This window comes from Ischnura elegans, chromosome 2 (assembly GCF_921293095.1).
Source record: "Ischnura elegans chromosome 2, ioIscEleg1.1, whole genome shotgun sequence".
Lineage (NCBI taxonomy): Eukaryota > Metazoa > Arthropoda > Insecta > Odonata > Coenagrionidae > Ischnura > Ischnura elegans.
This window is the reverse complement of record NC_060247.1, coordinates 261,454-405,632: the sequence shown is the minus strand read 5'-3', so window position 1 is coordinate 405,632 and position 144,179 is coordinate 261,454. Positions and strand designations below refer to the sequence as shown.

At 39.8% G+C, this 144,179-nt stretch overlaps 3 long non-coding RNA genes across 4 annotated transcripts; 2 read left to right on the top strand and 1 right to left on the bottom strand.

Annotated features, from left to right (window-relative positions):
* Window positions 1-53,135: 53,135 nt before the first annotated feature.
* On the top strand, window positions 53,136-108,867 carry LOC124153313. The gene is made up of 5 exons (XR_006863614.1): window positions 53,136-54,190; window positions 59,309-59,346; window positions 74,867-74,961; window positions 108,205-108,286; window positions 108,580-108,867. It is a non-coding gene; the product is annotated as an uncharacterized LOC124153313 (long non-coding RNA).
* Window positions 108,868-111,164: 2,297 nt separating this feature from the next.
* On the top strand, window positions 111,165-138,208 carry LOC124173988. The gene is made up of 3 exons (XR_006868816.1): window positions 111,165-111,229; window positions 111,647-111,832; window positions 137,967-138,208. It is a non-coding gene; the product is annotated as an uncharacterized LOC124173988 (long non-coding RNA).
* On the bottom strand, window positions 121,408-122,860 carry LOC124173987. 2 transcript variants are annotated; one of them, XR_006868815.1, is made up of 5 exons: window positions 122,511-122,860; window positions 122,235-122,434; window positions 121,932-122,135; window positions 121,645-121,823; window positions 121,408-121,556 (listed from the first exon to the last, which is right to left on the bottom strand). It is a non-coding gene; the product is annotated as an uncharacterized LOC124173987 (long non-coding RNA). The 2 variants fall into 2 exon arrangements; XR_006868814.1 differs by having other exon boundaries at window positions 122,235-122,860.
* Window positions 138,209-144,179: the final 5,971 nt, after the last annotated feature.

Sequence of the window (144,179 nt, the reverse complement as noted above, 5' to 3'; positions counted from 1 at the left end):
ATTTACCTTATGCACAACTATTTGACAGCTTCAACGCTAGCTCACGGCAGAAAAATTCTATTTTTCCCTTGATATTTCCTGAGCAGAATGCCCCTGTAGAGTTTGCTTCCCGCATCACATTTGCCTATTTTAATTGTTATCGCCCTTCTAAACAATATTGTGGCCTATATAATCCTAAATAAGTTCAATTGTATTTTTACAATACACAATTTGTAAAAAATTTCGTCAATTTACCAATTCTTTAGACTCTAGCGACTTTTGGCCAGCTTTTTTCGATTCTAGCCCACTGTGCGCCGTGACGTTTACTCCGTTTTATTCCCTCCTCGAAATCTTTCCTCTTTTGTTCCATTAACCATCAGAATTCCTCACTCGGATTTCCTTTTCGATTGTGTTTCTTTGCTGCATCACTCCTCTTTTTACGTATAAATGTGCTCCTCTTCCCCTCCATCGTCCAACCCTTTTCCCTCGAATCAAAACCTCCCCCCTCCCCCAACAACCCTCGTCGCAGCCCTCCCTTCCTTCTCTAACCGAGCTTTAACCGTCCGTGCAGACGTTTCCTCGGAGATATTGGCTCCCTCTAATTCCCTTCTACCTCTTTACTCTCTCCTCCCCTCCCGCCCATCCACGCACGCTCACTTTCCTTCTCGACTCGGGAGGGAAGGACACCCGTATCCCGTCTCCGCCCTGCGTTTCATAGTCATCCTCCTTCATTCATCTCGTACACATTCTCGGTTAAAAAAATTAAGCAAACGAAAATTATGGATTAAACTATTTAAGTTTTCTTTAAAGTCGTACTTCAAACAAGAAAATAAGGGAAGGCACACCACCTATTTTTAGAGATTGTAAAACCATGCTCATAAAATACAAGCAGCTGAATTTAGAGAAGTGAATAAAAACAAATGAAACCATTCAGGTGGGTGTTACACCACCCTTTAAACTATCATTTTTAAAGCGTTCAATGAACTATTTCTGATGTAGAATTGGAATTCTGCCGATCCATGCTCTCATACCAGATTTTGCGGAGCAGGCGGAAATGATATGGCACTGTTTTTGTTATATTAGTGATTTGCTGCTATGGTTGTGCTTTTATTTTTTCTAATCCATTGGAAAAAACATAATCGACGTGCATACGCAGGTGATTGAAATGGAAAACCGCTGTGCTTTTTAAATCTGCACATCTTATTTTTTTACAATGACCGATATTAACACACTCAATGCGGATGCCTTGAATTCAAGGCATCCCGCGCTAGCCTAGGACGCGGATGCCTTGAATACAAGGCATCGGTCCCATTAGGTTTCTCGGCCCGCCATCTGCCTCCGCGTCTTCTACTAGACCCTGCAATTGTGCCCAGCGTCTCAATGTGTTTTCTCCTGTGACTGGATACAAGACGTTTGCTTGCAGCAGATTTTTTGGTTTATTTTTATAATAATATAATTATTATAATTTTATAATAATATTTAATATTTTATTTATTAATAGTGCAAATTTTAATAATTTTGAACTATGTATGATTGTATACGATTAAGGAAGACATAATATCTGATATTATTGCGAAATATTTTTTCCGCGTGGCGGTGCGTTACGATAAATTTTCTCAGCATTGAGTGTGTTAATGCATCTCTTAAGTTATTTTCTCGGAAAAATGTTCATTTTAACATATGCGTTCGACTTGAAAGCTGCCACGTTAGCTCTCTTTCAGCTGGTCTTTCCCCCACCCCGTCCATGTCTAACATGCCACTCGAATGTGTCGTCCTCTTCCATTGTGACCGCCCCAGAATCCCGAGTGATATGAGTGTGGCCTCTCAAGCCGTATTCCACTGACCAACGCTAAGGTTTGTGTGCGAGCTTGGTGGTTTGAGGGGGCGAAGGGGCGTGGGAAGGACGAGGCCTCTAGTCTCATGGGAAGGGTGAGTCGTCCAACAATTAAATATTTATCTTCCATCCCCTTCTTGCTCCTACCCGGCCTCACCTCCTCCAGTGAGCCACCGAGGAAAGCCAGTCTGGCTTACTGTTTTCCTCTTCCTATTTCTTCGCTCTCTGGTTCACCTTAGTCTCTTTCACCTTCCACACGTTCATTCCCTTCACAACCTTGAAAAAACGGTATCGTTTGCTCCACCTGGAGTCACATATTAATGTTTTAGGACCGTTGCTTATAATTACAAGTACAATTTACCCAGCAGCAAGTTAAATTTACGTGTGATGCGACTCTTCATCCTTTATTGATCACCACCAACATACAATTTCCCTCGTTTTATTTCTTTCTCCATTCCGGTATGCCTTGCTCTCTCCCACCCTATCCCTGCTTGGTTAGTCCTCTCCCCGTTGGCACGCTTTTTTTAAGATTAATTGCAGAATTATTCTTTGAACACGACACCCCCTTTCCTCCCGATGGAGCGACGGCAATGCGGTCCGCCGTCCACCACCACATCGTCGTCATCATCATCATCGTCGTGGGGGCACTTGCATATATCCGCACTTCGGGTGCCAATGAGGGAATAATATCGTGGCGGAAGTTTTTTCGCGGCGGGAAGCAAGTCGGTGTGAAATAACCAGAGACATTCCGCTGGCCGCGGCGCCTCCGGCTGGAAGGCGTCGGCGGCACCGAGACTCCTTCGGGGACAGGAAGTAGTAGGTGTTGAAGGAGGAGGAGGAAAAAACGAAGGGGAAATGGCCAATTTTCTTTTCTCTCCCCTTCTCGGTCATTTCCACGCGGGAATGGACTCTCTCGACCATCCTAACCTCAGTCACACTGTGGGAGCAGTAGAACCGACATTCTCTGGGGTAATCTTAAGCATCTGAAAGGATTAAGTGGCCGTATATATGCTCAGACGATTGTCTTATAGCGACATTAGCTAACTTTCGGAAAGATTTTCCAGGAAAAAGGACCAAATTAAAGTAAGTAAGGGGAAAAAGTGAAGTTATATCGGAACACGAACGCACTCGGTCGGTGCTCAGCAAAATGGAGCGTGAATTGTTTCTTCCTACACTCATGGAACAGAGCAAGTTGAAAATAGTCACTCCAAATAGATTGATTAGAACAGAAGAATGATTCATATGAGAGATAAATGAAAATGTTAGCTGGATTCTGAAACTATTTATCTTCTGAGAGAAACACGACTTGCATACCTAATAAAACGGATCCCACTTTTTCCGGGCATGGAGGAGAAGAAAATGACATTTTTGCAAAATCCACCTCGAATGCGCTAACTTTAGAATCAAGATTGTACCGTACACCAGTTTCACAATTACTTCAATAAAACAGGTAATTCATGTAATTTAAAGTAACGAGAGCACTTGTCTATTTAAACACTTCTTTAATACTACCGACCCAGGTTTGGGTACATGATGTCATTTTTCCCTTGAGAGTGGTTCAAGTCCGGAAATAGACAAGTGCTTTCACTGCGTTAAACATCATAGATTGGCACATAATTATTCCGGAAACTCTAGCTTTAATCCAAGTCATTCATAAAAAAAATGTCCACCAGATTTCTCACCCATACTAGTCAGAACATCTCGATCGCGTTTTCCGCAGCAAAAACTGCAATGACGATTCCCAGCCAGGCACGCATCGGCCGCCGCCTTCACCTGCGCAACCGCAATGCCGATAACTTTCACCCCACCCCTCAGTGGGCGGAATACCCAATCTAGGCGGAAAAAAATATTTTTTTCTAAATTTGGACAAAATATGAACTATCTTCATGTTTTTGTTAATTTTTTAGTGAAAATTATTAGCCAATAATATTTTCATATATAAATTCGCTTTAAACTCAATTTTAGCCATTCAATACCATTTAACGGTATTTAGGGACTAGACCTAAACTAGCGGTTTGACAATGGCAACCTTGCATGCACATCCGATAATGGTATTTCCTTTTACTTGCCCAGGAATTTTGATCGTCTCCAAATATATATTCCAAATCGTAGAAAATAATGGCACTTTTGTTTGCGGGGGGAGGCAGTTTATGGCAGTAAATGCTACAGCCTACGTGCGGCTAACAAAGAAACTTACCGTGATCACCCGCCTCCACAAATTCGATTCCGCCCAAATTTTGTTGATTTTGACTGAGGCAGGAGTAAAATATAGAAAAGAGATGTAAATGCTTTTATTGCATACGATCAGGTATTCAAAGCATTCCCCAAAGAAAAAACAAAAACAAATATGAGCAGAGCAAGGCTAAAAAAATTCACTCAGTATAAGCGAAGAAGAGCAAAATAATAGTTTTTAACAAGTGGTAAAGGTGGCTAAAAGTTTAATTTATATTAATATATATTATAGTATTCTACCGATTAAGGTAGGTTTCCATGGAGTATTCGAGAAGCGATCTGGGAGCCTCCCTTTCCTTCCAGCACTGCCTTCTTTAATTCACTGTAAGGCCTACTCTCTTTCAATCTATCTAAAAAACCTATTCTTTTCCTTCCCCTCCCTCGTTTACCTAACATTCTACCCTCCAACACCATTTTCAGCATCCCCTCACCACTAAGCACTAACTCCATCCATACCTTCTGTCTCCTGCGTATCTCATCTAAAAGCTGCCTCTCCTCGCCAACCATATCCAGCACTTCGTCGTTCCTTTTCCTCTCCGTCCATTTCACCCTCTCCATTCTTCTCCATACCCACATCTCGAATGCCTCCAATCTTCTCTCGTCTTCTTTCCTCAGTGTCCACGTTTCCGCACCGTAGAGAGCTACACTCCAAATCAAACTCTTCACCAGCCTTTTCTTTAAACTCTTACACAACGATCCTCTCAGAAGCTCCTTCCTGTTCATGAACGCCTCCTTCGCTAATGCTATTCTCTTCCTGATGTCCTTACTACTGTATCCGTTTTCCTCTAACGTACTGCCTAAATAGTTGAATTGCTCAACCTGCTCAAGTTTTTCACCACCCACCTTTATCTTGAGTCTCACATTCCTCGCTCGTGATGCTTTACAGAACCGCATAACCTTAGTTTTCTTGTGATTAAACCTCATCCCATACTCCTCGCAACGTTTGTATAACGCATCCACTAGAGCCTGAAGCCCCCTCGCTGACTGGCTGATCAACGCTTGGTCATCCGCGAATCTCACTGATTTGAAAATCATTCCTCCCACTTTTATCCCAGCTTCTAACTCATCCCACGCTTCCCTTACCATCTCTTCAGCGTACACGTTAAAGAGCAGCGGCGATAGAGGACAGCCTTGCCTCACACCTCGGCCAATGCTTGCCCACCCGGATTCTCCGTCCGCTATCCTCACTTGCGCAGTAGGGCGGATCGCAAAAATCGATTTTTTTGAAATCCATCTGGCCCAATGAAAAAAGTTGTGGGACCGATCAAAAATAAGGCCTGAAAAATTTTAGACCTGTACATGAACCCCTGACCCTCGCTCAAATGCAATTTAGGGGGGGAAGGTCAAAATTCGAAAAATATAATATTTTATGGTCATTCCCTAAAGATTTTACCGAGTTACTGCTCTTGTAGGGCAAAATTTCGTGCATTTTGACGTATCTGCTACCGTTTAGCCACAAAATGCCTAATTTGAGTCCGCGTCCGCGAAGAAAATATTCCAACGCCCACGCAGCGTCGCGGATACCAGAGCCGCAGGCCGATCCCTTCCCCTCCACGCTCGCTTCTCCCCCTCCCACGCCTCTAATACAGCAAAATTCATCCCGCGCATGCTGCTAGGAGGTCTTTTATCTTTGATAATATAAATAAGAAGATGGTAGAAGGTAAAAAACGATGCGTAGTGAGACGACTTGTCCCTTATTTGGCGCCTCGTCGGCGTTAAACAAATCGATGTTACCAACTTTTAGAGAAGTGATGAAATATTTTTAGATCTGCGCACGCAGGAAAGGAGACTACGATCTATGAAGACGCCTCTCGAGTGGCTATGAAGGTTTGGGAACTTAGGTTATGCACTTCTATTCCGTTATTGTGCGACAGCTGTGACTAAATGGATGAATAAGGTTGAAGGCCGCCGGCGTACCCTCCGAACGCCCCAGATGCACCAAAATTCACACCAAGTGCGTCTTTCTTCGTTAGTCTGTTAAACTGTTCATTCCGTCATACAGGTAATATTAATATACGAGTCAAAATTTTGCTATGCATGTAATTTTCTCTGCGGCAGAATGATAATATTCACAATAATGTTATCATATTATTTGTCACTGTCTGACGTTTCGATTTCACTGCTATCATCAACCTCACTTTCTCCTGGTATGAACTCACATGGCTCTTGTAATAATTACAAAACTTCAACAGAAATACCATTACTTTTCTTTGTACTTTGTTGACGTTTGGATGAAATCAGAGGATCTGAAGAAATTAGCAACCTAATGAAGACATCCTCAATATTTGCGGAAAGAAAAATCTTCCAAGAATGCCCACTCCTAATTTTTAAAAATCCTTGTCTCTTGGCTCCTGTGCCTCTTCTGACAACTGTCCAATAGGAAGAATGGCTGATTCTATTATGGAAGCATCATGTATTACTTTTACTGGCCGGCAGAATTTAGTGGACGACGGTTGTGGATTTTTCCACAGTATCGTTTAATTCCTCCCTAGTCCCTGCATTTCGTATAATTCTAGAGGTACGATAGAGATGGCAAACACAGATGAATCATTCTGAACATCCTCATAACTTTGATAGCGCTGTTTATATACGCTTTGACCACTGCTACCATCACACCCCCATTTCAATATTAAATGCAGTTCTCTCTCAATAGTGCACTTCATGAGAACATTCTTTTGCTCTATTGCAATGCGTTCGATTGTGTGGTCCAAAAGAGCTTGTAATTTTATTTCTGCACACCTTTCTGTTACTTTTAAAGTTACCTTAGGAGGATAGCACTGCAATTGACAATTTTAACACATCATAAGACGGGTAAATGTTGCTTAATCTGTCCTTTGCTCCTGTCCTGATTCTCGTGTACTGCGCCTTTGTCAATCCAGTGTCAATCAGAAGCGCTAGTGCCTCCTCCCTAGGTATTGTGGGTTATGGGGGCGATTTGTAGGCTTTCTTTATTGTATTAGCCCTACTTAGTATTTTGGGTAACTTCTCTCACCATAGCTGCAGCGTCTCGGTTCCCAGAAGAATGGAGAGTATACTGGGCCGCGAACACGATTTCATCCTCTGCGTGCAACTTAATCAACGGCTGCACTCTAGTCCGTTTCGCTCTATTCGTGCAGTGTTCGAACACTTTTCTGGGTCTTCCCTTGGAGGTTGATGACTCAGCTTCGGCACTAAAGTTAATTCTGAGACGTTTTTCGGTCACTTATTTGGGCAGGAGCAATGGGTTTTGAAGCCACGTGTTATGTTTTGTAAGAAAATATTCATATTTTCTTCCACTTTTTTTTAAACGCCTGGCGTAATTATTTAAAAAATTCCTAATATCTACACTTATACACTGTCACTCAACTCAAATTTCTTCATTAAATAATCTGGTAATGAATCTTATGTCTCGATGTTGTCGTGAAGTAGGCTACATAGCTCTCCGTGCGTCACGACAGCGCTCTCCATGTCGCCTGAAAAAAACCCAAAACTATATTTTCGTACTTTTCCGCACCAAATCCCTTTATGGCCTCATTTTTAAATACATTCACTTGACATTTTTACTTTAATGAGCTTGACATCACTAGAACATTTTTTATAAATCAAACCAAACATTTGGTATCACAAAAAATCAAGTATTTTTGCAATGTTTATTTAAAAAAAAGTGAAAAATTTGAAATGATAAATGTAACACTATATATCATGAAAAACGGTAAAATATACCATAAAAAATGATAATCCAAATTCTATATAAATGCCTTGTGCACTGGTCACCTTACGGCAAGCTCTTCACTTCACTGTCAAAACACATCTGAGCCTGGTCGGAAATACGTCTCCGTAGAAAGTGTGCCTCTAAATGGCCATAGCGGCGCTATGTGCCGAGGGTTGTGACCTTAGTGGTGAAAAAGGGTGCTCCAACTATCCCAGGATAAGGCTAACGGCAAAAATTGTCCCAACTGTAAAGTCGGTTTTTGGACTTTTTTCCGCCTAGATCCTGGATTCCGCCCACTGTGTGCACCCCTTGGACCTTTCACCCCAACCCCTCTCATCGTCTCCTTAAACAGGAGAACGTGATGTCGAGGCCATCGCGCTCCGTTCGCCGCGTTACACTATTTCCTTTCCTCTCTCCCCCACAAAATCTCCCGACGACCCCTCGGGCTCAGCCCACCAATGAAATCACGCCCGATTCTGCGAGGAGGGAAGATGATGGCGACGGCAGATATATTATGCGGGGAAGGGCGAGGGGGATGGGCTGAGGTGTGTGGCTTGCCGGGGGGGGGGGGGTAGTGCGCGCCTTGTTCGGGAGGACCTTCGGTTGGACGACATAGCAGCGAAGAGGTTAATTTCATCGAAAAAATAATGATAAAAATAGCGGACTGGGACAAACATTAAACTAAGAAAACATTGGCTTGAATTAGTGAAGAAATTTTGCTACTTTAATGGCCGATGAACCAGCGACGGAGGAAACAAGAAAGAAATAGTGTGTACAATAAAACAGGCAAACGGGCAATCAAACTATACTTAAATAGATACTAGCAATGTCTCATGATTATGGTATTTATAGTCACTAGGTTTAAAAATGCGGCTACTCACTCTTCGCACGGTGGGGCTGCGGGAGAGAGCTGGGAGGATGCTACAGGTGTTCCCCTGGATGGAGGAAATGGAGGTTTTCTTTTTAGGGGAAAGGGTAGTTGAGGCTAGACATAACGATGGAAGAACTGAATTTCACATATTTTTACGGGGGGTATGTTTGCCCCTTTTCGTTTTTCCGCAGTCAGCTGTTTTCTTGTCCTGCCTTGCGAAAAGACCATGCATTATCGCTTGAGATATCGCAATTAAATAACATATTATATTTATTATTAGTAACGGATAGAATAGACTCTTACTTCCTAATGCTCTGAAAATTCCCATTACTTTACAAATAATGATATCGGATGTAAAAACTACCTCCCGTATTTGTGCCTTCAGTGTAATGTAATTATTATATTTATCAGGAATTTAAAGAATTTCAAAAAACCTTCAGCCAATCGGACGACGCTTGAATCTTATTGTCTTGCTCGCTAAGCGGTCGATTCGGTTCTGTGTGAAATTGGGACTTTCATTGAGTAACACGCCTTGAAAATGGAAGACAAATCGTCTTCCGAAACGTCTGTCTATTTGAGACTCGAATCACTTATGGCGGCGCTCGTGTAATTTTCCAATTTGGCCGACGCGTCACAGTGGGGCCAAATGCTTAAAAGTTGGTCATAATTATTAAATATCATGTAATTTGCTTGAAATTTGGAATATAACAGTTTTCGAGGTCGCTAATTCCGAATAAGATATTGAAATATAAAGAAAATTTATATTTTGCCAAAATATTGGAATTTTTGCTAAAATAAGACAGTAATTGTTCAATATGTCCAGTAAAAAGGGGGAATATTTTTTATTATATTATATTACGAATATGAAACTGATTTTGAAAATTATATGAAATACATTTCAAAGCTTAAAGGCAACCGATAAATAATTTTACGAATTATTTTAAATGAATATCATTTTATGGCTATTTTTAATTTTCAAACATTCTAAACGAATTAATTTCGGATACTGTTACATGTATCTTATTGTTTGTACACTTTATAAGCATGTATGCATACTTATGGCTTAAAAATACATCCTGGAACATAATAAGGTAGCAAAGAAATTATAAAACATTATTATATAACAGTCAGTCTGCGTAGAATATGAATAGGCCCGCGACCACTCACTTAAAAAAATGCAAACACTAAATATAATCCGTCTCTAATTCGTCCCATGAATAATTATATAAGCCCAAAACTGCATTATTGAATAAACCCACTTATTATTTTAAATATTAAATGAAAACTAATAACTTAAATGTCTTTTTAAGAATATATAACAAGTTAACAAACACATTTACATCACACATTATTATATAGTAGGTTTTCTACGTTGAATATGAAAAGAGCTGCGCACACAGGCTTATAAACGTAAACACAAATTTCAATCAGACTTCGTTCTATCCAAAGAATTGTCTACCGATTCCGATGAAGATCCTGATTCTATCGGGTAGGATTCATACAAAATATTCATGGCTCCGGAACATAAAACTGTCGATGACTTGGACCGCATCACAATCTGACTTACAATAATCGAGTCGGAATGTAACATCAATCTCACGACCAAGTCCACTACATTTTTTTCCTCGAGCTCTTTCGGGTAAAATCTTCCCTGAATTTCCTCAACAATTTGTTGTACGCTTCCTGCGCTTCCTCTGACATTTTTCCGATTGGTAACAATAAATTTTGAATGACATTCCTTTCGTGCAACAGTATTTAGGGTAAACATTGTTGGCATGCAAAACCAGTGATATAATTCAACAATAGCCGTGCTGTTTAGATAGAATACACTTCGCAGATATCTATATTACATAATAATTTATTCTATAGCCAGAATACAGCTTGTTAAACAGTATTAAATGTCTGGATAAGCTCCAAATTGAGGCTTGGTATATTGGCGGAAATTTTAGAGTTCTCGAGTTTTTTCTCGTCGTTATTAATACCATACACCTGCTTTGGCCGGTTAAAACTAAGCTCCTGTTTAAGTCCTTCTCCTTCTTCGGCTCCTCCACCCATTTTTTGGCGTTTGTATTGCAGATCTGCCAGGTTTTAACTTACATTCTGAAAGCCACTTGCAAGCAGCAATCGAAATTACGAATCCATGCATGCAACGTGGTACAACTACATTAGGCATATCATTCTTTACTGGACGAGATATTATAGCATTAACTTTGTACATACTTTGTCTTGAGTCTTTGTTGCGGCAATTTATTGCAAAAGAACTGATTTTGTTACGCCGATTATAAATTAAGTGCTCCCTCTTGCATGCAACGTGTCAACGAGCTGCGCGCTTCGGCGTCCATACGGTTGGAGGTTACTTACGTATTTCTTCATTAATTCACGAAGGGGCGGGTTGGGGCGGTTAATTTTTTTTGTTTTGATAGCCGAGAGTTGTGGCTACAATAATATAACTATATAAGAGCACTACAGAGCACTGCTATATAACTTAATGATGTTCGTATTTTTATTTTTGAATAAAATTTGTGCAATTTATTGGTTAATATTTATGTTAATCATCATCATCACTGGTCAACAATCCTAGGATTGGTTTGACGCAGCTCTCCACTCAGTTCTCCTATCAGCTAATCTTTTCACTCCTCCGTATTTCTTCTCTTTCACATCTCTCTTTACTTGTTCCATATATTTTGTTCGAGGTCTTCCTTTTCCATTCTTGCCTTCCACCTGTCCTTCGACGATTGTCTTCATCAGGCCATCATGTCTCAAGATGTGGCCTATAAGGTTGTTCCGTCATCTTATTAAGGTTTTCATGAGGCTTCTCTTCTCTCCTACTCTTCTTAGGACTTCCTCGTTACTAACTCGGTCGATCCATTTGATTTTCATCATTCTTCTGTAGCACCACATTTCAAAGGCCTCTATCCTTGCTTTCTCCGCTGCGGTCATTGTCCATGCCTCACTTCCGTATAGGAGCATACTCCAGCTGTAGGTTCTTATAAATTGTTTCTTTACATCCATATATAAGTTTCCCGCTGTAAGCAGGTCTCTCTTTTGGTGGAATGCTTTCTTCGCTTGGGCTATTCTGCTGACTATTTCTTTCTTACTTCTACCGTCACTAGTAATCTTGCTTCCCAAATAACAGAATTAATCCACCTCTATCAGTTTTTGCCTCCCTATTTTAATGTTAGTCTTGACTTCTTCTCTTCTGCTGCATGCTAAGATCTTGGTTTTCTTCTTGCTTATTTTCAGTTGATATCTACCCATTACCCTACCCATATTAACCAGAATATTTTTCAAATCCGTCTCTGTTTCTGCTATAACGGCTATGTCATCGGCAAATCTTAGCATGCTTATTTTTTCTCCATGGATATTCACTCCCAATGCCTTTTCTTTGATTCCATTAATGGCTTTTTCAATGTAAATATTGAAAATTACGTGTGACAATATACAGCCTTGTCGCACTCCTTTCTTAATTCTTGCTTCTTCACAGCTAGGCCCTGATTTTATCACGGCTACTTGGTTTTTGTATAAACTGTGGATGATTCTTCTGTCATTATAAAGAACCCCAATTTCCTTTAGGATTCCAAGCATTGTGCTCCAATCCACGTTATCAAATGCTTTCTCTAAGTCCACAAACGCAACGAATGTTGGCTTGTTCTTTTCCATTCTCTTTTCTATGAGCAGTCTTAGGGCCAATATTGCTTCCCTTGTGCCTTTGTTTTTCCTGAATCCAAATTGGTCCTCATCCAAGTACTCTTCCGCTTTTCGTTCTATTCTTCTATAGATGATCCTTGTCAGTATCTTTGATGCATGTGTAGTAAGGCTTATGGTCCTAAAATCTTCGCACTTCTCCGCTCGTTTCTTCTTAGGAATAGGGATTATAATGTTCCTCTCAAAATCCTTAGGTATCTCACCTGTCGTATACATTTCACTAATGATTTTGTATAGCTGGCTCAACGTCTTCTCTCCTGAATTTTTGATTATTTCTGCAGGAATGTCATCAATGCCAGACGCTATATTTATCCTGAGGTCTCTTACAGCCGCATCAAATTCCCATCTTAAAATTGGGGCTCCCATGTCATCGGCATCCACTTCCCTCTCGTTTTCGATAGCATTCGTTATGAGGCGACTTCCTTTGTACAAATCTTCCAGATATTCCTTCCATCTCTTCCCTTTTTCTTCGTTTTCATCAATAGTTCTCCGTTTTTATCCATAAGGGTATTACATCTTACGCCCCTTTCCTTAAAGTGGTTCCTCACTATCCTATTGGCGGCCTTTACTTTTCTATGCTTAAGATTGTTTTGCACGTCTTCGCAAATGCTTTTCATCCACGTTTCTCTAGCCTTCCGCGCTTTACGACATATTTCGTTCCTTATCCTCTTGTAACGATTCTGTCCTTCCTCTGTTTTCGCAGCCTTGTATTTTCTTCTTTCTTCAGTGAGATCTAATACTTCCTGCGTGATACATGGTTTTTTCATAACGACTCTTCTTTTACCAAGAACTTCCTCAGCTGCCGCCTGCAGACCACTTCTAATGGTTTTCCAACTCTCTTCCATTGGTTTGTTTGTCGGATCCTCCCCTATTTATTTTCTACGGCCTATTTAAAAGTCAGTTGATGCTGAACCTCTCTCAATTTTTCAACCTGCCATATGTTTTTCACGGCTTTCTTCAACTTTTTAAATTTAAGGTTGCATTTCATCATAACTAGGTTATGGTCACTATCGATATCTGCCCTGGATAGCTTTTGCAGTCCTTCACCTGGTTCCTGAATCTTTGTTTCACTAGAATGTAGTCAATTTGGAATCCTCTACGGTCTCCTGGCATCTTCCAGGTGTATCTTCTTCGCAGGGGATTTTTGAATAAAGTGTTGGCAAACACTAGGCTGTGCTCCGTGCAGAATTCAAGTAGCCTTTCTCCTCTTTCATTTCGGTTACCCAACCCATATTTCCCAGTTATTATTCCGTCTTGACCTTCGCCGATGACAGCGTTCCAGTCACCTAAAATAATAAGATTGTCTTCCCCTCTTATCTGCTTGATAACTTCCGCTAATGTTAATGTTATGTTAATTTATGTTAATAATAATTTTAATATTGTTTCAATGTTATGGTAAACCAACATTTTTTATCTTTGCACATTGCTGCGTTGATTCTATTTTTTAAATTTAGCCAATTGGGTAGCTGAGAAGGAGTCTAGAAGATGAGGGTATTTCGAAGCGAGAGGGAGGCGATGTATCCCAGCATCGCACATGTCACTTTGAAAGTGATTTTTACGAAGAGGTGCGCACTTATCTGCTTCATGAACTTATTTCTCAGCAGCTCAAATAAGTGTCTTCCCAACCATGTATAAAGAAATCATAACCCCAAACTTTTATTTTTCTAATTATGGCCACCTTTTATGGATTTGGCCCCACTGTGCGACGTATCGAGTATATTGTTGTGACAATAACATTTTTCTAATAAGATGAATTGCGGATCAACTGCAAAAAAATGAAGTAGAAAATGTCTAGGAAGATTTTTATAGGTCGCAAAAAGAATTTGATACCTAGGAACAACGAAAAATAGTAATACCGATTCAGGAAGTTTTAAATCCTTAAGTTAAGTGCTGGTTTGGCTCGAACCCTGGCTTTTCAAAACGAAAATGCGATGCGGTACTACTAGGCCCAATCGGCCTTAAAACAATGGGTGAAAATTTAAATTAAATTTAATGTGACCGTATTTTTAAAATTTTAAATGCTTTTTTCTCTCAGACCCCGTCGTATAGTAACAAAACCGTTCAGCAGTATCTTTACCTACGTGTCTACTTTCAAACAAAATAGGTTGCTTCTCTGTTCTAGACATCAGTTGGGCAAAGTCTCCTTGTCTGCGGCGTAACTAGGAATAGACTTTGGCGGGACTTTAGAGGTGGGGGGAAGAGGGGGATGAGTGGAGGCTACCCCCTCAGGAGTCTCAGGAAAATTTGTGAAAAATAACATGCCTGAAAATACAATTTACATCATTTCGGGACTTAAAATTTAAATTTTAGCAGATGCTGTTATTATATACTAAATCGGACAAGATTTTTAAATCATTTTTTGATTTCTCTGTGGCTTTGGGGGGGGGGGGGAATACGTCCCCTCATCCCCCCCATAGTAATGCTACTGATTAGACGTTTACTATGCGTAGGTAAAAAAAAACTCTTTCACCTCTTGAAGCATATATTTTTCCTAAAGTAACATTTTTCCTAGCCTGCTCTATTTTGCTCCATGCCTTAGTCTTTAGATTAGACCTGAGTCTTATTGTGGTCGACATCCTGCCGAACTTTCAAACATTAGTTCCTCATTACTTACTCTGTCAATACATTTTATCTTCATCATTGTTCGGTGGCACACATTTCGAATTCTTCCACTCTTGACTTCTCTGTGCTGCTGTCGACGTCCAAGCTTCGCTTCCATAGAGAAACATATTTCATGTGAATCATCTGATGAATTTTTTTCTCTCCCCTTAGGAGACTTTGGAAGATTGTTCAATTCAAATGCTCTGAGTATATAGCTGATGGGTTAAGTTTCAGAGCCAACGACAGTGGTGTACAAAAGTGAATTTAAAAAATATTCTGAGTCATGTCTTTAATATTAAATTCTAATGAAGCTTTCCGAGGACAGTTTTTGTGTGCAATGTTAATCGTTAAAGTCCTTGAGTTTTGGTCATTACGGAATAAAGCAATAGGATAGTTTCCTTAATCAAATAAAACGGAAGGCATTGATTGAGATTCGTTACCTACCATTAGTGTATTCATATTATACAAACTATTTTGTTTTAGAAATCCCAGTTTAGAGAAATTGTAATTGTCAATTTTATCCTTATTAGAAAATGGCTAGCTATTATTAATTTTTTTATTAGCTTTATTATTTAATATCATGAATATTAATTACTTTTCTATGTATGCCATTTACCGTGATATATTAATTACAATATTTGGAATTGTTGTAGTTAACCAACAGATATTTTTGTAAAAATTCGTTTAGTGAATCTTCAACGGTCTTGACCCTGGTTAACTATAAAATATTGTCCTCGACAAACAAAAATAGAGCGAGATTCAGCTGGTAAGTGCAATGCTATTGAATTATAACGTTGATTAATTAAAAGTATGTTGTACACTTTTAAATACAAGTGAGAGCTCAACGTGTATATTAATATTGAAGGTGAGTGCGTTGGAAATATGTATGCGATTAGACACCTAAGATTACAGTGAGTAATTGGGATAAAAACTTGTAAATGAGAGGAATTTGGCGTTATTATGCATTTGCTTATGCCAGATTTGGTTATGCCTTTGCTTTGATGGACCCATTTTCATGATAATACAAGTATTTGAATTGAAGTAGTCAGTTTCGTCATATCGTTTATCGCAGAATTGGCCGGATAATTAGTTACAGGCAATGAAAATGGTAATGTAAACAGTCCTCATGAGTGTGGTAAAATGTTTTGAAAATTATTATCAACCGCAAGCGATGTCCTAAGATTACTTAATTATTGGAAGACTGTAGATAAGAAAGGATAATTTTACGGGATAAGAGCTGGTAACAGGGTGCTAAGAAGACGGAAAATAAGGTGAACAAAACCCCTCAAAATAGATAAAAATAAGAATCTATTTACAACGGACTGCCTATCATTACGTTGCAACCCTGACTTCAATGTTCACAATTTGTATCCTGGCATTAATATTTAAGAGTTATGGTACTGACGAAATGCACCTCAACATTTGTCGCTAACGTATATAAGTACACCTAACTTTTTAGAATAGAAGTAACATTAAGTTCATATTTTTATTGAATAAATTCAAATCTTCTTCATTTTGTAGTAGTTTCAATTTAAGAGTTACCTTGGGAATTTTTAAATTATGTACAAAGTCAAGTGAAGGAGTTTCTACCTCATAATTTTGGATCTTCTTAAAAATCAATCACGCTATAATATTATATAGGTAGCAAATTTGCAGCATCTAAAGTCATCAGCACACCTAAAAATATCACTTTCTTACTACCGTTCCTAAGAAAAAGGAAGCACAGCCTGAATGGGTGGCAATCGATATGAACTGAGCTATAGTGATGACTGTTATACTTTTATCCTGAAGTACCTCACAATCAAGAAGGTTAAGAGACCCAAGCAGAGATAATTGTTAAGGGAAATTTCTACCTAGTGAAAGAAATTATATGTCTTATGCAAGTAACAGAAAAATGCATGAAAAAATAATGGATGAAACATGACCCATTCGTAATATTTCTTTTCTCATTTTAGTCCATTCTGATGAGGTTGGTGGCAACTACAGGGTATCCCTTCTACGAGGGATCCCATGATTAATTTTAAGGTGGAAAACCGTAGTTTGACCACCAACAAAAGCAATGGTAGTGTATCAATTGGTAATTTACCAATGCATTAGGTAACCTGTTAATAATCGCTTGTCTAATAGTTCTGGACTTGTTTAATATGCCTCTTCCAAGAATTAGGGACTCTGCAAGAGCTGGAATCTCCATAATAATCAGCCTCGTCTGGGAAGGGAAAACCAGCCCCTACACACATATTATGAAGTACAACACAAGAATTAACTATCAATCCTGATTTTATTGGTGTACACTCCAGCACTCAATGCCTCAGCAATTATATGAACCTAGAGTTAAGAACCCCCATGCACCTCTCAATAGACTTCATAATTTGCTTATGGGCTTCAGTTTAATAAGTTTCAGGGGTACCTACTTGGCCTGCCACATAGTATTCCAGTCTGGGGCCAGTGGTGGTGTGGGTTACCTAAGCCACCTATCATTCATTACACTGTTTTTAATATATTCGGTGCTCAAGGATACAGATATGATATAAAATTATTCTTTCTTTTCGATGCAAGGAGTTTACTTTTAAAAAATCAAGGTCATTACTTCCAATATATTATTAATATCATATAATGTATGCTAAATTATGTACCAGATGATTATTTTTCTAAATTTATACCAAACAACGAACACTGATATCCACTCTCCCAAGTACATTTCATTTCCCAATGCATGGCTGATTGATTCCATATATGTATCGACATAACTGATAATCTGGAAAAATTGATGCTTGCAAATTACTGTTAAATAAAATAGGAATGACTTAGAAATGATACTCTCTTACTTTATTTCCTTTGAGCTTACCTGTAATTATTTAGTAACTATAAAGAATAGCGAAATGCAACCGTTGTTCTGGAGGTGGTATCAGTTACCACCACGTTTCAAATTGTTTAAGAGCCTGTTTCACAAGCATGTTATTAATATGCTTCTGAGTGGGTTTTCATAGCATATGGAATGAGAGTAGTTACAAGAGACATAAGCTGTGGATGTAGAATGGGTTTCATGATATAGTGAATATGAATCATTAAATTACAGGGGGTGGTGAGCTGTAATTTGGTAAAAGTTTGTAATATGAATAGAAGTGTGGCATTATCACCAAATTCTTTTCAATGCTACATTTCTGATCCCATACTAATGGAAACAGCCTAGGTAAAGTTGATGAACATCCAGAGCAACATCTCCATTAATCGGTTACTTACATCATGCCATATTATAATGCAGGAAATTTAACGAAAGGAACTGGATCCTTTATTGTGAATGCATAAATACCTATTAACTGTGTTAGGCCTATTTGTAGGAATACCTCGACTATCACCAATTAATTTGAGAAGGACTGGCATGTAAGGTAATGATGATTTAGAAACACTCAAGAGAATAATTTTCGGAGTCAAGGTCTAATCCATGATAAATTATTAAAATAAATTACAATGTTGGTTTGATTATTCTCCAACAGTATAAATTTGTTGGAAAATGCTATGTAGACAGTAATGGGCTCATCACAATTTGTTCCAAAAATTCATGGGCATCTACATCAGCAGCAATTCATGCTTAATTTTATATTACTCTACTCTGCTCATTTTCTATTGATGGGAATTATATATCTTTGGTCAATATGGGAGGAGAATTCTATGCTTCTGTAACCTCTTCAACTTCTCTGCTGACAGAGGGATGGCCAAGTCCCAAATTATTGTCACTACCAGTAGCTGCCACGCCCATAAAATTGCAGTGCACAATATATCTAGATTTAGGTAGGTATTCCATGTACAATTTTCACTAACTTACATAGGGATAGTGGTTGATGTGGTTTAGTAATATACCTTCAAATGCATTCGTACTACAAGAGCTCTTTGAGCTGGAATCATGTGGGGACATAAAATATTTATTAGCTTCCAAGCTCAATCTTTATCCAATATTTTCCCTGAAATACTTCTTATGTTAATACAAAAGGGTCATTACATTCATTAGTTCCCTCACACAAGACTGACTCTTTCATCTCTCTCCTCCTCCTAAGTATTTCTAGGGCTCTCACACCAATAATTTTCAATCAGATTCGATCGCTACATAAATTAACGATACACATTCAAATGAAAATAGGTTAGCTTCACCTCACCTTATGAGAACATTAAAATTGTAATCACCGAAACAATAAATGGTCTCAAAATGTTATATGGAACAATATATATCTATAGAACATTAAGAAGTAATTGGCTGTCTTATTTCATAGATTTACAATGAGTCATTTCACATAAAAGCATAAATCCCTTAGCTAGGGTTCTGAGTGGCTAGAATGTGGGAGTCAATTCCTTTATACAATCATGGTACTGCAGCAGGCACAAACAGGTATCTGGCTCTCAGACAATATCCTCTCACCACTATCCACAATCAATACAAGTAAGATGATTGACTTGCCTCAATTCTTTAACCCTTAAACAGCGGAGTTTTTTTTTCGGAGTTTTATTATGTTTTTCCGTTAAAAACTGATTGATTACCTCCTAAGGATTCAGAAAAACACTTAATTTTAAAATTCTGTTGATTCGTTCTTGCTAGAGGGGGTGTGCCCATATGGGCACGCTAGCCGTTCCGGCCACCGGTCTGCATTCTGCAGAAGAATCGCTCGAACCATCATAATTCTTATTTTTACTGCGTGATACGCCATATATTTTCGCATTTACCTATAGTACTTCTTTTATTTGGCAATTTGAAGTAATTTCAAGTCATTATACTATATTTTTTTCGGTTTAAACATTTTTTTGGCTGTCCAAAGATCTTAACAGTATATAACACAGATTTGAAAACAGTTATTGAATAAAAAATCACGTTATCGATGAGTTTATTAACAAAATTAGTCCTTTATTGCTGGTAGAGTTTTTGAATACTATATATTGGGTTTTCAATTGCCGAGTATTATAGTTAGAATTTCATTGAAGGCAAACACCAGGGCACGTAGCACAGTCTGAGCGCGCGCGGGAAGAATATTCTTCATAAGAACATCGGCGTCTATGAAACGGGACAAATTGGTTATCCCTGCCATCATACCTTATGTCATCAGACTGGCTATGATTAGTTGCACTTGATAGGGAATATTAAATACGACCACCAGCTCTGGAAAAGGTACATTTTCGTTACAAAAACACTTGTGCAATCTCTCGCCTAAAGGTTTACTGCGGTATATTTGAACCAGAATTTTCCATATTGATCCAGGCATTTACAATGACAGCATCAAGGAAATAGCTTCATGTGGACCATCACCATTTTTTCCTCTGATAGCATTCCTGTACCTGTTGATATTTTGATCCGTGAGATCAGTTCCGCCTATCTAAATATTGTATATAGAGCTGCTCTGCCACTGCTGGCTGCCTAACTTGTACCATTTTAGAGGTAACACGCGGGAATCTCGTGACATTTGTGAGTGGGTGTACACATTGGCAAGGTGACTTGACAGTCACTACCGAAAAATCATTCTATCTAACAACAACAATATTCCCTTTTTTCTCCCGTGCGAAAGCATGGGAGGAGCGGGGCCGCTTAGCTAGCTGTTTTTTCGACCTTTGAGTATCCTTTTTCTCACAACTGTTCCAGTAGCCTCACATCCTTGAGATTTTAACTGATTTATAAGAGGAAAGCTAGTAAACCTTTTGTCAAAATAAATGGAAAAGATTTATCGCTTGCTCTAGTAAATTGTCAAACATGATAAGCAAATACGAAGAGCATTTACCTACGAATTTATGGTAGTTATTTTTTTCTTCAGCACTCAGTCCCTGCTATATGCTGAAGTCCACCAAGTAATCTTGAGGAGCATTCAAGCACTATATTTTAAAGCCGAAACTTATAGTTTCACCCCGTATGAACTGTTTGTAGCCATGATTGCCAAAATATTTTATCATGGATTCATCATGTTTTAGCTTTCTCATCCTTAACCCTTCCACCATGCACTTGATTGTTGGGTATGTATACCAGTGGTAGAAAATAGCCCTATCATTCTTCATACTGGATAGTTGAGCAAAGTATAACGCAATACCATGAATAAAAGTGCTGAATAGTATAAAATGTATTTTTGTACTAAAAATTAATGGAAATATTATAAAAAAATACAGAAAAAAATATTGAAGTCGTTAAAATCGAGTGATATAAGAAAAAATGAAAGATTGACAAAAAATTAGCGTTTTACATCGAAATTATTTGATAACAGACCCAATAATGACGTTTGTAGCGAAGGACACCAGCCAAAAAAGACACCCCCGGCTACCGGCTAGCGTGCCCATATGGAATCACCCAAAAATAAATTCAAATTCCTTGTTTCATACGAAAGATATCACAATACTGGCAATAGAAACCGAAGTTGACATCATTCATTATGAGGATAAGATTAAATACTTAGCCGAATATAAAAAATAAAAAGGAAAAAAATCGCATTTACTGAAGACACTTCGCCATTTTTCCTCTTTTTCCACCTCGAACAGAGTGAGTAAGAATACCCATCATGCCACAGTCAACTGCTGGTACAAATGCTGGCCGTAAGCTCACGAACCGAATAAAGTGATACATTGTAATCATTTTTGGAGAAAACAGCATGCTCTATAATGTTTGGGTCGGAATTTATACGAAATTATTTAGACCACTGCAGCTGTGCCCATATGGGCACGCTAGCCGTTCAAGGGTTAATAGGGACCATCACACTAATGGCCATTGAATAAATACTCTTGCTCTCTCTTCCATAATAATAGTAGTCATGCGATGGACTCATAGGCTTAATCGAAAGGAAACATCCTGTATGATAGATATCACAAAAACGACACTTGTCCCCAGTGTATATACTAACCATTTTGAACAAAACAAATCTCTTATGCCAAGAAATACTTACAGTCATCTTTTGTCGCAAGACAGATGACGCTGAAAACAGTAGTGTACTCAATGATGACTACTTGGTAAAATAATTTAAGTTGTTCCCACTATGCTATGTACATAAATAACATGCCTACAAACGTCTATCTGTCATAAAAGCATCTACCTATCCACAGTTTAGACATGGATCCAGCCACAGCAGCTGCACATTTCATTTGCGAAGAGGACCTAATGTAAACACACAAAATCGATTCACCTATCAGTTATATCCTTTCAGTGCCAATATCTTGTATTTGATTAGTTAAAACAATAGCCATCACAACGTAGAGAAAAAATATACATCCACTATACGGCAATAATTGTGAATATTTACACATCGCCAGCCTGAGTAAAAACATTGATCAGCAGAGGAGCTGTCTTTCTGCTAGTTATGTCCCTCCAACTTCATCATCCAAAAATGTCTTATACAACTGTATATGCAGACTGTAGAGCGCAGTATTCATTCACGTTATTTTAGCATTGATGTTGAACATGAGCCCTTTCAAACCAGAAGAAACAAAATAATCTTATGATCATACTACGAGTTGTTTACCTTCTTAGTGGTTATTAAAAGTAGCATTTGTACTTTATCCTAAGTTCTTGAATCCCGCTACATACTCCTTTTGCATATACACTAGTATTCATAGAGTAACACTGCATTCCGAAGTGGGAAAGCACTGACTAACGCCACAAAGATGACTCGCAGCAGCAAATTCATGAATGGAACACATACGTTTCCTCTTAACCAACAAATATCTTCCTAACTTTGTAACCGTCCCGGGGAAAAGTAGAACAAAGCATTTAAAATATCTACGCTCATACATCATCTACACTCATAGTGAAACAGACGACGGGAAAATGTCTTGTAAACGCGGCTTAAAAACAAGATGCGACGACACATTTTCAACTTAAGTATTCACTTTGATAAACGGTTGAAAATAAATAGAGTACCATTGAGATATGCAATTAAGCGGGCGATGACGATAAATATGAAAAATATAAAACATTTCCTCAATAACAGATAACAACACCTCCAACTCCAATAGGTATGTATTCCGAAAAGAGAATATGAGAAGCATATACAAGACAAGAATAATTTAAAATTCATGAAATTAACAGTTAAATATGCAAAAATATTACTTGCACGAAATGAAATTACGTCCACAACTACAATGAACACCGCTGTTTACATGCCCAAGCAAATACTTGACATATATTAACAGCATGTGGCCCCGTCGTCTACCGCGGCCTGCTGTTTACGCGGCGGAAACTGAGTTTTCGTTGACAACTCTCGTCGCGTAAACTGAAGCACGAAACTTACGTGGCGGAATGTTCGAAATGGCTTACAGAATAGCAACAATGTGATTTTCGCGATCCCGTCACGAAATCTTTCGTCTTCGCGACCGCGTAAACAGGTACTGAATAGCCCTGCTGGTATAGTCTATCTCTAGGATAGCTTGAGAAAAGACTTATAAATTACAAAGAAAGTAACGGTTACATCGAAATTAACTATTCTTCTTCCAACGTAAGGAGTAAAATACTAATAAAAATTTCATTTCGTAAAAAGTGATAGTTGCAAGAAATCAAATAACTTTTGCTACGGATAAAGTTATTCCAGGGTAAAAACTTTTTACATAACATTCCTCAATTTCTATGCCCAAATCACTTTCATTGTGGAAATCTTTATCTTCGATAAGAGGTAAGAAAGTTATGCAATAACTTTCTTACCTCTTATCGAAGATAACTTCTGCACCAAACTTATAAAGAGACGAGAAATATTCTCTGGAAATCAAGGAATAGGTATATATCATGACAAAAATCCATTGCAATTTAATATCTTTATTATTGTAGTATCGAAGGCAAGGAATAGATCAACCTAATTAAATCCTTTATTTAACCCTTAACTGCTGGCGCGGTTTTTTGAGCGGTTGGCACTGGCTTGGGGACATACCAGATTATTTTTAAATTACTTAATAACTCTTGGTATTTTGTCAAATTTTGTCGTTTTTGAAAGTTTATAGTACTAAAATAAATGTTTCCTGAACAGTAAATATTTTTCTATCTATCTCACTATCCATATTTCTCCATTAAAATCACCATGTTAACCAATATTCTATTATCATTTGAAATCGACGAAATTGATTTTCTTTACAAAGAATGAGGATACAATTTACATCTGTATCACGATATCCTAAAGAGTATCCCAAAAATAACCCCACCCAATTTAAAAAAAATCATCATATTCATAAGTCAGCGATATTAAGATTTATGTGACGTAGCTCTCTATTCTCTCTCCTATCCGCTAGTCTTTTCATAGCGACATATCTCTTTTCTATTTCACCGTTTACAACTTGGTAACCAATGCACCTCATTCATTTCATCATACCTTATTCATTCATGCCTTGTCCTATGTAAATTATTCAAGGCCGTCCCTTGCCCTTCTTCCCTTCCACCTGTCCTTCTACGATTATCTCCATCAGGCCATCATGTCTCATAATGTGGCCAACTAAGTTGTCCCGTCTTCTGCGTAAGGTTCTTTAAAAGACTTCTTTTTTCTCCCCAATTCTTCTTAGCACTTCCTCATTACTTACTCCACGGTCGATCTGTTTTATCTCCATCATTCTTATGTATAGCACCACATTTCGAATGCTTCCACTCTTGACTTCTCTCCTACTGTCAACGTCCAAGCCTCGCTTCCATTGAGAAACATGCTCCATATCCATGGCTAAGTTTAACGACACGTATCTCAAAAATGGCAACTTTTTAGGAGAGCAAAAAAGGCAATTAATTTCATTTAATTGTACTCTCAAATTTAAAACCAAAAGTTCATAAAACTGAAAAACAAGCATTCATTTGCTACCCAAGGGTTGTTTTTTTGTTGTATTTTAATTTTTTAAATGTTATTTCACTTCGTTTAATATACCTACCGCTAACCGGCCGAATTTGAGATTCGTGTTGTTAGAACGTAGCCATCGATTAGTATCATCTGATTAACTGTTTCCTTACTTCTATGATTCTATTCTCAACTGTTGGAAGGTTCTTTTTATTGTAGAAAGGGTTCTTCAATTTTTGTTTTTTGTGTAACAAACGTGGGGCACCTTTGAAGTACTCTTCGTAGATGCTGACACATCGGTTCCAACTTTTTCTCGACTTTGCGAAACAGGGTTGATACCCGTATACCTTTCAGCGTCGCCTTCGATTCTATTTTCTGCAATTGGATTCAGCCACAAGCTCAGACTGCTGTCAAAACTTAAAAGAGAATCTAAGATTTTCGTTGGGAAATGTTTGACCACACACCGTACAGTCTTTATCCTGCACCTAGCGACTACTTCCTCGTCTCCCGATTGAAACAACGGCTCGGTGGACGCCATATCGAAACCGAGGGGGAACTCTATAACGGCGATGTCTATAGGGTGGTTTCCTATTTCTATTTAATAGGGTAGTGTCCTTTATCAAAGAAATCGAAAGCCTTTGATTGCGTTTCGTTACCCACCATTAATGTACTCATAATATGCAAATTATTTGGTTTTAAAAATCCCAGTTTAGACGAATGTTCATGGTGAATTTTTAACCGCATTTGAGAAAGACCAAATTGGCGCCCATAGCTCTCAAAGCCTCGCCTCAAGGTAGCGGGAACCAGAAATACGTCACACGGACTTTTCCCATCATTCCTACTTGGCCACCGCGTTTTCGTGCCCTTTTAAATTTTCAATTTTAATTTAATCGCGAAAAATAGATGTCGTCATTCGAAAATCTAAGAGCGTGAAATTCGTAGTGGAATACATACTCCAGGAGTATAATAACCTTTCGATTTAAGCAATTAAAAAATAATAGGAAACCACCCTGTTGCTTATATGGAAAGGTTATTACTCCCGGAGTACGTATTTCACGGTTTTAGATTTTTAAATTACGACATCTATTTTTAGCGGTTAAATGAAAAGTGAAAAATTTCAAGCGCGCGAAAACGCGACGGCTATGTAAGAATGCTGGGAAAAGGCCGTGTGACGTCTGGCTAATGTTGTGTGAGGCCAACTGGGGGCGAAGCTATTAATGCCGCTGCGATGCAGGCTGCTTGATACCGACCATGGTGGTAGCGTTGAGGACCCTGCTAGCAGGTAGTGCTTGGCTTGAATAAGGATTATAATCATGAGAAGCAGTTATAGGTTTTTTAGCAGTTTAGAAGCAGTTATACGAGGTATTTAACATTGCGATTATTCATTCTGATGGTTGGTTTACGCTTTAGTTTTCCCTTCATAAGCATTATAGTTGTTTTATTTTCGGAGAAGGTAAGTTTCATTTCTTGGCCCCATTTTAATAGTTTTCGTATTGCGTTTTCACCATTTTGCGTTTTAAGTTCTTTTCGGCTATTTCCTGTGATGAGTATTATACCATCGTCCGCATATGCGGCCGTGGAGGTGTTTTCCCCGTAGTCTATTTCAAGGAACTTGTTGAACAAAATGTTCCATTAGGTAAGACCAAGTATTGAACCCTGGGGGCAACCCATAGTTGCTCTTTTTATTGCTGTTACTCCTTCCATATCCAAGGAGACAATTCTATCTTTGAAGTAGTCTTTACTTTAGTTGAAGAGGTAGTTGGGAAAGTTGGGAGTGTTAATAATATGCCGGGCCACCATGCATTGTCAAATGCAGCGGCAATGTCCAGATATAATCCAAGTACGGATTTATCTTTCCATTCAAGTATCTTTTGGTTTAAATTTATTAAGGCGTTTGTAGTGCCTTTGCCTTTTACGAAACCGTATTGGTGTTTATTAAGTAGATTATTTGCCTCCAAGTGTAAGGTTATTCAGTCACAAATAATCTTTTCTGAGATATAACCAAGGACCGGTAGTAGAGTTATTGGCTGATACGGCTTGGGATTACAAAGATCCTTCCCTGTTTTTGGAAATACTTTTACTATTCCTCTTTTCCATTCCTTTGGTATTAGGCTCGTTTCTAGAAGTTCGTTTATTTTATTCAATAGCTTATTCTTTATTCTGGAATAAGCCCTTTATACCATCTACGATTTAACTCCATCATGTCCCGGCGCTTTTCTATTTTTAAGATTGTGAACGACAGCATCCAGTTCAGCTTCGGTTGCATAATTTATTTCTGTCGGCGTCGTTGAATTTTAAATTCTATCTCTGATTTCACCGTGTAAATCCATTTCATAGGTTATACAATCGTCGGGTAGTAGTGTATTAAGAAGTAAGTTAGCCTCTTCTTTGAGACTTGTTGTAAACTCACCATAAGGCAACCTTAGAGTGGCTGGTATGGTAGCTTTTTGTTTATATGCAATTATTTGATAAGCCCTGTCCCAGGGATCATCTTTGCAATCGTCGATTGTCTCGATCCATATTTTTCTTTCGCTATTTTAATAATTTTATTGTAAATGTTCCGTAGAGTGGCGAATTCTAGTTTTTGTTTTCGGACCATGGCAGTTTCTCCTGATTTTTTAAGTTTCCTACCAGCTTCCATTTTTTTCGCAGTCTTCTTCTCTCGCTGTCAAGGTCTTCGTTCCACCACCTGACCTTTTTTTCTTGTCCCGTTGCTTTCGGAATTGCGGACTTGTAAGCATGAGTGATCAATTCCTCTAAGTTTCTTCTTTCATTATTTTCACTTAAGGTACTTTTCACTTCCAAAAACTTTCATTTTTCAACTTTGTATCGTCTATAAAGTGTAGGAAATATATGCAAAGTGAGTTCTTCTTCCAACTGTTTAAGGGAAGATATATTTTCTTTGGAAAACAACTAATAGATGAGCTTCATTTATCTTTAACATTGATTCACAACTTTTTTTCAAGTCGTACAGGGTCATTGGTCCATTTTTATGCATTCGTGTTCAGATTATACCGTTGAAGTTATGTCATAAAGTCAAACTAACGGCATATCAAAACATTATTTTCCCTTAGTATCACCATATTAGCAGACTAAGTCTCAAATTTACTTTAATACCAGCGAAATGTGAATTCCTTGATACCCGGTTAATATTAGTGTGTGCGACATCATATCCTTCCTAATGGGATGTGTAGATCAGTGTTATGTTTTTATTAAAGTCAACATTATGGATAAAATATCTTAAATTTCCATTGAAATCAATCCCATTCGTTCAAGTCCCTTACATAAAAAGGAGGATTAATTTTATTGAAGTATACCGGGACTAGCCACGGTGATAACTTTTACGGAGTTACCCGCATTGCACAAATTGTGCGAGAAATCCACAGTGGAATAATCAATCACCATGTGCGGTATAGTCCACAAATTTCCACAGGGAATAATGACGCCTCGGTAGCTTAACTGGCTAAAGCTTTCGGCCGGAAATCGAGGAAACCGGGTTCGTATCCCGGTCAAGGCGAATGATTTTTCCTCTGTAGATTTTTCGCACAATCGAAGGCTTAAAAATATACAGTGGGTCACTTTGAAAGAAGATGCAGAAAATATGAGATTATCAGCTTTAGAAAATAGAATACGTTCGAATGATTCAAAGAATAAATATATAATGCAAAGGATGTATTTTTTCCGGGTTGAAAACTTGGAACATTACCTACCACCATTTCTTATTTAATGATGGTAATTTTTGGGTGTCAGAACTTCCATTTTTTAATCATTTTTGTTAGAAAAATAGAAGAAAATATCAAGCATTACTTTTACAAGTCCAAGTTTAACGCTGAAGCAGCTTTTTTACCTTCTCTGTTTCAACACAAGTATTTGATTATGTCCTGTGGGGTCGTTCTGTCCCCAAAATCAGTTGTTATTCGGTTTTACCCCCTAAGGTTTGTCTGAAAATCCGAAAAATCTGAAAAAAAAAAATGTCTGAAAAAAAAAGATAGATGTGTACATCAATGTATTTGTTTCCCCTAAATATTGTAACGGAAAAATCGCAATTTTGCTCTGAAATAAACTAAACATGACTTCCTTGACGATAATATTAACATATGTATCACCATTTACTTTAATTTGAGTTGATTAGGATTAATTGTATAATCATTTCTCTTTATCAGTAAAACAGGAAGATTACCTATGTACTTACATTAATGTGTGGATGAAAATTGTATAATTGAATTGAGTCCTTTTGGAATGACGTACGAAACAGGACAGTCTGAGAATAACTTCCGATGAATAAATGGAAAGGCGAAGATTTTATGCAAGAGATAAAGTTCTCCAGAATAAATACTTTTGGATATAACCTATCCCAATTCCTTTTTAATTTTTGCATATTTAATCCTGGTAACTTTCCAATTTAAACATTTTTATATTCGCAAAGGATGCGAGAAATTGTGAAAGGATAAACTGCCGACCAAATTTTTTAACAGGTAAACGGGTAACAGGTTTTATCACTTGGAAACTATGTGGTAGTTAAATACCATAAATTATTTTCGCCAAAACATTTTAATGACAATTAAAGCCATTCAGCCGCAAAGAAGGCATGACTAATTTGATTGCATTTAATTTTCATGTGGTAAATAGTGGAATTGTTTTCATCCTCATTAAATCCTGCGAGCCACCTCTAGGGTGCTTGGCAGGGAGTGATCAATACCAATATGCAGGATGCAAATAACCACCTCTTGCACACCACATGGTAATAAAAAAGCTAGCCTTAACAACTAAAAAATACGTTCACTTTCACGAAATCGCAAAACTTGCCAACGGAGGAATTCTAAATTATATCTATGCAAGGTTTTGACAATGGTAAAAAAAAACTACGTCGTAGCGAGTGACGTAATTAATTTTATTAATAGGGTAGCTTCATTCCATCAATGAAAACTGAAGACCTTGATTGCGATTCTTTACCCAGCATTAGTGTATTCATAAAATGCAAATTATTTTGTTTTAGAAATCCCAGTTTAGACGACTGTTAATGGTGAATTTTTAACCTCATTTGAAAAAGGCTAGATTGACGCCCATGCGATGCCATTCCACGTTTCGTAGAAACGGGACATAGTTTCTATACGAGTAGATAGGATTTTTACATCGTCTGAGGTTACCAATGCATGCATGAGGCACAGAGCTCATGGAAACATCTCTAAATAAGCCCCTATTAAAACTGCCTAAGGTCGGAAAGTTTCCTTCGTTTGATAGGGTATTAACAATACTTATTTAATCCAAGCGCTACGTGCTAGCAGGGTACTCTTCCACCTCCTAGCAGCCTGCATCAAAGCGGCGCACATATCCTCGCCCCATGGTCACCTCACATGGCGATGCCGGGAACCAAAATGACGTCACACAGGCTTTTGCCAGCATTCATACTTAGCCGTCACGTTATCGTACACTTGAAAATGTTCACTTTTCCTTAAATGGAGAAAAATAGATAACGTCATGTAAGTATTTAAAAGAAAGAAATAAGTATTCCCGAAGAAATCCTTCGATTTAGGCAGTGAAAAAAATAATAGCAAAGCACCCTCTTGTATAATAATTTCATGCACAAGAGCAGATGTGGCGTGAACTTTATAATACTCAGAATTTAATCCTTTTTGTCATCAACCTCTTTTAAAACAACTGTTTGATCACCTCACAAAACTAGCTTTTCTCCATTTTTCTTAACGAACGAAAGCTGTTCACAACAATCGGCAGCAACAATAAAATTATCGCATGGATACAGCTGAAACAGTGACAGCTGACTATAAAAGTGCTGCTTTCTGAAAAAAACAATATTTTTTTATCTGTAGAGTGCATTCTCTAAGAAGTTCTAAGGACTTATTGAACGACGTATTTGTCGAACGAGAATTAAAGATTACGAAATTGCATCTATTCCTTGGCTTACAGAAAATATTTATTTCTCTACCCTTTAAAACTTCTGAGGATAAGTCATTTATACATAAAATTTTTTTTAACCCTTTATCGATGTTAAAGGGTTAAAAAATTCGAAAAGTTCGAAAATGAAAGTATTTGGGCACAAAAATGGAAGGAGGAAAGTTATGTCCAAAGTTTTTACCCTTGTATAAGTTTATCCCTTGCATTAATTTTGTGTCTTTAAATTATTCGTTCTGAAGATTTTTTTGCTATAATTCGATGAAGAAGTCACCCTTACGTAACTTTGTTACACATTTTCGAAGATAAAGGTTTCCGCAAAGTTTTTTGGCCATGTAAATTAAGGCAGGTTCATCGGCATCATTGGTCAACAATCCTAGGATTGGTTTGACGCAGGTCTCCACTCTATTCTCCTATCAGGTAATCATTGCACACCTACGTATATCTTCTCTTTCACATCTCTCTTTACTTGTTCTACATATTTTGTTCGGGGTCTTCCTTTTCCATTCTTGCCTTCCACTTGTCCTTCGACGATTGTCTTCATCATGCCATCATGTCTCAAGATGTGGCCTATAAGGTTGTTCCGTCTTCTTATTAAGGTTTTCATGAGGCTTCTCTTCTCTCCTACTCTTCTCAGGACTTCCTCGTTACTAACTCGGTCGATCCATTTGATTTTCATCATTCTTCTGTCGCACCACATTTCGAAGGCGTTTATCCTTTCTTCCTCCGCTGCGGTCATTGTCCATGCCTCACTTACGTATAGGAGCATACTCCAGATAATAGGTTCTTATGAATTGTTTCTTTACTTCCATATTTAAGTTTCCCGCTGTAATCAGGTCTCTCTTTTGGTGGAATGCTTTCTTCTCCTGGGCTATTCTGCTGACAATTTCTTTCTTACTTCTACCGTCACTAGTAATCTTGCTTCCCAAATAACAGAATTCATCCACCTCTATCAGTTTTTGCCTCCCTATTTTAATGTTAGTCTTGACTTCTTCTCTTCTGCTGCATACTAAGATCTTGGTTTTCTTCTTGCTTATTTTCAGTTGATATCTACCCATTACCCTACCCATATTAACCAGAATATTTTTCAAATCCGTCTCTGTTTCTGCTATAACGGCTATGTCATCGGCAAATCTTAGCATGCTAATTTTTTCTCCATGGATATTCACTCCCAATGCCTTTTCTTTGATTCCATTAATGGCTTTCTCAATGTAAATATTGAAAATTACGGGTGACAATGAACAGCCTTGTCGCACTCCTTTCCTTATTCTTGCCTCTTCACAACTGGGCCCTGATTTTATCACGGCTACTTGGTTTTTGTATAAACTGTGGATGATTCTTCTGTCATTATAAAGAACCCCAATTTCCTTTAGGATTCCAAGCATTTTGCTCCAATCCACGCTGTCAAAAGCTTTCTCTAAGTCCACAAACGCAACGAACGTTGGCTTGTCCTTTTCAATTCTCTTCTCTATGGGGTCTTAGGGCCAATATTGCTTCCCTTGTGCCTTTGTTTTTTCTGAATCCAAACTGGTCCTCATCCAAGAACTCTTCCGCTTTTCGTTCTATTCTTTTATAGATGATCCTTGGCAGTATCTTTGACGCCTGTGTAGTAAGGCTAATGCTGCTAAAATCTTCGCACTTCTCCGCTCTTTTCATCTTAGGAATAGGGATTATAATGTTCCTCTCAAAATCCTTTGGTATCTCACCTGTCGTATACATTTCAATAATGATTTTGTATAGCTGGTTCAACGTCTTCTCTCCTAAATATTTAATTACTTCTGCAGGAATGTCATCAATGCCAGACGCTTTATTTATCCTGAGGTCTCTTACCGCCGCATCAAATTCGGATCTTAAAATTGGTGCTCCCATGTCATCGGCATCCACTTCCCTCTCGTTTTCGATAGCATTTGTTCTGTGGCTGCTTCCTTTGTACAAATATTCCAGATATTCCTTCCATATCCTCCCTTTTCTTCGTTTTCAATCATTATTTCTCCGTTTTTGTCCCTAAGGGTATTACATCTTACGCCCCTTTCCTTAAAGTGGTTCCACACTATCCTATTTGCGGCCTTTACTTTTCTATGCTTAAGATTGTTTTGCACGTCTTCACAAATACTTTTCATCCACGTTTCTCTAGCCTTCCGCGCTTTACGACATATTTCGTTTCTTATTTTCTTGTAACGATTCTGTCCTTCCTCTGTTTTCGCAGCCTTGTAATTTCTTCTTTTTTCAATGAGGTCTAATACTTCCTACGTGTTCCATGGTTTTTTCATAACGACTCTTTTTTTTACCAAGAACTTCCTCAGCTGCTGCCTGCCGACCACTTGTAATGATTTTCCAACTCTCTTCCATTGGTTTGTTGGTCGTATCATCCCCTATTTTATTTTATACAACCACTTTTAAAGCCAGTTGATGCTGAACCTCCCTCAATTTTTCAATCTGCCATATGTTTCTCACGGCTTTCTTCAACTTTTAAATTTAAGGTAGCATTTCATCAAAACTAAGTTATGATCACTATCGATATCTACCCCTGGATAACTTTTGCAGTCCTCTACCTTGTTCCTGAATCTTTGTTTCACTAGAATGCAGTCGATTTGGAATCTTCCAAGGTCTCCTGGCATCTTCCACGTGTATTTTCTTTGCAGGGGATTTTTGAATGAAGTGTTGGCAACCACTAGCATGTGCTCCGTGCAGAATTCAAGTAGCCTTTCTCCTCTTTAATTTCGGTTACCTAACCCATATTTCCCAGTTATTATTCCGTCTTGACCTTCGCCGACGACGGCGTTTCAGTCGCCTAAAATAATAAGATATGCTTCCCCTCTTACCTTCTTGATAACCTCCGCTATTATTTGGTGGACATCTTCTACTTCTTCATCTTCAGTATTTGTCGTAGGAATTTAAATCTGTACCACTACAGTAGCTACGGGTTTTCACCATTATTATCCTTTCATTAAACTGTAGGTAGCTTTTATCACGCATCCCGACGCTCCATCTAAGCATTATACATACTCCAGCATTATCATTTAGCGATCCTGTGTGTATCGTTCTTTAGCTTCCACTCCTAAGGTCTCTTTCCTGGGGCCACTTCATTCCGCTAATGCCTAATACATCGAGGTTCATTCTTCGCATCTCCACCTTCAAGTTCTGTAGCTTACCGCAGGTGCGAGGCTATGAACGCTGCTACAATGCAGGCTGCTTGTGCCGAGCATGGCGGTAGCGTAGAGTACCCTGCCAGCAGGTAGCGCTTGGCTTAAATAAGGATTATTAACACCCTATCAAACAAAAAAAAATTTCCGACCATATTCAATTTTAATAGGTGTTTATTAATAGATTTTTCCCTGATCTCTGAGCATCATGCATGCATTGGTAACCCCAGACTGTAAAAATCCTGACTACTCGTATAAAAACTAGGTCCCTGTGACGTCTCGTGGAGTGGCATCACATGGGCGCCAATCTGGACTTTTTCAAATGAGTCATTCGTCTAAACTGGGAATTCTGAAACCAAACAATTTGTATAATATGTATGCAGGAATGGTGGGTAAAGAATCGCAATCAATGCCTTTCGTTTTCTTTTATGAAGAAAACTACACTATTCAGTGCCCCGTGTAAAACGGCCGTAAGAATCGATGTCTCCTTCGAGAATTCGTCGTATAGTATGTGGTTATGGTTCCCGCAGCCGCAGGTGAGGTGACCTTGGGGCAAGGCTTTGAGCGCTGATGCGACACAGGATGCTAGCAGGTAGCAGAGTGCCCTGCTAGCTGGTAGCGCTTATCTTAAATAAGGATAATTAATACCTTATTAAAAGAAAAAAAACATTCAGACCTTAATCATTTATAATGGATGATTATTAAGAGATGTTTCCCTGAGCTCTGTGCCTCATGCATGCATTGGTAATCTTTTACGATGTGAAACTCCTACCTACTCGTATTGAATCAAAACTGGGTCCCTGTGACGTCACGTGGAGTGGCATCGCATTGGTGCCAATCTGGCCTTTTTCAAATGACGATAAAAATTGACCATTGCCATTGGTCTAAACCGGTATTCCTAGAACACATCTAATTTGTATAATATGAATACATGGTGGGTAACGAATTGCAATCAATTTTATCCTCATTTGAAAAAGGCCAGATTGGCCCCCATGCGATGCCACTCCACGTGACGTCACAAGGACCCAGTTTTTATTCAATACGAGTAGGTAGGAGTTTAGCACAAACGTAAAGTATGCGGTAAAGGTAACCGTTAACTTGGATTTGTTAAAAGAATTCTCGGTAAATGCCCAAAAAAGGTGAAAAAAATAAGCTACCTGACTCCGGTGAGGCCTCACTTGGAATATGCTGCTAGCGTGTGGGACCCTTACGAGGTAGGAATAATAGGTGAAATCAATCGAGTACAGCGCAGGGCGGCCAGATTTGTGATGAGTAAGCATAGGCTTAACCTACTTAGGAAACTCGAAGAAGATATTTTCTCATACGACGTGAATCATATCCTTCGTTTACCATCGTACTATAGTAGACGCGATCATGAGAAAAAAATAAAAGAAATAGACTGCAAAACAAAGAGATTTAAAATGTCATTCTTCCCTCGTACTATTAAGGATAGCAACGTTGTCTCAATTAAAAGGATTAATGGCAACGCTCGCTAGGATCACTCATTGCATGTTTTTTTTCGTAGTTTTAACTTTGCATGTATTTGCTCTGGGAATTACTAACCATTAGATTTTTTGGTATGAATAAGCATGTATATTTTTCTAGTGTGCGTAATATTTCTATGACCGTGTGGTGTGCATGTGGCGGTCCTCTTGCATGCTGCATGTTGGTGATTGGTCACCCCCTGCCAAACACCCTATAGGTGGTTCGCAGGGTATCATGTAGATGTATTGCGAGGTATTTTTCGCAATCCATGGCTTTATTTTTGACACCCACGACAGCTTATAAATGGAGTTTGTTCAACGTCCTGCGGAGGACATGTACCTCTGATTATTCGCTCATAGTAAGTTCCAGTCCCCAGTTATAGCTAATCATATGAACGTTGTTTTAATCCGATTGTAAAATTTCGAAATAGGTGACAGCGTCGTCAGCGATTGAACGTATTTCACTGCAAATTCGGGAGTAGGTCACTCATGAATACATTGGAGAAAAGGGGGCCATTATCTGTAAATAATTTTCCCGAAGGAAAGCCCTCAATTTCCTCCATTGTTAGGGACTTTATTGAAAACTAGTAAAATGTTTTCAGACGTTAAAAAAAACTTCTAATAGAGGAAAAACATTTTGTAAGAGTGTGTGTGATCGTTTATTTTAGAATTTGTCCGAAAATACCCTATTTTCAGCGTATATAAAAAACATCTGTTCGCAGGAGAATGTTTGAGTTAATCAAACGGATTGAGATGGAGAACTGTTTTGTGTCATTCTTTTCGCATGTTGTTGTGCGCCAACGTTTACGTTTTATATGCTCCTCATTCCTGAAATAAGAAACTCCGAACGAAAGATTCCTACTTTCATAAATGTGTCTCCACTTTTGCGTCAACTTATCAGCGGGTAATATTTAATTGCCTCATTTAACCCTTAGGTGCATGCACCTGCAAGTATAGCGCCAGTGCACGCTAGCGGCTTTTTTGCCGCACTTTTACATTTTTGATTTTTCTAATTATACATTCAAATTTGAGGGTGTTTTAACGTATTTGGGTAACTTTTAATAAATCAAAGCACTTCAAATATTTTTTCCATTCATTTATAAACAAAAGTATGGCATAATTATATGAAAATTTCTTGATAAATACTCACAATAATTTTTTAAAGGAATTGCACACGATAATCTAGACACTATCAAGTCAAAAAACACACAAAAAAAGGAAATTGATATGCCAAATCGTTAATGCAATTATTAAAATTATAAAAATAACAAACTTTATAAAAAAATTAATTTTTTCAACCTTATTGACCATCACTGTCTCTGTAATGACATTCATGGCATTTTTTGACGCAGGTGAAATGATTATTGCATATAAATCGAAAACATTCGCATATTTGCTGTTTTATAAACTTTATATTTTCCACGTTTAAAACAATCACCCGCCCTACATTGAGTTTCACCTGTAGAAGCAGATACTTCAGGAATTTTCCCAAGTCTCATTGCTAGAAAAGCCTTTATGTCTGCTGGAAGATTACCTTTTTACCCTGGACTTCAGACGGTCATCTACAGAGCTTAACGCGAGAGCTTCCTTGAACTCCATTCTTGATCTTCGATGGATTTTTTCAATATTATTAGCTACAAAAATCACGTGGTCGCTAAGAGTAGCCATATAAAATAACCGGAGAAATTGTGATAGAGTCCACCTTCGTGTTCGTCTTGAAGGGGAGTAATTTACACACTTCTGGTCCACGGAATCGACACCTCCCTTGGTTGAGTTGTAGCTCAGGATCATTTCAGGTTTCGCAGTTTCTAGATCGATGTCCACATTGCAGTGCAACATAGAAAGCAGAATTTCACATTTGTTTGGTTTAGTGAAGTACGAAACAAGTGCAGGTATCCTGGAAACCAAGAAATGAAGTTCCAGCCTATAGAACTTTGCAGGGTAGAAACTCTCTGCGGATTTAAGTTTTTTTTCCACGGTACCTAAGAAAGGTAGACCATTTTATAGCAAATATATAGCTAAATCAAGGCTTGAATAGTAATGTTTTGCTGTTATTTTCCCATTCGAATTCCTGTATTCCCGTAGCTAACCCGAACGCTGTTCTGCAAATCATTGGGCCTGTTCCATCTGTTTTACAGGCTCTTCTCTAGCATCTGTCTAGCAACTTTTATTTATAGAGAGAGTGTTAATTCCAAATAAAGATATTATTTCTACACGGGCAGTAGTGATGCAATATCTGATTCTCGAGTACACATGAGATACCAGTTTTCCTTCAACATACAATTTGGTATTCTCGACACTTTTGTCAATCACGTTCAGTGAAATCATTTTCGGCAACAATTCGGGTTCAGTTGCGGCATTCTTAGGAAATGATGTTGGCCCTGGTGAAACACGAAAAATGTCTTTAGCTTTTGTTTTGGTGTTAGCAAATTGTATCTAAGAGTTCAGCCAAAACGTTTAACCGTTTCCGTTGAACTAGATAGACGTTGAAATTATGTGGGTTGCTAACAATATTATTATCATAAGACTGCTAACTATCGCTGAAATGTAATGCATATTCAAGAAAATTCTTCCTCCCCTTTACTTTCATGTGAGAAATCAAAAAAATATTCTCCATATCGTGGTTGACCTGCCCTTCCCTCCCATCTTCATTATCAATCTTTTGAAGCACTCGTTTGAACTCATCAGGGTAATAAATACGTTCTAACTTCAGAATATCATATACTCTACATTAGTCACCACCGACTCAATTTGTTCAGAATTCAATAAAATCATAATACAATTTACGCCCATAAGGAGTTTACGATTCCTAAATCTTTTTATAATGCCTTTGCAGCATTATGTTCTTTTCCCGCAGGTAGATACACCAAGTGCCGACTCTTTGCTTTCAAAATCCAATGCATAATACATTATAAATAACGTGCATAACTTATTTTTCGGTCACTAGTAAGGTGTAAATAACGCATTTTTACACAAATGTAATTCATATTTGAGTATGAAGATGAAATTTTTAAATTGCGACATGTGGTTTGAGGTTGAGATATGTTATATAAATAATAATAACAGCAAAATAATACTGCAAATGTTTACAAAAAATATAATAAATACGAAACAACATATTAACATATTATTGAAAAAAGAATTATGCTTCCAAGTTTCCACGGTAGCGACAGATAATCATAATTTCCTTAGTATCGTGTGAACGCCATCTAGCGGCAAATCACCCGAAGTTGTCGTCGTTCTCACTTTGTAACATTCTAACGCAATAGTTGGTCGTCACACTGACGCAAACATATGTTCTTGTTAGAGGGAAAAGCACAGAAATAGAATACCAAAATGTACCACCAGTGATCCATGCGCAATAAACGCGCTATTTCGAATTTTTGAAAAATGCAGCAAAATCCGCGCTTAGCGTGCACCTAAGGGTTAATGGAACCCAATAAGTTTCACAAAGTGGCTTACCTCTTCCGACAAAATACTATAGACGTTATTATCTTTCAAATTTGCCTTTGTGCCAGTACCGTATTGCGGAAGGCTGCAGAACTTCGTCTAAGGACTCATTGAGTCTCACATTGCTGAATATAAAATCCTCTGTTAAATGAAATAAAATAACTATGTTTTATTTCATTTAACATGAAGCAATTCCATAAAATAACGCCTGAGACCTTGTCTTATATTGAAATCCTCTGAACGTCCATTCGATATTTGTGCATATCTTGTCCCAAAATTTCATCAAAATCATTGGAGGTCGAGTGGATACTTCCCTGAAGTTTTCTCACGGATAGCGTATTCGTTTAGTTTATCAATATAGAACAAAATTCCCTGGAGGAATATGACCCGGAATGGAGAAGCATTCAGAATTTAAGAATTTGTTCTTTCGGACAGATGGATAATATTTTTGCGGAAGCGATGATTAATTTAAGGTTAGATTACATAATTTTGAGTTTTCAATAATGAAGGATGCTTCATTTTTCACTTGTAACCATCAAATTGGGGGTCCCGGTGCCATGAAAATTTTTTCTCTCTTGCCTTCGGTCCACATTCTTTGAACGGTATGAGACTTTTTCAACAGTTATTCACAGCTGCATGTTGTAAAATTGTTTTCAGTAGTAACGGGAGAGCAGAGAGAAGAGGGAAGGATTCGTGGAAGACGCAGCTCGCCTGGCGATAAAAAAATCCCTCCTATCCACGCTTCTTTTGTCCCAACAGCTCTCTCCCACACACAGCCCGATCTGATTTCGTCTCCCGTCGGACAGAGGTGTCGACGGTGTCGACTGTTTTTGGATGGGAAAGAGGGGAGGGAGAGGACCCAAGGTCAGCTTATGCCCCGTTTACACATCGATCGTCGTGACGTTGATCCGTACGATCGTAACCTCAAAACGTCGTGTAAACGCGCAGAGTTACCATCGTAGGCCTTAGTACCTAACACTGCCGAACTTACGATGGTTAGCGCTAGTGTGCCAAGAAAAAAAGTTAGGAAATGAAGATCGAAGCATATACGATTCTTTCGAGCCGTTGCAATCTTGATACAATAATTGATATTTCATAATTAACTCTAATATATCAAGATATATGGCAACGATTGAAGGCATTATTGAGCAGGTAATGGAAGGACGTGTGGGAAAGTTTTTTCTGCTGTTCTATTTAGCAAATGATATCGGATATTCTATACTATACCAGTTTTATGTATTTCTTTATTTACAGGTTAACCCATAACCATTTACCCTTACATTATACTTCACAGATGGTGTAAAATAACAAACATACTCAAAATATTAACCGATTGAAATCGATGTATACAGGGTTTCACGATAAAATTCGCCACATATATCTATAACATTTAGACGAAGACATGGAGAAATCAATACATGTGCCGAATGAAGACGAAATCTTAGCCTTTTGTTGTTAAATACTAAGAGCAATGTGTACTGTCTTTAATGCGTGAATATTCTTAAATTTTTTGACGTATTCTCCCGAAGAATCTAGATTCTTATAGGCTTCACGGACTGTTATGACTACTTATAGTTAGTTATATATCATCATTCTTAATAGCTGGGAGTTGAAGACATAATTTGCTTCATGGTAATTTAAAACGAGCAGGTGAGGATTTGTGTAGTTATGACGGGATCCATTCAAATTTACTGATAAAGGAGATAAGAACAATCTAAATTGGCATTGATAATTGTATAGAGGAATAAGGCGTTGTAGAATGATCGTATGTCGTGCAAGAGTTTTCACATTAACAAGGGATTGAAGATATGAAGTGTTGTAATCAGACAGTGAGATCCCTATATCGTAATTATTTAATTTGAGAAATTTATTTTGGACACGTTTAAGCCGGATTGAGTCGATATTGTAATAATATGACCAGTTGATATATTCCAATTTGGAACGTAGCAAAGCGACATATCTACTGTCTTTACCGCATGAATATTGTTAAACTTTGGACAGTTTCCCATAATGAATCCTACATTCTTTATATTTTTACCGGCAGCTCGGTCTAGCTTTAGTTTTAGCACATTAAAACATTAATATTACGGACTTCTCGTAAAATTCCGAGAAAAAAGCAATTAAAAATCGTAAAAAATGAAGGTCTGGAATATAAGACCTGTTTTGAACGCCAATGTTTACCAAGTGGGCGACAGCCATACCGGACGGACGTGTTTAGAGAGAGCTCCGAGAGTCCGACCCGAGTGAGGACTCCCGGCAGGGAGGCCTGCCTCGGCCGCCCGAGCGAGGCGACGATCGCCCGTCCCGGCGATCGCCATTTGTCTTTTTCCGATCGCCTAACGTAGCAAGATCGCGAAATGTGACGTGTTTCATTAGATTCAGTGGGCAATTTGCCGAGCTTTTTTAGTTAAGAGCAAACAGTGATAATTGTGTCCTCCTTTGTGTCATTGAATTGTGTTTAATTAATCTTGTGTTGTGAAGTGTAGGGTAGCGGGTGTGTGCCCTTCGTGGGCTGGGGGCATTTTTGTGCCCCTCTCCTTGTGTCCCTCTTGTGTTGTTTGTGCAGTTATTCGTACGTCCGTGGCCCCACCATGGTGGTCCTACGTACGAACACGATCATAATTAATACGGAAGAGAGTTTTCGCTTCGCTGCGCCGCTTGAGGTCCACCTGTTCATTCGAACAACGTTGGGCCTCGCGGCGGAGGATATAGAGGGCGTGAAAATTGGCTACAATCGGCGTCAAATTTTTTTGAAATTGAAATCCGCGGAAACGAAGAATCAGTTACTAGAAAATAATGTGTCCCCCCTTCCCTTCCCTACAAAGGACGAGAAGATAATGACGGCAACACTGTCTTCCACAGAAGACGCCCCTAAACTGGTTAAAGTAATGTGCCTTCCATTTGAGATGCCTATAGCGGTGATTATTGACGAGCTGAGACGCTTTGGGGAAGTGCGTTCGTGCTGGGAGGCGGTGTGGAGGGGGAGAGACCTCCTCGCTGGCACGAAGACGGGCACCTTCATGGCAAGAATGGTGATAAAGAAAAACATCCCCTCGTACATGACCTTTAGGGGTCACCAAGGCCTCATCCTGTACGAGGGACAAAGGAAGACGTGTGCCCGATGCAGCGAGGAGGGGCACGTTCGACGGGACTGCCCGCGCAATACCACTGGCAGGCGTTTCGCGGATGTGGCAGCTCCCCCCCTCCCCACGCCTAAGCAGGATGAGGACGTCGCAGCAGGGATCGCCCAGCAGCTGGCAGATATCGAAACAGAGATGGAAGTAGGTATTTCCCCCACTCAAAAAAGACGCCCCAATGACTCCGAATCCTCTTCCCTGTCAAATCAGCCAGAGAAGACGAAAAAACAGAGGACGGCCGACATAGAATTAGAGGCTATGGGAGTTGAGACGCATAAATCACCCCCCCCTCGCCCGACCCCGCCTCTTCGGCGAAAGCTAGCCCCGTACGGTCTGGGGAGTGATGGGGAAGACATACTAAATACAAAAAGACGAATAATGGAAGCTAGAGGAATGGAAACCCTTTGGGGGGATAGGGACTACTCTGCGACACTTTGTCTAGACTTCCCCAAATATGAAAATTCATATGATGATGATATTAAACTAGAGAGAGAGAACGTAAATTCCTTTATTTTTGGACATTACAGATTTTATAGGGGACATAGAGTCAGGGGTGATCCTCCCTACACGGATACAGAAAATGATACCGACGATGAGATTAAAAACCGCTTCAAGACACAGGTAATAAGAAAGTACCGAGTATGGCGGAAAGGTAATGAATATAGAAGTTGGAAAAAATGGATAGAAAAGAATAGAAATAAAAAAGTTGAAGTTGATGTCTCCAGTGACGAGGGGAGAACAATTAGCGTTAGCTCTTCCTCGTCCATTGCCCCTACAGAAGTCCTCAGTTCCCCCGAACCCCCTTCTCCCAGAATCCCTCACAGGAAAAAAGATAACTCCACCTATTCCCCGTCCCCGTCACCAGGGAAGTATGAAGATCAACAGTCGCCGGCTCCATCCCCCCACCGGCCGTTTCATGCGGTCGACCCTCGCGGCGGAGGGCCAGCCGGCGGCGCGGGCCAAGCAGCACACCGGCCGACTCGAGGCGAGGGCTCCGGCAGCGGCAACACGCGGAGGGGCAGCCCCCGAGCCGGTTCGGCCAAGAGAAGGGCGCGAGCCCAAACGGCGACGATAGAATAAACCAAGTGTCAGATGAAAAGCTCTTAGAGCGTATATTTTGATTGTGTGTTCAGAAAGTTACGGTGGCCTGGTGGATCGGCGCTCGGCCAGTAAGGAGAAGATGATATTGTTGTCCGGGTGTTCGAGTCCCCAGGCTCCCATATGTATTTTTTCTGTTAGAAAATGGTAATTGCAGAATTGAATAAGGAGAAATATTTAAAATTTAATGATACAAATGTCTTAATTTGAATTTAAAAAGTAATATTCAATTTGTTTCATTTAGGGAGAAAAAGAAAAATAATTTGTAACCAGATAAAATGTGAATTTTTGAAGTTACATTTGTCTATTTTCATATGTCGAGTGCAAGTGCAGTGTGGCCTGGTGGATCGACGTCCGGCTAGTGAGTGGAGAGGCTGCAGTGTTTGGCCGGACGTTCGAGTCCTCAGGCCTCCAAGATTTTTTTTGAAGGAATGAAAATATAATTTAAAGGACAAAAATGGTTAAAAAAATTTATGTTGTAGTATGTTCTTTAATTTTTGTTAAAAAAAATGGTATATTTTTCAAGATCTAAATTTTAAATGTATTTCTTTTATGACTGACAATAAATATATAAAAAAACAGCCCAGTGGATACGGTATCCGACTGTAGAGGAGAAAGTAGCGAATTCGATGCTCACTCAGGGAACTTTTTTTGCGTTAATTTTTAAGAATTTTACTGTTTAAAATTTTAAAGGTCGTTTTCTTATCTTCTTTACTACTATGGAATATATTTTTAAAAGAGTTTTCTTAATATTTAAATCAGGAATGGATCAGCTTGGGATTAGGAACTGAGGATGAAGGGTGGACAGAAACCCGGCGACGGAATTAGCCTGCTCTAAACGAAAGGCGCCAAGGGGACCACGACTTAACGTCCCACCCGACGGACGGAGTACTGTACAACTAGAATAATCCACATTACACGCAGGGATTGAATTTAGCAATGCGCCTTAATTCTTTACCAAGATATGGATGTGGAAGGCCAGTACACTGCCTCACCACTCCAGTTAATCCTTTATTTGCAATTTTCAGGATGGAACTCAAGCCATGCAAAGCAAAGTGATTTGCGGCACCACGAACAAGCAGAAAAGGCTTTTTTTCCACAACCGCAACGACTCTCCATAATTTTTGAAGGAAAACACACGTCATTTACAATTACGAAAAATTGTCTCGTGCAAGCGAGCTTCGAAGCAAACCATGCATAGTTTAACATGTTTTGGAAAATCGGAGCACTTAATTGGTTATGAATTAATGCATGTATTTTTATTGCGTCTTCTCTTTACGCCATATCCCGGTTTCCCTCTAATAGAATCGAGGAATTCTGTAAATGTTTTATAAATATTTTCACTTGCCTGAAAAAATACACGTCGCATGGCTGGCATAATGGGGTACATTTTGGAGGTATCACTTTTAGAGTGCACGATGCCTCTCCCTTGTCATCCGCAAAAATGTTATCGTAAATTGCGGGGTTCTTCTGCCCTCCCCACGAATCTATTAAAAGTAGAAACTTCTCTCCGTTAACATGTGGTTTCATCACATTTTATGAAAAGGTTTTCTAAATAGGTAAATCTTTTGGTCAAATGATCGACATTTCTTTTCACTATTGGTCCAAATTTTCCACCAGGTTCTTCAAGGCACAAAAACACCTTGGGTAATAGCTTTCCTGACAGAATCATGCCATACTGGGCTGTGTACGACTGAGTTAACTTATTCAAGCTTTTCTTCTTCAGCAGAACCGTTTTAACTCCCTTCAGGTCGAAAGACCTATCAAATGAAGACTGATACTGGCAGCCCGTTTGGTCAGTATTAATAACCAGGTCAACATCGAAACGGGGTATTAGGGATCTCATCTGCGTCCTGAACGTCTCTGCACTTTGCAGAGTTTCCTCAAGTGTTGGTGCGTCTCTTGCGCTGATGAATTTTGTTATCTTCCTTTGCCGTATGTTAAATTTTGATTTAAACTTTGCTGCCCAAGAAATACTGGCAGTTAAACGAAAATTTTCAGATTGAAGTGGCGATGCTGCTACGATGGCCCACTGCATTAAAGTTCTCGTCGTCACTGGCTCGTAATTGTCCCTAGCCTCCTAAAACCTCTCATGTGTCCATGCATTGATGGCAGCGAACTTGTCGTGCCTCGTTCCACCTTTTCTTATGTCTTCCTCCCATTTTCTTATATCACCCTTCCGTTTGAGACGGGATGCCCCCTTCTTCTGCAGAGTTGTTAAACTGCATGATGGATACAGCTTTGCGAGGGCCACCACTTTCTTCTCATATTCAAGAGAAATATTTTGGACTGGAGAGGCTTCCTCTCCCTCGGTATCAAAGGAATCCGAGTCTTCTCCGTCTTCAGTCCCGGACTCCACTTCAGAAACACTCGAATACAATTCATTGTCATCACCAATGTCCCGAACTACCAGTTCATCCTCTTCAACCAATTGATACTCTTCCAGAATCTCCATTATTCTGCGAAATATTTCATTTCCAATAGCGTCTGATCTATCGGAATGTTGAACGCGTGGTTCGCAGGTAATATAACTTTATCGATGAGCAGCTCCCAGAATAGTGCCACGCACACGTTAACTCATCCGTAGGAATATCCAAGGATAGAGTCTCCTTGTTCAAAAGAAGTGTATACCCCTATCGTATCAAAGCGATTAAACAAAAGGAAAATATCACTTGACACACTGTATCTTATGTACATTCACTCCAAGGCCGCTCTCTGCCTAACGATATACTATTTATCTCTCATCACCATAGCATCAAATCAGCAAAAAGAAATCAAAACAAAAACAAACATGGTCACAGACAAATAAAACACAACAAATATACTCAAAAACAGAAAACAAACCAAACACATACAAAAATGATTCCGGTCATTAATACACATACATCACCCCTTTCCGCTCATGCCCGTCGACCGCGAAAAAGGGAACAAATTTCCAACACTTTCACCAAATATTCGATTCTTCTATTAAAAGTTAATCAAGTACCCACATAACATTGTATATTTCCGGGAAAATTATTGAACATACATGGTTGATTTGAAGCTCGCTGGCACGAGACAATTTTTCGTAATTGTAAATGACGTGTGTTTTCCTTAAAAATTATGGAGAGTCGTTGCGGTTGTGGAAAAAACGCCTTTTCTGCTTGTTCGTGGTGCCGCAAATCACTTTGCTTTGCATGGCTTGAGTACATCCTGAAAATTGCAAATAAAGGATTAACTGGAGTGGTGAGGCAGTGTACTGGCCTTCCACATCCAAATCTTGGTAAAGAATTAAGGCGCATTGCTAAATTCAATCCCTGCGTGTAATGTGGATTATTCTAGTTGTGCAGTACACCGTCCGTCGGATGGGACGTTAAGCCGTGGTCCCCTTGGCGCCTTTCGTTTAGAGCAGGCTAATTCCGACGCCGAATTTCTATCCACCCTTCATCCTCAGTTCCTAATCCCAAGCTGATCCATTCCTGATTTAAATATTTAAAAAAACTCTTTTAAAAATGTATTCCATAGTAGTAACGAAGATAAGAAAACGAACTTTAAAAATTTAAACGGTAAAATTCTGAACAATTAACACAAAAAAAGGTCCTTGAGTGAGCATCGAATTCGCTACTTCTCCTCCACAGTCGGATACCGTATCCACTGGGCTGTCGCCCACTCGGTAAACATAGGTGTTCAAAACAGGTCATATTGCGTACTTTCATTTTTTACGATTTTTAATTGCTTTTTTCTCGGAATTTTACGAGAAGTGCGTCGTCTCGCTTTGGCATATTACATTTCTACCCATAAACTACCGAATCGCAAAATTTTGAGCTCGATCAGTGACGCGAAGGTCTTGTATTCCCCTTGTGAGTTATGAGTCTTTAAAAATAAATCGTCATCGGCTGCTGGAAAACACGACGTCATCGGAGCGTGACGTCACGGTACGGTATCTACTGAAAACAGTAAGGGTGCCTTCATAGCTCGGCGTTGCGTACTTGGGGGCGGAGCTAACTCATTGCAGCAAGTTGGAGCCCTTCACAGCTCTGCGTTGCGAAAACAAATGAAAGGCAAAAAGCGTCGGCTCCTAAAAAATCAGCCTGTGAGCATATCATCTTATGATTTCGAACTAAACGCACAATACATACGTTGTTTTCTGCATGTTAACACAGTTTCATTTCTTAAAATATTCTTCTTAACTATAAATAGCAGTTGAAGTTAATATGGCGACCATAAAGTCGATAATAATGCATGTAGTGATGGCCCTTGCCTATGTATTATAATGACCTTTAAATTTTATTTCCTAACTCGGAATATTCGAAAGATAGCTAATTACATGCACTCAATGAACATGAGTAACGTGGAATGTTATCAGGAATATTTATTTATGATATCTATTGTTCAAAAAGATTGTCCTAGTCATGTTATCTAAATAGCTCTGAGTAGATCATGAGGGCACAATTATTGGATATAAAGTGGAATTTTAACGACCTTATTTCTGCATGTTTACCCAATTTCATTTCTTAAAATGTTCTTCTTAACTATAAATAGCATTTGAAGTTAATATGGCGACCATAAAGTCGATAGTAATGCATGTAGTGATGGCCCTTGCCTATATGTATTATTATGACCTTTGAATTTTACTTCCTAACTCGGACTATTCGAAAAATAGCTAATTACATACTTTCAATGAACATGAGTAACGTGGAATGTTATCAGGAATATTTATTTATGATATCTATTGTTCAAACAGATTGTCCTAGTCATGTTATCTAAATAGCTCTAACTGAGTAGATCATGAGGGCACAATTATTGGATATAAAATTGAATTTTAACTACCTCAGCTTCCAAAAAGCACCTCTCACGCTGTATTTAGCTTTTGATACCATTTACGGGTATGAGTTACGCTAATCTATGCTGCTCAGTGATTGTAATCTAATTTAGGGTTAACATTTGTCTTATGTTTAGGAAAGATACGAAATATCTACGCTGAACACTTCAAAATAATAGTAAATAATGAAATAAATAGCATTTGCCTCTCCCATTAGAGCTAATCTTGCATATTTGTATACCCAGTAACAAACACCAATTCGAAATCGTCGGCGTACTGCCGCCTTGACGCAGAGAAAATCTGACAGGTTCAGCTTTTCTGCGACGACGGAGCGAGCTGGAGACGTGACGTCATCAATTCTCAAAGACGGGCTCTGATTGGCTTGCTAGCCGCGGCGTCAACGCAACGCCGAACTGTGAAGGCCCACTAAGGAAGTGGATAGAAAATCGGTCTATGCTGAGAATTAAACGCAAATTTGGCGAAAATAATTGCAATTTTTATTCGACAACTTGCATTCAAGGCTTTACCGCTCTACTCTCTTGGCGAACCCGTGTACCGTCCTATGACGTCAAAGGCGTTTCAGGTTACGTGACTTCAAGCGATGTTCGAGCACTTTCAATTAGCATTTAATGACGTTAGTGGAGTACTAGGTTAGTCTTGGCTTATACATTTGAGCTCGTGAGACAATTGTCTATTCAGTGAGACTTACTACTATGATGAACAAATTTCATGCATGTTCCCCATTATACGTGTGACACGAAGTTTCTTCTTTCATTATCCATTACTAATGGAAAGGTTTCACACAGCTAAGGCTGAAGTCATCAGTTAATACTAACACGTTTTGGGAACCACCACATCGTCACTGATTGGTGTATGCAGTGGCCTGGAAAGACAGACGTCTGTGGTTCGATCCCTTCTTGAGGGGAATTGTTTTCCACTGCGTTTTAAGGTCAATTACAACGCCGCGAACGCGGTGTACTTGGCAAAATATGGCATTGCATATACTTGTCATTTGCGTTGGACAACATTTGGATGTAAATTTTAGAAAACTGAGATTCATTGCAGGTGGCGATCTGGTTTTGTCGACAGAAGCCATTTAAGTGATTCAACAGGAGCTTTGTAGTAGATAAAAAGGGGAGCTCTACGGCCTCAAGGTCAACTGGGGAAAGAAATGCTCCAATGGCCGTAACAGGGGGCTCGTCTTACGTCCTTACGCCCAACCACAATTCCCCCCCTCTCCTCTTCCACCATCAACTCCACAACCATTCACCCTCCCTCTCTAGCTATATATTTCAGCGGTGTCTATTGTTTTTTTATCACTCAACTTTGTTGAAGTGAAGCCTAAAACCTCAGTTGAGTTGAGATGGAAATCTTGAATTCCGAAACCGGTATTACCCCTGTTACGGCCATTTGAGTGTTTCATTCCCCAATTGCTTAGTAGTGTTTGCATCTTCAGCTGGCGAAGAATCGAGCGTCTCTCATTAAAAATAATGCTATGCTTATCTAAAAATTTCCAGTGTATTTGACGAAGAGAAATAATTTAGGTACTTTGTAAGAATAAAAAACTTTATCCGTGAATAGTGATTGGGCTTGTTCACCGAGTTCTTGTTTTTGCCGATGGTCGCAGGTTTTGAAAGTCCCGCATTTTTACAATTTTCGATTCATCGCTTACTTCTCGAAACATTCACGGGGAATTATGGATTTTTCTAACCCTTTCGCAGGTAAGTTGATGTCGTCACCGACTCCCGACGAAGGAGCAACCGTATCTGTTCTACTTCTTGGTATTTTGTATGCAAGCCCAGCGTTTTTTGTTTTTTGTCTTGTGAGTGGTTCCTTCATTCGATAAAATTTCACCGTGAGCGAGTGAATGGGCTATATCTCTAATTAAGTAAGTATGTAATCGACTCGTGAGAAGTCGGTGAATACCCGGAAGAATTGAGTATAATTTATCGTTACCACGCAGCAGACACCTTTTCGTAAATTCATGTTTTGTACTTCGAATGGAAATCTCATTTTGATTGTATTAAAAGCTCTCTCAGAGGGAAAAGTATTTTGATTGCAGTACAGTCTCTATATGGTCATTAAGCAAGGGTGTTTAAAATATCTGGAGGGGGGACCACTGGTTTCGAGCGTGGAGCGAAGTATGGCCGAAATGGGGGTGCTTGGGTAGGATAAGCCACGCCTACTTTGACCAAAACATTGACAACCACATAATGCTTAATATTTGGTGAAATTTTGGGTCATAACTTGTCAAAACAGGTAAAATAAACTATGTCACGCGCAATGTAAACGTTTTTTTCTTTCTTCGTCGATAGACTTCGTGAAATTATTTCTCAAACAACTTTTCCCAAGGAAAATTTATTATCAACCACCACGGTTACGTTTTACAACCGGCTCAGTTGAAAATGAAATTTTAAGAGTGTAAGATAATCATTTCCCTGCGCTTTTACTGGTAACCAATTTTTTTATAGCCTACCGGAATGTAATAAGTACGCCACGCGCCCGGTCGTGTAAAAATATTCGGGATAGGGAAGGAAGGGATGGGACGAGGAATCCCGCACTGCAAAAGCGGGCGGGTCCTACCGTCAGCGAATCAAGGAAACCATTTCTGTGCCAGCGATTTTAAAGGATAATTCTATGAGGAAGACCTTAATCGCTAGAATCGTACTATGAACAGTCAGAGTACATTATAAGAATACACGTGGCCGTTCTAAACCAGAATGATATCCTTTGAATCCTGAATGAAAAAAAAGTGTTGAAATCCTTTGATTTCGAAGATTGGAGTACTTTATACGCCAGCGCACCAGATGGAGGGTTAACAGTTGCTAATGATTTAATTGGTTGATGTTTTACTATTAGCTGTCTGTCACTGTATCATCGAAACTCTTCAAAGGTGGAACTTGTGGTATGCAATCATTGGAGAAACTGTGACGTAGGAACCAGGTGACCCCTTGCTCACTTTTCTTGGGGTGAATGCGTCAAACTTCAAACGGCCTCTCCCTGCAAACATCCGCGTTCTCCCCAGACCACACAAACGGGCAGTTTCGTCCACCCTCCCCCACACCCATACATCCTACCCCCCCAATTACGGCCCTCATTTCCACCCCCCCTCAACCCCTTTCACCCCAAATGGATGGCCCGAAAAATATTTGACCCCAGGCTCCCGCCCTGGCCCACCTCCAATCACTCTTTCCTCGTCAAAACCAAACGCGTCATCTTCCCCCCTCAATATTTTAATCATTGTCTCACTTTGGAGTCCCTCTACTGAGGTTGACGAGTGTTTTATTCCCCTCAATTTATACTTCGAAATAACCGTCTCCTGCCCAATTCTTTGACATGAATTCTCTCGCCTGCAAAGATCCGTTATCGCTTTGGAAACTACTACGTTGAATGTATGATTTAACTCTTTCCCGGCGAATAACTATTGAAAAATCTTCTCGGGACACCGCGCGGGTAAGATTATATGAGAGCGCTGACGTTTCGGGTTCCGACTCGCTACCCATTCTCGCAGCTACTGCAATCCGGAAACTTCGGCGCTCTCATATAATCTTACTCGCGCGGTATCCCTAGAAGATTTTTCAAATATTATGTTGAAGTTACTCATAGTATTTTTATTTCTAAAAATTGATTTATAAAAGATGAATTTGACTCTTGCGTCCGTAAATATTTGTTCCTAGCCGCTCGGTTGTGTGTGATGATATTCAATTCATTCAAAGCTAGTGAAAATCAAGGTTGATTTGAGGTTAAGAGCCGTCTTTTCTGTGGTGACCAGCGCGCTTACAAATGGTGCATGGATAAAAATGGGTTACATTATTAATCAAGGCATCATAAGCCACATGAGTTAGAATGTTATGCAATCAGTGTAGGATGGGAATAATTCTGAGAAAATTTTCCTCGTAACATTCTAACTTCCTCAATAATTCCGGCATAGGAATTTAACTCGGTCATAATGAACTATCAAAGTAAGAGCAATTCTACTTCATAGGATGAAAATGTATGAGCAGAACTACTCATACGTTTTCATCCCTTTCCGTTCTTTTCCCATCCGTTAGATGGCTCGCACACATTTTGAAATATCGTGAACATCCGCGGATGCGTCATCCTACACTTTTATCATTTGACCTCTGTCCTCTTTCTACCCAAACTTTAAGACCCAGTGCGAAAGATCCACAGAGAAAAAATCATTCGCCTTGACCGGGATGATTTTTTCTCTGTGGATCTTTCGCACGATTGTGCATTGCGGGTGACTCCCGTATAAGTTATCACCGTGGCTAGTCCCGGTATACTTTAAACTTTAAGACCCAGGTTAATACTAGTTTTGCTTCCTCTAAAAAATACTATAAAAATATTGGACAGTTAATAAATATTTTGAACAAGGATAGTAAGTGAAACGAAACGGAAATGTCTCGTTTCGAACGAATATACGAGACCTAAGTTTAGTCTCGTTCACGCACGGAATTAAAATCACCAAGGGGTTTAGTTTCGACCCGGGACGAAACTTTACTCTCAGCACGAAACTGAATTAATCGAAGCTCCGCTGCTCATATTGAATTTTCTATCCGTTCCCATTTCCATCCGTTCGGCAAAGGATCTCTCTCAATTTATCGCTTCTGTCGGACCTGGAGACCGAAGACCAAATGGGTGTGGGGCTGAAACCTTCTTCCCCAAAATCAGAAGATACTGATAGAATCTGATCTCTCAAAAAAAATGTATCCACCTCTCCCGAAATGCCTTAAAGAGAATCCCGAACAGTTTTTCTGACTCAGGTCCTACATAAACACATGTCTTTCACTCATTCCTTGTAGAAATTTCTTAGGTTATTTCAACACTGAAATTTTTATGTCTATGAATGCAGTTTTTTATGCCTGCTTAACGCACGAGAAAATGAAGAGTAAAATTTAAACTGACCTGGGTCAACATTAGCGAGGTATCCGGAAAATTTAAAGACGAAAGCATTAGGTTTTAAACGTGTAATTTGCGAACTCTTTGCAAAAAATAACGGGTGAAGTGGGTTTGACTTCTCCTGTGAACGCGTGTCTCCTGCCTGGGAATATGCCGAGTTACTTAGGGGTGCATTTTTTAAGCGTTTGCGTCTCATTCCCCACTTATCCGCCCTTCACCCCTCTCTTCCCCTCCTCCCCCGCCCCTCACATCGCAACCCCTCACCTCCTTTCTCTCCCATCATCACCACTATTTCTCTCGCCGTTCGGCTGTTCACTCGACCGGCTCCGGCCGTGCGTTAACACTCGCTCCCCCCCCTTCCCCAACCCTCTGAAGTGGGACTCACACGTGTCTCCCGATTCCCCGCCGAGGGAGATGCATTCGCGATGACGAGCGACCCTCCGCCGCCGTAATACCTGAAGCCACTCGCCGGCCGGCCGTTGGACGCGCCCGCATGATAACCGATTCCTCTGCCGCTGCCGCATTATTTTTGACTTATCCTCTCGAGTCACTGACTCTGCTACGTAGAGTGTTTTCCCCGCCGTCTGACTTCTCCGGAACGTGGTTTTTTTTTAAGATTACCGCACTGTGAGTTTTCGCCGCTTCGCGTATTGTTGTCGGCCAACAGTGACCGTGGCATCTCTATGCAGCACTGCCAGCTCCTTTCTTCTGACCGTCACTCTTATCTATCGCCTCGTACACTAAATATTGCGAGACAACCACTACTCTGTGTTACTGTCTCGTCAAAGTGTCTCCTTCCATACTACGTCACTTTGCACCTAAGCTTCCCATTTTCCCCTAAACTGGAATGAAGAGTGGATCTGGAAAAATAGGACTGATATCGACTTAGTGGGGAGAGTTTATGACAGCTGTCATCTCGAAGTATGTGCGTTAGAATATTTCCCGTGGTGAATGACTCATATTAATATTTGTGTCTTTGGGTGTTGTGCCAACTTCTCTATGTCTCGCAGACAATCGTGTGAGACGGAATTCGGTAGTATTGTGGTTTTCAAAGACATCCTAGTAAGGCAAGGAATGCCATTCAACATTCTTCCTCGCTAATGTTACCGGCGTGTGTTTTAACCTACTGCAGCAAGTCGCGGGCCTTGTAGTGGAGGGCGCTGGGGACTGCAGCCAGGGTCTTTTGAAGCCACGACACTCCAGCTGCGACTGCGAACCTTTATTTTATTTTTTACGAGCCGGTGAAAAAGTTAAGTAGAGCTACAGAAAACTGCGATTTTGGCCTAAAATCGTCGTGATTTGAGCTTTTGTTTAACGACATATACTCCTGTGCTGCGATTAGTGACTTAGCAGGCAAAGTTAGGAATTTATCCCTTAAAGTGACAATGGACGAAATGAACACCAATTGCAGAGATCTGTGCAAGTGATTGAAATGATGAAGCAGTTGATTCACCAAGTGCTGTCACAACCTTATATATCTCGTCTCGTCTTTGAATTTCCAGCCCTCCCTCCGGCCTGAAGCAGTCCTACATTTCGACATACATCATCTCCAAGTGGTTCGGGACATTTTGTATAGTCTGTCAACTCCGTTACTCTGGTAAGTCACATTTATTTTCATTTTGTCGTTTAAGTAATCATGTTATTCCATTTATTCGTCTGTATTTAGTTTCTTGAAGTGCTTTAAAAGTTCTTACTGAGTGTAGATATTTGTAATTTTGTAAGAGATAACCTCGTTCTCTGGATCAACGTTTTTAAACGAATCAGACAGACTGTCGACAAGTTGAATGTGTAGAATTCCATGGCTAATAATAATTGAGGCGGCTGTGGTAACTTTCCTCACTTTTTTAATCTTACACGACCGGTTTCAATGCTTACGCATCATTCTCGAGAGCTGTTTTTAAATGAAACTGGTGAAAGACAAAGAGAGGAGATTGAAAAATAGTATATCAGCAACATTTTTTGTAACAAACTGTTACTAAGGTATTACCTTGGGGGTCGGATGCCAAAAGAATTTTAATTGGTTATTTTTTATTATTTTTTATATTGGTCGTATTATTTACTCAAATATTGGACCGGATTTGGTAAAATAAGTACATCTGGAGCGGGATTTGTACAGTCCGCCTTGTTTAAGTACGTACTCTCAATAATCCATGCATATGGATTTAAATTAACCGTTATAATTTTCCCTGAAACCATGTGCTGACAGTATTTTTATATGACGGGGTGCGAAGCCAAGGGGTACAAGTGATTTATTTCTTGGCGAAGTTTGGTAAAGTTAATTGTTAAAAGAAATGCAGTAAAACTTGGATGCCAAGGGATTCGAGTGAGTGTATATTCTGGGCTGGCATCGAGTAGAAAATCAAATACACTACTAAATATATAGTTCAACTCGTTTGTTTTCTTTGCGTGATATCTGCACATAACTCTGTTTAAAAAAGAAATCATTTGTTCCCCTTGGCTTCTCACCCACTCCTATACTAAGTATTTTTGTTGAAAGTTATTCATCTCACTTGTTGAGAGATGGCCAGAACGATGGTTAGGATCACCAAGCTCTCTTCTCGAATTGTTTGAATGTCCAGTACGCAGTAATTACATAATACTTTAGAGATGAATAATGAATTTGTACAAGAAATATTAACGGATATGTTCACTCGAATTTAATGTAAAATGATGATAGCTGTAACGTAAGTTTCATGGCAGGGGAATACTGAACGGAGAGGGGAAGTTAAAAACCGTGTTCGGGGTGAGATTGTGGGGTAAGCGAGAGACAGAATGGGAACTTGGAAAATGGAAAAAATGAATGGGTCTTACCCCGAATGGAAGAAGAAAGTCAAAGTTGGGAGGGAAGACAGGGGGAAGACAGGTTTCTGCAAAACACTCCACCTTAACTGGTAGAAAACTTAGATTAAATTCGCAAAAAAGTTATCATACCGCTAATTTATCTCATCTGCTAAAATATGAAAAGCAATCAGTGCTTTGAAATGTGAGGGTATTGCGGACCTCCGTCACGGAAATTAAAGCAGTAAGAAGGCTTGCACTTAATTACCGATTTTCTTTTCGCTCTATTGTATGCTCTATATTTGTACAAAAACAATTGTTTTCTTCGTATTATAAATGATTAAGCAAGGTCAAAACTTATCATGACTCATGAAAGTCAATCAGGAACAGTTCAGTTGGCATAGCCTACCCTGTCTAACGCTTGCTGTAGAAGACTCACCAATGTAAATGCAGTACCAAGCATCATTCGTGTGAATCATAAATATTCTAGTACAGTGGCGGAAAAAATTAACGCAAAGCTCGTTGGCGTCTGAGAGCGGCCAGTTCAGGAACTACTTGTCTACCAAAATTTTGCCCTCGTAATGCTCTCATACAACCGGGAGTTTTAAAAGCAATATATCCCTTATACCGGGGAAATAATCATACCCGTCGCATTATCACAAGGCGCAAAAGATCCAGCTACGAATTCTTCGCCATATTCTCCGAAGTATGCTTCGCCCTCGACTCACCTACAATGGAATCCACTCTCGTCGGGACATAGTGGACACAGCCGACATATTGGGCATTGAGACTGCCCTAACACCCAATCGTTCGGGTGGTGTAGTGGGTAAAGGCTTCATGCTTCGAATCAGGGGTTCCACGGATCAAGTCCCAGTGACGGATGACTTGATGCTGCTCACAAACACACTGTAAATATTTTTCTGATCTTAAAACTTCGCAATATCTATAAATAGGTCCATAGGACGTTGCATGGCTATTGAATTCTTACGCGCTTATTTATTTGTTGAAATTCAACCACCATATTGCATAACCATTTGGGCAGTTGACTGTCGAGTGAATTTTGACTACCATTTCCGCGTCGTCCAGCACCGCTTCAAGGCTCCTAACCATTTGCTGCATGTGCAATGTGTCACGGCTTGCTACTCCTCCCTCATTTCAAGGGAAAATTCCTCGGAAGTTCTGCAGAGCTGAGCGAAGGAAGAACATCAAGCCGCCCAAACTCAATAGTTCTCAATCGGGTAATTTTTGGCGTCTGCGCATGTATTTCATCAGAAACACCCAATCCAATTCAGTCGTCTTTTTAATTATACCTTCGCTTACGACTTACCCCACCATATGCTGCTTCCCACCCACACTCTGCCTTTTATTCCTGTTCAATATCACGGCTTCCACATTTACCTCACTGCCAGCGAAATAAACCCCATTCCCCTTTCTTCCAGAAAAATCTAAATTTACATCGCAGATTATTTTCTTATCTTCCGTTTGTGTAGGTCAATGCCTGCGATGAGAATCTATAGGGCATTTTAAGCATCCGCTGTAAGGACGGTAGAAAAAGCAATTGCGTTATGTGTGTGCTTGAGCGATTTATCGTGATGAAACGATTTAACTCTCTTTCTTTTGCTGGAACATGTAGACGTATATTCGTGGCTTATTGAACGGCACAGATAAGGTCGCCTTGTCCGAGAAATAGCCTCCCATTGAGCCAATCCTCTTACGCTTTCAATCTGTCTTAGACCTCCAAGAACTCCGCGATATGATCTAATGAAGTCGTTGCCTTTGTTCTCGGGTGAAGCTTGAGGTACAAATGGCGTAATTAAGTGGCGATGGAATTAATTGTGGGTAATTACGTTTCGTTTTCACGCACATTTGGTCGTTCGTAGCGGTTATGGGTGATTTTTTTACTCTTCGTAGGTGTATCATAGATTTTTATCGAAGACAAGAAGTGATATATTTATGGCTGCTCATCTTATTTTCCTCATTCTAAGCGTTGCAAAGGGGACCTACGTGTGGTACATTTCTTGTGGGAAATGCAGAAAACATAATAATTTTCTCCCTATTTTCCCCGGAATAATTTTTCGTTTCCGTCCAGTCCTACAAGGTTTTCACCGTTAAAATATTAATACAATAACCAGCAGGGAATGCTTGTGAATTTTAATCTTAGGAGATTTTTTTTTCTTAATTTGTTGAGTTAAAATCCACGGGATTTTTGTTGCATTAGATGAATTGCATTTGTTGCAGGGTGAAGCTCCTGGTAGATTATTAGACCCACACATACCTGGAACATCCCTTATGTCTTCTTTTTGATGTCGTATTTTTTAGCTTGGCTTTTATGTCCTGCACCTAAAATTCTTTTTCTCTCCTATTCGCCTGCTTAATATAGACTTCTCCCGTTTCCTCGCATATGACGTTCATTTCGGTTCTAAAAACATAGGTCCGAAATCGAGCATATTTTTCAGGACGCTGACGTGGTCATGGGGACAGACAGTTGGCTTACGGAAGATATTAGCGAAAGCGAAGTTTTTCCTCCAGAGTATAAAATTTACAGATGCGATCTACGCAATAGAACAGGTAGCGGAGTTTTTATAGCAGTTAAATTACATTTACAGAGCGCCACCCACGAAATAATTGACAACGAAATAGAAAGCGTATGGTGTACAATTAAACAACGAAACAAAAGGAGTTTTCATATTTGCTCTTTTTATAGACCGCCGAACTCCGAAGTCGATATTATGTACCTTCTAGAAAATCAAATATCCGCATTTACTCAGGGAGATAGTAAAAGTGTAATAGTAATCGGGGGAGATTTTAATCTTCCATCCATAAACTGGGATACTTACACTGTAAAACCGAATTCAAGGAATAGTGAAATCAGCGAGGTATTACTCAACATACTTGCAAATCAATCTCCCGCCCAAGTAGTTGACAAGCCTACGAGACGAAATAAGATATTAGACCTTATAGCAGTAAGCCATCCTAAGTTGATAAAACAACTCGATATTATTGACGGTATAAGCGATCACAGAGTGATATTTGCAACGTTAAAAATTGGTGTAGCGTCAGCCGTATAACCTGGACGCAATATTTATTTATTTGATAAATGCAACTTAACAAAATTTGGCGAGATTCTTAATGACTCCTGCAAAAAATTTGTAGTAACATCGAAGGACCAAAGCACAGACGTAACATGGAAACACTTCTTAGAAATTCTGCGCCAAGGAATCAACGAACATATTCCGCAAAAATTGAAATGTGATAATAAGGAACCTCGCTGGTACAACAACGACGTGAGAAGGGAACTTAGGAAACAGAGAAAACTATAAAACTTGTACAGAAAGTCCATTACGACACGTAATAAATTGAAGGAACCTGAAGCTTAAGAAAGTTACGCTGCACAACTCTCAGTAACCAAGAACGACCTGCAATCTGAACAATTTTTTTTGTCGACCTCGGGGGCATTGGAGTAAAATTCTCACGTGTCAAATCTAAGGACAAAGGTCCGAATCTTGGCTGCGTAAATTGCCAGTTTTCCACGTCATACGAGTATGTGATCGTCCATTGTTATAAGTTGCCAACTATCCCGATGTGAAGGACTTATTATGATGTTTTGGGGGATATGTGTATAAATGAAGCAATAAAACCAGTGAAGCTTTAATCTGGGTTTTCATCTGTAACCTACGCGATCAGACAACCAGTAGCCCGAGTACATGGTTGAAAGAGGCTATTTTTTGTTTTCTTACGAAGTGGGAAGTTTGATAAATGATGAAGTTATAGGCGTAAAGCACTGAGTGATGGGATTAAAATTATCATACACACTTCAATCTTTTAACTAAATACCTCATTTCTAGTTATTGGCTCTTCCGTAAAACAATAATTTTACGTTTACAAGAAGAGGGCTATTATATTTTATTTTCTAATTTTAAATGTAATTTTATTTCAGGTCGGCCCAATGATTGCATCGATCTGGTGAAGGAATAGGTGAGTCGCTTTTTTCTCTCATGAAACCCTTAAAATAAGTCAAGCCAAGCGAAGAAGGTTCTCTGATTGATCGTTAATTTTATTTTTACCTCACCACTTCACGCCAGATATATTTATGGCATATTTTACTTTTTTAAACATTTAATTGGCTTTCCAACATCGGCAACTGTATATTGATATCTCCTCAAGCAGTAAAAATAGTAAAAATTATATTGCAGGAATAGAAAGATCAGCAACTTTGCAATTTCCTCATAGTAATTTATTGAGACCGACCATGCTTTGGTCACAGAGTAACATTATCAACTCTGTAAAATCATCCACCTTGATATGTTCCACCTAATGGAAACAGCAAAGTTGTTGATCCTTCTATTCCTGCGATTATGGATTTCCAACAAGTTACGCCCGTGACTATTAATTATGAAAATTATATTATTACATGGTACAAAATATAATTTTTCTACCGTAGTTCAACATGAAGGCGGATCCGTGGTTGGATTGAAAATTATGGAACGTTATTTCTTCTTTATTTATGTGTTGTGATTCGGTCTCTCAGTCTAGCTCATGAGCATCTAGTGATTATCAATTAGGAGCCTAATGGTGGCGCTATGCGGTGATACTGGTTGTACGGTAGAAAAAACGTTTGTTGAAAATGAACCGAAAATCGCCATGAAACAAGATTATTTCGCGTAGTCACGCCTAGTGTGTTTGATTATATGCTTTCATTAACTGCACCAATTCAGCAAACTATGAGGGGAAGAGGGTAGTTTCCTTTATCAAAGAAAACGAAAGGCATTGATTGCGAATCGGTATCCACCATTAGTGTATTCATAATATACAAATTATTTGGTTTTAGAAATCCCAGTTTAGACGAATGGCAACGGTAAATTTTAACCTCATTTGAAAAAGGCCAGATTGGCGATTAACCGCGATTGAGGCGATTCCAATCTACGTGACGTCACTGGGACCTAGTATCCTTACGAGTAGATAGGAGTTCCGCACATCAAATATCTCTCTAATAGTCTGAAACTTATCTTTGCCTCTGTTTTTCCTCATTTCTGTCGCTTCATCAAATCGAATAACCCGCAGTGTTATTTTGAATTAATTCCTCCCCATTATACTGTTGAAAATTAGACGCCCGTCTAGTTTACTCCAAAGTTGTGAAATATTTTCATTTTGTACTTGTAAAAACGATAACTATTAGCAATCCCAGGTCCTTATCTATTTGTGAGTATCCTTCTTCATTCTTGAAAGCTTGCAAAACTATATGCTTTACAATTGTGGTCCATTTTCTAACAACATCAAAAATATTAGGACGCAAAATTATCAACAGAGCAGAAGAAAGAATAAAAATTTCGCACGGCGCACAGTATATGACGCAAAATATTACGCCTTCGAGTTCTACCCTTTTTAGTGGCATGAGGTTTTGTTTACCACTCCTCTTTCAGATTGCGTGAACAGATTGAACAGTTGTTAACTTGAAACTAGAACAGTTGTCTTAAGTAATTTGAAAATAAAACTTTTTTCTTTTCATTAAACTTTACTAACTACGAAATTACCGGATTACTGCATCTTTTTCATACTCCCCGAATTGACTCATAAAACTTAAATTTAGTTTCATAAAATTAGGTAGCATCATTTTTTAAGTCCCAGTTTATGATTTGTTAATCTTCCTCGCAGATTTTTGTAATTAACAATCTGGTAATAGGGTGGTTTCTATTATTTTTTCATTGCCTTAATCAAAAGACTATTACTCCTGGAGTACTTATATCACGCATTTAGATTTTTAAATTGCAATATCTATTTTTCGCGATGAAATAAACCGAAAAAATATTCAAGCGCGCGAACACGTGACGGCTTAGTATGAATGCTGGGATAAAGCCCGTGTGACGTCATTCTGGTTCCCTCTGCCGCCGTGTGAGGTGACCTTGGAGCGAGGGTGTGTGCTTCGCTCCGATGCAGACTTCTAGCAGGTAGCTGAGTACCCTGCTAGCAGGTAACGCTTGGCTTAAATAAGGATCATTATTCCCCTATCAAAGGAAGGAAACTTTCCGAACTTGGGTATTTTTAATGAGTGAATATTAAGAGATGTTTCCCTGAACTCTGTGCCTCATGCATGCATTGGTTATCTCAGACCATGTAAAACTCCTATCTACTCGTATAGAAACTAAGTCCCTGTGACGTCACGTGGAAAGGCATCGCATGGGCGCCAATCTGGCCTTTTTTGAATGAGAATGAAATTGACCGATATCATTCGTCTAAACTGGGATTTCTAAAACCAAATAATGTGGATTTTATGAATACATTAATGGACATGGTGGGTAACGAATCGCAATAAATACCTTTCGTTTTCTTTGATGGAGGAAACTACCCTATTATTTAAAGCAAACTGTCCTTTAATTCTTTTAGTGATAGATGGATAAGGGCATACATGGGGAAGGTTTTAAACTGAAAAATGCAGAGGGATGTATGGCATTTGGCCTTTTTCTATTTCGGAGGCAGACCGATAAATCTTTTCTCAGAACGTATCCGATGTCATTCCTCGGAGAATTGAAATCGCCTTGAAGGGAGAACGGAGGTGACGCCTCTGATGGCGACTCGCCTATGTATAGATTAATCACTAATCATTCTGGATGGGATTGCTTGCTTGAGTTTACTCGGACCACTCCCATCCCGCCTCGATTCCCTTTGTCGCCGTATTTTGTCTTCGTATTTGATTCTTTGCGAAGAAAACAGATGTATGAATAATGTGTTGGTATGTTAGAGCGTAGGTTTCCGCGGCGATGGTCTGATCTCTGCATCTCTCCAGGGTTTTCTTCCGCGTCAGGTTGTTGGTTGATTGACAACAGTTTCGCTGGCTGTCCTGCCAGCGTCTTCAGGTCGAATGTGTCGGCTGTTGGTTTCTGCCTCGCTTATATACTGTAGGCTGGATGGGAGCTGCACTGTGATTGGCTGTCTGACTGGGTGCTTCTCTCTGATTGGCTGTCTCTTTGATGACTGTTTTCCATGCGCTGTGAAGGAAGTATCCGTCTTCTCTATTGAAATTCAAAGGTGTTTTTTGAATTTCTATCGCTTCCCTGATTTGTCTAGGGAAGTAGCGGCACTCCTTAACTAAAAGTTTCTTCTCCTCAAATTTTGTGTCGTGGCCAGGTTCCGACCATACATGTTCGGCGATGGCAGAGAGCTGAAACTGCTTGTTATTGGTCGCCCTTTGATGTTCTTTAATCCTCACATGCATGGAGCGGCAAGTTTCCCCTATGTAGGATTTTCCGCAAGAGCAGGGAACCTTGTATACCCCCTCATACAGTTCTTGGTCGTCAAGGAAGCTATCCTCACACTATCCCTTTCATTGCTGGAACGTCAGAGAGGATCGCCAGAATATTAAAAAAGCATGACGTGGTCACCAGATACAACTGTGTGACCAAGATAAGAGACTTCCTCCCCGGGCCCAAGGATATCATTCCCCAAGAACTGTATGATAAAATGGCTGATGGATGAGGAAGACTTTTTTTTCCCGTTATGACATATCTTTCCCAGCCCTCTAATGAAATTATCTTCATGAATTGCGAAATTGGGTTTGACAATGAGTTAACCCCATTATGATAGAATAGCGGAGCTATAAATAATAGTTTTTCGGTTGTAATCTATCTTTCCATTTCGTAAACCTAATTCTTTTAATGAAGTGAGAATTCAAATCTGATGGAACGATTCCACTGTCCTAATTTGGGCGGTTTCTTTTAGGCTATGGAGATACTGTATGACTAAAAGGCATTAAATTTGTTTCGCGACGAATCAGACTGAATGATGATGAATAAAATAACTGAGATTTCGTGATTAAATTATATTTTTTAACGTAAGCGTATCGTAACTATATTTTCCTTCACCACTTTTGGAATATCGTTTCATGTTCTTACAATTTTAAAGTTGGAGAAAAATCTCTCATGGAAAAAATAGCGGTAATTTAGAATTACTAAAACCCCCTTTCAAATTTTCTCCATAGTACTCATTCGTTTTTGTAAGTGATCTCTCAAAAGTAAGAAAGTACGCTAACATTCCTTACATCTAATTTTTTTGTTATAAATTTAATGTCAAACATTCTATGATGTCTAGGAACTCCATTTCTGGATTAGGAGAAGGATTGGGTTCAGCAAATATTTTCCTTTTTAACATATGTGTAGTTAATGGGCTCTTTACATATCCGATCGAATTCACAGTTATACCCCTCTGACTCCGCTCATATTTGTTCCATTAAAATCTTCTTATCTTCCGTTCAACGAAGTTGATGGTGTAGTTACCACAGTTTCCCGCGATCAGTAATTTTTCTGGTCTATCATTTGTTTTCTAAGGTTAGAAATTAAATACTAATTTCATTCCACTGCTGTTCCGAAATTCTTGCAATTCATTCGGTTTACCGATTTAAAAATGATTCCAACGTTTTTTTTTTGTGCTGATACCAGTACTTGTACAATGTTTGTTTGTAATTGTGTTTGTCGCAAATGATGGTGATGTTTAAGACAGAAACCACATTTGTTTGCTACAGTATGTTTTGTCGCAATCTGAAGAATTTCCTCTGAGCACAGTTTGACCGAAGAAATGTTATTGAAGTATCATCGGTTTCAATGTCTCGACCACGCTCCTACATTACCATGCTGGTAATAAAGAATTTGTTGATTGAAAAATGTCCGTACCACATAATGAAAGCAATTCCTTGTATAGTGCGCACTTAAGTATCTTTATATAACGTCAATATTTAGTGCTATTATTATAAATAAAAGACACTGTTACTTCCACAGTATATTTATTTTAATCTATTTTTTTACCGGTTTCGGCTGTTACACCATTACCAAGTACAGAAAATGTTTTATGTACTTTTTAATAGCGTAACAGCCAAAATCGGTCGAAATTAAAAAAAAATATATCGTGGAAGTAACAAAGTGTGTTTTATGCATAATATGGAGCCCTTCCACCACGTGCAACCTCCAAGTTTGCATTTAATTTACTGGAGTATTTAATTGTTGATGGTTCGAAATGTAGCGTGTAAGCGTCAACTAATATGAATTATGCAGGATCGTTAATGGCCTCATGAGTTCGAAAGAGCTCTTCTCCCGATGAGTCGTGTGCTGTGTAATTAGAAAAATAATGTAGTTTTCTAAACGATCAACAAGTGGTAATTTAACATGATTCAACTTGTATTTCGCTCCATATGTTCAGTCACCAGTGAATAGGAACAATGAATGCTATTTAAATGCTCCACTTGCATATCCTAGTGAACAAGAGTGTAGGAGTTGATTTCATTCTTTAAAACTGTGCAACCGTAAACAGCTGGGAGCTATCAAGCAAAAGAACTACAGGAAAAACTGTTTCTTTTTTTGCCTCTATTTCCTTGAGGTATCTTACCATGCCCTTTTGGGTTGACCCACGTGTAATGAATAATGAAGAAGGCAGTCTATTTGGGGAAATAGTATTTTTTTATTCCTTTTATCCTTTTAAAAGCTCTCGGCCCTTACATTAGCAACTTGACTGGACGTTGTAAATGGAGACTTCATCCCCTTTGAAAAATGTATGCCGACGTATAAAGGATACGCCAATTAAGACTTCTCCTACGCGTTTGTTTGCACTGAATAACACGGGAAAAATTCAGCTAATTGGAATTGTTTGCTTAAAAAATATTTTACTTTCATTTACCTCCCGACCAAAACCTGTTACTTAACTTAGTATTATATAAAATGTGTATATTCAGAAAGTTAAGGGGAAAATTGATGATTTCGAGTCAGATAAGTTAATTTTAAAATGTCCAAATATCTGATGCATTAACTTCATCATGAATATAGAATTCATATCAGACAGTTTCTAGCTTTCATGGCTTACCGTTAGTGCATACCATTGTGCTCTTATTTTAAAATATCTAACAGTAGGAATTTTCTGAATGGAATATTTTTGCTCACCAGCCCCTGGTATCTTGTCATGCATTTCCATTTTAATAATATGTTGGGATTCAAAGGCGAATGTTTTTTGAAATACCTATTTAATGAAGAAATATATCTATACTTCACGTTATTACTTCAAACCCAGGATCACCGAGCTACGTAGGTATATTTTAGTCAATCTACATGTTTCACATTTGTCAAATTGTCCTACTCCGGCGTTCACAACTTGTAGGAATCTATGTTATCAGGAGGAAACACCTTATTTGTCAATTCTGTCTCTTGTGAATAAATTTTTATCGATTACATCGTTATTCAAACATTTTTTTTCTAAGGGTGAATATATTGTGTGAAAAGGGCTATGGAAATCAAATTTATTTCAATGAATGTTTGAGCAGTTGCTAGTAGTCGAAGAAATCGAGTTTATTTATCTACCTCCCTAATTAATGAAAAAATGATTCGTTGATACAGTCATATTACTTCAGATGAGTGGACCTAACATTGTTTAAATATGCCAATTATATTCTCATTTGACCGTATAGATATTTAGCTGTAAAATTTTGAAGTGCAGGCGGTAGCATTAAATACTTCTTTTAAGGAGGAAAGCTTTAGAGAAGCGAACCAGATATTGCTGAACGAAATGAAAACCATGTGAAGCGGAGCGTAATGGAAAATACAAGTAAACAAGACCCCACACCCTTCCACAAAAGAGTGTATGAGGAACAAAACACCCTCATGTGCACTCAGGAATTGAAGGAGTTCATAATTACTCGGAAAATTCCGTGGAGTAACCGAAGAAAGGCATATTCATCACAGTTAGGCATCACAGTCTACAAACACATGCGCTGGATATAGTATCCCTCTATGATAATAAATATATGACATTTGGTTATCATTGAAAGCATGGATGTCTTGAGTAAGGCGAATACAGGACATTAAGGTCCTCAGAAATTCGTCGGTGCGGGGAGTCGGAGTTTCGAGGTCGCGCTGAGCCGAGCCGGGCCGCGAAACGCGATCGAAAATTGGAATTTTTTCTCAGGGTCGCAAACTTTTTCCACAGATTTTTGCAGAATACTTTATAATTATTTTTACTTAATACCCTGACAAAAAATCATGATATACATTTTTCTAAAACCAGAGATAATGACTCCTTTATGTTAACTTTTGCCTAACAAAATGTCCGCCATTTTATGACCTAATGACCAATACTGCTTTCAAAATATCTTCGATATAGAACCTTAGGGAATCCACAAAAGTGTTTTTTGCTTGAAAAAGGCAAATTTGAGGAATTTAGGTGCAAACAACTTCAACCATCACACGCAATCGATATTACCGGGGTCCGCCGCGTGGAGCCGGACCGCGACGCGCGGTCGAAAATTCGAATTTTCTCTCAGGGCCGCAAACTTTTCCCCAAACCTTTTGCAGACAAACGTTTAAATATGTTTTCTTAGTATTATTGCGAAATATCTCGACATACATATTTCTTATAAAAAAGATAATGACTGCTTTAAGTGAAATTTTGCTTGAAAAAAGCTTCCGCCATTTTGATACATTACAGCACACAAATATCAACAAAAATGTCTGAAACTTATGCAAAGTACTGGCAAGAAACTATAATGACAGATGAACATGTTTAAAATTTCATGAAAATCCATCCACTGCTCTACCATCTGCGTCACTTTTTACATTTTCGAAGAAAAATGATAAATGGCAAGTTTTTCGAAATTTCGTCATGTTTAAGCCTCCGTAACTCCATAACGGCTGAGACTGAATAAAAATGACTTTCTATTTCAAAGTCAGCAACTATTTCCCCGTATTTGCGCCAAATTTCAATTGTCTACCTCAAAAAAAGCCATTTCGGACTTTAGTCCGGCGTTTTTCGATTTCCGACCACTGTGCGCCGCCGCAATAGGAGCCCGACGACGCCTCCTGGGAGGGGATAGGAAAGGAAGGGAGGGGACGAGGAATCCCGCACCGTCACAAGGCGGGCGGGTCCTACCATCAGCGAAACCAAGCATAAGCTATTAATGTTCTAACGACCTTGGGGGATTATTCTATGAGGAAGAATAATCCAACGATCAAATCGTTAGATTGTACTCGAGACACAATGGTAACTAAACCCTAGGGCCGGGTTCGCGGGATACACTCCTGAGGCGAGGACTATAAGCGATTAGCTTTTTTCCTCTGCCCCCAGAAGGGGAAGGACGAGAGGGAACAAGAAAAGGAGGCGCCGCCGCGATAGGAGCCCGACGACGCCTCCAAGGAAAGGACGGGGAAGGAAGGAAGGGACGAGGAATCCTGCACCGTCACAAAGGCGGGCAGGTCCTACCACGAACGAAACCAAGCAATACGCAATTAATATGCTACCAATTTTAGTAGATTTTCCTATAAGGAAGAAAAATCTATCGATCAAATCGGTAGATTGTACTCGAGACACAGTGGATTTGAATAAAATAAACAAAATAGCGAATCGTTTAGGGTATCAATCTCATTCGCTTGGTATTAGAACATTCTATCCCTCACGCCATTCTAACACTCTGCATCATACCTTGGCTGTTGCTCTTGTTGCGCTGCCTTTCCAATGCTAATATTCGTTCATGTTTGATTGATCGGTTGTCGTGTAAAAAAAGTTGGCAATGTATTTTCGCATCAATCCCTGAAAACCTCAAGTGTGCGCATCTTTTATGTCATTTTTTATCATCAATATATTTTAGTGCTCGTAATTGGCGAATTAGGGATCATACCTTATAATTGTTTGTTTCTGTTAGATTGCTAAATATTTTTATTCACTGACATTTCACAAGGATTTCCAGAAATATTTATTCTTAAGACAGAGCCATGAAATTGATGAGGTACATTTTTCACAATTTCATTAAAATGCACAGCAATAAGCATATCAACCGTATAATGTTTATTTCGATGACCGTTTCCGAATGTTGAATTTATTGCCCGTGAAACACTGATATAAGATTGTCATTGCTCCAATAATGTTTTTTCGTTGCTAATTACTGTGTTAATGAATACTCAGCCACTGACGCAATCTAATGATGTTCTTCTGTCATAAAATTTGAGCGCAACTGTTGGCGTAACGACTCATGATTTTTCCCACTCTCCACAAATATGGTGTTTTCACAACTTAGTCTCCAGATGATAAAAAATAAATGCTTTTCATCGGAAGAACTCACCTCTGACCGTATTACATCGTCTGTTTGGCGTAATGTACCAACGCGTAGGGAAAAAGGTTGGATACATGAACAGTTCCATTTTTCTAACCATACATATTTATTTCATATCAATACCATCCTCGCACTGGTTGTACTGAATCAACTTAAGCCTTAACCGGTGACGTGCGGTCTTACTCCCCATTAGTGTATTCATAAAAAACAAATTATTTGGTTTTAGAAATACCGGTTTAGACAAATAGCAATGGTCAATTTAATCCTCATTTGAAAAAGGCCAGATTGGCGCCCATGCGATGCCACTCCATGTGACGTCACAGGGACCTTATTTGTACACGAGAGGATAGGAGTTTTACGTCGTCTGGAGTTACCAATGCATGCATGAGGCACAGAGCTCAGGAAAACATGTCTTAATAATCTCCTATAAAAACTGGCTGGTCGGAAAGTTTCTTCGTTTGATAGGATATTAATAATCCTTATTTAACCCTTTCACTGCTCTGGACGTACCTAGTACGTCCGCACGGCAGACTGCTGTGGACGTACTTTTTCTTCGTCCCTGCCATGCGGTCAGCACTCTCGCCGAAGCACTCCGAAGGGTTGCTAATCCGGGACCCGGAATCCTCGACCAGCTCACTCACGTAAAACCGTCTCCTCGACCCTACCAGCGGGGGGCCTCCCTCCCGAAAAGTGACCGCTCTGACTGCAATTTGAAAATCAATCGATTAATCCGATCATCAAAAAATGATTGTTTTCATCGCACTTCTGCCAATCAAGCAATCAATCACGTCTTTGAACCGTGTTTCTGCAATGAAAAATATCGATTTTGTTAACTTTGCTAAAATAGCCATTTTCCCGTTGTCCGCACCCACGCAGACGGTCCTGCGTGGGTGAGCTGGTCGAGGATTGGGTCGCGGATTAGCGACCCTTCGGAGGGTGTACACACCCATCCTGGAAGTACCTGCTCCATGGGCCCACGAAACGCATTTTAACATTTTCGCCGCATGTGAGGAGTAGGTTTTCGGAGATTGAACAGCAGCGAAAGGGTTAAGCCAAGCGCTACCAGCTAGCATGGTACTCAGTAACCTGGTAGCATGGTACTCAGCTACCTGCTATCATCCTGCGTCGTATCAGCACTCACGAGCCTCGCCCCAAGGTCACCTCACTTGCGGCAGCGAGAAGCAGAACGACGTCGCGTGGAGCTTTTCCCAGCATTCATACTTACCCGTCGCGTTTTCGTGCGCTTGGAAATTTTCACTTTTCATTTAATAGCAAAAAATTGAAAGCGTGAAATACGTACTCCAGGAGTAATAATCTTTCGATTTAGGCAATAAAAAATAATAGGAAACCACCCTATTGAACAAAGGATTGCTCGACTGAAAGGAGAAGGTGATTATTTTATGAATAACTTCACAGAGCTGATAAGGCCCTATTGGTGAATCAATAAATTCACAGAGGAATGTAAGTCATACGTTAGTTTATTCAGTCTGACCAAGTAATACATTGTTCCACCTGATTGTTAAGTGCAACACAGTTGCAGCCACAATTGGAAAAGAGAGGTTTTTTGTAAAAGACAACACTCGTGTAAACTGAGATTAGTGCCGGACTTTTTTACGTCTATTTTTTGTATAAATGATCTCCTTAATTTAAATGTAAAATTAGTTTTTCCGTGATAGCTTTAGTTTTTGAGACAAAAAAATCGGCGTTTTACGTTACCAGAGTTAAGGGCGCCTATAAGATACAAAACAAATCTACAATGAGTTTATTATTTTTTATATTTTCCAGTAGAATGGAAGAAATACATTTTCCATTAAGATGTCGGGAGCGCGTATTTACAACTGCACTTGTAAAAAATAGCATCCTGTAAAAGAGTAAGTAGCCACTTCTGAAGCCTCGTTCCCGATATTTTGAAGAAGGACTTCGGCATAATTATATCTCGGGAGGTTGGAACAATAATCTGCCATCATTTGCGTACTTCATAGCCATTTGTAGCAGTCTTGCATAGTTTTTATATCCTAATTAAATTTATCACTTTATTCTTCACTCGTATTTGCAAAATTCTGTAAAATGCAGTTCATGAAGCTATGCTAATAGTGAATCTTAATACTCATATTGCCTGTCAGGCTTCCAATATTTTTTATCATCACGCGTACAAACCTTATGTAATAATTGCCTCTGTAACATAAAATTGTGTACAGTATCATCAGACGATCTTCAAGCATTTTTCTCAGCCTCATTCATTAACTTCACGAACTCTATCTAGCTGTCAAATTTGTGGGCCATCAAAAATCCCAGTATTAAGTTTCTCAGAACTAATTTGTGGCATTTTCCCATATTTATCCAGAGCCTTCAACAGCTGCTCCTAAAGGACTTCTTTCTTGAGCAGTGGAGGCAAAGTTATTTTTTGCGGTTTAACCAGATAATTGCTTAGTATGGTTTCTCTACCACAAAATGCTTTATTTCTCATGCCACTCTTTTCTCGACCAGAGGCTATCTCTGTCCTTGCTATCCCAAGCACGTCATAAATTAGGACATTTTGTACGGCTCTTAGTAGTCGAAAGAGAAAGATTTGCAATTTGAATCCACAGAAGTTATCCGTCGATGTTTTTGATAATTCTTCACTGCCACAGCAATGGTACGTATTCTCCTTTCATTTTTGTTGATGTGAAAATAAAACTGAGAAAACTTGTAGACAGTATTAATCACGACTCATTGCAAACTCGGCTTAGAACTGTAAATGAATAGATTGCCATTATCGGAAATGCACTCGGGAAATTTCATTTTCTTCGGGATTTTCTTAACATCACTCACTCACTCACTCACATCACTTTCATAACTCACAGAGTGGAAGACTCTTGAGAACAGTAGGGAAGCAAATAATTTTCTCCTGTAAGATAAAAAGCAATATCTGTTCCATGTTCTAATATATTCCTATAATTTTACCGAAAGATAAGTAATTCAGATGCTGTGTCAGGAAGGTCAAGGTCTCGGGCGAGGGCATTTATAAACCGGTGGTTTTCTGCATCGGTGTGACATCTGGATGCAATTAGTGAACGATTTATTTTTTAATTATTAATTTATAGGTTCATTTGTTTAATAAAAGGAGTATTTTAGGTTCTATGAAACTGTATAATTTCATTCCAAATCATATTTCAGTGTTTTTTTTTCTTCCTACAAGGCAGTTAAGTTTTGATATCTGAATGTATAACGAAGTTTGAAATCTATGCTTGGCCCCCTTTCGAACTTCTTCACAAGATTATGTGCCTCCGCAAAATCATTATTAGCTGGCCGCACTCTTCCGTTGTTTCCCTTCCCATCTTTCTTTACCGACGAATATTCCTTCCCCGTAGCCACATGGTGTGGATCAGCTGGCAGTTGGAATTCCGATCCTCCCAACCCGCCTAATGCTACTATCGGTCAATCTAAACCATGACAGTCAGGTCGTATTGGACGGAAACATTTAATTTTAGCGTGCAAAGGAATCTTAAGAATTTGAGTTTAATCAGAAGCGTATTTCACAAGTTCTAAGTTATCCCGACCCTAGGTTTTCTTTAGGGAAATTGAGTTTAATCTCTTTCCAACTTGAGTGTCATACATCAGTTTCTATCATCGCATTCGATATCCTTAAAATGTAAACATTAATTAAGAAATGAGATGATATAAATCTTTTCGTGTTAATTGTGACAAAAGGACTGAAATAAGAACATTTTCGGAAGAATCTGTACACAAGGATGTGTGCCAATGATCAGTAACACATGTGTTCACATAAAGGCAGCCTTGTTTGAACATGTAGTATTTTTTTCAATTTTACATCCCAAAATAAATACAATTCCTAGAGTATGCCATAAATATTTTTAAATGGAAAATTTTAAAATTTAAAATTACTTTCGCTCATTTAATATTACATACATTATTCATAACTTTTATGAGCCCAATTTTACCTTGCGGTAAGCTACGGCTGCACTTTAGGAATATTTCTAAATCAGTTTCAAACGACTCTGACTCTATTTCAGCAAAATTATAACGCAAAGAATTCAGCCGGTAAAAAAATTTCATTCCACAATATAATTATGAAGCTCTGGAGTCTATGATTTTCGGTGATTTGTGCTCGTTTAAATATTTACAAACCAATCTGTGCTGTAAATTTGTTCCACTCAAGTGAATCAACAGTAATGAAAGTATATTTGTTTTATTTCTGCAGCAATGTATACATCTTCAGATTTCAGACTCAGTTAGTGATCGGCTTGCAATTTTGCTCATTTATGTAGATCATACGTGAGAATTAAACCAAGTATGGAAAACTATATTGTATTGTGTCTTGGTACTGGATCGGAATCATATCTCAAGGGTAGTGGAATCATATGTGGACCTTATAACAGTAGACGTATGTGTGTTACATGTTCGCCTATTACTACAACACGATGCCCCGTGCCGCTTTTGTGTTGACAACACTTCTCTTCTTGTCATTGAGTTGTGCTTCAATGGAGCAGCCAGTGGTTACTATCATTGACCCGCAGGGCGCAATTACATGTAATGAGATAAAACTGTTGGCGCCCGCGACATAACGAAGTTGGAGCACGTAGGATCGGCAAATGCTTGATTGCGTAACTTGCTCACCGCAGCCCATCCTCCTTATGCGATTACACTAGCGATTCGATTTCTTGGCCCCCCATTGCGTTCCAACGACGCTCTATCCTCTCGTATCACGTGACAGTGGAAACGAGACACCCAGGGGGGGCTCGTGGGTTGCACTTCTGCGGCAGGGACTGTAAGCGCGGGCTTTTTTCCTCTTCCCGCAGGAGGGCAAGTACTAGAAGGAACAAGGAAGGAGGAGCCGCCGCGATAGGAGCCCGGCGACGCCTCCTGGGAGGGGATAGGGAAGGAAGGGAAGGGACGAGGAATCCCGCACCGTCACATAGGCGGCCGGGTCCTACCATCAGCGAAACCAAGCTTACGCAATTAATGTTCTAACGGCCTTGGAGGATTATTCTATGAGGAAGAAAAATCCAAGGATCAAATCTTTAGATACCGTGACAGTCTTCCGGCGTGCTTTTGGGCCTCGGCTGAGGGCCCCACGGCGCGGCGTCCCCACGGGAGCGCTGGGCCCTCATGCGGCCGGGAACCGCTTCCCCGCACCGCGCCGCGCATCGCCGGGAGTAGACAGTCGCAACCCCCTCACCCCACTCCCCTCCCCCTCCTATCTTCACCACTATTTCCCTCGCAGTTCGGCAGTTCACTCGACCGGCTCCCGCCGCGCGTTACTACTCACTCCACTCCTCCCACCAACCCTCTGAAGTCGAACTCGGACGTGTCTCCCGATCCCCCGCCGAGGGAGACGCATTCGCCGATGACGAGCGACCCTCCGCCGCCGTAGTACCTGATGCCACTCGCCGGCCGGGCGTCGGACGCGCCCGCTTGAAAACCGATTCCTCTGCCGCTGCCGCATTATTTTTGACTTATCCTCTCGAGTCAGTGACTCTGCTACGTAGAGTGTTTTCCCTCCCATTTGACTTCTCCGGGACGTGGTTTTTTTTATGATTACCGCACTGTGAGTTTTCGCCGCTTCGCGTATTGTTGTCGGCCAACAGTGACCGTGGCATCTCTATGCAGCACTGCCAGCTCCTTTCTTCTGACCGTCACTCTTATCTATCGCCTCGTGCACTAAATATTGCGAGACAACCACTACTCTGTGTTACTGTCTCGTCAAAGTGTCTCCTTCCATACTACGTCACTTTGCACCTAAGCTTCCCATTTTCCCCTAAACTGGAATGAAGAGTGGATCTGGAAAAATAGGACTGATATCGACTTAGTGGGGAGAGTTTATGACAGCTGTCATCTCGAAGTATGTGCGTTAGAATATTTCCCGTGGTGAATGACTCATATTAATATTTGTGTCTTTGGGTGTTGTGCCAACTTCTCTATGTCTCGCAGACAATCGTGTGAGACGGAATTCGGTAGTATTGTGGTTTTCAAAGACATCCTAGTAAGGCAAGGAATGCCATTCAACATTCTTCCTCGCTAATGTTACCGGCGTGTGTTTTAACCTACTGCGGCAAGTCGCGGGCCTTGTAGTGGAGGGCGCTGGGGACTGCAGCCAGGGTCTTTTGAAGCCACGACACTCCAGCTGCGACTGCGAACCTTTATTTTATTTTTTACGAGCCGGTGAAAAAGTTAAGTAGAGCTACAGAAAACTGTGATTTTGGCCTAAAATCGTCGTGATTTAAGCTTTTGTTTAACGACATATACTCCTGTGCTGCGATTAGTGACTTAGCAGGCAAAGTTAGGAATTTATCCCTTAAAGTGACAATGGACGAAATGAACACCAATTGCAGAGATCTGTGCAAGTGATTGAAATGATGAAGCAGTTGATTCACCAAGTGCTGTCACAACCTTATATATCTCGTCTCGTCTTTGAATTTCCAGCCCTCCCTCCGGCCTGAAGCAGTCCTACATTTCGACATACATCATCTCCAAGTGGTTCGGGACATTTTGTATAGTCTGTCAACTCCGTTACTCTGGTAAGTCACATTTATTTTCATTTTGTCGTTTAAGTAATCATGTTATTCCATTTATTCGTCTGTATTTAGTTTCTTGAAGCGCTTTAAAAGTTCTTACTGAGTGTAGATATTTGTAATTTTGTAAGAGATAACCTCGTTCTCTGGATCAACGTTTTTAAACGAATCAGACAGACTGTCGACAAGTTGAATGTGTAGAATTCCATGGCTAATAATAATTGAGGCGGCTGTGGTAACTTTCCTCACTTTTTTAATCTTACACGACCGGTTTCAATGCTTACGCATCATTCTCGAGAGCTGTTTTTAAATGAAACTGGTGAAAGAAAAAGAGAGGAGATTGAAAAATAGTATATCAGCAACATTTTTTGTAACAAACTGTTACTAAGGTATTACCTTGGGGGTCGGATGCCAAAAGAATTTTAATTGGTTATTTTTTATTATTTTTTATATTGGTCGTATTATTTACTCAAATATTGGACCGGATTTGGTAAAATAAGTACATCTGGAGCGGGATTTGTACAGTCCGCCTTGTTTAAGTACGTACTCTCAATAATCCATGCATATGGATTTAAATTAACCGTTATAATTTTCCCTGAAACCATGTGCTGACAGTATTTTTATATGAGGGGGTGCGAAGCCAAGGGGTACAAGTGATTTATTTCTTGGCGAAGTTTGGTAAAGTTAATTGTTAAAAGAAATGCAGTAAAACTTGGATGCCAAGGGATTCGAGTGAGTGTATATTCTGGGCTGGCATCGAGTAGAAAATCAAATACACTACTAAATATATAGTTCAACTCGTTTGTTTTCTTTGCGTGATATCTGCACATAACTCTGTTTAAAAAAGAAATCATTTGTTCCCCTTGGCTTCTCACCCACTCCTATACTAAGTATTTTTGTTGAAAGTTATTCATCTCACTTGTTGAGAGATGGCCAGAACGATGGTTAGGATCACCAAGCTCTCTTCTCGAATTGTTTGAATGTCCAGTACGCAGTAATTACATAATACTTTAGAGATGAATAATGAATTTGTACAAGAAATATTAACGGATATGTTCACTCGAATTTAATGTAAAATGATGATAGCTGTAACGTAAGTTTCATGGCAGGGGAATACTGAACGGAGAGGGGAAGTTAAAAACCGTGTTCGGGGTGAGATTGTGGGGTAAGCGAGAGACAGAATGGGAACTTGGAAAATGGAAAAAATGAATGGGTCTTACCCCGAATGGAAGAAGAAAGTCAAAGTTGGGAGGGAAGACAGGGGGAAGACAGGTTTCTGCAAAACACTCCACCTTAACTGGTAGAAAACTTAGATTAAATTCGCAAAAAAGTTATCATACCGCTAATTTATCTCATCTGCTAAAATATGAAAAGCAATCAGTGCTTTGAAATGTGAGGGTATTGCGGACCTCCGTCACGGAAATTAAAGCAGTAAGAAGGCTTGCACTTAATTACCGATTTTCTTTTCGCTCTATTGTATGCTCTATATTTGTACAAAAACAATTGTTTTCTTCGTATTATAAATGATTAAGCAAGGTCAAAACTTATCATGACTCATGAAAGTCAATCAGGAACAGTTCAGTTGGCATAGCCTACCCTGTCTAACGCTTGCTGTAGAAGACTCACCAATGTAAATGCAGTACCAAGCATCATTCGTGTGAATCATAAATATTCTAGTACAGTGGCGGAAAAAATTAACGCAAAGCTCGTTGGCGTCTGAGAGCGGCCAGTTCAGGAACTACTTGTCTACCAAAATTTTGCCCTCGTAATGCTCTCATACAACCGGGAGTTTTAAAAGCAATATATCCCTTATACCGGGGAAATAATCATACCCGTCGCATTATCACAAGGCGCAAAAGATCCAGCTACGAATTCTTCGCCATATTCTCCGAAGTATGCTTCGCCCTCGACTCACCTACAATGGAATCCACTCTCGTCGGGACATAGTGGACACAGCCGACATATTGGGCATTGAGACTGCCCTAACACCCAATCGTTCGGGTGGTGTAGTGGGTAAAGGCTTCATGCTTCGAATCAGGGGTTCCACGGATCGAGTCCCAGTGACGGATGACTTGATGCTGCTCACAAACACACTGTAAATATTTTTCTGATCTTAAAACTTCGCAATATCTATCAATAGGTCCATAGGACGTTGCATGGCTATTGAATTCTTACGCGCTTATTTATTTGTTGAAATTCAACCACCATATTGCATAACCATTTGGGCAGTTGACTGTGGAGTGAATTTTGACTACCATTTCCGCGTCGTCCAGCACCGCTTCAAGGCCCCTAACCATTTGCTGCATGTGTGATGTGTCACGGCCTGCTACTCCTCCCTCATTTCAAGGGAAAATTCCTCGGAAGTTCTGCAGAGCTGAGCGAAGGAAGAACATCAAGCCGCCCAAACTCAGTAGTTCTCAATCGGGTAATTTTTGGCGTCTGCGCATGTATTTCATCAGAAACATTGAGCAAATGGTTAAGTTAACAGAGGTTAGACTTACCCTTAAATTTTTCAACAAAATGAGCATTACGCATACATTAAAAAAATATTTTATCATTATTATGGAACTAATGTTATTTCGAAATCATAGAAATATTGGACTGTCCCCGTTTTACGCTATTTATTTATTCCCTACTTCGAACTTGTGATTACTTTTAGCTCTCAACATAGGTTAAGGAATAGAGTAAATCTCACAATGAATTATTCGAGGTAATTTCGCGTCAGAAAGGCGGTTGTAAGACATTTATGTTAATTTACAAACTAACTTTTTAAAAAGAAAAATGATTTTTCATTACCTTTACCTATCAATGAAAAAATTTTATTCTTGTAATCACATGAATTACCATTCATTGTTACATCTTCATTTTATGGCCGAATTTCCAGTATTCTCTATTCATTGAAGAGGAGCCTTAGAGTTTTTTTGACCATCCCGTGAATTATAGTGTGTGGTCGAATTTTCCCATTGTCTTAGCAAAAAATATATTTCCAATAAGCCACATAATGATTACAAAAAATTTACCTCATATACAGCAGGCGTTTTCTTTTCACTTTCTTACGAAGGATTTACTCCCATGATTGTTGCATAATTGAAATGTGCATCAAAGATGGACTTCTGAAACAGTCTACGTAGCAAAAGTAAAGTAAATGAGTTTAATTGTGGACATTAAATATTTTGCGGAAAAGGATTCGGACACAAAAACGGAGTAGACCGGTAAATGACTGCAAGGTAAAGCATTTGTGTTTCAGAGAAGAGGGGAATTATGCAGGAATTGATAAAGAAAACTAGCATCAAAGATCAGATTTGAACAAAAGTAATATTCACTGGATTTAGAAGAAATAAATTCGAGAATCAATTGATTGATTATGCCTGAACGAGAAATTCACAAGGAAAAATATATCAGTCCATGAAATGTATCAACTTGTAGCAAGGAAATATTAATCATAATTCGATTACCACGGAAACAAATTCTAGATAAAATTCATTCCCTTCTATTAACTAAATACAATTAAATTCCTTTACGTTCCTTTCCAACCATTCAAATTTCAGTATTATCTCCAGTTTCGTAAATAACTTTTCAATAAGTGAAAATTATAATACTTTTCTGATTCTCATTTTATGTCAGTTAATAAAATTTAAAAACATATAACGCTTAGTTCAGATACATCTATTTTAATAAAGATCTAATTTTTAGTTGATGTTGTTAATCAAATACGCGTTCATATGGATCATCATTGAGATTAAAAATCAAGTTTTAAAGACATTATGAAGTTCAAAAAGCTCTATTTACTCCTCTCATTTCACTATGAAAGAAATCGTTTACTGACCAAATTAATCAATTTCTTTGGATAACTACATGAAAGAAATTATTGAACCTTAAAATGGCCATAACATATTGCGTTACCTAAATCAATTCGGCTTCGCATTTCTTTTCAATTGCAGTACGTTACAAGTTGTTCCAATATAATCCTCGGGAAACTTATTGGGCGTAGAATATTGAGCAAAGCATTGCAATACTGAACTGAAAACAAACAACTGATTTCTCGGAGGTGGCTCAAAAAAGTGCTTTCATTCTGTTTTGAGGAACTCTATAGGAGTTTTCCCTTGAAGGGGAGGAGTAGCAGGCCGTGACACATCACACATGCAGCAAATGGTTAGGGGCCTTGAAGCGGTGCTGGACGACGCGGAAATGGTAGTCAAAATTCACTCCACAGTCAACTGCCCAAATGGTTATGCAATATGGTGGTTGAATTTCAACAAATAAATAAGCGCGTAAGAATTCAATAGCCATGCAACGTCCTATGGACCTATTGATAGATATTGCGAAGTTTTAAGATCAGAAAAATATTTACAGTGTGTTTGTGAGCAGCATCAAGTCATCCGTCACTGGGACTTGATCCGTGGAACCCCTGATTCGAAGCATGAAGCCTTTACCCACTACACCACCCGAACGATTGGGTGTTAGGGCAGTCTCAATGCCCAATATGTCGGCTGTGTCCACTATGTCCCGACGAGAGTGGATTCCATTGTAGGTGAGTCGAGGGCGAAGCATACTTCGGAGAATATGGCGAAGAATTCGTAGCTGGATCTTTTGCGCCTTGTGATAATGCGACGGGTATGATTATTTCCCCGGTATAAGGGATATATTGCTTTTAAAACTCCCGGTTGTATGAGAGCATTACGAGGGCAAAATTTTGGTAGACAAGTAGTTCCTGAACTGGCCGCTCTCAGACGCCAACGAGCTTTGCGTTAATTTTTTCCGCCACTGTACATGTGAAGATGTAACTAGAATTTTAATTTTCCTTGCGTCCAATTTGGACTTGTGGCCCAGAATATCTCGATTTTTTAATAGAGCGCATTTTATTCAGTTTGACTTTCTACGGCATTTTGTTGTCAATGCCCTTTCTTTTCTAATTTCATATGCTACTTTTTTTCAATGCCACTATGCATTTGTCGCTTCAAATGGATTTTCTGTGTTGGTCGTCTCTTTACAGACTGCTGAAATTAAAGAGAAACGAGCGATTTTTGACTTTTTTGCATGAAACGGGGATTGAAACGGAAAAATCACCAATCGCATAGTTGATAAAGTATGACGAGAGCGTTTCTTTTCATGTATTTTTGCGATTTTAAAATTTTATTATTTCAGTGCAACGTAAATTAAAGTACAATCGTGGAAATGAATAGGTATGAAGTTTGCAGTGGTGTCCATCTGTACATATTTCGCATTCTTTCTTTTAAGTTGCTCTCTAGCAGTGCCGTGGGAGTTAGGAGAGCCTTATTTCGGTCAGGCATGGGTGCCTTATCGGGTAAATCGGTTTCCGTTTATGAGAATTCGTTTATTTCGCGATACGTATTCTTGAAAACCATCATTTTAAATTCATGTTAATCTGATGACAAATGCTGAAAAAAACCACCCGGGGACCTAAGTTGGTCCTAACACCGAGGTAATGGGAAAACCGCGAAATTCAAAAGACTTTCCTAGAGGTGTACCCTGGTTTTCGGTAGAAGTCGCCAAATCATGTTTCACCTTGAGAACTGTACAAACGATGAGAATAATTCATTTTTCGTGGCTACGAGGTGAAAATATGTCGATATGTATGTTTTTTTTGAATAAAAATCGACGTAAAATATGATTTTTTTCGCAATAAAATTATCATCGGCTTAGATGTTTTTTGTATAAATACCGTTGAAAATAGCTAACTATATAGCTCTCCGTGAGAGCTAGCTGCTTGAGAAAAATCGTTTACATTTCATGGAGTCGTGGCCGTAAACACGGAAAAACAAAAAACGTGGGACAGATGTGAGTGAAAATACATTGCATATTAATGTAGTGAAACACCAAAGCACGGAAAAATTGTCCTTCAATGACATTTGGGTGGCACCGCCCTGCTCTGTGGACCTGTTCTCAATGTCATTTGGTTGTAATGCTGCAATACTGGCTATGCCCAATGAGCCAGACCTGACTACGGAGCAGGCAGCATTGGGGGGCTACTCTGGGTATTTATTATTAATTAAGTAGGAAATGCTTAATTTGGTATCCATTCCCGTTTATCACTATGGAACTGAAATTGCGCGTTTCCCAATTTTCCACTTGACACTTGAGCGCTCTTTTTGGTTTCTCTGTCCTCTAATGTCAACAGGCGTACTCGGAGTGGGGTCGGATGTCATGGGCGGACGCGTCATGCTTGTGACCGGCAGCGGTGGACGTCAAATGACTGCTCGATCGAGATTCACAGCGCGCGTAGCGTATATTCCGACGCGGCCTGCATTCTTGGAGACGTTCCGTGCGGTAAGCGATATGTGGTTTTGTTGACCGTCACGGATACGCCACGTCTCCTGCGGGCGTTTATGAACTCTCTCCCACGGAGTTATATCTTTTTAGAGTTGATGCGTAGTTTTCCGTGGCGTTGTCTACATGGTGTCTCATGCTTCTGGGTGTCACCACGGATTTTCTATTCGACGACTGTTTCTCCGGTATTCAAACCGGCGTCTCCAGGTCGACCCGTCGTCACAAAGAAACTGTCGTCGCTAAGAAAATCCATGTGGTGAAACCCAGAAGCATGGATACGAACTTTTTAGAGTTTTGTCCTCGGCGTTTATCCTAAATAATCCCTAATCCCGGATAAAAATCGTAGAGAGCCTATATTGCCAATGCATAAAGGTGGCCCTACTAACCTACGCATAACTAAATGCATGTCTTTCAATTTTCCCAGTATTCCTAACAGCATGTTTCGCATTTTTAGCTTTATAGAAATTTTGACTTGATGTGAGGTCGGCAAATGTTGTCTTTTGCATGAATGTGGATGCATAATTAGATCGAGGCGCAACGTTTTTATGACCGTGTGGTGTGAATCTGGGAATCCTCTTGCATACTGCATGCTAGAGATTGATCACCCCCTTCCACACACCCTAGAGGTGGCTCGCAGGTTATTATGTAGACGTAGTGCGTCACTGGTAAGCTCTATCTGTGCTTACCCTCGGCTCCCTTATCAACGGGTTTTAAAAAATGACCGCTCTCTGGCGATTGTTGCATATTAATCCTCAATATCGATGGCTACGTTTTTACATTACGTATCTCAAAATTTGGCCGGTTTGAGACGAATATTAAGAAAAAAGTGTAATGACAATCTCTGCAAGAGCTTTCAAACAAAACGGTTCATGAGTAGGACGGCGCATTCGAAGATAGAATCGGAACTCTTTCCACCCTTATGCATTCAATAAAGCTATTATTTAAAATCTTTATGATCCACATCCGATGTCTTCCGCAACTTTTGATCCGATGTATCTGATGAAGGGCAATATCCGCGGATATTTGGATCCGCGGTATCCGATCTGACCATCCCTAGAATAAATACATCGCTATATGACGATCGCCGCAAAATCATTGGGATAATTTGTACCGCACCCTTAAGAAGAATGTCTGATATGTCCGGTTTTTTCCTTGCGAATAATGGCGAAGTGTAGAATTCTCTGGTAAGATTTCCCAAATCTCCCTCCGACGCTTCGTTGATCGAATAGATTTTCATTGGATTGCATTGCACCTCTGAATCCGTGAGTGCGATGGAAGGCTCATCGAAAAGTTGGAAGGATTTTTGGGAAATCTTACCCGTTTTTAAACGCGAGACTATTCTTCACTGCCAAATATCTTCTTTTTTTCATTTTGAGGTCGATTTATGGATTCATAAAAATGCAGTATTATTCCGTTTCCTCGCTCATTAACTCAGCGAATCAACGCAAAGGTTGTTTAGGATAGGGGATAGGGATCTCGCATCATTGCACATCGCGGACATTGAATGTCGCACGCACAATAAGGAACACTAGTTAACAGGTCATTCTTAATGCCGCGACGATAACTTGGCTCTTGAAAATGGCCTGAAGAAAGCGGTTTCACTATCAGTTTACTTTTTACCTACGAAATGGTGATGTTTGATTTGTCTTGAGCCACCAGAATAGTTTAAATAAACACTTGCAATTTTTCACGATTGTAAAATATATGCCAACCAAGGTTTCAATATTACTACATCATCTTCAAGGTACAAAATGGTTGAAAGGTACAAAACATTTTTATCTTGAAGATGATGTACTTACCATGCGCGCAGCTAGGAATTAAGGATAGGGGGGGGGGAACGGAGCAACTAATACTTGGGGGTATGGAATACGGGAGGTGCGGCCGCCTTCCGCAAGAAATGTTTTAGGATAATTGGTTCAAAATGGTGAGTTTTACGGCTTTCTGAGGGACATTTTATCAATCCTTACACTATTCCTAAAGTAATATTTATCGAATTAATTAAAACGGATTAAATTTTAAAATTTCACTGAGTTCTGGGGGGTATTTATCCCCCAAAAACCCCCTCCCTTGCTGCGCCACTGGTAGTAACAACGAATTCTAGGTCGGAATAAATTTCATAATTGCGGAAATTGTGTTTATTTCAATATGGAACAATTCCACTCCATCAGGCTTTGATCTTGGGATTTTACACTATCCGAATGGGTAGCTTCGGATAAGCTTTGACAAACTGTGGTCCAAGTGTGGGCCCCTGAGGAGACACAGTGGGCGATAGTTCAAACGATAAACTCCGGTTGGAGTGACGTTATTGGACCGTTGTTTCTGAATGGAATCCCACTTAGACCCAAGTCCCGAGGGTCGTAAAAATTATGGCGGTCTTCACGCCACCTACCCTCGTTTGTACGTCCCCAGATATTATTTCCCACGACCCTCTTCATTGTTGCTGTCCAGAAGGATTCTTTATTCCCCTTGAATGTCTTGCTCTTATATTCACGAGTCCCTTTTATTTATTTGCCACAACACGGTGAGCCGAGGGCGTATACATGAATACCTCCACGGCACCAAAGCTCAACAATCACCCACAGAATCAAATCCGCTCATCTAGTATTACAAGGTCTACGTACTATATGAGCGGATTTGATTCGGTTGCTGTTTGTTTAGCGTTTATGCAGTGAAGGTATCGATTTACCACAAAAGAAAACTGTAAAAAATCTCTGTGTAATGTTTCAGTGAACCTTAGATGTACGCCTCAAACCCATTATGCGAGGCCTTTGTTTCTTAAGATCTCTACATCGACTCATCAAAGCTAAAGAAATACTCACACCTGATAAACGCATTTCTCCTGTAAAGACAGAAGCCTTCCTCACCTGGATCGTGCAGCCTTGTTCTGTAATTCCCATAATTATTGACTTTGTTGTCCCTACATTCAAATTCAATTGATTAGTCTGCGCCCAACTGTTAATTCTCTCGATATTCTCATTGACAAGTAAGATTAACGCTATAATGATCTATTTAAAGTACAACGCCAATGAAATTTAAATGAGAAATTATTGTATTGTTCATTTTTTCTATGGCACTGTCAAGATAAGAAATTAGCGCCATTCTTTAATCCGCGTCGCCTATCTCCTGTATCCGCCTGCAGCCATGACAATAACTATCTCATCGCTTCTTTTGTGCTGCTATTTTTATGGGCTTGTACAGAGTTATTTTTTCGGTATAAAAAAGTCCTCTTCGAAGTACTTGAAAAAACTTCAAAACTCTTGATGAATGAAAAAAATTCCTTCATTCCTCGTTCATTATTTAAGTAGTTGCATACATTTTTGAAAGATTTCCCTCTCCTTTCCGTACACTATGGGCCGGTTTTATAATGTCTGGTTAAACCTCACGTTAACTAACGTGAAGATTACGGTAACGTGGAGTTTAACGAGAGGTTGTGTTTTATAAAGCAAATCCTACCGCCGGTTGGCTGATGGGAACTTTAACGAGAGGAAAGCACAGCTACTGTAATTCTCATACCAACAATTGATCGCGAAAAGTGAAACAGACGAAAGTCAAAATTTAAAAAATCGAGTTGGAGTATGGTGAAAGAATTGTTTACGTTTGTTTTGAAGTGATGGTTAGCTTTGAAAACGAAGATGAGCCAATATTTTCGGTTTTAATCATTGACGATCTAATGGTCAATCATCGGTGTGTCGTTAAAATAAAAATACTCGCCTCGAATTGTGAATATTTGGCAAGTACAAGCGTTAATTGTATGAGTGCTGATATACGTGTAAACCATAAATTACACGGAGATAATGACTATTTGTGAATGGATTGAATCAAGGTCGAGTCCCTTTGAAAGAAATAGTGGTAAATTAACCTTGTTTGTGCTTATTACACGAGAACGAAGATTCACATTTGTATTGTGAAACCAATCGAAATGGTTTTCTATTTAGTAGGCCACCAGAGATTTTAGGAACATTTTGAGGCTACTATGTAATCATAATGACGATAAATTTTAATCATACTTTTGCAATAAGATATATCTTCTTAGCGTTAGTATGCCCCCCTAGCTAATTTATCATCATCTCTGCGTTCCCTACGGAATTAGGAACAACTTGCAAGTTGTGAATAATCAAAGCCTTTCCCGTTTTCAAAGTACTCACCATGGCCATAATTTAAATAACAGAATTTATAACCAACCACCGTCTAATAGAAAAATTCATCAGTGTTCATTAAAACGATAACAGGCTTCTATCACTATGATGTCATTGTTATGATCAATTAATTTATGGTAATTCCTTTGATGCTTTTTGTGTTTTTATAGAATCATTTTTAGTTTTATTAAAATGTTCACAATAAGGAGGTAAATTCAGTCATGTGCCACTCGTGTAACAGACTCGAAAAGCATTGAGCCATATAATTGTCAGCTAGCAGCAGATATTTCATAACTTTAAATTATCTCATCTTATTTATGACGACATCTTATATATGACTATATACTGTTGAGAAGCAATATGTTTCATGAAATCCATAATCTCTGGCAAATAAATTTTCAATAAGGGACACAACTAAGTTTAAATTTCTTCATTTGAGAGATCAACACCTATTGGATGACAACAAGTAGCCCTTACCTTTGAAGTATAAAGTGAAACATATTTTGATACTGGCTGTCAATAGTGTAGTTGATACTGTAATAGGGATGACTGTGAGTCTTTATGATAATGCCATCGAAAATGTATTCATTGCCTTCATAAAATTGAATGGATGTTCAGAAATCACTGATCATGTACATAGCTTCACAGTCGAAAATTTAAATTAGAGAAGAATGAATAAAGCTTGAATAACTTGTGCATAACCCTACCACAGTTACTTCAAGGGCTCTTGCCATCCAATTATTAAATAAATGTACAGTTTGCAGCAAACCTTACGTACTTTACAAGTAGGCTGCATGTTGTTATGACAGTATGCATCTGTAACAAAATATTGCAACTCTTTTTGGCTCATAGCTTATGATGGGGGATCTATTCTTTATGTAAATACTATTTTTGCAAACCTTGTGTGAGAATAAGTTTTAAGTGCTAATGTAACTAACTTCATATCTAATCAACAGCAAGGCTTGTATTGTATTTAAGATTTAAGGAAATGAAATGGGTGTAAAGATAATAAAGTTGCTGGGTTCAATTTGTAAAGAATCTGTTGAAAAACATATCTAATCAGAATGAAAGCATGAAATTTCGACTCTCAGTGGTGTTTATGAATTCCTTACTATACATGAGATAGGTATTTTCTTTTATTCTCAGCCCATTAAATATGAAGCTTTCATTGAACATGTTTTAAATATTTAGCAGAGTACTAAATTATACAAAGACAGTAGTGGATCCAGGATAGGGACAAGGGGGTGGGCTAGGTGAGGTTCAAATTCCAGCTGTAGTGGGGGCCGGAAATATACCACCATTCTATCTAGTGTAAATTGGATATCCAAGGTTAGTAAATTGGATACCCTCCTTAGCCCCCCCCCCCCCCATGGATACATCACTGTACAAAGATACAGTTATTTATAGAGCATTTAAAGAATTTATTTGTATCAATTGCAAAGCATAAGGATTCCATCATGATGACTCCTTTATTGCAACTGTCTTTTTGGGATATGGGTTTTCAATGTAATTATGTTGTTACATGCTGTCACTGTAAGTAATTTTTTTACAACCTACTTCTGGGGTAATCCTTTTGAATGCTGTACCAAGTAATCTCTGAATGCACCTCACTGACATCACTCACTTATAATTAACGTATGTGCTTCCATTATCATAAACGCAATAATATGACTTCCTCACATAATTTTATCGTACCATGTTCTATTTATGAAGTGATTATTAAAGCAATTTCCCTTACATCCACTCCACTTTCATAAATCTATTAAGAAATTTGCCTTTGTGACATGAACATTCTCATAGACTGTTTCTCATTACATACGTTGCAGCTATGCATGTTAAAATATATCTCTAGTGATGCAGATCGGAGCAAGACAGATGAGACAGAGATAATCCTTGGAATAAATAAAAAGAGGAGAATTAAAGGGAACATCACAGCACCAAAGTGCAAATAGAGTCTCTTTAAGATATATGGAGTAAGATTTGCTATGGAACTCGTATTTCTGACCCAGAAGGAGGATAAGAATAGAGGTATACAGGAATGTATAGATAATATTGACAGAGGAAAAGGAAGTAGAAAGTGAGGTGAGGGAATTATTACAGGAGATAAATTAAATATAAATGATGTAGATGAAGTGAATATCAAGCTTGAAATGCTGAAAACTGTGATTAAGGTAAGGATTTTGAGTAAAAAGAAAGGGCAGGGACAAGCCCTTGGATAGAATTGACTTTGCAGCATCGCTCAGCCGTTCGTCTGTTAGGTTCACGATAGTACGATGGTCCTTTTTAGGGCCTTGGACCTCATCTAAGGGATGCTGTCTGCTCTTGAGTTTGTAGTACTTCTTAATTTGTTTCTCCTGGATTGAAGAAAACTTCTTGCGGGATGATTCAGACGTAATTCGGTCCAGAGTATCCCAGTCAGATGCTGTCAGCGAGGAGCTCAATTCTAGGTGTAGTCTGTATAATTCTTCTGAACAGTGGTGAATGGAGCGGCGGTTGTTGTGGATTCTCTCTCTCAATATCGCTTCGCTGGTTCGGCGAAGAATTCTCATTGCTGCTGGTGTCTTTAGATGATGTTTCACTGTGACACAGGGTGGCAGAGTGTCAGAATCACGGCATCTTTGAAGAAACGCCAAGGAGGAGAGAAACTTTGCCATTGCTCCAAGCATAATTCCCAAGGAAAAGATCGTGACTGGAGTAGAGGCTGCCATTCGCGGTCTCCCCAAGAATTTTGCTGATGAGATTCGAGAGGACGTGTCGCGGATCCTGAGGAAAACACGGCCACCTAAACCAAACACCACAGCAGCGGAGAGGAAGGCATTACAGGAGCTAAAGAATAACGAGGACCTCCTCATTATCCCCGCGGACAAGGGCAACGCTACTGTGATCATGAAGAGATCAGACTATAATGACAAGATCACTACTTTGCTGAGTAGTGCCACCTACAAAGAGTTAAAATCCGATCCGACAGCCAAATTAGAACGATCTACTAGGAGTATCATCAAAACTTCCTCCATACCTGCAGAAGTACAAAGGAAACTCCTGCCATCAGCGTCCAAGCCACCTAGACTCTATGGACTCCCTAAAGTCCATAAAGAAGGCATTCCACTCAGGCCTATCGTCAGCAATATCGGCGCACCCACCTACCTCTTGGCTCAATACCTGGCTGAAGCACTTCAACCCTTCACCGGAAACTCGTCGTCCTTCGTGAAGAATTCAACGCACTTCATTGAACGACTTCAGGAAACTACTGTGAAGAATGGAGATCTGCTAGTAAGCTTTGACATCGTGTCTCTTTTTACCAACGTACCCATTAACGACTCCATCAAGATCGTGGAAAAGCTCATCGATAACGGATTACCCAAAGATTCTCCCAGGCTTGTGGAGCATTGTCTTCGAAATTCATTCTTTTTATGGAATGACCGTTACTACGAACAGAGTGATGGCGCTGCTATGGGATCTCCATTGTCCCCTGTGATCGCCAACCTGTTTATGGAGGAATTTGAGAATTAGTGCTGACTTCTTACAAAAAGAAACCTACCCTCTGGATCCGATACGTGGACGACACATTTGTCATCTGGCCACATGGAGAGCAAGAATTGGAGAATTTTCTACGACACCTTAACAACCAACATGATTCAATCAAGTTCACCATGGAAGTGGAAAAGGACGGCTGCCTACCCTTTCTTGACGTACTGGTGACGAAGAAACCCAATGGAAAACTCGGCCATGGAGTCTACCGTAAGGCGACACATACGGACCGATATCTGCACGCCTCCTCACACCACCACCCTACTCAGAAGGCAGCTCTAATCTCGACATTAGTGCACAGAGCATACTCCATCTCTGACCAACTCTCACTTCCCGCCGAAAAACAACATTTGGTGACGGCCCTGGCCAGCAATGGATATCACAGTGACATGGTCCTTAAAAGGACCGCAAAGATGGAAAGAAAACTCAAGAATAAGACACCAAGTCCAAAAACGGAGAAACCCAAGGCAGCGGGTTATGCGACAATCCCCTATGTGGCTGGCACCAGTGATAAAATCGCGAGACTCCTCAAAAAATTCGACGTAACAACACGCTTCAACTGTGTTAAGAAGACTGGAGAACTTCTTCCGACTCCTAAGGACCGTATCTCTCCTCACGCCTACGAAGGAGTTTATGAAATTGAATGCAGTTGCGGTATGTCATACATCGGACAGACCGGGAGAGCCGTGAAGTGCCGCATTCAAGAACATAGAAGAGCGGTGAAAAACAAACAATTCCATTTGTCGGCTGTGGCCGAGCACACTCTCAGTGAACCTGGACACGACATCAACTGGGAAGAAACAAAAGTTATCGCCAGAGAATCCCGATATTTTCCGAGGATCATCCGAGAGGCGATTAAAATATCCAAACATCCTCATAATTTCAATCGAGAGGATAGCTACGCACTCCACAGCACATGGAAGAGACTCTTCGCCCCATACCCCCACGCTATTGGCCGCAAGGCGACCAATCAGGGCGAACCTACACCACTGGGGTGCCTATATAACGGCAGCCAAAACACGGCATAATCACTTCGACCTGAAGACGCCTGCTGGAATGCAGGAGAAACTGTTGTCACCAACACAACCACGACGCGGTGAAACCCGGAAGATGCAGCCTACAGTACAACATACACTGTTGGTGAAATGATAAAAAAGGTTAACAAGTACGTGTGAAATTTTTTGTGGGAAAACATAAAAATAAGGGTGTAGTATCCTTCAGCGAAAACATCCACTGCAGGAATACGCCCACACAAGAAGGGGGGCGTGAAAAACTACTACATATCACTTTGTCGTAGGCGCTGCTCAGTGTCATGTATATTTACCAGCTAGTTGTTTAAGTGAAAAGTGCTTTGTGTAACCTCCTCTTAAAGGATGCCAATGATGATGAGTTTCTAATTGAAACTTTAAGATTATTACATTCCCTACGTGCTGTAACGGTAAATGATTTGTTGTAAAGTGGAATGTCTATATATTGAAGTTAATAGTGATATTTAATGTAAATATTATAAGTACTAGCATTACATTAATATTGCGGCATACAACAGTGCCAATGAAAATTCAATTGGCCCATTGGCTCAGAAGTTAGTAGATGTTTGCGTTGCTTGCATGAAGTCCATCCATTTTAGTGGTGTAAACAACTTGATTTACACTTACTGTCAAAACCGTATTTGTCTTCATTATATCTAAAATAGAAGTTATTGGAACGGAAACCACGGGGAAACCCAGCGGTGAAATTCCAACAACTAGATTTTGCGCATAAAAACGAGTGCTTTTTTTTTGAGAAAAAATATTGTACAGGAAAGAATATGGAGCCAAAGATTTTTTTAGTAAATGATTCGACGTAGAAATAAATTCTCTTTCGTATGCTTTTTGCTGAATTGAAATTGACTGCCCGGTTTAAGACGATAGAGATCCTAAAAACTCGGGAGTTTTGCTTTCTTTTCAATGACGGTAGTCACTGTGCGCCTACATCAGCATATTTAGCACTCTTTCCAATACCCATCCTGCCATCCCGGGGTTGGTTGACTCGATGGACTTTGTCAGGATACAGAGAAGGAGACTGTGGGGCAGGAGTTGGTTGGCATTCCTGGGATAAGACGTCCGTCTTTCATCCTCTTCGGCATTCATTCTTGGAAGACATGTTCGATAGAAGGGAAAGGGATGTGGAGGCTGCCTTCACGAGAGACAAGACTCCAAATCGATTTCCCATCCACGGACGACACTTCGCTTGTCGCGCAGGTATCGAGTCGAGGGATTGAGGCGATCATGATACTTCCTTACGTGTCCTTTCCCTCTCGTCCTCAAATCTTATCTTCCTGCCCCATGGTCCCTCACCTACATCTCGAAAATAGCGTCGGGCGTGCCGAATTTCCTCTCATTTTCCCGCGTCTAACCAAATCGACCACATCGCCCATCGTCAACACAATGTCAACAGGAAATAAAAAAATTCAGTTTTACTTTGGGGCAAAATTAATAAATCGTCCGCATAGTTAGTTGCCATATGATACGTTTTACGACTTATTCGTAATCTTTATTTGGCCCAGACTGCGCAAGTGAGGGTAGCGGACGGAGAATATGGGTGGGCAGGCATTGGCCGAGGTGTAAGGCAAGGCTGTCCTGTATTGCCGCTTTTTTTAACGTATACGCTGAGGAGATGGTAAGAGAAGCGTGGGACGATTTGGAAGCTGGAGTGAAGGTGGGAGGAATGATGTATATATCGGTAAGGTTCGCGGATGATTAAGCGCTGATAAGCCAGTCAGCGAGGGGACTACAGGCTCTAGTGGGTGCGTTATACGAGCGGTGCGAGGAGTATGGGATGAGGATTAATCACAAGAAGACGAAGGTAATGCGGTTATTTAAAGTATCGCGAGCGATGGTTGTGAGACTCAAGATAAAAGTAGGTGGGGAAAAACTTGAACAGGTAGAACAGTTTAACTATTTGGGCAGCACATTAGAGGAAAACGGACACAGTTACAAGGACATCAGGAAGCGAATTGCACTAGCAAAGGAGGCGTTCATGAACAGATGAACAGGAAGGAGCTTCTGACAGGATCGTTATTTAAGAGTTTGATTTTGAGTGTAGCTCTCTACAGTGCGGTAACGTGGACACTGAGGAAAGAAGACGAGAGCAGATTGGAGGCATTCGAGATGTGGGAATTGAGAAGGATGGGGAGGGTGAAATGGATGGAGAGGAAAAGGAACGACGAAGTACTGGACATGGTGGGTGAGGAGAGGCAGCTTTTAGATTACATACGGAGGAGACAGAAGGTATGAGAGAATGTTGAAAATGGTGTTAGAAGGTAGAATGTTGGGTAAACGAGGGAGGGGAAGGGAAAGAATAGGATTTTTAGATAGATTGAAAGAGAGTAGGCGTTACAGTGAATTAAAGAAGGCAGTGCTGGAAGGAAAGGGAGGCTTCCAGATCACTTCTTGAACACTCCATGGAAACCTAACTTCATCGGTAGAATACCAGAATCTTATAGTAATTTTTTATAACTTTTAATGCATTTTAATTATAATTTATTTGTGATTCATGTCAATTAATGGCTGATTGAGTACATTCTCTGTTAAAACACTGGCGGACGTTTATTTTCTTTATTACGTGTAATGTGAAATGGTTTCTGTTACATCACAGTTTGATCTTTCCCTTTTGTTGACGATATTGCTACACTGCTCTGTCTACATACTGTCGCCGGCCCGCGCAGAATTCGTTTGTTAGGATTACTATTTTCTTTCTTTTATTTTATTCATGAATCGTTTCTGAAACAGTTCATTGTGATGTACAGTTATTTTCTCAAAGACCTGCAGCTCGATTCTGTAAATTTGATATGACCGTCACAAGCGGATTTCGTCAATGTATACACGGCTTTGACGCTGGAGCGAATCGGAAACTTTTTAGTGACATCACTATCACTTTCGCGTCCGTGAAAGTATTCACGCCCGAGAGAGCCTGTGGTAGCTTCGTCGCGGCTAATTTTTCCTCATGAATTTTCGCTGTGATTGATAATTAATAGCACATTATTCATTCATTACGATGGTGGCTATTTTATATTGTCACTTCCCATGTATAATATGTATTAAAAACAAATAAAAGAAAATCGTTAAGTTAAATTTACATACGCCTACTATTTTAATTGGTTGGCCTTTATTGCAATTGAAGTTGGTGAGAAGTTAAACCCTGCGCTGAGGGTTTGACAATTATCTTATATTTGTGCATCTGCTAGAATGTACAAGTCAAATACTCACAACTTATAATGTTCATAATAATTTGGAGTAGAACCAATTGTAAAAGTATTGTACGGTATTGAATGCTAACAGATGTATTTAATATTGGTTTCGTAAGTTCAAGCCTTCGATTTGTTTTTATTAAGGAGAATGGAGGCTCTTCACATAACTCCGCTACTTTTGCATGAGCATCGATGTCGATGGAGGCAACAGATGCACATACTTCGGCGGCAGTAACGCGATATCAACAATCCCTTCGAGATGCGGGAAGAGCATTTAAGAAGTGTTTGTCCCACGTATCTCGAGGATTGGCGATGAATATTGTCACTGAGCTCACACCACGATTAATTCTTAGACGTTTAGATGGCTTGCCGGGGCATGCTTCAGTACGTTAAGGTAAAAAATAATCATCTATTCCATATCTTCCATGCATTCTTGCTGCCGTTCAGTAATAAGGCCAACGTGATACTTTTTTCTGTTGACACAATAGAAATACTAAGACACGTAAACATCTCGTCCTCTAACAGAAACTGTTAATAATCAACTCGTATTCGCGCCAGAAACATTTTCACCAGTATAAATCGTGAATAGTGGCATGTGCTTGCACTATCAGACATATAAACGCAGATATCACATTTACAGAATCGAGCTGCAGGTGCCTCAGAAAATACAGGAAATTATTAGTTTGGCAAGGTGTTTTTATGTGAGCTGGATAACATTTTTAAAAGTTTGTTACTGATTCACCCAAAGAATTTTTCCAAGATTTTGCTTCCGATTTGTACTGAAAGTTTCTTTCTCAAACCGTTCAAAGTATAATTTGAATAGTGCTGTGAGAGTAATGAGTTTCATTCAGCTAAGTGACGAAGTTCGTTTTTAAGATAGTTTTGGAACTCAGTTAAGAGGCTCCCAGTTAAGTCGGTGCCTCTCAGTCTCAGAGCTCTCTGGATTGTTGATAACACACTACAAAGTTGAGGGACCCTATGAGGGAGTAGTGCAGAAAACTGCCATCCAGAGGACTCTGCTCAGTCTGACGTGGTTTATTTGTTATCCCGGCGCACAGTGGTCTGGGGAGCGCTTTTTTCCGGACAAAAGTCGACTGTCCCATTTGTAGAGGTATATGATGGTGTTACACAACTTTAATATATCTTCTAATGCATGTATAATGACTTTCTCAAAAAATAAATACGCATTCGCTTTTTTTCTGAATAATTATACTACAACGACGTGTGATGCAATGGTGGTCTGAAAAACACTTACGCATTTATAAGTCGCCAAATCCAGTTTTACACGAATGAATGGATGTTTTCTCACTTAGAGATAATTACATGACCATTATGCTTTGGGGGGAGATATCTTTAATGAAAGTATTTCGTGGAATAATTAATTAATGAATCAATAATTATAGGAAGCAAATAGATATGAGGAAGTAAAACAATTACTCCTCATCATTAGTTTCTTCACTGTCTTTGTACGCGGGTGCCGATTCTACGTTTGGGGATGAAAGCAGTCGTAGCACCAAAAGGATAGCACAGTTTTTTTTACAGAAAGAATTTCTTCTTAAGGAGGTTAAAGACTTGCTGCCATTAGAGATCTGGCCCCTTTCCTGATGGACATAGTATACTGATGTTTAGTCAACTTTGCCTCAATCACTAAGCCTAATGCCTCGTCTGCATTGTAGGGAAGAACTATGTACCTTGGTGTCAGATCTATGGATATAACAAGCTTGCCTTATATTTCTGGCTCTACTGGGGCTTATATGAATTGCCTCATCTACCATATGAGCTGCATCGCTTTGTTTGTTTGCCCGAAGACTTCCGTTCGACGCATAAACCAGCTCTTCAGTTGTTTTTGTGTCGAGCCTTAGACCCAGCCCCCTCCAACTCCCGGCCGCTAGGTGGCCCCAAAAGCTCCGTGCGAGGGAATCTCCGATAGATGGTGCTAGTGGGTGTTTGCGCGTCCAGCATTACGAAATTGAACCAAATACAATACTTGATCGCTGGAACAACGAATTTAAAATGCCTTTAACTGAATTGAACACTAAGAAGCAATTTAATAGCCTTTTAATTTCATTGACAGCCAGTTAGAAAGTCCATGTACAAAAAACATTGCCTTTACAAGAAATTGAAAATGAGATGTTGTCGTCTGCTAGCAGTCGTATTTTATTAGCTCTACTTCGTAAAAAAGAAGTTATTTGCGTCCTGATCATCATATATTTATCGCTAACGGCATACTGCCTGACATATAATTATCAAGGTATCGGTCCCCCAAAAAAAAATTGGCGATACAGACAGTCGAGTCGGCGTTTCCTCCTCCAAGGAACTCCAGCGCAATTATGCTGAATGGGGAAATAAGTTTTGGCTGCAGAAATCTCCTTTAAACTCTCATTAGGTCACCTTAAACAGGCAATCCTAAACTGGTAGCTACGAGGATACGGTTATCTCCGATTCAGAAATTACAAGATCCGCAATGAGAAAAACTGGCCCAAAATTAATTACTGAAAGCTTCACATAACGACTCATATTAAGATTAGATTAAGACTTAATGGTTATTCTGAAATGGAAAATGTACGTTTGGGAACCCTAATTAAGACAACAAAAACACCTTGCTAAATTCTTAACCCAAGAAAGTCACAGAAATACACATCACAAGATCAACCGAAACAGCAACCAATGTAAAGGAAAAGGGGACGTCTGGGAACGGTAGTTGAAGGAAGTGATTGTTGTTAAATTTAAAATGCATTTATTCATGAAAGCACAAGCACTATCATTAACACTGTACAGGCGAGCTTAAAGGATAAGGGCAAAGGTTGGAAGTGTGAAAAATGTAAATAAATCTCGAAGTTCATGAAGATTTGAGGGTTTTCCACGGTTGTAGCAGTATCACTTCCACCAAAAGATCTGGAGATGAATGACCGCCTAGAAATAGAAATTTTTCAAAATTAGGCAAAATTTAAAAAAATATATTTAAAAAATGAGTAGAAATCCTAGGTCGTATCAGTTATAAATGTGGAATGACAGTACTTTTACCACGAAAAATCTCCACAGTTAGCTAATAATGGTGTTACAAGAGGTTATGTCACACCAAAAATGTGAGGCTTTGAGGCACGAGAAAAATATCATAATGAAAGGGTGGGGCCAAATTTTCGATTGCAAATATCAAGAGCTAAATTCATCCTTTCAATTCTTAATATAACCACCATTTACTCTATTCTCATGACTTCCTTTTTTATTACAGATAGTAACCCCTGCCCCTTCTCAGCAAAAAATATCCTGACCACATTACTGTTGTTGCACTTTGTTTACAACTACAACAATTTCTAAACTGCAATGGCAGCAAATCCACAGAAGTAAAAAAAATATGAAATTATTTATATCTCAACATCCGTAGGCGGATCACCGTTAGTCCGTGTATATTATTGTCCGCTAAACAACATCAATACTTGCATAACATGAGCATGGATGCAAGTATAACTATCGCTAGGGCGCCATAAATCTTATCCCACCAAATAACAGAAGCTACCATTATAATTTCACTGTCATTAAGTCCTAAAACTAGAGTAGGATGCACATTAACACTTTCACCATGATCATAAAAACATAAATTCACTGCACAACTGTATCTAATAGGAATGAAATAATACAAGTTTTCAATTCGTGGTGGAGCGATATTTTTCCTCCTCTTTCTGTACTGACACAAAATTCTTCACTAAATATCTAAAGCCATCAATTAATTGCAGAGCGAGCTACGAAACCACCTAGGTTATACAATTGTAATTAAGTACAATAACACAATTAGTAAAAACTGATTGAACTATGCCTCCACGGCAACATGGCATGATATTATTTCGGTATTATGTGAAAAACATGAACCAATGATTTCCCGCGAAGATAAAAATAAAAATTTCCGTAAATAAATATCGGATGCTTTGCCATATCCTCTTTAAAAACAAGAGAAAGGACATGCATAGAAGAGTAAACAAAGCCGCCATTGCAGATACCGCAGTATTTCCGCTATCTATTTGCACCGCTAATTTATTCTTAGCGAATAACACATATTTTCAACTAAAAAACGAGGTCACTTAGATCTAAAACCACGAAAAAATTACCAAATTAATGATAACAGAGCCATAAAACTAACATCGGTAACCCACCGCATTTTGAGTACTTACCACTGCTTTGAAAAAACTTTTATTTTCAGCTCAGCATTCCTTCCTGGTTTTCCTGTATCTTGTAGAATTATTAGGCACATATCAAAAGCGCGATGCACGAACCATCTTCAAATTTAATAGCTTTTCAGCAATATAACACATCTTCCAAGTGATGAGCTTCGCTGGTTCACCATTGAAATGAATGTAACAGCAACGCGATACTGGGCGCGCGACAGGGTCGCAGCGCCACTCTGTAATGAACTAAAAAAATTGAATAACGTGGGAGGATTTTGGGACCAGCCAACCAGCAGCGTAACAGCCGAGTTGGAGGGGGCTGCTTAGACCATTTAAGTAAGTAGACCTGCCATTCGGGTGGAACGCTGTGGCCAACATCGCACGGCGGAGAAGTGAGTGGGATGAGGGAGCGTGACGTCACGGTTGGGACTGCAGACGATATTCCGTATGCGCGCTTGAGATATTTTAACGCTCATACGCTGCAAAGTCGCTGAAAAGTGACGATATTGGGCACGTAAAATGATTATACACTTAATAAATATATTTTTACGATGAACTAAGGCATTTTATAGCCTTGACTCTGCGCAAAAAGCTAAATAAATCAAGATAAACCGAGAAGCGATCGTGTAAAATAAATTGATTAAGAATGTCATATGTAAACATGGGCGTACCCAGCGAGGGGCAGGGGGAGCAGCTGACCCCCTGGAAGCAAAAATCGCAAAAGTGTTTAAGCAAAATCAGTACTCAATTGAAACGAAAGTATTCAACAAATTTTCTTCAAACCATGAACGAAAAATGATATGTATTATTATAAGTTAAGTAACTGAAATAAAACTATTTTTTCAATGAAATAATCTCATAAACTAAAAAAGCGCTGTTATAATGTTCTTATAATGTTGGTTTAATTCATCTTTTCCATGCTAAAATGTCACAACTTGGCTTGCCCCCCCCTCCTAGATCATGGCTTCCCCCCTAGACCATGGCTTTCCTCCCCCTAGACCATGGCTTCCCCCCTAAAAGGAAGGGGTCTGGCAAGTATCACGTAATTTTTTCCACAAAAACCAGTTTATTGCGATCTCGGTAATCTTTAATAAAGATAATTAAACAAATCATTTTATTTATAAATCCAACACAATGAAGCCTAGATTAACGCATTTACACTGAAAATACGCATTTTGAAAAATCTTTAGTGAGATTAGAAAGAAGGCGTGGAGCAAAATCGCACGATATCTCACAAAGGGTGAAGGGAGTGATCCATAAAAAGCAAAATTATTTCAGAAATATTACTTATTTACAAGTAGATTAACCTAACGGTGACATTCCTAGAAAATGAATATACAGACTGTCCCAAGGGTCGTGTGTCATTTTTGACTTGTAATTTTAGTAACTTTGCATCGAGCAATATTCATGAAAATTGGCACACTTATGGGGAAAGGTCCTAAGTTTTGTTGAGTGAAAGCGAAATTTTACAATTTTGACCTTTTGACCTCACAATGTCCAAACCAAACATTTTAATTTGCCTTATGTGGTTTTAATGTAAAAAAAATCGAGATAGAAAAAGGTCTACATTTCATTGACCAAGATGTCAATTCTTAGGTTTTCGGAACCGAGAAACCCGAAAATAACACTTTCATCTACGAAAATTCAACCGTTGACCCAGTAAGGTCACCGTCAAGGTCATAAGGGTGGCAAAAAGAATAGCAAATATGATGCATGAAAAATTAAGTCTAGTATAATTTTTTCTTTGGCATATTTCTTATATTTGAGTGATTTTTTTCTTCATTTCTTTTGCGGAAAAGGTCGTGAAATTTTTCACACGAATTTGTTTAGTTATATTTCACACATTGAATTGCTTTTCTGATGCACGTACTTCATTTACAGTAGAAAAAACGCGTTCAGTCGCAGCAATTGCTTGTGGTAAGGGCAAAGAATATTCCTTAATTTTAGGGCAATATTGTATGGAATATGCCTTGTTTCAAATGCTTAAATATTAATAACCATTTGTACTCTATCAAGATTTGTGCAGAAGCCCAAGATTTTACCCTTTTCTAACCAATATATTTTTTAAAATAATGATATGTCATTAAAAAGTTCGTTTTTGGAAATATTATTATATGGAAAATTTTATGCACAATGATCGAATGATTTTAGAACATCATTCCAATTAAGTTCATCTTTTAATGTAATCCAATGAAAATGTTCAATATAATTTTAATATAGCGTCCACTCTTCTAAATAATCTTTGCAGTTACTTTAGAAATTTTTAACGTGATTCATGATATCTGCATGATTTATTGCACCCACTTCGAGCTCGCTTAAACTCTTACAGATGGTTAATGGAAGAAAATTACTTTCTGACCGCTTTTGATTCAGATATTTTTAACTTCATTCGCTACTTCGATTACCAAAAATTTTATCACCTTCAATAACTTTAATAGCATTTTGAAAAAGAGGTGATTGATTGTTTTTAAACTCCAGCTAAATTTGAGGAATCTTTTTTAAAACTCTCTTCTACAATTTTAGGACATTAAACCTGATATAGAAAGTAGGAATACATAGAGTGGTATAATTTAAAAATTCTATCTACAGCTGACGAATAAAGAGGTAACTAGCGCGTTTTACAGTAACCAAGTATTTTCTTAAACATGCGACTTCCGCAGTTTCACAAAGTTATTTCAGCATTTCAAGACGCACAGTGTAATGTAGAAATAAAAATATATTTTAATGACAATATTTTCCACATCTGCGGGCAACAAAACAGCAGCTGTTTGAACGGCGTTATGTATCATGTGCGCTGCAAAACCGATTTGATAACTTGTGATGTACAGGCCTTAGATATGAAGGAATGACTATGAAAAATAGCATGGAAAGACATCCTACTGCTAATGCTAGTTTATTTCTTCGTCTCCATAAATTGTTTTTACTAAAAATTCCGGATTTTGGAGGAAGATGCAGCAGTATTTAAATATCTATTATGCTCTTGCGTCTCCAAGTGCTTCGAAATATCATACTGCCGTGAAAAATAGAAAATTATCCATTACATTTCACACATTTCACAGAGTCGGTAATCGCTTCTGGATTTTTTATTAAAATGAGATTCACTTCTTAGATCATCTTTGAATCCGCATCCTCTTTTCTTACGTATTGTGACAAGAATATAAAAAATTAAATTATGTCGTAAATTGTTAAAAAAAAATTTAATTGAAGTATGTACAGTGTAAGTACACACGTACAACATTAGATGAAAATATTTAATAAGTTATTCAATATATTAAATATAATTGATTGTTATAAAGCAAATTTATTTTTAAAATTATTTTAATTCAATCCTCTCTTTCTTTCTAATTATAAATATGTTGATAGGCATTATTTGTTCCCAGAATTTTCCGTATCGTACGTAAATCGTAGTTGTCACTTGCAAAGCCGGCGCTGGACCTTTTTCCACCATCACAAAATATAAATAACACGAGAGCTGTCTGCTAAGTAAAAAATTATGCATTTATGAAATAACTAAATTACTTACCTAAATAATATGAATGCTGATTTGTTGACATCCCTTTTTAATAGCACTAGCGCGCAGTTCAATTTGCATCGCATAATTGACCGTTTAAAAATTACTATATGCGAAGGCGTTGCCGCGTTACTTCGTGGACGACCGGCAAATTCTTTACACCATGACCCTTTTCCTATATAAAATTCCACCCGTTTACAATTTTTGTGCAAGATTTCATGTTTTTATAACGATGTTCCGAATGATGCTAGATCGCTAACGAGATAAGAAAAAAATCTGCGGAAGTTTACAAAGGGCTTTGTCTTCATTTTACTGCCACAATATTTTTTCGTCGCTGCCAATGCCGAAAAATGCCACTGTTCATTAATTGTAAGTACACCAATCCAACCATGGCTGAGAGAATACTTCTTGTACATAACGCAATAAATATTAGTACTTCTAATTGAAAAATCGCGAAGAAAATTGTCAGAATACCGCAGTGATACAGTGAATCCCGATTCGTAGCAATGCGCTACGACGATGAGCGTCCCAACCGTGACGTCACGTCGCTTTAAAAGTGGGTGGGGAAGGAAGGGAGCGGAGGGGAGATGTTGGCCACACGGCGAGATATGGGTAGGGGTGGGGAATGGCGGGTCTAGTTCTTATATGGTCTAAGTGTCGAGCAATTCCGTGGTTCTCCTCCGCTTTGATCGCTCGCACAACGTTTCAAAATTCTTACACGGACGACTGAATGGACTACACACCTAAATAAAATCAATCATTTGATAGGTAATACTCTCATTTACGTAAATGCTATAATATATGCCATCGATAACATTGAACTTACCCGAGGTAGAGGGTTGAGAAGTTTCCGAGCTCGTTATCTGGGGCTTGATTTTTTCCCGCCAAAAAAATCAATATCTGAATTAACCCACATATTTTTGTTCTGCAAAAACACGTTTATTGTTCTACGGCTCTTTTACCATCTCAGTGTCGCCCGAGTAATGAAAGAAAACAGCCAGTTTTGAATTCTTAGCTTCCTGTCATCTTTCACGTTCGACCTTCCTTGTGGCCAAAGACATAAATATGATACGCCAACTATGGGTTAATGAATCACCTTAGTATGTTGCACCTCGGAATTAAATCACTTTCACCTACCTTAAAATGTACTCATATAGATGCTTGTAACGAACGCTGTCCTTCTCGGCCCACATCTCTCGTAAATTGAAAAAAATATTCCTTCACGAGTGCCATATCCGAAGACTGGTTCATAGAAAATAAGTATTCAATTTTCACTGAACAATTAGAGGAATCTTAACAATAGCTGGAGTTGTCGCACACTGGAAGAAGCCTAGTGGCAGCCGAATTGTTAGTTTAAGCCGTGTCAAATGGGCTATATTGTTCCTGATATGGTCAGTGAATCATGTAGTGTTTAGGCATGGATAAAATTGGTGCTGATAATGCTAATAAATGAACCAATTGCGTCTGATAGAGAGACTCAAAACGGACGATTTTATCAGCGAAAGCGACTGGCCGAGAGATAGCGCGCCATGGCGTTAGGATAGCCAGGCGTCTCTGTAACACATTTCGGCTTATAAATTTAAAAAAGGCAACTAAAGGTAGATAATTCTTTCTAAATTGCTTCAAGGATAGTATTTTCTTTGCATCCTATTACATGAGAACACAGTGGTAGAGCGTGGTTTTTTTTATATCTCTAACTGTGCATAATTAAAAAAAATATTTGCATATGATATTATAGCGCGCTATCCTGACACCCCGGACGCTTTCATAACATTAATAATTAGGTTTATGGATCATTAAAAGGTGAGTTTGCTGAAATAAACTCAAAAGAAAACAAAAAAATGGCAATTGGTTATGGTATTTATCAAGTTAAAAAGCCGTCAAAAATTTGAGAAATTACACTCAAACAACTTTCGCTAAAAATCACTCCTGTAATTCGAAAAATGGGCAGTAAAGGAAGATATAAAGATCTATTTACAATGGAATGATGTTTTAGCTTCACATATTTAGCATTTTTGGATGGTTTGAACGCAATCGAAAAATCGACTTTTGTCCGCCGAAAAGGGCATCTCAGACCACTGTGCGGCGTATCGCTCGTTTAACTCAAGCGATGTCCCCTTAAAAGTATTCTATAAAATAGCTTAATACTCTAAATTAAAATGCGTATAGATGAGTATTTGCGACGCAAAATCCCACAATGACAAGTTATGCGAGTTACTGAATTGAACTTGTATGTTACCTAGGCATAGCCCAGACCTGGTGAACGTAGGTAGAGATGGGGCGGTTCCCCAAAACCTTGGTTGAGAGGTAGACAATTTATATTTATATTTTTATTAATAGAGCGCCAGGTGCATGCATTAGATGCACCACCAAGGAAGATAAGTCACCACCTTTTATGACGAGATGAAGTATAACAGATACAAGTTTTATTTTCACCAGGATTTAATATAAATTCACCAACATTCTGGGAATAGTAAGGAGTTTCCCCAATTCACAATTATGCCTCCAATCATGAAGTTTCCTCAAAGTTAAAACACGCTCACTCAGGTCACACTCCGCGAAAACATTTACTCTTCATCTTACCACACTTTGTAAGATAAAATAAAACAAAACAAAAATATAACTCCTGTCATTTCAAAATAAATATTCTGCTGCTTTCACCCATAAACTTGGGAGAGGAAGACAAAATCCACTCTGCAGCCATATGGCGATGTACGCCATCGAGAGAGAAACAGCTGGCTGCACTAAAATGGGACCCGATGCGGGCGAAGTGGGAGGCATGGCGGAGAGGACTGCGTCGGAGCGTGTCTGTTCAAACCAAGGGGGCGACAAACCCCTAAGGATAATGTGTATAGGTTTTGATACATCAGTGCCATCTATGCCAGTGGTCCAAGGCTGCCGCGAAGTTTGAATGCCCATCTCAGCGCGTTTCAAACTTTTTTTACGCGTCACGATAGGGCATGCTGTTCAGGTTTAATAATGCTACTGCAATTGCGAGAAACTTAAAAGAAATGAATGTAGGAAAATCATCCCGATGAACTTCCCCAGTTTACTTAACTAGTAACAATAATATAAGATTAATGTACAAGGTCAACTGACGATCTGGTGGTTGGTAAGAATAATGATCATGGAAACTTAGTTCATTGGACGTTGGTATTTATTGATACAATAACTGGTAAAAGAAATACAACAATAACAATTTAAATATGGCATTCTATAGATGAAATCTGTGGAAGTTAACAATTTTACAAGCACATGAGATTCACAAGCAACAAATATCAATGACAGCAGTACGTTGCAATGAGATATGAGCAGTCTTTGCGTAATAGGAGTAAGATTCCATTACTTAAGTAAACACACGATAGTTATAGACAATGAGGGTGACTCAATTTTCTTTGAGGTAGATGTATCTCGCAATAGCTCTGGTACAGGGAATATAATGCTAATTCTGAAACCATAGACCATAACAACACTTCACTAGAAATAAGTATGCAAGTTTGGATATCATTTCATGGAAGATAATTATTTAATTATGAAAGGACATTATTTCGTATAAAGTTGTTCATGATGAGTACCCATTAAGGTATACAACATATCTTGGCAGAGTAGTCTTAAAATGAAAGGTTCTTATAAGTTAATAACCATCACTTATACGAAAGAAAGCATTCCAAATGTGGAAAACGAGAAAAGCGAAGAATATTTTACAACAATGTAGTATATAGGTTCTTACTTCAAAATAAAAGACATTAAAGTTTTAAGAAATGTAAATATCGTAGAACACTTAATGAATAATGCTCAATTAATGACAATTAAACAGTTGGAAGGACAGAGTTGAAATAGCAAATTACATACATAACCAACAAAATGGTAAGGTTAAACAAACCAAAGCGAAGCAGTAGCGATAAATGAGTAGTTTGAACACTACAAGTACTGCAAGTACAATGAAAAATACATTGAAATATAAGGAATACAAGACACCATGAAATTTTGAAAACATGAGAAAAAGTTAGCTAATCACAGGTTGAAATCAAAATGGAATAATGGAGGAAACAGAATTACTCACATTTTCATCTCCAAATACATTTCATACCCACGCAATTTAGCAATAGTCAAGATCATTGAGTCTCGTAGCCTTCTTCAAGCAACTTCAAAAATCGTAAGGGACAATGTCAGCAATAAAAAGTCTGCAGTTAACACTAATATCTATCAATAAGCCTCAATACCACCTTTGTTTACAACGAGATTCAATATGGCAGCCCCCAGTTTATTACTGCCCAGCAGACTGCCCAGAAAAACAGGCTACACCAGCGCCTCTATGTTGGATAGGCCGTTGGACCACTGGGGCTCCAGAAAATCAAAACAAGAGGTTTTATAAACGATATATTACAGTTCTGTCGCCCCCTTGGTTGTTCAGACTGCGCACGTCGCCGGGTTGGGAGGGCTCCCGGGAGGGGAGGCGAGGAGGGGGAGTAGGGGGTCAGAGGTCTGCGGGACGCCAGAGCCTGTTTTTTCGGACGCAAGTCGGATCGCGAAGAGTCCCTGTAACTAAAATTTTCCCTCAGCTGGTGGGCATGCACAGAAATCGCGGCGGAGACCGTGACAGATTTCTTAACACTGGAATGGTCAGGGTAATGGTTACCTGGATGCAGTGATACAATGGTAATTTTTGTTCGAACCCGCAATACTTCATCTACAACTACATCTACATAATACCCCGTAAGCCGCCTAAAAGGCGTGTGGCAGGGGGTGTTAGGACACCAGTTTTTTACAGCTGCAAAAAATGAAGAACTCTAAAAAAGTTTGGACTAGCGTTTATTAAAGTCCTTCATGGTTCGGGGGAAACTCGAATTACCATATCTATCCGTCCAGCAAAACATTTCGCTTAATTTATCGCTTCTGTCGCACCTGGAAATATAGTGTGGCTCTAATATTATGTTCCCCATGTCGCCCTTAAAGATATCCATTCGCAATTGTTCAAGCTATCTAAGGCTATCGCGCAGCCTCCGAGTCTCCAGCGGCTCCCAGCCTCATTCGCATAAAATTTGGGTAACACTGTCTGTACGCCCCTTACAGTTTTTGACGATACGTACAGTCTTCCTTTGTATTTTATTCAGTTCGCGGATTAAGTCTTTCTGCATCCTGATTCAATCCATTCTGATCCCATACGCTCGCTGCATATTCAAGATGCAGTCGGACGAGTACGAAATCGCAACTTTCTTTTGCTTTTTCATGCGAAAATATTCCCACAATACGCTTGACGAATCCTAATTTCTTCAGGGCTATGCCGCAAATATTCTTTTTATGCGTTCCCCATGTGAGGTTCGAGGTTATCGTAACTCTCAGGTATTTCACTTCGTCTGTTGCCTTTATTTTAATACCATCCACTGCATAAACATGGTTAGAGTTGGGAAAATTCCGGAAGAAATGTACCGCCATGCATTTGTTCATATTAAGTTCCAATCCCCACTCCGGGCTCCATAATTGAACGTAGTTTAGGTCAGATAATAGAATTTCATTGTCAGAGTGATCACTAATTTCGCGATAAATGACCGCGTCGTCAGCAAATAAACGTATTTTAAATCTAATACGGGAACGAGATCATTAATGTATGTAATGAACAACAGGGGCCCTTTTACGCTTTCTCGTGGAACATCAAATGTAACATATACAACGTCAGAGGTAATACCGTCAAGAACTACTTCTTTTTACGATCACTGAGAAAGTATCCTATCCAGTTTAAAACTGTTTCGTTTAATCCGAATGGCTGTAATTTGTATGAAAGTTTATGTGAGGTACAGTCTCGAGAGCTTTCTTAAAATATAGAAAAAAACGTCGCCAGATTTTATAACGTCGCGAAGGAAGAACGCTATCTGTGGTTCGCATGATCTACCTTTTGGAATTCGTGCTGACAGTCATGGAGGAAGTTACGTTTGTCTAAGAAAGTCATCATATTGCAACATCAAAATGGCAAGACGTAAAGCAATGCAGTGATTTCTTGATAAAAAGCTCGCGTTACCATTACAAGTGAAATAGAAACGCCTCACCTGTCATTTTAACGGGCGTTGGTCTTTTAACACATTCAAGCCGGCGGACGCGAATACGCGTCCGGAGTGTTTTGCCAGGAAGCCTATGGACGCGCATTCGCGTCCCGTAACGATTCCGTTTCGTCGCCTTCCCCTACAATAGGGTTTTATTGTGTTCATTCTCTTCCGACGCCAGTTCCATAGTACCACTTGTGCCTTCGTGTTGGTGAGAATAGTTTTCGAAAATTACATTTTATTCCGTTCCTTCAAGGCATATTATGGTGAGCACTATTTGTAGCTTTTTTTCAATTTGCCATTACCAATTCGTGACATTACCGTTTTATTTTATATTACATTACGTCCCTGTTCTCTTTATTCTAGTGAGCACAGTATCTAACTTCTTTTCAATTTATCGTGACATTACAATTTTATTTTATATTGTATTTCGTCCATGTTGTCAATTTCTTACTAAAGGCATTTAACCCTCGAGCGGGCATGCCTGATATTTTTACACGACCGGGAGCGTGGCGTACTCTGTCCACGATGTATGCATTTATACGATAATACTTGATTTTTGTTGAAATTTATCTTTATTTGTAGAAATTAGTTCAAGCTCGTGCATTTATAGGTAATAAAAATTTAAAGGCACACTGTTGATACGAGGCTGGTTGTGCGGCGTAATGTATACGCCCCGGGGGTCGGGTTTCCTTGCCAATCTAAAAACAATTGCTGCAATACTTTTTGCTTTAAAAACTCGCGCTTTTGACAGAAAAAATGACATTGTAAGAATAAGCGAGGCCATTCAAGAATAGCAAAGGATGATATACACGGTCGCGCAGCATACTTTGTACGTCTTGACGTTGACGTAGTTCCTCTTGCCGATCTATATTTAAATTAGCTTCATTACCTAGACCTTTGAAAACTCGCACTATCGACAGTCAAAACTACATTGTAAGAATACACGAGGCCATTCCAGACAAGAATGTACGCACAATACTGAAATCCTTGGTTTTCGAAGATTGGCGCGCTTTATACGCCAACGTGCCCTCTCGAGGATATTCTAGAGGAGGAGGTAATCAGAAATATTGATCGATCCGACGAAGACTCGGATGATGAAGAGCAAGTAAATACCCTAAGTGAGGGGGATAAGGGTATTTTTTGGTTCTTGGAGCCTTTCCACCGCGATAAGGTTGTAGCCCAAGGGAAAGGAATCTTTCCATTAAGGCAATAAAAATATAGGAAAAAACTTTATTGTCCTTTTCAATCTTTTTCGCCTTTTTGCTAATTTAACGTACGCAATATGCATTCTGCAATTTAGAAAACGGAAACAAGAATGTGAATATTATTACTATATCATAATTTTCTCTTGATACAGGTGGCTTAATATTCATAGTGACTACAATCAAGATATCTTCAACGAGGGTACTAAAAAAAGATTTGCCTCTAGACCGCGAGCGGTAAGTATTATCAGTGCTTTACGCATCTAAATTGAGAATACTCCAAATCATAACCAAAGATCACCAAATCTCGTGTTCTACCTCATAAATATCTAAGTCTTAGACAGAGTCAAAACTATTATGCTGCATGTGGGTAGAATAGGAACTTGTATGTTAATGTTTCAAAGAAGAATTGATACTTGTAAACACTGCCTGAAAATGATATTTGATACCTGTAAAAAATCCTGCCGGAAGACTGTATTCTGTGTTAACTAACTTTCACTATTATTAAAATATTCTACCGATTTATGTAGGTTTCCATGGAGTGATTAAGAAGGAATCATGGATCCTCCCCGTACATCATGCGCATCCCTCTTCATGCACAATAAGACCAACTACCTTTCATTCTATCCAAAAATCCTAATATCCTTCCCCTTCGTTTAGCACTAGCGGGTAATACGCTCGCAGCCACTATGGTTCAGAGAGCTGGCACGGGAGGGGACGCAATTTCACACTGACAATACCCTCGCGTCTTCAGCACTAGCGGCTAATACGCTCGCAGCAAGCTCGCGTCTTTACCACTAGCGGGTAATACGCTCGCAGCCACAATGGTCCAGAAAGCTAGCACGGGAGGGGACGTCATTTCACACTGACCACACGCTCGCGTCTTCAGCACTAGCGGCTGATACGCTCGCAGCACGCTCGCGTCTTTACCACTAGCGGGTAATACGCTCGCAGCCACAATGGTCCTGAAAGATAGCACGGGAGTAACGTCATTTCACACTGACCACACGCTCGCGTCTTCAGCACTAGCGGCTGATACGCTCGCAGCAAGCTCGCGTCCTTACCACTAGCGGGTAATACGCTCGCAGCCACAATGGTCCAGAAAGCTAGCACGGGAGGGGACGTCATTTCACACTGACCATACGCTCGCGTCTTCAGCACTAGCGGCTGATACGCTAGCAGCAAGCTCGCGTCTTTACCACTAGCGGGTAATACGCTCGCAGCCACAACGGTCCAGAAAGCTAGCACGGGAGGGGACGTCATTTCACACTGACCACACGCTCGCGTCTTCAGCACTAGCGGCTGATACGCTCGCAGCAAGCTCGCGTCATTACCACTAGCGCGTAATACGCTCGCAGCCACAATGGTCCAGAAAGGTAGCACGGGAGGGGACGTCATTTCACACTGACCATACGTTCGCGTCTTCAGCACTAGCGGCTGATACGCTCGCAGCAAGCTCGCGTCTTTACCACTAGCGGGTAATACGCTCGCAGCCACAATGGTCCAGAAAGCTAGCACGGGAGGGGATGTCATTTCACACTGACCATACGCTCGCGTCTTCAGCACTAGCGGCCGATACGCTCGCAGCAAGCTCGCGTCTTTACCACTAGCGGGTAATACGCTCGCAGCCACAATGGTCCAGAAAGCTAGCACGGGAGGGGACGTCATTTCACACTGACAATACGCTCGCGTCTTCAGCACTAGCGGCTGATACGCTCGCAGCAAGCTCGCGTCTTTACCACTAGCGGGTAATACGCTCGCAGCCACAATGGTCCAGAAAGCTAGCACGGGAGGGGACGTCATTTCACACTGACCACACGCTCGCGTCTTCAGCACTAGCGGCTGATACGCTCTCAGCAAGCTCGCGTCTTTACCACTAGCGGGTAATACGCTCGCAGCCACAATGGTCCAGAAAGCTAGCACGGGAGGGGACGTCATTTCACACTGACCATACGCTCGCGTCTTCAGCACTAGCGGCTGATACGCTCGCAGCAAGCTCGCGTCTTTACCACTAGCGGGTAATACGCTCGAAGCCACAATGGTCCATAAAGCTAGCACGGGAGGGGACGTTATTTCACACTGACCACACGCTCGCGTCTTCAGCACTAGCGGATGATACGCTCGCAGCACGCTCGCGTCTTTACCACTAGCGGGTAATACGCTCGCAGCCACAATGGTCCAGAAAGATAGCACGGGAGGGGACGTCATTTCACACTGACCACACGCTCGCGTCTTCAGCACTAGCGGCTGATACGCTCGCAGCAAGCTCGCGTCCTTACCACTAGCGGGTAATACGCTCGCAGCCACAATGGTCCAGAAAGCTAGCACGGGAGGGGACGTCATTTCACACTGACCACACGCTCGCGTCTTCAGCACTAGCGGGTAATACGCTCGCAGCCACAATGGTCCAGAAAGCTAGCACGGGAGGGGACGTCATTTCTCACTGACCATACGCTCGCGTCTTCAGCACTAGCGGCTGATACGCTTGCAGCAAGCTCGCGTCTTTACCACTAGCGGGTAATACGCTCGCAGCTACAATGGTCCAGAAAGATAGCACGGGAGGGGACGTCATTTCACACTGACCACACGCTCGCGTCTTCAGCACTAGCGGCTGATACGCTCGCAGCAAGCTCGCGCCTTTACCACTAGCGGGTAATACGCTCGCAGCCACAATGGTCCAGAAAGCTAGCACGGGAGGGGACGTCATTTCACACTGACCATACGCTCGCGTCTTCAGCACTTGCGGCTAATACACTCTCAGCCACCATGGGTCATAAAGGTAGCACAGGATTTGACGAAGCCGCTCTCGCTCACCATGAAAAGAGTCGCCTTCTCCGACCTTTGTCCCCAAGACATCCCCATCGGGATCTCACATGTCCTCCTTTCCATCCAGCCTGCTCAACACGCGAGTCCAGCCGCCTACGTCGGAAGAGCCACCCTCCATGCTCCCTATCCCCCTTGATCCCATTACTGAGTCCAGGGCCCTGGGGATGGTCAGAGACATCTAGCCGCTGCCAGCGCTGCAACCGTAGTTCCAGACCCTGGCCCCAGGTCCAGCCACGGCATTCCTCTGACACAACATGAGCTGATATCGGAGACCACTCCTCTGGTCTCATTCCCATCCCTGAATCCCAAGTTGTGCCACAGGACCACCACACGTTGGGGCCAAATGCTTCAAAGGTGATGTTAATTATTAAATTTCATGTAATTTGTTTGAATTTTGGAGTATAACAGTTTTCGACGTCACATATTCCGTACATAATATTGAAATATAAAGAAAACTTATATTTTTCCGAGAACTTGGAATTTTTGCGAAAATTAGACAGTAATTGTTCCTTATGTCCAGTAATTAGGGGGGATATTTTAATATATTATATTACGAGTATGAAATTGATTTTGTACACGTTTTAAGCATGTATACATAGTTATGGCTTAAAAATATATCTAGGAACATAATAAGGTAGCAAAGAAATTATGAAACATTATTGTGTAACAGTCAATCTGTGTAGAATGAGAACAGGCCTACGACCACTGACTTAAAAAATGCTAACTCTAAATATAATCCGTCTCTAATTCGTGATTTCTCATATACAACAGTGACGACGAGGACACTGCTTCATTCTCAACTCAGCGCAGTGGATCACCCGTGGACCCTTATCACGTTGACGCCCCGGAGGACACCGTTTCCGGGGACCCGGATTCGGATACGTAGCTCCTGTCGACGGACCAGACACCCTTCCGCTGGAGGAGCTACTGGCTCGCCCTCCGTAACAACAGCTGGCGGTGAGTGTTGAATTCGAAATTTACCCAGGGTGAAGATATACCCAAATGGCGATGAATCAGTGCTTGATTTGGTATTGTCCGGTGCAAACATCCCAAAACCCACAAATACTCTTTGTTTTCTTAAGATCAACGCCCAGAGAAGAGTTAATTTCAGTTCTAGAATCAATGGTGTCCCGCAGAATTTTGATACGTGAAATACCGAAGTGTGGGTTTAAAGCGAATTTAATCCCTAAGTCCTCTGGTGGTTGCCGTTCAATTCACGACTTGAGTCCATGGACCGAATTTTATTATAGGCCAAAATCCCGCCTGAAATACGCCACCCAGGCGGTCAGCATAATTCAGTTAAACGCCTTTGTCTGCGAGCTCGACCTCTAAGACGCATTTTACCAGCGCTCTGTTCGTGCAGGCCACTGGCGGTTTTATGGAAATGCGTGCAATGATAAATACTTCGGTTTTACAAGGCTTCCTATGGGCCACTGTCTTGCTTTTGCTACCATGCAGCGGTGGGCGCGAGCGGTGGCCACGAAGTATATTCCTGGTTCCAGACTGTCCTCGTACCTTACTTAGACGACTGGTTAATTGTCTTCACCTGCGACCAGCATACTCCAAGGACCTTAGTGTTTGATATAGTGAAATTCCTGGTTGATGACGTGGGCATCAGCCTAAACAGCAGAAAATCATAATCAAATTCGTTTCAACTCCTGTAGAGGTCTTACCGTACCTCGGCGTGAAAATAGACAAGCATCAACTGTGCGACTGACGCCATATCACACGCTTTCACGCTCGAATTTAGCAATTAAGAAAATTCCTCGCCTTCGGGAACTTGATATTCCTAAATTAGCTGGTTATATTAGTTGGATTGGTTATATTATGTATTTTCTTATTATTAATGTGTACCGTCGCAAGACAATGTGGTTAGAAAATTGTTACGAGGAAGGAATTTTCCATCAAGTGTGCCGGTGCCCGGCATTTAGTTTCTTCTTATGTTGGCTACGTCGACGCTACGCCCTTTCAGTGGGCTGCTGTATCCCCAATTGGGAATCGAAGTGATTGAACAGTTCTGAGCCCTGATGATATTTTTAAATAAACTGAAACGTTAGATAAATGCCTTATTGCATCGTATACATTTGATCTATACTCTGAGCAGTATTTTATCATTAATGGTGTTAGAGAAAGTTAAGGAAAAAATTTTTTGATACAGATAAGTGTGATAATACTCGGTGCAATTGCCATTTTCATTGAAAAATAAATGGACTCCTGAAGTGCCGGCATCGGTGGCGGCCGGGTATTGTCCACGACTGCCGAACATAAGGTCTTACGTTCGAGTCCCGCGTGTGTAAGTTTCCCCTATTCAGGGCATGGTTGTTCGTGTACGTTTAATTGTTAGATTTGTCGAATACCCTGATATAACATGGCCTAGGTGAGCTGTATTCGGTGGTTTGGGAATACAATTTAAAAAAATAAATAAAGTGTGGTTGCCAATAATACAAAATTTTATTCATATGTGTCTGATTTGGATCCAGGGCATATTCCATTGGAATATGCCCTGCCCTGGAAGTTTTATTTTTTCCGACGCTGCTATTAGCATTCTTACTCTTAGCCATTTTACACGTTACAGTTCCCCCGAATTTCCCCGGGTGAGATTTCGTAAACTACACTAAACGAATTCACACGGAGCAGACATCAGGTAACGCGGGGCAGTGGCGTAGCCAGGGGAGGTCCGGGGGGTCCGGAGCCCCCCAAAATATAAGAACAAAATTATTATCCGTCATAAAAGAAAATGAAAATTTGAAAAATCGTGAATTTACCACATATTTCTTTGGCAAATGGAGTTTTTTTTGCATAAAATGTTAAAATTAGTTTAAACTCTCTGCTTAGTAGGTAGGGGAGACCGGGGCAGGTTTTCGCATTTTTTTATTTTGTTCCCCTGCATATTAGGTATATTAAGAAAGGTGTTTATAATGCCGCGTTTATGAATACGTCTCGAAATTCTTCGGATATGGCGTGGGAAAATATAACCTTACGGCGTTACGAGTAACAGAATCGTCTAGACCGTAATATTTATTAGCAGCGGATTTTCGAATAAAGTGTTGGCAACGACTAGCCTGTGCTCCGTGAAGAATTCCAGTAGCCTTTCTCCTCTTTCATTTCGGTTAGCTAACCCATATTTCCCAGTTATTATTCGGTCTTGACCTTCGCCGACGACGGCGTTCCTGTCACCTAAAATAATTAGATTTTCTCCCCCTCTTACCCGCTTGTTAACTTCCGCTATATCTTGGTAGACATCTTATACTTCTTCATCTTCATATTCTGATGTAGGCTTGTAAACCTGCACGACTACAGTAGCTACGTGTTTAGTATCTATCTTCATCATTACTATCCTTTCATTAAACTGCAGGTAGCTTTTAACACGCATCCCGGCACTCTTTCTAAGCATTATGCCTACTCTAGAATTACCATTTAGCGATCCTGTGTGTATAATTCTGTAGCTTCCGCTCCAAAAGTCTCCTTCCTGGGGCCATTTCATTTCGCTGATGCCTAATACATCGAGGTTCATTCTTTGCATCTCCACCTTCAAGTTCTCTAGCTTACCGCAGGTACGAAGTGATCTGACGTTCCATGTTCCTATCCGTAACTTTCTATCTCGTTTGACCGATGTACCCTCTCGAGTATTCTCCGCCCGGAGATCCGAATGGGGGACTAGTTTACCTCCGGAATATTTAACCCGAGAGAATACCATCGTGTCATTATATAAATTGAGTGGAGTAGCTGTATAAGTAGAGTGGAGTACTAGTTCATATTCTGATATAGGCTTGTAAACCTGCACGACTACAGTAGCTACGGGTTTAGTATCTATCTTCATCATTACTATCCTTTCATTAAACTGCAGGTAGCTTTTAACACGCACATCGGCAATTTTTCTAAGCATTATCCCTACTCCAACATTACTATTTAGTGATCATGCGTGTATCATTATGTAGCTTCCACTCCAAAATTTCGCTGATGCCTAATGCGTTGAGGTTCATTCTTCGCATCTCCACCCTTTAGTTCTCTAGCCTACCGCAGGTACGAAGTGATCTGACGTTCCATGTTCCTATCCATACTATTCTATCACCTTTGACCGATGTACCCTCTCGAGTAGTCCCCGCTCGGAGATCCGAATGGGGGACTAGTTTACCTCCGATTTAACCCGAGAGAATTCCATCGTGTCATTATATAAATTGAGTTGGAGTAGCTGCGACTCCTCGGGATGATAATGTGGTGGTTTCCCCTTGCCTTCCACATGGCAGTACTATAGCCGTTAAAGTAAATGTTACCACGCCCGTAGTGAAATGTGTGTCGCTGTACCGACCAGTATGGTCTCCACCTTCGCACATGTGAAGAAGAGCTGCTGCCCTCTCCCCCGGGTGATGAGAGGCATAATTGTTGGCGGCTCCCAGTCGCCAAGTAACGGTATCTTAACAGGTTTCGGTATCATTTAAATGGTCTACCTTACCCAAGGGGCCTATTACGTAACTTTTACTCGGAGCTAGAGCTATCTGTAACTCCGCCCGGATTTGTTTTGATTTGTAGCTCCAACCCTATTACGTACCGGCAGGAGTTACGAGAAGTCTCCGAAAGAATGCGGAGCTACAGTGGCTATGAAAAATTCGGAAAGCAAATCTCCAGAAATGAGTCAACCAATAGGAGCTTAGGTATCCGATATTAAATGTTTCTGAGCAGACGGGTTTAACGTGAATTTCGGAATGGAGTCCCAAACTTGTATTTCGTAAGTTAACGTGAAATAATTGATATAAACTACATTGTTGAAATGTTTATACTTTAAAGCTTATTCATATACAGTTATATGTCATCCATTGTGTACAGTCATTCATTTATCGTCGAATCCAAACCTATTCTCTGCCCATGTTGCAATTATGGCAATGAATACAATTTTAGATACCGGCAAAGGTCGGAGAAAATGAGCAGGAAGCAGTGTGTGGTGCTCACTAATTTTATGAGTGACCACAGAAGCTTTGCCCTTGGCGTATTCCAAGGAATAAACGGGGAGGCAACAATAAATAAAATGTGGGGTGACAAACCTTAATATTTCATCGACAATTAACAAAAATATGCTACTGAGATTGACAGATATTTGCACACACACCGACATATTTTTTTTATACCAATAATGAAAATAAAAATGCCTTATGAAAACTCCAGCCCGATTTCCTTCGCTTCTCAGCTGTCATTTGTTGATGTCTGCTGTCGGAATCTGAAGGATAAGGCCGATAAGGCAATGGATCGACCAATAAACATATATTGGGGAAGGATGATGAGGGTGTTTGCGGAGTATGTAAGAAGGATGCATCTGACATTAGAAATGAGACGAATAAGGGTTTCCCACAATCCGATCGAATTAGATGAAGACCATTTTCGAATGTTTTTCAGAGTGTCGAAACACATTTTTCAATATCTCTGCCGGTCTCTGGGACCCACACTAAGGAAACGCAGAATAAGAAGATTCAACATTACACACGCCCATAGTGATATAATGAAAACTCTTCAATAATATTTATCTTTTTTTTCCACGCTTAGTGATATTCTGCGTTTCCTTAGTGTGGGTCCCAGAGACCGGCAGAGATATTGAAAAGTGTTTTTCGACACTCTGAAAAACATTCGAATATGGTCTTCATCTAATTCGATCGGATTGTGGGAACCCCTTATTCGTCTCATTTCTAATGTCAGATGCCTCATTCTTCTTACATATATATGTATACTCCGCAAACACCCTCGTCATCCTTCGCCAAATATATGTTTATTGGTCCATGCATTGCCAAATCCTTCAGATTCCGACCTTCCGACGGCAGAAATAAACAAATGACAGTTGAGAACCGAAGGAAATCGGGCTGGAGTTATCATAAGGACGGGTCAGAAGCCTGCGTTATTCCAGCCCCGAGATAGCTCCAGTTCGCAACTCCTATCGGAGTTATTTTGACTACTGTAATCGCAAATTGAGCTATGGCAGCCATCATAACTCTTATAGCTCCATAGCTCCGGAGTTATGACTTACGTAATAAGCCCCCAAAGGTAGCCGAATACCCACTCAGAACACCGCAGCTTTTTGTCCGTGACAGCTTTTTCGACGAGAGAACTTGCTCATCTCGCAGTTAACCTCTATATCAAGTTGATAGTCTGAGGCGTTACTTTATGGAAGTTGCTCATGATGAATGAAAAATTTTTTACTTTGTTTTTCCACATATTTATTAACACGCGACCATGGTTTCGACGCACTGCGTCATCATCCGGCGATGAGTACAATGAAGATTCTTCCTATATATAAACCAGAGTAGTGGGTGGGGGGTAATCAAGAGGTAGGGGAGAGAGGTAAGGATACAAAGGACATTAACCGAGTACAAAATTTCCCACGTTTGTGAGCATAGGCGGGGGTGGGAGTGGGTGACGGTTGAGGGAAAGGGAAACCACTAATTAGTAAGGGTCTCAGCACGATTAAAATGACTGCATGGTTTCTCAGATTGGAGGGATATATTCTCCATAAACTATATTAATGGTAACATTTATTCCTTTTCAGCTCATAGCGAATTTTTTATGGCAAGATCTGCCGGAATAAGTTAAAATGTGAGCATTTTGGCAATAAACTATCTCTCAGCACTGTTGCGAAACGGAAGTTAGTTTCGATAGGTGAGCGTAGAACTCAACACAGATCAATAAGCTGCAAGGCTAGTGAATTTCACGAATTCTTTTCAGGGAAATCTGTTCCTTCCTCTAGATCGCGTTGCATCGCATTTATTTTTAATTTTGGGGCGTTCAAAGGCTAAAATATGATAAGTGTGTATCAACTAGCAAATCCGATTTTCGTAGTCTGCGGAAAGAAACGCAATGTAGTTCTTGGTATGTGATAAACCATACTCTTCAGTTGAATAGGGCACAAGTTCACCTCTATTAACCTTACTTATTTTTACGTAATTTTTTATGATATTAGATGAGAAATTATTTATTAGAAAAATTAATTCTAAAATTTTAATATTTGCTGGCCTTGATGAAGTCCTCGCCTGTCACAGAGGAGGTCGCGGGTTCGCCTACCGCCGACATGGGTTGCTCTTACACAGGACGTGGATATTCGTGCATGTTTAACTGTCAACTCATTCAAAAACCCCGATTTTAAGAGCCAAATTAGTGCGGTTTTCGATGGTAAGGCGGATAAATGATAAAAAAGAGAACGAAATTCGTGTAATCAGTTGACCATGGTGATCGGTCTCCATTCCTTTCGCGATAAGCTCATCGTGGCAATTGCAATCGTGATATCTTTCCGCATTTCAGTCACGCGTCGCCTTTGAACTGGACCCATTTCCTTCTTCCTCACAGTTTCGCTTACTTAACTTGCTAGACTTACGACAAGATTGCTTTCGGCAAGGAGGCGCGTGGTGGACGCTCTGAGGTCGGTAGTCTTCACGTTGTTAAGCAAGTGGACTCCGTCGAATTGGAGGTGCCACCGAAAAACTTATTCTTGTGTGTTTTGTTTTTACTGGAGTGGCAAGGCTTTAATCTGGGGTGTCATTAAAAACTTACCGACTTTTTTTTAAAACAATTAATAACATTTTCGTGTGGGTATTATGATCACTGTGTCTCCATGGTTGTGCGGCAATTTTCCTTGCTTTTACTGATGATGAGCTGATATTTATTCCCTCAAAGGCACTAAGGTGGAGAAACTGTAATTTCCTATTTTAAGAGTCACGTGCCTACAACAAAATCAAATTGGCACCGACCCTAGTTCGTGGAAATAAAAATAAAAAAAATTGCAGTAATTAAATACCTGATATGGTTTGACGCTGTATGATCGCTGTTGAAACGATGGAAAAATTTCTTCCTCGTAAGCTGCTAAATTTTTTTCGATGTTAAATTTCCGTACTCAGGATAAATATTAAGAACAGGCAGTTACTGGTTATACATTCCTGAAAATTGCCTCATGATATTCAAGTTTCAAACTATTGATAGGTCAAAACTCACCAAATACTAGCAGTTTTGCGGGTATGTTGCGTTCTCTTTACCCATTTCACCCTACCATTCTGAGCATTTAAGGCTCTTGAAGAAAAACTGCTACTGTTTTTGTTTATTTTTGAAGCTGGTAGATAATAATAATAATCCCTCTTCCCTGAAAGAGACTAGTGCAAGTCGTAATATCAATATATACACCTAATGATTATGCAAATATTGTTTACCATGCAAAATTTTATTGAATTTTGCATGGTAAACATTCCCCGTTATATATTTTAATGCGTTCGTTCGTTCCCTCATTGACTGGGCTTTTGGCCCTTGCATTTAGCTTGCTGCCTTTGTGCGTCTTCAGACCACATTTTCAGCATTTTGGAGCGTGCCCTTGGCACTTAATTAGCATTGGAGAATTAGTCTTTAATTTGCATTGGAGAATAAATCTCGACATACGGGACATGACTTTTCAAGCGTGTAAGGGACCAGTATTTACCTTTCCAGTGTAAGTGAAGGAGAAAAGGAAAGAAAGTCTTCTAGTGAGCGTGTGCATTGCACTCTTAAAATTAGGAAGAATAAAAATTAATTACCTGATGATGAATTTCCCTAAGGTTTTATAGTTCTAAAATTAAACTTAAAAACTAATCGGCTTTACATGGCGCCGGCAGTGGGCATCTTAAAGCTTTTATAACGGGCAGTGCGAGGCCAAGAAACACAAACGCCGAGGATGAAGCCTCATGTAATCTTCGTCTAGGGCAGTGATCGTCAACCTTTTTTAATTCAAGGGTAAAAAATCGATTTCACAGCGTATGGAGGGCCATATTAATCCAATTAACATCATTGAAATAAATAAAAACGTGCAATTTCAACGTGCAATATTAATTATTGGTTAAAAATTTTAATCAATGAATTTGTCGATTTTTGGCATTTTTTAATTTTTGACGAGTGTGTCGATATACATTTTATATTCTGTGTGACTACATAATATTTTCTTTAACTCTTAAGGGCCGCAAATATTTATCCGCCGGGCAGCGTGTTTATGACCCTTGGTCTGGAGTTCGTTGCGCGAAGCATCTGCTCCCTATGGTGGACTCGGGGGGGTGTGCGGCAGCTACTATTGTGCGCTCCTCAAGGTCGTCCATGGCGACAAGTCGAGTGCCTTCCAATCCCCCCCCCTTTTCTCCACCCTTTCTCCCGGAAATCTTGGCCCCGAGTGCAACGCCTTGTCTTCCAGCTCCACAGACATCTCTTGCTTTCTCCGCCGACGGATCACAGACTCCGCACAGTGGGCTAGAATCAAAAAAAGCTGGCCAAAAGTCGCTAGAGTCCAAAGAATTGGAAAATTAACGAAACTTTTTACAAATTGTGTATTGTAAAAATACAACTTATTTAGGATTATTTAGGCCACAATATTGTTTAGAAGGGCGATAACAATTAAAATAGGCGAATGTGATACGGGAAGCAAACTCTACAGGGGCATGCCTACCTTCTGCTATGGAAATATCAAGGGAAAAACAGAATTTTTCTGCCATTGAAGCTGTCAAATAGTTGTGCATAAGGTAAATTTTGAGTCCAAAAACAAACTTTTCTGGTATGTTTTTCCCGATATGTTATGGTCTTCTAACTTCCTCGTGTCGGGCTCCCAATGTCTCCTCGGAAAGCTGTCCTATAGGAAGAATGTAATGTTTCACAATTCCCGCTCCATGTATTAAAACTTTGTGAATAGTCCCCTCTCTATTTGCCAAGACCACATTATGTAAATCTTGACTAGTCACTTTCGTTGTATCCATAACTGAGCAACTACTCTGTGAACGTCATTCGGCAATTCGACTAGGAATACTGAAAGGAGACTGACTCGGCTAGAAATGAGCGAGCCAATCGCATAGGCGGCTTATTTCGGGAAAACTAAATTTCTCTACTGGAAATATTTGCACGTTTTCAAAGTAAAAGAACAAATTTGGGTGCACAAATGGGCAGCCGACGAGTGAAAAGGGCTTGGGGAGCGCGCGAACCGTTAGGTTTCTTACCGTTTGCACGCGGCCTCCGCGCGAAGGCTCAAGGGTAAAACCGTCATGAAAGGGTACATACCATAAAGGCACCGCATATAATTAGTAGTTGAGTGCAATGCAACATAAATTTTAACCAGTGACAGAGACCATGATAATTTATAATTTGAATATTGAATAAATATTAGCCAATAATTTCATTGTCAAAAACTTGAATCAATATTTTTAATCAATTAATACATAAAATAAAAGTGGTCACTCATCCTCTGATGACTCGTCATCACTCTCATCTTCATATTCATCATTCCCGTTGTCAATAAGTTTTTTCACTTCTGGATCTAAATCTTCCTTCAATTTACTATTGCGAAATGAAATCGAAGATATCAAGGGATCAGAGGTGAGCAGCAACCTCCGAAATAAATCTTCATTAGTCGCCTCTCTTGATATCTTCCGCGTATTGTGTTGCCGGAATTTCCTAATATCTTTATTTCTCGATTCCAAGGCATCTTCTGAAAGCTGCCCGATGGGTAGAATAGCTTCCTTGGATATACCTGCACCATGAAATTAAAGCTTGTACACCGTTGGCGGCATATAATACCAAGGGTATTTTTTCACATACAATTTTGCTGTCGCTAGACAGTATTTTCTGAACTCACTGTGTTTGAGTGCTCGACAGCTTGAGATTGCTTTCAAAATATTTGAAAGCCTTGAAATCAGTTGTTCATGTAGTCCTGAAAAATATTTAATTGACTAAAACATCTCTCTTAATTTCAGCACCGAAGATTTTCAAATTTTGTAGCTGTCGTCAGACTCTCTTACCGGTAATTTTTGCTGATAATTTTGGGTTCGAAAAGAAGCGTCTAGCTGTGTTACCATCGTTTGTGGTGCCGTATCCTGGTTTTGGTACATGTATTATCAGGCCCATTTTTTTTAAATAACCTCTGAATCCTTTCTCTCCTAGCCTGCATTTTCTGTTTACTCCCATCACTAACCTTTGCCTTAAATATGAAGTTTCAAAATGAAATCAGAATTAAAATACACGGACAGACACATTACTAATGTATTACAAGCAATAAAAGCTTCACGTAGGTTTAAAATACACTCACTTTCCACTGCTTTATGTCCAAGCGATAGGATATGCGTTAAAGACACTCCAAGCACCGAATATAGCAATGGAGAGGGGATAAGCCAAATGAAAATCTTAAGGTACTGATTGTAGTCCTCAAGTTCTCCAGATTGTTCATTTCGGATATCCTTGCCCCACAAATATAACACTTCATTGAACTGGCATTAGTAAGAGCATTGCACACCTAAAATAGATAATCATGAGCTCCTGTAGTACACTCAAACCAGGCCACAAGAGAAAAACAAAATGATGTCAATGATAGAGGTCTATTACTCGTACTAACCTTTCCGTCTATCATTGTGAGTACCATACAAAATTTTACTGAACATTTTTCAATCTCTAGATTCTTAAGCGTCTTTATTTGCCTTTCTATATACTTTTCTTCCTCAATTGAAAGCTTTTTACTTTCATTAGCCCACTGAAGACGAATCGGTCGGCAATATCTTACCGATGAAGGGCAGGGATTGGACCACAAAAAATTTCCTGGAATAAAGTCTTTCATGAAGGAGGTTTATCCGATAGAGCAGACTACATTATTTAAAGAAATAATTTCTCTTACCAGAAATATTGCTTTTCAAATGGAGAGGAACCAATGAACTTGCAAATAAATATTCATCATTCAGTTCATCCCTCGTCCATTTTTGCTTATATTGAGAATGCCCCGCACTGCCGTCGAAGCCGTACTTGCAGATCAACGTGCATTCATGTGGAATGGCGATATGTTCCATAGAATCATTTGTCATGGATTCAATGATCCATTGTGCCGTATGGTTAAGTAACTCTTATGTGCCCACCTCACACGTTTCCTCGCTGATATGTATTCCATTTGGATAAGTTGATTTTTTTGCGGAAAACACCTGATTGTAGCTGGGAAACAACTTATGCCCGTGATTTTTTGACACATGCCGGATGAGGTTGTTCTGGAATTTTGCCATATTCACTGAAATAAAAAGGGAAAGTGCCGTTTCTGGTGTCATTTCCCTCTGAGAATGGTCCTTTTTCCTCCATTTGGAAAGAATTCTAGTAGCTCTTGTGGGAGTCGTCATTGTCACTTCTCTAATTACTTTGGCAGTTGATTCCTCTCCTCGCTCGCGGAATTTCATGGACGCGGCGAATGATAACTCCTTTACTGATGTAACAGCTCTTAGCTGCTCCGTTTTCCTTAGTTTTGATCTTTCACTAGAAACTTCAAAGTGTAATGCAGGTCTACCAAACACGGTGTCCTGCGGTGAATCTGTAAAAATACGAATTAGTGACATAGAAAAGTGATTCTATCTAAAAAAAACTATTTATTAAACATTTTAATGAACGCACCGTAGTAGCAGGAAGATATTTGTACACTACTTCAGGGAATTTGATTTCTTCCTCTAGCCATTTGCTATTATTAGCTCTAAAGTAGCTTTCCCTTCGCTGCGCCTTCTTCCATTTCTCAAAATATCTTGCGAAAAAGTATGCTTGTAGGCACTTCGTCAAAATACCTTTTAAATTAGCATTCAATCGATATTTTTCAATCAAAAAATCTATCACAACATTTTTTATCTCACGTGCCGTGGTACTTTTTATCTCTCCACAATTTTGTCATGAAGCTGTAACCGCGTCACTTCTCTACTCTCCATGGTTTATATCAAATTTAGTATCAAACACTACTATATGAAATAAAAAAATATCAGGTAATCAGTTCCATCGACAACCCAACTATCATCAGTCATACATGGGTAGCAAAAAAAAAATGCGGACTCTAACGAGGAATCCATTTTAAAAATGAACATTTTGCTTACCATTAGCACTCTTCTCACCACAATGGAGAGTAAAATCGTTTTCGATGGATGAGGAGTACACTTATTGTAGTCACAACGAAACGGAGGCGGGTGCAAGGAGGCTTTGCTTCCCAGGTACAACTATATCCTCCTTTGAAGTGCTTCTAACGTTGACAGATCAATCCAGTGTTATCACACAGCACAGTCACTTACAGTGGATGTTCACTCGACACTCTCTAGGACAACTGATGCATGTGGTGGGCAAAAACAACCGGAAAACCCCTAGGGACACTAACTGAGAATTCCATTTGTCGGAACAAGTGGCGGAAAGGGTCGGCAAGAGGCGAAAACGTGTAAAAAGCATAACTTGGGATAGCTACCATAGAATTAGGGGAAGTAGAAAAGAGTCATTACCAGCAAGGTTGTAAAACCAGCATTGCCGGGCCAGTAAGTACGGAGGGTCGCAAATCCTCAACCAGCCGGCGCGGGCGCCTGCCGCTGCATGTGCATGACCTTCCCTAAACCCCTCGACCACAGCCTGCTCATGATGCTTGAGGGAAATCCGAAATTCTGGAAAAATCTTTTCAAAGATTTTAGCCCATAACTCTGCTGAGAAACCTCCCAATTACCTCCTAATCGTAGAATTGCCAGTCACCAATTTAGCAAGAAACTGTTATCTGCGCCAAGATGTACGTTGAATTTAGCCATTTATAGTATAATATGCAAAAATCAAGGTTATTAGTATTCATAAAATATGTATTCAAGTGACTTATGTCATTGAACAGGCATTCCGTCGTCTTTATGCACGGATATCATATCCTTTCCTCGCTTAGTCCCGCCGCCGTTTCGTGGCCGCCACAGTGGTCCGAGTGGCCGGGGTGGATTCACATAAATATGGTTGTTAAAATTAGGATCGCAAGTTATCGCAAAAACTGCATTCTGTAAATTGTTCTACATGCTTTTTTCTATCTCACAGTATAAATAACTCTGTGTAGCCTGATGTACATATAAACGATAATTACCGTTAAACATAAAATTTCATGGAAAATCAACACAGTTTTTGAAAAATTATAAAAATATTAATTAACAAGTAAAATCAAACAAAAACTCTCTCCATTCATTTAATAAAGATCAATGTTATGGATAAAAATACTTTGAAACCAATATTCTTAACAACGACTCTGTAATGAAGCCACAAATTTAGCTATTTTCAACGGAAAAAATCAGGTCACTAAAGTCTCTCTGACATGCTCTACTTTGACCAGCTGTAAAAATTATATTATCACATTCTATGCTCTGTATGGCACCCTATCTTAAAGAGTAAATGCTTAATAATAAATATCAACTGTTTTTGGTTGATTTGCGCTAACTTCATTTTTCGACTTTTGGCCAGTTTTTTTCGGTTTTGGCCCACTGTGCGCCGTACAGTGGTCTGAAATCGGAAAAAGCCGGACAAAAGTCCCAAATGGCTTTTATTGAGATAGGGACCTAAAACTTGGCACAAATACTCACAAATGATGGTTAATTATGGACTTGTATGCCATTTTTCATAATTTTGATCCGTTGTTGAGATGCAGCAGCTCAAACATGACCAATTTCCAAAAACTCGGGCGAACTCGCTTTTCTCCGAAAATCTTTGAACTTATGCAGGTGGTGTTGCAGTTGTATGATATTTATGGAATAAAAAACACTAAATTCCTTTGAGCAAATGCTTTGGCCATATTGTTCATGATTTTTGAAGATTTTGGTTTACATTTACATGGTTTTACAACACAAAATGGCGTACCCATTTTTCGCGTGAAATTTCAAATATAGTAGATATTATCTTCCGTTTACGAAATATGGTAATCGGGAAATTTACATCACAGTGTGAAGTAGACATTTATTAAGAATACTGCGAAGAAATCTTGGAAAAATGTTTGCGACCACGAAAATGAGAGCGATTTTTCGATCGCGCGTCAAGTGAGAGCTACGCCACGCGGGACTCAGAGGCTCGGTAACTGCGGGCGATTTATCAGTTTTTTTTTCAGAATTGCTTCTTAAAAATCACCATTTGAAGCATGACACATAGTAAGCATTGACTTTAAACACTATTACCAAGATAATGGATCAATAGATTAACCGGTTAACGCATTACTCTAGTGAAGATGGTAAGGATTAGATTTTTGTCCGTACCATTCTACGTTCACGAAGTATGCTTCGGATATTGAAGTATTGTTAAGAGATTCAGTTGGCATGCGAAATAAAGAGAGAAGTAAACAGCTTCTGGGGAAGGCAACGACCTATATTCTTTGTCCCTACCACTAGCTACCCTCCCTTTTCAACCCTCGCAGAGGAGGGTCGCGCGGATAGTGGCGTTTAATGACCACGCAAGGCCTTTAAAGGCAAAGGTATGTAAAGGGTCCTTCTACACGGGTTTTTCCTTTTTGATGTCACCATACAATAGGAGAATGTTTGAGGGAGAAAGAAAAGATAACTTTTATCCTTGAATTCATAATTAAATATTATATTAATATGGTAAATAAAGAGTTAAATTGATTTTCTCAAATTTAACTTTTCATCCATCGTTATGCAGCATACAAGAAACACGTTTGATAAATGCAAAAATCATTATGAAATCAAACATTTGCGTTAATGAAGTTTGGAAACTGTTTTTTAAATTCGTAGTGGAATATTTCAATAATAAAAGAATGTAGAATTAGCGGATTACCAATCATTAGCTCTAAATCTTACGAATTAATTTAATGTGGAGTTATAAACAAGAATATAAAGAGAATACGTACTTCGGAATTCATCTTTTACATCACTTTTTTAATGAGGTTTTAGATTGTCTTTTTTCTAGAGATGTGCGAATAGTATCCGCGAATACTCGAATACCTCGAATACTAGAAAGTATTCGATATTCGAGATTTCGAATAGTTATGCGAAAAGTACCGCCTCGAATACCTCGAATACTTTGAATTTCGCGTCATACACTGTCGCACGCACGTCGTTGGTAGTGACTCGGAAAAATGTAGAGAACTGTAGTCATTTAGTGCTCGCAGCGCCGTTTTACGCAAGTTGACGAATTGCATCAAATTCGTGGATTTTAGCGGTGAAAAGTGTTCGACGAGGGGAACCGAAAATAGTCGGGTGAAAAAATCCGAAAATCCCCCATTCCCCCCACCAGGAGAAACTCAGTGCCGTGGGATAGCAACCTTAGGGCATTTCCCACGATCCTCTATCCCCCTCCATTCAGCACTCGCCTCAACCACTCTGACGCTTTCCTCTTCTCCGAAATCAAACATAAGGTCCCAGCTCGCGCAGGGATCGCATTACGAAGACCCCTGCTTCGAAAAAAATATCGAGTTACGAGAACAATAAAAACGTGTTTCACGCCCTCCCCCCTTTTCTCACCCACTGACCTTTTTCTGGCTACCTGCTTCGAAGTTCCCCATTTCTGGAGGTCAACCGCTGTGTGAGTACCGTGGGATACTTACATTAGCGCATTTCCCAACGTCCGGTATCCCTCTCCATTCAGCACTAGCCCCCCTCTGAGGCTTTCCTCTTCTTCAAAATAAAAAAAAGGTCACAGCTCGCGCAGGGATCATATTACGAAGACCTTAGCTTCGAAAAAATACGCGAGAACAATAGAAACGTGTTTCGGGCCCTCCCTCTCCTCCCCCACTGACCTTTTTTTTCCTACCAGCTTCGAAGTTCCCCATTTCTGTGGAGGTCAACCGCTGCATGAGTCATCTATTAGCACAAAGGGTGTCTAAGAATGACTTTCGTCAATTGATGTTACACCTTTATTGAATTGAAATATTAGTAATGTGCGCGTAATTTCAAAAAGAATAAGACCAAACACGACGTATTTCTGAGTTTATTTAAGCATTTTACGCAAAGAAATAAATGTCAAAACACGACGGAGACTTAGCATTCTGGCGAAACTCGATATGAGCAGCAGAGCTTCTCGGAAGTTGATGCGGTATTTTTTTCCAAAAACATATATCAAGTTACAATTTATGAGTGGTGCTATAAATCTTTATTGTTACAGTCACAGACAAAAGGATACTTTCTCAGAATATTTGGTTTTTCCCTGATAGCAATTCCAATTCATCTTCTTATCTCGTGAGAACTCCCAAAGATGGACTGAAAATAATTGAAGAAAATCCGGTGGAAAAGAGCTTGTATTTTGCAAAATGCCTCAGATTGTCAGCTAGCACTTGGCAGCAGGAGTGGGGGTAAAGCGATGTTAGTTGAATTAATTATATGCCCAATTGTTTCCATAAAATTAAATTATTCATTAATCAGCTAAATTCCTGTTCGAATCATTTTAAGGAAATCAAAATTACTCCCCAAAATCTTGTGTTGCCTGCTGCATAGGCAACCGAGTCAAACATTCCAGCATTCATCATTTAGTATTCGAGGTATTCGAAATTCGAGGTATTCGAATATTCGAGCTATGATTTAATATTCGAATTCGATAATCGAATTCGAGAAATCTGCTATTCGACCCATCTCTACTTTTTTCATTAACGGTAATTCAACTTTCAATCCCCGAATGAACTGTCGTCACTGATGTCTGAGTCCTCTTCTTCAACATCATCCAAAATCAGCAGATATCTTAAATCTTTTGGCATTTCTTTTGGTCTTCTCCGAGTTGATGTCAGTGTAGAGGAAAGAAACGGATCAGACGTTAACAGCAGTCTTTTGAATAGGTCGTCGTTTGTGGCCTCTCTGGAGTGCTTCCTACGAAATCTCATGCGGAATGTACGTGTGTTCTTATTCCGAGCTTCCAGTGCCTCTTCTGAAAGTTGCCCCAAGGAAAGAATCGCTTCTTTTGAAATTTCGCTTCCATGCAGCAGTACCTTATGCACCGTGGTTGGCATATAATACCACGGATACAGGTAAACATATAGCTCTGCAGTTCTCTGGCAATAGTCCGAGAAAGCTATATAATTTAGTGTTATGCCACTTGATACTGCCCTCAGAATGATGGAAGTTTTTTATTAGATCAACATTATTATTATTATTATAGTATTCTACCGATTAAGGTAGGTTTTCATGGAGTATCTCTCTTTCCTTCCAGCACTGCCTTCTTTAATTCACTGTAAGGCCTACTCTCCTTCAATCTATCTAAAAATTCTATTCTTTTCCTTCCCCTCCCTCGTTTACCTAACATTCTACCCTCTAATACCATTTTCAACATCCCCTCACCGCTAAGCACTAACTCCATCCATACCTTCTGTCTCCTGCGTATCTCATCTAAAAGCTGCCTCTCCTCGCCAACCATATCCAGCACTTCGTCGTTCCTTTTCCTCTCCGTCCATTTCACCCTCTCCATTCTTCTCCACACCCACATCTCGAATGTCTCCAATCTTCTCTCGTCTTCTTTCCTCAGTGTCCACGTTTCCGCACCGTAGAGAGCTACGCTCCAAATCAAACTCTTCACTAACCTTTTCTTTAAACTCTTACACAACGATCCTCTCAGAAGCTCCTTCCTGTTCATGAACGCCTCCTTTGCTAATGCTATTCTCTTCCTGATGTCCTTACTACTGTATCCGTTTTCCTCTAACGTACTGCCTAAATAGTTGAATTGTTCAACCTGCTCAAGTTTTTCACCACCCACCTTTATCTTGAGTCTCACATTCCTCGCTCGAGATGCTTTACAAAACCGCATAACCTTAGTTTTCTTGTGATTAATCCTCATCCCATACTCCTCGCAACGTTCGTATAACGCATCCACTAGAGCCTGAAGCCCCCTCGCTGACTGGCTGGTCAACGCCTGGTCATCCGCGAATCTCACTGATTTGAACATCATTCCTCCCACTTTTATCCCAGCTTCTAACTCATCCCACGCTTCCCTTACCATCTCCTCAGCGTACACGTTAAAGAGCAGCGGCGATAGAGGACAGCCTTGCCTCACACCTCGGCCGATGCTTGCCCACCCAGATTCTCCGTCCGCTACCCTCACTTGCGCCGTCTGGGCCATATAAAGATTACGAATCAGTCGTCTATCCCTCTAATCTACACCTATTCTCTTCAGAATATCCATCAACTTTGCCCAGTTCACCCTATCAAACGCTTTCTCAAAATCTACGAAACACGCATATACGTCCTGGTCGTATTCTAGGTTCCTCTCGACGAGGGACCTCATTATTGCTATCGCATCTCTAGTTGACTTCCCTTTTCTGAAACCAAATTGATCTTCGCCCAAATACTCATTTGCCCTCGCCTCCATTCGTCTGTTCAATATCCTCAGTACCACTTTCGCCGCATGCAATATTAGGCTGATAGTCCTATAATCTCCGCATTCCACAGCTTTCTTCTTTTTCGGAAGCGGAATTAAAACCGTCTTCACGAAATCTTCCGGCCAACATCCCTCCTCGTAGATCCTGCGCACTAGTTCGAAAAACCTTTTCTTACCTTCCTTCCCTAGATTCTTCAGAAGCTCACACGGAATATTGTCCACGCCTACTGCTTTCCTAGCCTTCATATCACGAAGTGCTCTCTCTATTTCTGAATCTAATATCTCCGGTCCAAGATTATCATCCTCCACTGCACTTTCCTCCTCTAGAGTCAATCTCTCTGGTCTGTTCGCTCCGTCATACAGGTCCTCCACGTATTCCTTCCATCTACTCTTTACCTCTTCTCGCTCGGTTAGCATCCTCCCATCTTTAGCCTTAATTTTAGACATGCCTTGTCCTCTTTTGCCGCCCAACAGCAACTTAACTTTGGCGTACAACGCGTCTACTTCTCCATCCTTCTGGAACTTTTCCATTTCCTCGCACTGTCCTTTCCACCAAGCCTCCCTTGCCCTCTTAGTTTCACGTCGTAATCGATTATTCAGTTCCCTGTACATTCTTTTTCCCTGTTCTGTGTCCACGTTCTTCCACTTCCTCCTCTCCTCCATTTCCCTTATCATCTTCTCCGTTATCCACGGCTTCTTTATCCTTCTACTGTTCACGTAGCCAATTGACTTCTCCGCCGCTTTGACTATTCCCGTTTTTATATTATCCCATCTTACCTCAACAGTCTTGGTGTTGTCAATGTCCCGCATACTAATGTCCACTAGTTCATGATATTCTCTCCTCATGCTCCTTTTCTGGGCTTCTACGTTCCATTTCTTCGTCTTCCTAACTCTTATAAGTCTTTTGAATCTTACGTTGCATTTCATGAGCACTAGATTGTGGTCCGAATCCGCATCCGCTGCAGGGAAGCTGCGCGAGTTTTTCACACTATTCCTAAACCTCTGTCTTACCATAATGTAGTCTATTTGATATCTCCCCGCATCCCCTGGACTTTTCCACGTGTACCTTCGCCCTTTATGATGATTGAACCACGTGTTTGTGATGAATAATTTGTTTCTCCTACAAAATTCTGCTGCTTTCTCTCCCCTGTCGTTCCGTTTTCCTAGACCAAAATCTCCTATTTCGTTTCCATCCCTGCCTTCCCCGACTGAGGCGTTCCAGTCCCCCATTACTACCAGATTTTTCTTACCCGGTGTGTCTCTAATTATTTCCTCGAGCTGTTCATACACCTCATCTACTTCTTCCTCCCCATGATTGCTAGTGGGCATGTAAACTTGGACCACCACAAGGTTGGTGGGCCGCGCCTCAATTTCTACCACCAGAATCCTATCGCTTACCTGATCTATACCTACCACACGCTTACCCATCTTCCCGTTTAGTACTAAAGCTACCCCCCGCTGGCTTTCTTCCCCTCCACTATATATAACCCTATACCCATCACTCCAATAGTCCTCGCCATCCCTCCACCTCACCTCGCATAATCCTAAGATATCTATCCTCCCTTTATCCATTTCCCTTTTGATATTTTCTAACTTCCCCGCCCTCATCATAGTCCTCACATTCCATGTCCCTATATTCATCGATGCCTTCTTCTTCCCCATCCACTTAGTCTTCTTGTCCTGCTCCTGGAATGCTACTACTGATGCTGAAAAAGATGATGATGATATATTTCTGCAAGGATTTCGCATGATACGGACCCCGAGGACCTTGCCAATCTCGTTGCCACCTACGACACCCGCCCTTAAGGGCTGGGTCTCGCGATTAGACCATCCGGGGCTAGTTTGATCAAACTCCATGTTTTCAGGGAATAGATAGTTGGTAGGGTTTCCCACTTCCATTCCAGCAGTGTTTTTCACGTGACACCATCACGTGGACTACCTTTCGTCTGGCTCCTACCCTTCGACCTCTCTGGCTTGGGTGGCCCTACAGGGACTAATTTCGAATTAATCCCGCCAGTGCAGCTCTTAGGGTCATAGGAACGCACAAGCCTTTCCACCGTGACAAGGTTGTAGCCCAAGGGAAAGGATCAACATTGATACCTGTAATTAAAACAAGATAATTAATTTACTGCTAATGTCACATTATACTTTCCCATTTTTATATGCAAACATATGCGTGAAGTTATGCTATTACATATGTTTTCCTAATACAGAGCACGTTCACTCAATTACCTGTCAAATCAGCGGCCAATTCTGGGGAATCGAAGAAGCGCCTGGCCGAATTACCGTCATTTGTGTTACCAGATCCAGGTCTGGGAACATCAACGATTATCCCCATCCTTTCCTTGAAAACCTTCTGAATTCTTATTTTCCTCTTCGTAAGTAGCGTTTTGAGATTACCTCGAGCCTGTAAAGAGTTTTTTTCTCGTAATTTAATGGCATTTTCACCATTGAACTATATTCAAGCTTGTTTGTATTCTTTCTTACCTGCCACTTTCTGAACTCCAGCCTGTACGATATGTGTAGCAAACATTCAAAAAACCGGATATAGCAATGCAAGGTCAATATTCCGAAGGAATATTTGGTCACATCTACAGGTCGATTCCTTAAATCCATCAAATTATTCATCTCCGCAGCTGTTGCTCCGCAGATGTAGCACCTCATACTCGGGTTGCCAGTCAATGCATTGCATACCTAAAATAATCGTCATTCATTAATTTTAATCCATAAACTTTAAAATATTCCAGTCTATCACGATATAAGCATGAATTTTTCTTACCTTTCCATTTATCACTGTTAGCAACAAGCTGAAGTTGACCGAGTAATTTCTATTGCTCCAATTTTTCAGGCCGTCAATCTGCCTTTGTATATATTTGCTTTCCTCAACAGCAACTTCCGTAGTTTCCTTCAACCACCGGAGGCGGATAGGCCGGCAAAATCTTGTTGACGATGGGCGAGGATTTTTCCATATTATTTCATCTAAAAGAGCAGAGTTGGAATAGAGTTATCAATTTTATTACAGTCTTATTTAACATTAATAAGCAAGATATGGAATTTAAAACGCCTTAAACTCATACCATTTTCGTCATTTACCAAACGAAGTGACACCACGGAGCTCATGAATAAATATTCATCCGAAGTATCCGCCTTTACCCAACCCTGTTTGTATTGGGAATGGCCCGAACTCCCATCAAATCCATATTTGCATATCAACGTGCAGTTCACCTTGCTGGACGCAGGAACAGTTGATTCGCACTCCAATATCCTCGATACTGTGTGGTTTAGCAAGGATTGTAGGCTAACTTCGCACTCGTTCTCTGTTATGCGTATATCTTGTGGGTATGCAGCTATTTTTGCTGTCAACACCCGTGTGTAGCTGGGGTACAAAAAATGTTTGTGAGTGCGAGCGGAGAATTTTAACGCATTATATTGACTTTTGGTCAGCCCAATGGTGATGAAAAGAGATAATGGAGACATTTGTTTTTGCGCCTCATCACTTTTCTCTACTTACTTAGAACTTTCTTAGCTCTTGTTGGAGTTGTTGTAGTAACTTCCGTTATGAAATCCGCGGCTGCAGTATTTCCTTCCTCCCTTAAACCAAGGGTGATGGCTAATGCCAGCTCAGCTACCGAAGAAGTACTTTTTATGTTCTGAACTTTTCTTCTCTTGGATCTGTAACACGAAGAAGTAAAGTCTTTCTCGGGCCGCCCTAATGAACCTAACAAAGCAATAATAGTAGGATATAGAGTGGTATATAGAATGCATTGCATATGGAATAAGTTTAGATATTCAGAAATTAACCCTTTCGAGACCGCGGAGTTTTCGTCTCAGCTTGACTGCTGTACCGAGCCCCAAGAGACTCTTCTTTCTCGTGGTACGGAGCATTTTTGGAGGGCATTCGTTAAGAAGGGTCTCGCTGAACCTTTTTCGACCCCTCCACGGTGGGACTCCGCATTATCTCGGACTCCGAGAGTAGTTGTGCTCCCTCCTTTCCGGGTTTACGACCATACCTGCGGCATTGGTTCGCGGTCAACTTATGTATTGCTTATATGTATTTAGCAAATGAATAATTGTTGCTTGCACGTAAATTACAGACATAGAATATAATTCCTCATTTTTATCTGAGCATTGTCAAATTTTAAACGAAGTTCTAAGGCCATTATCAAAGCATTTAACGCAGCAACAATTTCCATGTTGATGTTTATGCATAACTCGAGATATAAGTTAATATTTGTCGTAGAATTTCGTTTAAAAATTCTAAACGTGGCTCAAAAGACAAACAATTCAATTCTTAGTTTATATTTCTTGAGAAATGAACAAATATTTATTTCGAAAATTGACTCTATAAACAATTGTATGACCGCTGTCCCTTACCGCTGAGAGGGGTTATAAAAGACGAAGGGTCCGGGTACCTGCTCCCGGATTCGGAGGGTTAATCCTAAACCCCGAAGCGTTGGGTCCCGAGACAAAGGCGACCCAAACCCACGACCGTCCTGAAAAGGGGAGAGCTAGAAAACGTATTTATACGGGTTTCGTTTTCTTGACCGGGAAGCTCTCACACGTATATATACGTCCGTGGTCTCCCGGGTCAGGAAACGTCCACACGTATATATACGTGCACGGTAGGGAAAAGGTTAAATTTACTAAAAACGTTCAAAACATACGTAAATATAATACATACCTGTTGCCTTTGAGGAACCAGGAAAGTATTGCCGGACAGCTTCAAGGATAATTATTGGCTCCGCGAGCCATTCCTTACATCGCAATAAAAATCGTTTATTATTACGGTAACATTTGTTCCATAATTTTTCGTAATATAGCCAAAATTCCAACCTGAGAAATTCTCGGAGACCATCAACAGCTTCCTCATAGCTCTGGACATTTAGTCTCCGCGACAAAAAATCCAGTAAGAGTATTTTTTTCTCGCCTGATGTTTTACACTTTATTTCTAATATTTCATTATGCAACACAGAACGATTTATTTGATATGAATCCATTACCACCCTTGAAAACAAATCAAAATGATAATTGCCATGATGATAATCTAAAAGTGATATAACACATTGTTTAAGAAGTAGGCAAACACACCTATATTTGGTATGGAAATTGGTACAACTTACCTTAAACATTTTCAAGCTGAAGAATCACAGTTCCGTCCAACTCCGAGAAAAGATAGTAATTATTAGTGATAATTCAATAAAGGTCGAACGAAATCACTAGGCAAGATGAATTTAAGAATTACACAAGAGCACGACACGTCACTAGGGCAACAAACACGGCCTTTCTTCACCGATTCCAAAATAAAACTGCAAGTTGACGTACGTCTTTGCCTTGAAATTCACCCCACCAATGAATTTACTATAACCTAACACACAAACAGACTTCCGAGTCTCTTTTTTGCCTTTCAATACTATTGCCTTTTCGTAGGATCCCCAATTATAAAAAATACCACACACTTGAAGTACACCCGATGAGAATTTCAACACACTGCCTGAAATAACACCACATAGCATGAATGACTCTAGTGGACTGAAGCTCGTGGTTTATAAGGCTCCTCAAGAGACGAGAAAATATCTCGAAGGAGTCCTGCTATACGCTGACTGTATATATGGAATCATATATTCGTTGATTACTGTCCAGAAAAAATAAAAAAAATAAATGCAGAGCGAAGCACATGGCCCCTTCGCTTAGGACGCTAAGGATTAATGAGGCGGACCAAACACACTTGGGGCTCGAGGTGACGACAAACAAAGAGAAGACGGAGAGAAGGCATTGAGCTTAGAAGATACCGTATCTCAAGCTAAAGTAGCTGACCTAGCTAAAGATTTAAGACTGCTAGATTTTGGATGATGTTGAAGAAGAGGACTCAGACATCAGTGACGACAGTTCATTCGGGGATTGAAAGTTGAATTACCGTTAATGAAAAAAGACAATCTAAAATCTCATAAAAAAGCGATGTATAATTTATCTGTATTATTTGTGTCTGTAACTTATTTTTATTGCACTGTTGGCGCAGTATAAGGGAGCATAAACGGAATGACAGAGAAATACCTTCTCGTTTTAATGTATAAGATAAAGGCATGTGAGCTCCTTTAAAGTAAATTTAATCCGACAGGAAAAATAGGCCAAGCGGACTGGAATGTCGCAGGAGTTGATGTGCTCTAGTCGGAGGACAGAACGAGAGAGAGCGAACGAAAGCTCGAACCTACACCCATACGTTATCATAGGTGCAGAAGTCACCAAGTTTTTTAAGGGACTGTAATTATCCGCTGAGCTGAAAGCCACCAAATGCCTCCACCAGTTTCGGATGGTGAGTCGACCTCTAGATATAGAGCTAAACTGCGCTATTAGCGAGTTTACTCAAATAATAAGCATTCGTGGACAAAAATCGATGGCATTCAGAAGTGGTATGGGTCCATCCCAGGGTAAATTTGGCCATCTTAATGTTACAATAAACCTGTGAAAATTCCGTGACTTGGCAATGAGAGGGCACCAACAATAACGCCTTTGCAGGTGCGCTAACAAGTTTCGCAGAAGACAGCTTCTCTAGCGGCAAGTGCTAGGACTAAAAGTTACGTAACTGCGCACATTAAAAAATATTCTCAACATTACCCATTACCTAAGGCAGTCATAACATATCTGATTTTTTTTAATTGGAGTGGCTGCGACTCTCCGGGGTAATTATGCGGCGGTTTCCCATTACCTTCCACATCGCAGCACTACAGCCGTTAAAGTAAATGTTACCGCGTCCACAGTGAAATTAGTGTCCTAGGACTAACCACTGTGGTCTTCTCCACTCATGTGAAGAAGAGCTGCTGCCCTCACCCCCGGGTGATGTGAGGCGTTATTGTTGGTGCCCTCTCATTGCCAAGTCACGGAATTTTCACAGGTTTATTGTAACATTAAGATGGCCAAATTTACCCTGGGATGGACCCATACCACTTCTGAATGCCATCGATTTTTGTCCACGAATGCTTATTATTTGAGTAAACTCGCTAATAGCGCAGTTTAGCTCTATATCTAGAGGTCGACTCACCATCCGAAACTGGTGGAGGCATTTGGTGGCTTTCAGCTCAGCGGATAATTACAGTCCCTTAAAAAACTTGGTGACTTCTGCACCTATGATAACGTATGGGTGTAGGTTAAATTTTTATATAAATGTTGAAAGAAATATTTTACTTGTAAAAATATTTCACGTACCTATTTCTTCCATTTTTGCTGTCCTGAGATATCACGCGATGATATCTAGTCATTTTCCGAAACTTCGGCAGGTATGGAAAGCCTAACCTGATGCATTGTTTGAGAAACATTTTTGAACGTTGGACACCGAAAAAATGTGTATTCTTAAATATATTCCCGGGGTGAGCTCTACCCCCATCTTCCCGATCCAACCCTTGGGTTTAATCCCTAAATGAGTGACTTTATGTGAAGTTTATGCAGGCCTCGGTGGCTGCGGGCTAAAGTCGTTTCATTCTGTTGGGCAGTTACTTCCCAGTGGATATTGTGATTTTTCTGAACACAGTGTTCAGCAATGGCCGATTTTTCAAACTGTCCGAGCCGGAGGTGGCGTCGATGCTCCTTCACCCTCGTCTCAATGGTCCTCTCCGTCTCTCCAATACACACTTTACCACATTCGCATGGAATGCGGTAAATGCCGGCTGTCTTCAGACCAATAGGGTCCTTAGCTCGGACTAACTGATCCCGGAGTTTGCCAGGAGGAAGGTGAATGCTACGAATATTGTGTTTAGCAACGTCGGCCTACACCATGCAGACCCTGACCCGGTTGGAAACCCGAGAAGCTTTCATCCACGCTATTCACCGGGAAAATCTCAGATTCTTCATTACCAAATAGCGTTGTTCTCGGGGGTGTGGCAATGAATAAATTAAACAAAAAAGTGATAGATTGCCCAGGGATCTGGATTTCCCCATTTCTTCCCTAACTCTGTGATTTCCATGCACCTTTGGCTTTGCTCAGGACGAGCTCTCCCCGAGCATTCACTGATGTGTTTCTCTTTCTCTCTTTCAGTGTCCACACTCTTTCCTCCGATGGGCATCGGACTGCTCGTGGTGAACACGACGGATGCCTCGCCTGCGGAGGTGCACCATCCGCAGTCGGTGGAGCTCGAGCCTCCCGCTCGGAGGAACCTGAGCATCGGGGAGCCGTCCAGCAACCTGCACGTCATGGAGCACGTGCGACCCGCCAAATTGCCCTCGGCCACCGAGGCGCCATTGGACGAGGCATCTGCTAATGCAATGGACGAAACGATCGCCAAACTAAGGTTTGTACTACGTCTGAAAAAAACATGGATAAATGCACTGTATTCACTGGAATAGCTCTTTTCAGCATTCCTTCAGTAGGCGAAGTGCTTCCTCGGAAGGTTGCAGTGCTATAAATTTGAGAAAGAAGTCAATAATAGTGTTCGGAGGTAAATATATTAACGAAATAAAACTAAAATCTGTCCATTTGCGTCGCAAGATGTTTTCATCGTGGCAAAAGAATCGCCAGATAATTTGTTTTGCTCATTTTAGGTATTTTGCTGAAAAATATTAAAAATTAATTTTTCTCAATTTTCTAAAATTAGGTCATTATTAATTCGTACAAGATGTTAATCTCTAACGCAATCAGCTCCTTCATCAGCGTCCACGTTCCACGCTATAATCTTTTCCAGCCTATTCTTTTCAATTTTAACCTGCAATTCTATCAATAACTCTCTTCTGTTTATCAAGATCTCCCTTTACATTGGTATTCCCTTCCTTGTATCTTTATAGCTCCATTTAGTTATTTGTTATTCCTACATTGCAATTTTTAACGGGGAGTTTGCTTCTGATGAGTAAATTTGGTCGTTCTATATTAACTTCTTGGAAACAGTACTTCTCATTAATGTTTCTGCGGAGAATGGAAAGCTGCGCCTTATCCACTGACAACTGAAAAAGAGATACCTTATCCCTTATTCTTTTCCTCCCTCCCCTCTGTGGCGTCGTGTACAGGTATGTTTGCTAGCGATTTGTATGGGTGGCATGTAAAGACTACATTGTCATCACAGATTCATTAAATGCATTTAAAATCCATATTGACATGCTGTAGTGCCGACAAATTGATTTAAAAACAATGGCTGTGGTAATTCGCAAATTTCTCCTGCTCCCTGTTATCGTAATTAAATACGCAGTGCTATTCGCTTGCTTCTTTGGAGTTCATTGTTTGGAGTTATATCCTCTTAAGACCCAGTGCATCATATATGATACATCTGATTTAAAAAAATCATACCCTGATCTAAGAATGTCTCCAAGTGATCATTGCCGCTGGTATCGTATTCTACGCGTTGTTCGCTTGAACGTGTTCAACTGTTTTCCATCTCTCTCATGAAACCCAAGCGTGGTTCATCACGAGAGTTTCTAGTTTTGGGGTTATTCTACAATGAGTGGCGTTAAGAGAGGTGCGCACCATTTATTGGTACTATTTTACTTAATTTCAATAATATGACCTTATGTAACATCAATACTATGCAATTTATTCTTTCATGCAAAAAACACTTCTTGTGATTACCTCATTATGTTTACGTACTGTAATTGATACGTTCATTATTGCTTAGTGATTTTTTCTAAAAGATTTTAATATAGTAAAAATCATTTTGAACATAACAATTTCTGAAGTGGATTAATATTTTTCGGTTCTATTTCTGTAGAAAAATGAGGAAAACGAAAATTTTCTGCGGAAAATACACTTTCAGGTCTGAGAAGGTTATCCTACCTCTGCACTGTGTCTTTCAAGCATATCCGAACGCCTTCTCACATAAAAAAGTGGAACCGTCCCGTGGAGAAATGAAATCGCTCTTGGCGTGATTTACAAGTTCCGTGATAGCGGATACCGTAACAATACCTTGATACTTCGAGGATAATAAAGGCATCGCGTGACATCACCTGATCGCCATTGAGTGGTCGGTTAGGTTATTGCGGCGGGAAGGTCGTTAATCTAGCTTACACCATTGAACATGGGAGTCATCAATCTTGCATTAAGCCTCAGTCAGAAAACCCATTCACCCGCCTTCGAGTGCTCATTTACTCTCTTTCAAGGTGGTAATGCTAGGAGCACTTAGTTGCCGTAAAATTGCTTCGATTCCGAACGAGAGTACCACCCAGGAATAAGACCGATCACCACACGGTGGCGTTTCCTGATTTTAGCTGTTGCCCGTTTCCGGTTCAGATTTATGAATGTATTTCATATTGCGAGCATTTATTATTGTTTCCAAAGGAAGAAAAGCTCTTTTATTGAGATGACTCCTCTCTTAAGACCTCTATATACAAAACGTCAAGTGTTATTTCTTTCCCTGGAATTTTCTTCGCTATCCCTTATACATATTTATTAACCTATATGAGTTATTATTATACACTTAAAGGACACAAGTTGATCATCCCTTACTTTTAGTTGGAAAGAATTATCCAAAAATGTTTTAATAACAGGGAAACAGGTTGCAGTAATTTATCAAATAAAGTGATGAAAAATTGAAAGGGTTTAATTTTAATCTGAAGTAAATTCCTCCTCCTAACACTGTCCATTCTGTTCTTTTTCATCTCTAAAGACTTGCTACCGTTGACATTAGTTGGTCAGAGTGAGAATAGCAATCATTATTTCTATTGTCGTCAATGCTATTATTACCTTGAGTTAGCAACTACTAATGATGATTGGAATAAACGCCCGTTTGAAATAGCTGGTAACCTCTATCCTGCAAAAGAATGTTCTTTTTTCGAGTTAATACAATAAAACACGATCATGCACGTATCGAAATCCCACCTATAAAGAGGTGAGTTCACGGTCCATTTGGCTTTCCTATTATCGCCAAAAAACGACTTCGGATGATACGAATTCCCACCTATTACGAACTATTCTTTGTTCTTGAGGATTTATTTCCTCGTTTATAAAGAAATAAAAGCCATCTTCGTTACTTAACCATTACTTACCTTATTATCAGTTTTTCTCACGTGTGGCCATCACCACATAGTTTTCCGTTAATCTTGAAATCCTTCTATATACAACCATTTGATGGTAAGTGTGGGACATTGGTTTATTTTTACGAATTTTTTGCTTAAATAAGGACAATTTACGGAATATTAGCCGGCAATACAGTTATGGATACAGCAAAATCCTTTATCTTCGATGTACCGAAATCCCATTTATAACAAAATAGAAAGACGGTCCCCTGAAATTTGTTATAAGTGAGTTTTTCTGTAGTTTTTTTCTGAATATTTGTATGAGGAGAGGCGTTTTCAAGTGGGTTAACAAAATTCAGATATCAGGACAACATCGCTAAGCAAGGTGACCGTGTCATTCGCCGCTCTTTTAAAAGGGGGAGGTGTCCAGCAGTTGGGAAATCTCTCCAGCCATAAATTGCCTTTTCTCCGTCAGAGAAGGATATTCACATAATTTGCCCTGTTTTTTGAGCCCACATTGTTATTTATTTGGACCTAGTGTTTCGGAGACCTGGTAGCGAGTGGTTTGCGTGACTGGAAAACTTGACATATTGTAATTGACGATCGGGAGTCTTTATGGAACGTTAGGAGCCGGAATGTCCCGAGGAAATAATTATATAACGCGTCGGGGATAGCGAATAAAATATGCTCGTGGATTTTCTTTTAAAGTGTCGAGACTGACCGTTGTGCCACACCTTGACATTACCCTTTGCCCGCCCAATAAGGAATAAGCTACTGTACTCGGCTGCACTTTCTACTAATGAGTGGCAAGTATATGCAAATGTAGTAGATTGGGGTTGCGTAACTGACCGTCGGGAAATAAAGTAGCTGATTATTAGTTTTTTTTTCTATAGTCCTTTGGAGTGTTTTATTTAGCGTTCTAAGTCGGCAAGAATAAAGGACTCTGGAACCATCTACTTCTTCCCGAAAATGTGTCGCTTTTCTCTTACATGCATCGCTTAGCAACCCTGTGATTGGTTTTTCTTAGCTCTCCACAGAAGTGTCATCTAATCAAAAGCTCTGTAATGTCGGACATTATTTTTTTCATGATAAGCTATTTTTTCCCCTTACATTACTTTCTCTTGATATGTTGATAAATCGAATCTTTTGTAATTAAAATATTCCGTCAGTTAAGCTACGTTTCCTTAAAGCATTTAACGATTCTCTTCCTCTTACCCCACATCTCTCATTGAACTTCCCTCTTCAGTTCACAATAAGACCCTTTCTCTTTCAATCTTCTATTTAAAATATCTCTTAGCTTCATCACCATACTCCAATAACTCAGGATTTCCTAATCCTCGTCTCTTTTCCTCTCTATGGATTACATACTTTCCACTATTCCAGTAATGTAGGCTGCAGAGTATTTATTTGATTCAATAAATGAAGAAAAAGATAGAATGAAGGTGCGTCCTTTGGGTCGACGCGTGCTAAAGGAAGATGCACGATTCCTGTGGAGTGGAGTGAGTTTTACTCTGTGGAGAAAGTGAGGAGAACTGTCGGATTTCAAGCAAGGAATTATTGAGCTGCTGATGAAGAGCACATTTTTTATTAGCACGAATACAGAAAGTAATTTATTACGCTTTCTTTGATAGAAAACATCAACTTCAAAGCAGGGAAACAAACAAACGTTTGACTTGCTTCTAGTGGAGGTCTACCCTGGCATTTATATTGAAGTGATAACTTGCTGTCGATGAACTGTGATATAAATTGTCAATGTAATTGGCTTCATAAACTCAGACCATAAAAGACATTTACACCGGCAAATTATATTACAATTCACTTGCAGCAAGTTACCGGCGCAGTTTATTTCTCAGGGTAATCTCTACCGTCTCGGATGAGGCCTTTCTAGGCTTATCTCGACTCCTTCGCCATGAATCAACAATGCAGCATTGTCAATTCCGTTTCATAATTTATACTTCCAATATATAAACGAGTCCCAAACAAAGTTATCGCGGTATATGCTGCATCGCTGCATGTGTAAATGTCCTGAGATTTACGACGGAAAATCCCGCGGAGACAAAAGAGCTAAAAGAGCAGGAGCACCATCCATCCGCCTGCCAAGGCCGAGGGAATGCTAAGGGTCGCTCATAAAAGATTAAATCCGTAATTACGTGCTTATATAAGATCCCGCTATGATAGTCGAACCAGGTCGTAAATCGAGTCGAGCTGTTACCCTGAGATGTGCTCAGAGGTCAGGAATGTGATAAGAGTGAGAAGGAATGAATGCAGGGAGAAAGGGGCTCATCCGATCTGAGAATGGTAAACGTTGGAGATAATAGCTCTTTTTTAATCAAGTTTTCAAAATATCAGTCTACAAGACAATTCCATTGTAGTTTTTAATCGGGAATTTATGTATATAAAATGTCCTTTTCTTAGAATCTTGGAAATGACTTAACTAACTGGTAGCCATTTGCGAAATTCTCCTCGTTTACAGTTTTGTTTGTTCTCGGAAATAAATTAACATAATATTTCGAGTCGTGGCGCTAATGTATTCTAGTGATGTCTAACTTTTTATTTCCTTTAATGGCTTACTGTCAAGCTAAGTTTTGACTGTGAATAATGTGCTTATATAGAAGCTCTTAGGCTTCCTACATTAAAAGAGTATCTGCATTTTCAAAATGACTCTTCGATTGCGTAGCTCTATGTGAATAGTTATCGGAATACTCGTACTTGTGTAAAAACCTCCTGGATATTCATTTACTGTTATGATGAGTGGACCGACAGCTCAGGTTATTTGCGCCGTGCGTAAGGGTAATGGCGGAATAGAGAATGAGTAGAAACTCGGCATCGGCCTAAGCCTGCTCGTAACGAAAGGCACCGACCGAGAGGACCACACAGTGTGAATGACTCATTCGACGGAGCGCTGTTATAAGTGCCCTCCAAAAATCTCTCGTATTGAATAATCACTCCACAGCCAATTTTTATTCGATGTGTCATTAATTACGAATTTACTTATTGAATTATTTCGTAAATGTGATGCTGCCCTTTCATAAAATATTTCATTGTTAGAGTGTGCTTATTTTACATGATAAAGGTCACTTCAATGTGACGGCCTCGATGGAGGGTAAAGACCTAATCTGAAGGTCGCGGGTTAGAGTCCCGCTTGTGGAAGTTACCTTTATGCAAAGCATGGACATTTGTTTTTGTAGTGCTGTTCATTGATGACATCCTCCGGGTCAGGTTCTCCATGAGGGCCGACGTTTCGATGAACGAGTCGTTCATCGAAACGTCGTTCACACACAAATACGTGCTTCGTGTCGATCACTGGAATTCC